Source organism: Zootoca vivipara, chromosome 2, assembly GCF_965207765.1.
Source record: "Zootoca vivipara chromosome 2, rZooViv2.hap1.1, whole genome shotgun sequence".
In the NCBI taxonomy this organism is placed as follows: domain Eukaryota; kingdom Metazoa; phylum Chordata; class Lepidosauria; order Squamata; family Lacertidae; genus Zootoca; species Zootoca vivipara.
Window position 1 is genome coordinate 60757084 of NC_142584.1, and position 144179 is coordinate 60901262.

The following is a 144179-nucleotide window of genomic DNA, read 5'->3' on the forward strand; positions in this document are numbered from 1 at the left end:
CTCAGTGGCCATGGATGGGAATCCAAGACCAAAGGAGACTTCCCTAGAAAGGCAACTGGGAGGAAGACAGTTTAGTTTGACCTCATTTCCACAAGTTCGCCACCTGGGTCCTGCTTTTATAATCTTGGAACACCTGCAGGGGCTTCTAGTTAGGAGCATATAAAAGGCACCCGTCTCTCACAAAGCAACCCAGTTTCTAACATTCAAAGCAGTAGGTCAGCGAGTGGCTGTGGAGGGAGGGAGAGAGAAGCTGTTCTAAAATAGCAATTTATTCCCCCCCCCCCCATCTGTGCTGGCCAAAAGGCTGGGGAGAAATAACAAATCACAGTGGCTGCTCTTTTCAAGGCGGGTTTCTCTGCTGAACTCAAAGATTCTCTGAAAAGACATTTGCAGCGCACCAGGGTGTGAGGAAAGTGGGCAATGTGGTGCTACTTCCACCAGTGCCATTTTCTTAGACAAAGCTGTTCCCTTCTTAAAAGGTCCCTTCTCACTTGCAGCTGCACATCTCACAGTGTGTCTGACTCACTCAAGTGTTGGCAACTGGTTCAATGTCACTTCTAACCCTTCTTTCATCTCTTGGTTAACTTGAGGAATTTAGGGGATTTGGGGGGGGGGCGCAAAGAGAAACCCTGCAGAGATTTGAAAGCACAAGCTAATACAGTCCGATTATTGGTTTAGAATTCTTGTCCCAGAGAGCCTCACATTTTTTGGGGGGGGGGGGCACAGGATCCCTGTGGAGTCATATCAGGTGCCCCCTATCCATATTTTCTGGAAACACAAGAAATTGATTTTTGCTTCAACGAACTTTTCCATCTGGATGAAAAGGTCTCTGCTTCAGGTTTTAAAACAATACAAATTAAAAGATACAAAATCTTTAACCGTTGGGTTCTTTTGCTATTTTTTAGCTGTTTTGTGGTATGTTTGTAAATTGCTTTGGGACACATGTAAAAGCAATTTATAAATATTTAACACTTTTTAATTTTTTGCTCAGAATTCTCATAGGGAAACACCAACAGAAGCCACTTCCCACATGCTCTCCTTTTTCTCTAATGGCAGCAACTTGAATGCCTTGAAAGAACACAATTGCCAAATTTCTTGGTGATTTCTTTTTCTGGCATCAGGCAACAACAACCCCAGTTTTTCTACACATCAGTTTTTCTACACATAAGCTCACAGGAGGAGGAAAATTCCTCACTTCACTGTGTTTGTCTTCTCCTGATACATAAGAATGAATAATTATCACCGCAGCAGATAGTTGGTAGGGATGCCATAAGAACAACAACTAGTGGTGTTCCACATGTTACATTGCAATTAGTTGGTTTTTCTACATGAAAAACTCATTGTGGTTAAGACTTTGTAGTCAGCAAGCTTGCAAAGAGGTTATTTCCATGTTGGGAAAAATATAAATAATGCCTGATAAGAGATGCTGACTTCCATTTTCTTAAGATAGGAGAAGGTGCGAGAGTTTTTCCCATAGTAAGGTCTGCTGATTGCTTACTGATAAGAGAGATGCTATTAGCCTTTGCCACTGCATTGTACCAATCATCAGGTGCCTTTTCAAGCTTTCAAATACCATAATAGAATAATTGGACAATGATGCATGTGCAGAAGCAGTTTCAATGCATTTAACCAATGTGGAGGCACAGCTACATCTCAATGTACATCTGAGCCCTACTGAACTGGATGGATGGATGGATGCATAAATAAATAAATAAATTGTTGTGAACGGGGATGTGCTGTGAGATTTGGGGGCCATTAGTTGTTATGTTTGACAAACGGCCTGAAATTTGGATGTGAGAAATCCCTGGAGGATAAGCCAATCAATGGCTATTAGCCATGATGGCTGTGTTCTACCACCACTGGTGGAGGCAATACGTCTCTGAATACCAGCTGCTGGAGATCACATGTGGGGTGAGTGCTTGTGGGCTTCCCATAGGAATCTAGATGGCTAGTGTGAGAGCAGGATGCTGGACTAGATGGGCCTTTGGCCTGACCCAGAAGGGCTCTTATCTTCTTACGATTACAGTGGGGTCAAGGCCAGTGTCTTACTACTGAGCTGACTCAGTAAAGCTGGATGCTCCTGCGGTTTGTTTGGTTTGGGTAAAAAATTCCATAGCCCTGTCTTTAGTGTGATCTGTGCTGATTGCTTGCTGCTGGACAGTTATCCAGTAACCCAAATTGATCTGCAAATAAAACATTTAAAAAAGTCCACTTTATTGCTTTTGATAAACAAATGTCCATAATAAACTCTCACAGAGAAATAATTCATTTAACTAAAGATGCACAGTGCATTAAAGGTACAGGCCAGCCTTGTATTAAATAATCCATTCCACACCCAATTTGGGCTCTCTTTCCCCATGTTTGTCCATCAGTAGAGTCACACGCATTCTCACACACATCACCTTGCACAAGTATGTCCATATGTATATCTATTTATATATATAGAGAGAGGAAATATAGAGTTTCATGCCCATAGTTCGTGGCATGTACTAAAGCTGATGCAGATGGAGCCAGCATACTCTGTTTACTCATTCCCTAGGGCAGCAACACAGTAACTCAGTAACACAGGCTCTCATAAATTATGGGATTTGTAGGAAAATAGACTGATCATCGACCACCACCTTTGACTTCCTTGATCTGGCTAATATGGCGTCATTGTGGAGGACACCACTTACAAGTAACGGACAAGGCTTGCGATACAAATATGGCACATTGCCTCCATGCCCTTTCCTAGTCCACCATCTGCACTTATTACTTTCACTTGACCTCTAGTGCCAGTGACAATTTGTGGCCTAAGATAAGGAGACGATGCTTTCTGGGCAGCAACTCCTTCTCCTATAAAATTATAACTGTTCTCCTTCTTTCTTTTTCTTCCTCAGGCCCTTTTCTTTCACAGGGCTTGAGGGTGACAGGCCAATGAATGAATGGATGTGACAGTAGAGCCCCCCCCTCTATGAAAGGAGCAAGGGGACATAGAACTGCAGGGCAGCCCATCCTCACCCGCCTCCTTTTCTCCTCGGGGAGCTTTCCGCCTAATGTAAACCGTTGATGCCAGATCCAAAGGCAGCACTAAGAGATTTCTCACTGCCACTCCTATGCTTCCCTTATATTTTACAGTATAAAGCAATCAGTTCAGCCCTGATTTCTGCTGCTTTGGCACCTGACAACCACAAGTGCCCATTGTTCTTTGGTTACAATGCATTCTAACATAGGTATTTTATGTAGAACATGTCCATGCAAGGGGTTGGAAGATGCCATTGAAGTTCTCTGTCCACTTCTGAAGGACTCCCTATTGTTCAGAAGATGCCAGTGTTCTCTTTTGATACAATCCAGCTCAAAAAACAAAGCTCTTTTTGGAATCCAGTCCAAAGCAGAAGTGGTTGTTGACCACCAATGTTAATTTTCAGTGTAATTATGTGCATGGATGAGGCTGCTTAGAATACCACAGGAAGACGCATGTTCCGGGAGATGGATACTCAAAAGAAAGTTGCCTCTCCTTCATTGCGCAGATGAAATCGGAAGTCCTCCCCATTTCAAACAGGAGTCCCACTAAAACATCACCTCCTCGCAGCTCCCATAGTCACTCTCCACCATGTCAGAGCCCTCGTAACTGGGAGGCGGCACTGGCTGAGTTCTGATAGTGGACGTAGGCCTCACCTCGCAGTCTGCGTAGGATGGCTGGGCCACACTGAGTCGCATGCTTACTCTCTTGTACCCACTGTCTGGGTGGTAAGGCGGCCCCTCGTTCTCTACCCGCTGAGAAGGGTAGTAGCTAATGGCAGTATATTCATTCTGGCACTGGGAAGCAGGTGGCTCTGCAGGACCAGGAGGTAAGAAGTCTTCCGGATTCTGGTTGCTGTAGCGGGGTGGTATTGGGGCCCGCTTGTTGCTTTGGTCAAGCGGGAAAGGAAAGCCACCATAAAGGGCTGTTGTATCTGAGTCTACGGAAGGAGGAGGCGGCCTACGGCACGGAGAAGGTGGAAGAGGGCCTTGAATCACTTCATACTGATGGTACTCTTGGAGATCGGCTGGCTGGTATCTTGGAGGCCAGTAGGTTGTTTCTCCTGGGTACACTGGAATAAAATCAGAAGCATGTTAACACCTCCCTGTGAATGTGTAGGCTTTTCTAGCCATCTCTGCACTTTCTGCCTAGAATCAGTTAATCACAAGAAGTTAGAATATTAACACACAAGGGAACACAATCCTTCACACTTGATATTAGCCAAAAGGCCGAGAAGCAATTGGGGAACACAGTCCTTGAGGGACGAGGAAGAATTTAGATCCTCACACAGTAGACTTCTCCCCTCCTTCACCTGTTGGTTTATATAGCCATTTGTATGTGTGGTACTGTCAAGGTGCTCAAATTAAACGTTCAAAGCCCTAAATGACTCAGGCTCCAAATATATGAAAGACCACCTCTTTCCCTGCAGGCCCTCTTGGGTGTTAATATCAGCAGTAGGGGTCCTTTTCTTAGTTGGACCATCATCAGAAGTTTGTGGGCAACACACTGGGAGAGGGCATTTTCTGACACTAAACTGTGGAATTAGCTCCCAGTTGCATCTGGAGTCTTCATTATGCAGTTTTTGTCCTATACCTTTGACACTTGAGATATATGTTTTTAGGACCAACCCCATTCATTTGATTGTAAGTTGCTTTAACCGATTTTAATACTGTATTGTATTTTAAAATTGCTGTAACCCACCCTTATGGCGAATAGGGGGTAAGAAATCTTTAACAGCAGCAGCAGCAGCATTCTACTCAGCCCCCTCAAGGATGCTACTGGCAGGAGCAGGGAAGGGAACAATGTGGTATCACTGCAACATGGTATAAGTCAGGAGTAGCCAATGTGGTGGCCTGCAGGTGTTGCTGGACTTCAGTTCCCATCATCCCTGACCATCAGCTGTGCTGGTTGGGGCTGATGGGAGCTTGAGTCCAACAACATCTAGCAGGCACCCCATTGGGCTGCCTTGGGATCAGCGATGCCTCCTGTTATGGGGCCAAACTTACCCTGGAGATGCTGTTTCTAGTAGCAGCCCCATGTTGAGTTATTGGGCAGTTCTGTTATTTCACCATGGAAAACAGGTGGGAACACTTCCCACCTCTTTTTTACCTAGCCTCTAGTGATCAGAACATTAATTACCTCCCACATATTAGAAAATTCTGGGATCAAACATGCAAAATTTCTATTAAGAATGTGACCATTCTTCATTTCTAAGCCTATGGTCATCCCATTCTCCCTTATCCAAAATGCAAAACAGGTGGACCATGATATTTTCTCCCATTCTGACTGGTTATCTCATTCACCTTCCCTTTAATATGGCACACCCATCCATCACATTACTTTGTTACTGAAATATGTTGTTACTGGCATTTGATTAAAGTTAATTTCATCTTATTTGCATGCAGCTTCAGCTTGCAGGGGAAGGAACTTCAAGCTGATAAATGCCATAGTATTCCCCTCCCCCCAAATTGATTGCCAAGCTGCTCTCTTTTTATAAAAAGGCAAGTATAATCAAACTTTGCAGGCCCAGACAAAAGCACTGCTGTGTTGAAACAGATTGTAGGCAACCCAGTCTAGATTTGGGTGTGTGAAAATGCCCTTTCTGACAGAACATCAGGATCCACACATTTCAACAGCAGGCTATACCACTGACAAGGCAGCATGAAGATTCCAGGGATCAAGAGCAAAACCATGGGGCTGGAAGGAGCAAACCTTTTGCCTACATTACTTTTGTCTATCTGAGCTAGTGGCTTCTTGTTGTTTTGCTGACTGCACACTCACTCTTTTCAGATAATACAAAAGCACAGATCAGCACCATTTCCCCATCTAATGGTTGTATGTGTGGTGTGTGTGTGTGTGGCAATCTTGCTTTGGTGTGATAGTCATACGGTACAAGCGGTCACCAAATCCTTTTACCTGGAGGGAAATCTGTGCACTGGTGTGAGAGATAAGGAAAACCTACCAATCAAATATTATTTTGTTGTAACCCTCAAGTGTTGCATTGAAGGAGGATGTGGAGGTAGCCTGGCTAGCTAGCTCACTTCTGTTTCTTTTAAGGGCAACATTAAGTTCCTGTGCTTGAGGGGTTCAGAGAGGAAAGCTTCTCAAAAATTGAAAACAATTTTTTTTTTTAAGACCACAAAATGGCAGGAGAAGCACAGCCAAAGTTACATGATACATCAACCCTAGCACAACCGAGAGAGGAGAAAATACATTTCCCCAGAGACAAAATATTGTGTTTTGAATGGCAAGAAATGGAGATCCCCGTGACAAAATGGCTACTGTGAGACAAAGGCATCTCACACAATAACAACTGCGATACACTAACTGCTGGAAAGGAACGTCATTTGGAAACACCCCAATGCAGCAGAGGGAAGGAGGGTGGGGGAGAGAGAAAGAAGGTCAAACAAACCCATCTTTTCTCCAGCCCAGGTGCTCTTGATGACGGGCTCATTTTCAGGTGAGGGCGTGGCAATTGGGAGATTGGGGGCCACACTGCATACAATGGCGCCCCGCTGTTTCTGAACATGGTTTGTGTTGAAGGTCGCAAACTCCGATGTGACAGCAGGCTTGCCTGGGTCTAGCGTATCGAGATGGTGGTGGTGGCCGTCGCTGAGGATGTTTAGTTCAATGGGGTTAAGACCTTGAGTGCCGACCCCGACACTTTTGGATAATTCGCTTTTGGAGAGCAGGTCCGGGTCTTCTTTGGCCACAGGCTTGTGAGCCTTGACTTTGTGGCAGTAGAATTTGCGGATGAGTATAAACGCTGTCACCAGGATGACGACACCTAACAGCCCAGCAGAAATCTCGGCAATCTCTCCAGGCCCCAAGATCCAGCTGGATGGACTAATCGTTGGAGTCACAATTTTCTGCGTGCAGAATGCCCCCTGGAAGTCGCCCGTGCAGATGCAGTGAATGGAACCATCGGAATTCACACAGCGTGCAGAGTTCAGACATGGGTTTTCCAGGCATTTCTCAGCAACTTTTTCACATCTGCGGAAGAGATGATGGAAGGCATCTTTAGACAATGTGAGATCACATGTATCAGAGACTCTATCTGTGAGATCATGGGAGGGAGGTGTTAGAGTGCCGGAGGAACAAAAAACAAACAAACCCCTGCACCAATCCTGATATCATTTCAGTGCCAGGACAATACCTTTTAATTTTATCAGGCCTGTTAATTCAATTTGATCTGCCTTATTTTCGCTTGTTTGTTGTTGCTTTATATTCCTCCTGTTGATTTTACTGCCTTTAAAGTATCACTGTGTGCTTTCATTTTGTTTTAATGTCTTTTAGAGTTTTGTAAAGAAATTATTTTTGAAATAAATAAATCACAAAAAACTGCATTCCAGCCTAGCTAAAAATTGCTGTGTCCATAGTACCATTGAAGAAACAATTAGGTATCTTAACTCATTTTGCCTTCAGTGGAAGAATTACAGTTCAGTGTAGCTAAATCCAGCTATCAGGATCTAACTCAGAAGAACTGATTCAATATGCAAAAAAACCAAGGTTAAAAAAACAAAGCTATTTTTGTAATAAACAATGTTCTGTTCAGAATGTTCACCCTAATTCCTTAAAAATGTTTTTTTAATATACTGTAAATATTGCTGGTGTGCTAACAAAACCATTTCCATTTTAATACTGTAAAAGGTCATAATATTTCAAAACTTGAAGTCATTGTTCTTCAGTGATAATCATTCTATAGCATGAGCACACTTTGAGAATACTTTACCTGCGTATGACATGGTATCAAAGATAAAGGAAAAACAAATGTTCATAGAAGGCCAGACAGTCTCATGGTAATGGCATGGAAATGCTGGTGGACAGGATGAGAGGCCATAAACTTTATGAATGCCAGCTTTTTGTTGGCCTATGTCATCCTAACAACAGCTCTAAAAGTGCCAAACTTCAGAGGTCATTGGCACAATCCAGCCAATGTCCCCCCCCCACTTCCCTGCCTCCACTCTCATTTTCGCTGCAGCAGTTTGATCCTTCCCCCTGCTCCCCACAGCCCCCTCTCCTACTTTTTTTTTACAACCACTTCTCTGCCACCTGGGTTCTGAGAAGGAGCCAAAGACACCCTTCTTCAGACAAAGGGATTTTGGGTAAAGTCACTGAGAAGGCCCTCTGGCGCTAATGTGCTTTGCTGTTGCTAGAAAGTACTTTTGCAACTTTTAAAGCTTAAAAAGCCCCACTCAGCTTAGAAAAGCCACAGTAGCGAAAGAAAGCAGCGGCAGAGGCATTTTTCTGGCCAACTCACCTACAATACCCGGCTCTGAGGATACCCTTGAACCTTTCTCAGAGCTCCCCAAAAGCAGGTGGATGGAGGAAGAAGGGGAGCAGCTAGTTGGATGGGAGGCAAGCTCTACTCCCAAGTGAAGTGATGCCTACACATTGCCACCTGGGCCTGGTGGTGAGTGTTGGTCAGGCTGGTGAGATGCTCTTCCTAGCCCTGAGGCTTTAGCCAGAGCCTGACTTGGGCGATTGTTGGTGCTGTGCCTTGAGCAGAGGCTCCAATTTCTCAAGATCATAGAATCATAGAGTTGGAAGAGACCACAAGGGCCATCCAGTCCAACCCCTTGCCAAGCAGGAAACACCATCAAAGCATTCCTGACATATGCCTGTCAAGCCTCTGCTTAAAGACCTCCAAAGAAGGAGACTCCACCACACTCCTTGGTAGCAAATTCCACTGCCGAACAGCTCTTACTGTCAGGAAGTTCTTCCTAATGTTTAGGTGGAATCTTCTTTCTTGTAGTTTGAATCCATTGCTCCATGTCCGCTTCTCTTGAGCAGCAGAAAACAACCTTTCTCCCTCCTCTATATGACATCCTTTTATATATTTGAACATTGCTATCATATCACCCCTTAACCTTCTCTTCTCAACACAATGTCCTAATGTCACACGTGCGATGTCACGAGGAGCTAGGGGGTAGAGTTGAATGCCCTTTGAACATTGAGGGGCCCCAGCTGCCTCAAAAAAAGGGAGTTATGCAAAAGTGTCTCAGCCCCTAGGATCTGGTGTGTATAGCCTAGGGAGATCCATAATTGGGTTCCCATAACCCCAAACTTCCTGCTCCTAATCCAAACAACTGTATCTATTATGTGTGTAAATAATTTCCCCTGTTTAATTAATTAATAAGTGAGATTGATGGCAGGTAATAATAATAAAAATATATTACTCATCAGTTATGTAGCCAAATACCTACAGAATAACCTGATGTGCTTGTACAGCAGCACCATCTAGTGACGATTTGTGCATTTTCCTCACATAGGCAAGATGAGGAGAGTTATTCTCCTTTTTCATTGTTGTCATCAAACCAAGATTATTCTAAATATTAACTGGCCTTTCCTTTTTCTCTAATCACCTGAGTGAATTCAAAGACCTGCCAACAACTTTTTGTTCTGGACCTAACCACGAGATCTCACCTGACTTCATATTTAAGTAAGAGACTGCAAAACTCTACAGGCATTTATCATTTCATAGTGTTTTTTTTTTAAAAAAATTGAATTAGGGCATCCATTCTGAACGAGCATGTGTGAACCCAAATAGCACCTGAAATGTGTAAACCGACGCCTCTGACAGATGTTGCATTTCAGATGTGGCGTGAAAACTATTGGCAGTGCTATGATTCTCTGCTTCTTGTGTCATTCAAGCATGGAGAGGGTAATGCTTAAGGGCCAAACCTACCTTTCTCCCCAGTACCACTCTGGGCAATGGCAGGTATAGCCTTTCTCGGAGAGGGCACAAGTCCCCCCATTCAAACAGGGCTTGCCTTCACAAAGGTTATCAGCAACTTCGCAGTGGTCTCCAGAAAACTGTATGGGGCAGATGCAAGAATAACCTAGTGACAGGAGAGAGAAAAATGGAGAAGGTTTGAAAAACAAGTGAAACCAGAATGACATTTTTTTTCTTGTGCAGAATCAGGGAACCAGCCCGGAGGCAAAGGACAAGATAGGCCCTCCCACCCAATTCAATATAAAGAAGCTGGATGACAGTGGAATCCTACACCCTGCTGCCCAGCAATTTGATGGTAGTGTTTCCCAGTGCTGAGGGCGGTAGAGTAGTAATGAGGGAGCAGGACAGCTCTATGGCACGTATAGCTCAGATCTGTAACAGGGGAGAATGGCCAGGGGCTCAGGAGGAATATCTGGGCTGTTGCCCTCCAATCTACCGCCTGAGGCAATTGCCTCGCTCTGCCTTATGGTACGGCCATCCCTGTGTGGAATGCGCCGTTGTTACAACCATCCATTCCCGGGAAATACTGTAACATTTACGATGCACTGAAACAAATGGTGAGTTGCTGTGAAAATTGGAACCATTCACTGCTCAAACTGCTACAGTAATTAGCACTGCAGCTGCACGACCTCAACTGCACCGGCGTCATGGGCACCTATTGGATAGCGCATGTGGAATCACGGCCACAAAAGACATTACTCTCCATTGCCATTTCACTTACCATATTTTGCACCTTCCTGTTTTCTCCCAGCACAGGTGCCCAAGTGAAATGCACTTACAAAATGACCAGACGATGCTCAGATACCAATTCCGGTGCTGTTCTAGCTTATTGTTGGCATTCTAGAACACCCCAACCATGGCTTCTGCATTTATTTCAGGCGCATACTTCGTACGGGCATCTTCCCACCCTCACACGGCGACTGTCATGCATGTCCCCAAGCATGCTGTCACCATGTGCTGCAGAAGTGCATGTAAATCTGTGAGGACATGAACTTATACACCCTTGTCTCTCTGAAAATTGTTGTCTGACAAGTGTGCCTGAGCTGCTGATCTGACAAGACAAGAATTGTAAGCTTTTTGCTCTGAGCTGAAGGAAAGGAGGACGTGTGCTCTCCGCCTTTTGCTAACTGCTCACCTGTCAGGGCATGCAGCTCGACAGCAGGCTCCGGGCAGAAATAACAAAAGGTGCACATGCCTACAGAAGGTGGTTCAAAGTGTTTCTCAGTACGTGTCTCCCATTACCACACACGGCTATCCAAGTCACCTCCAAGCACCCATCAGTCCCACCACCACCCCAGGATAGGGAAAGGGTGGGTGCCCTCCTTGCTGGGTGCCCTCCTTGCTTATAAAATTTGTGGCTTCGTCCCATGAGGACAGAAAGCTTTCCACTGATGTGGACAGAGTGACAGAGAGTGTAAAAATGATTCTGCTTAAAGCTCATTGCACATTATGCTAGTGCACTAGAGCTGGAGTTTATGATTTGTCTTTTTCCCCTAAGTGAAGAAGATGGGTTACATTACTGAATAGAAATAAAACCAGTCAATCAAGGACTGTGCGTATGAATGTAAGGCTCCACTTGGAGCATATGTTTATACTACTTTAAAGAGTCATGGCTTTCCCCAAAGAACCCTGGGGAGTATGGTTGTTAAGGGTGCTGAGAGTTGTTAGGAGAGCCCTATTTCCCCCACAGTTACAATTCCTAGAGTTCCCTGGGAGGAGGGGCTGAATGGTAAACCACTCTGGGCTCTGTGAGGGGAATAGTGGTTTCCTAACAACTCTCAGCACCTGCCCCTTAACAAACCACTTGTTTTGTGGAAGCGACAGCTGCTTAAAGTGGTATGAGGCTGCTTGAAATGCGGTCTTAGTGAGAATGTCTGGGGTCACCATTAAAGCCATTTGTCCAAGGATCAGTGTTTACATGTGGCCACCAAACCAGAGGTAGCTCAGTAGGCACCAGAACAACACACATTTTGCTATGTGTGATTTTGCTTTAAGTATGGTGCCAAACCCCTTAAAAGCCCTCATCTTTTCCTCTTCTAATGTGCTATCTTTCCATGTCTAGCCTCCCAATACTCCTTCATTATAACCACCACAGCATTCTAATTGGAACTTATTACTCACTGACTTTGGGCCTGAGCACATGCATGCCTTGATAATGAATATGCCTCTCTTTGGAGTTCCCAAACCAATTATTTCAGCCCCTTTCCCAGTGCCACTCGCTTGCCTTCCAAAATACTCGCAGGCCAAAACAGGTTCCCCTGCTCCTCCCATCCTGCCAGCCTAAACATTCTTGTTATCCAAATCTTCTTCGCTGGCCACAGGCTAAAACCTTCATCCATTCCACACCCTTCCCCCTTTGCAGCAAATGCTGGCAAAGAGAAAATCCCACACTTTTCACATTCTTGTCCCTTGCATGGTTGATTTAAACGAAAAGGGGGAGAGGCTGATGTGTAGGAATTCAGCAGCTGCCATTTGTCTGGCAGCCCTGCATTGAGCTCATTGGACGACTTGAGGCTAGTCCACCCAACCCCAGCTTAGGGATGCTATGTGGAGAAAATGCATTGAGCTCCTTGGAGGAAGGGCAGCATACAAATATTGGGTAGGTAGGTAGGTAGATAGGTAGGTACAGACAAACCAAATAAACCTCTACTCCTGTCTGACAGCACAAATGGATCTAAAGACCAGACTCCCAAGTGCTTAAGTTATTGAAAGAAGGGACGGGAACAGAAAATTGGAGGAAGAGCTTTCTTTCTGCTGCCTTTTCCCCCAGGCACATTTGAATGAAGGCAATGAAGCGGTTTGGTCCTTCAATGATCAAATCATTTAGAATTTCCTAATTGACCTTATCAACTCAAGGAGTTCCAGCAATGACCGCAAAGCCAGCTAGTGGGAATACCTGGCTACAGTGGCCAGCGTCACACAAGCCCAGTTCACCTGTAACACTGCCAGTTCCATAAACCACGGCATAGGAAGCCCCAGTCAAGTCTCTTGGCTCTGCCTTCCTCCTCCCCTCGTGTACTGGCTTTGGCATGAAGATCCTGGCTTGTTTAAACCAGAGTTCCTTGGTAGATCCCAAACAGAGAAGTCTGGTTTAATGTTGGTTAACCAATCAGGATATTAAGCCAGGAGCAGATGTAAAGGAAGTGCGTGCAGGCGGTGTTATTTTTCTAGAAAAAGAGGTGCTGGAATTCACCATGAACACCTCCCTCATTTTCTTAGAATGGAAATGGTGCCCACCTGAGAGGTACTGGAACCCACCTGAGAGGTGCCGGGCCTGAGTTTCTGTGAGTTTCCCCTGAAAAAAGCCCTGTGTGCAGGTTTTATGTTCCTTTCTGGCTTCTTAAGCCATGCTTTATGAAGAGGCAACATGACATCCTAAACAGACCAATGTCTCCACTATCGTTCATATTTTCACAGAAGCCATTTTCCTTAAATGTGACTAATCCCTGCTGTTATTTCTCTAGGCCAGCCTTCCCTAGCCTTGTGCCCTCTGGATGTTTCAGTACAACTCCTATCAGCCTCAGCCTGCATGGTCAATGGTCAGGGATGTTGGGAGCTGAAGACCAAAACATCTGGAGGCTGTCAAGTTGGGGACGCTGCTCTATCCCCCCTCCCCAAAAAATTGTACATTGCCCATTACTGTTATTAACACAGCCCTTACCTCCACCTTGTATCTCAATGCAGAGCCCGTCATTGAGGCACGGGTTGCTCCGACAGGCACCGGTGTGTGGGCAGCATTGCCGAACGCCCGCCTCTTCAACAACAGCCCTGGACCTCTTTTCCTTTGGTAAGACCACCAGGTCTCTTCCATCGAGCGTAATGGCATTCAGGCACCCTCTGAACCCATCAGTGACCCTCTGAGCCTGGTGGTGCTGCACAAACCCTCCAATGAGCAGATCTCTTCTGGAATGGGAAGGGTTGCAGGCCTCGGGGAGCTGCAGAGAGGCATTTCCCAAGCTGTCAACAAGCAAACGGATGGAATTGCCTTTCACTTCCAGGAAGAGAGAGTGCCACTTTCTGTCACCCACAAATTGGCTGGACGAAAGGTTACCGCTGAAACCACTCCGACATCTGTACCCAAGGCGAGGCACTCCATTCACAAGCTGCAAAACATACCAAAACAGGCAGAGGTGTTTGCTTTTTAAATACATAAATACATAAAAAAATACATAAATAAATAAATAAGAAGTGCCCATTTTGCTTTCTTGTTCTGTTTTTAGAGTCTGGGTCTGCAGTCACACTATACCTTTAAGCACATTCTTAGCACATTTCCCTCCTCAATGAATTCAGGGCACGGCAGTTTGCTAAGGATGTTGGGAATTGTGACTCTGCAAAGGGTTAACTATAGTGCCCAGAATTCTTTGAGTGGGGGCAGGGATGAGCTTCAAATGTGGTTGAAAGGTACAGTGTGTACACAGCCTAAGCATCAAACACATTTTAAAAGTGATATTTTATTGTGGGTTCCCGCACCAAAAGAATATAGATAAACCAAACAAAATGGAAACGTAAATCCAAAGAAGCTCAGAAAAAAAAACCAGTACATACATTATAACCCAAACTTGCATTGCCATTAATTAAGATTGATTCTTCATGGAATTTACAGCCATTCAAAATTCATAGTAATCATGCCTGCCATTTGGGCCTCGAATTATTCAGAAGTAAAGAAAGAACACTGGCACTCAGGAAGACTTGACTGACGACTTGCCTACCAAATGGCTGTGCAACAACTCTGTTCTCGCCCTCTTGTTAGTGCTATAGAAGTTGCTGCCTAAGCTGGAGCTGCTCTTTTGCTGGCGCCAGGGAGGAGTGTTGGCAGAATCCAAACAGTGGAAGGCAGCTGACAGTTTTGCACTGGGTGGGGAGAGTCGGCAGAGAAGACACAGAGGCAGAGAATAAGATCGATTGTAATAATTAGCAGCTTCCCTGCAAGATGGAAGCAGAGTCCAGCTGCTCCTGGAGGTAGGATTCAGCTAAGTTGTTGTGTGCACAGAACAAGGTCTGCTCATGCAATGGGACTTTCCTCCCCCTCCCCCTCAACGCCTCCTAAATCTGCTCTGGAAGGTTGGTGGAACCCCCAGAACAGGGTTTTTTGGGGGAGTGGGGGTGTCCTGCACCCCCACCCCACGTAGTGCTATGTTGAATTCCACCCTGAGCATTCATCCTGATTTGCTTACACAAAGCTAACGTGGAGATTAGATGATCCGTTTTGATTTGCTTACGCAACCATGAGCACTGGTCCTGCATTCATCCAGATTTGCTTGTAGGAATGTGGGATGCCCACATTCAATACATTTCCCCCACTTTCAAAACCACAAAAAGTCTTACTGTTTTATAAAGTGGATCTGCTGTGCTGGGGTAACAGAGCCCTTTGTTCCACTTTAATTGCGAAAACCTAAAGTTACAGTGTGCTGTTGAGTCCCTCCTACTACAGCAATAGTTCTGTCAGCAGAAGCATTTTGGCTTTCCAGATGGAATTATCCCCCCTTTTCCACCACTGTGTGCTGCTCTAGAAGTTTTCCTGACTCTCCACAGAGTCAATTCCAGGGCAAGAAATGTGGCAAAGATCTGCCTTGACAACCGCTGTGGTATAGTGACATACAGCATTGGAGTGGTTGTGGTGAAATTGCAACTTCACACAGATCTCAAGGGGAGGGGGAACCTACTTTCCCTAAGGATATCCTTTCTACAGAAATTGTATAGTATGAATAAGGAGCTAGTTTGCTGGATTTTGTTTAAAGAAAATCATTATTCTTAATGAGGTGAGATTACAGTGATTTTCTTTGGAGTGAATCATTACAGTCAAGGAAATACTATACCTTACTTCCTTTCTAGAACAATATATTTATTTTATTCTTCTTAAACATGCTATTACTACCATCAATATTCCCAATAACAAATAAATCATAGTGAATAGTAAGATATACATATACCCACACCAAATATGTAGCTCACAGAACACATGATGAGCCTGCCGAATCAGTCCAATGACCCATCTAGTCCAGCTAGGAATTGAAGCAGGGACCTTCTGCACTCAAGGCATGTGTTCAGGTATTGAGTTATGGTTCCCACCCTCTTATTATGTCCATCCTATCACTTATGTTTATGGAGGGCTGCAGAAGAGTGCTTGCCAGAATGCCCTTCCCTATGGAATTTATTCTCCGAAAAGGCCTGTCTAAGCTCAGCCTATGTTTCGCAAGTGAAAAATCTGTTGCAATTTCTGCAAATTACACTTTACTGTCTTTTTTTGTTTCCTTGTTAGGGAGGGGCTTCATACCTGTTCGATTGCTGGCTTTGCATTTGTGCCATTTAACAGATCTTTATAACGTTATTTTAATTTCATATGTTTTATACCATTTATGAGCCACGCTGAACAGCTTTGCTCACAGAATGCGATGTAAATTGCTGTGGAGGAAAGCTGTTGGTTTGCAAGATGTTGGGAGGGTGAAAGGAAGAAAAAAAAATCTATTTCAAGGGGTGAAAGATAAAACAACCATAAAGATACAATTTGACCAAAGTTAATCCCTTTAAGATGTCAACCGAGCAGACTGCTTCATTCTCTCATTGAAATCATTGGGATTTAAAAGTGCTTAGGACAAACTGTGCACTGAAGTATTAAAATGAGTAAAATAGTTGTGTGCGTGTTTTAAACTAAACAAATGGGGCAATGGATTCAAAGGTAATTTTAAAGTAATTTGTTTTCTCTGCTAAGTGCTGTGCTGCAGCAATGGGGAAAGATATATAATAATTTTGAAGTCAGTAAGTTACAAGCTCCTCTTTTTGTATCAAGGTGCTAGTTACAGGTAGGTAGCCGTGTTGGTCTGAGTCGAAGCAAAATAAAAAAACTCCTTCAGTAGCACCTTAAAAACCAACTAAACTTAGTTGGTCTTAAAGGTGCTACTGAAGGAGTTTTTTTATTTTGTATCAAGGTGCATTAAACTCAACCAAGGACCTTCATATAAAAAGAAAACTGTATCTGGAGGGTGAAGTTCTTCCTCTGCTGCCAAGGGAGAAGCAGCAAGCACACCTTTGAATTCCATAAAGATTCTAAAAGTACAGCCAAAAAAAGAAAGAAAAGGGAATGATATCAGATTAAAATGTTCCTGCTTCTGGCTAGATGTCTTGAGTGATGAAACTCATCAAGAGAAATATAAGCACATGTTGGTGCTTGACTAAGTCTCTTCTTCTTCCCTCTTTCTAATCTGGCAACTTTCACATGGGCTGTTCATCAAGGAGTAAGTCATGTAGGATGACCCTGAAAAAAATGCCTGCCCTCAATTAAAGCATAGGTCTATGAAGACTTGGGTCATCACCTCTAGGTTAGATTACTGCAATGAGTTATACGTAGGGCTGCCTCTGAAGACAGTTTGGAAACTTCAGCTGGTGCAGAGGTCAGCGGCAAGACGGTTTGAGCATATAATGCCAATCCTGGCCCAATTGCACTGGCTGCAAATTAGTTTCTGGGCCTAATTCAAAAGGCTGGTTATGTTCTATAAAGCCTTAAAGAGCTCAGGACCTCAATACCTCAAGGATCGCCTCTCCCCATATGAACCGACCTGGTCTCTGTCATCATAATCTGAGGCCCTTCTTCATGTGCCTTCTTCGTGATAGGTTCGGAGGGTGGCAACATGAGAACAGGCCTTTTCTGCAGTAGCTCCCCATTTGTAGAACTCCCTCCCCAGGGAGGCTCGCCTGGTGCCTTCGTACTTATCTTTAGGCACCAGGTGGAAACATTTTTATTCTCCCAGGCTTTTGGCTAATTAAACAATCTACACAGCCTTTTAAACAGAGGGAGGGTGTTGTGTTGTTTTGTTTGTTGTTATAGTGTGTATTTTTGTGTTTTTCTACTGTAAATGACCCTGTGATCCTCCTAAAACCACTAAGATACACTAAAACCACTAAAACACACAAAATCAATCTGTCAAATCTGAACCATTGCTAATAAAGACACAAGCTATGGATCACATAAAAACAAAGATAAGAAGTTAATTAAAATTGTGGTGAAACAACTAAACGGACACCTCGGCTTAGAGGCTGTGCCTGTGATAGCCAGCGCTAGGAAAACCTGTGGAACTGGATTTCCAAAAGTGCTAAGCATCTCTCTAATTCCACTGATTTCAGCATGAAAAACCAGAGCTAGACAAGGATCAAGGAACTGGGGGGATTCTGTCCCACAATAAGTGACACTCTCTGCCAGCAAAGTGTTTCAGCCAAAAAGATAAAACAATTAGATGTGCGAGAAAAACAGCAACAAGATGCGGGAGGTGTTTTTAGCTCAGACTTATTGTGTAAACAGGCTAGATCATTAAAAGCTAATGAATTATGTGTAGTAATTATTATAAACTGTCATCAGACTACCTGAATAGCTATAATTAGCTAAGCGCTTTGCCTATTCATCTTTATCCAATGGCTCTTGAGTGTTAGAAATGTGGGAGGCAATTCTGTGACTGCCTTCTCCCCTTATGAATCATCAAAGGATATTCAATTTCCCTAACCTTATGCCCGTTAAGCATATTCTTTTTTTACTGAATGCTGCGTAGGAGACCAGACAGCCATTTTGTTGAGCAGTCATTCTCTCCCCCCCCCCCCACCTGCATGGAAATTAGTCAATGCTGGCTATTTAACAAGCATTCATTCCAACCTGTTTGCTGATGTTGCATCAAGGCAAGCATTCCTCACACCTCCCAGTGTCTTTTCCATTACTTTCCTTATCACAAGAAGTCTGATATTTGGGGGGGGGGGGAATAGGTTTGTTGTGCAGCCTCTGCAGGTCCACCATAATTGTGCGATCTGAATGTGCAAATTTTTGTCTTGCAGATTAGCAGCTAGTCTCAACCTAATTCAGTTTAAGCAATTGTATGAGCATTGTTTAAGAAAGCGGGTGGCGAAGGTAAAAAGCCCCCATAGACTTCATGGATGATGCCTGTCCTTCACCCCCACAGTGGGGTTAACAGCAGGTTCAGGCTGAACGGGAACACGTGGGATGGGAAGGGTTGAAGTTCCCATTCCCTCAGCACTGCTCTGTGGATTAAATTAGGTGCCCGATATGTAGACATGGCTGCTTTAAAAGGGAAAAAGGGCATTAGTAGCTCAATGGTAGGCCATCTTCTTTGCATGCAGAAGGCCCCTAGTTCAATCCTCAGCATCTCCAGGTAGGGCTGGGAATATCCTCTGCCTGAAACATATCTCCTCCACCTGGAGATCTGTGGCCAATCAGTGTAGACAATACTGAGGTAGATGGACCAATGGTCTCACTCAGCGTAAGGTAGCTTTCTATGTTCCTATGTTAACAGGGTGAGCAGATGACAGTCTCCTGCACCACATCAGTTTTGACCCCACATGTGAGAAGCTTATTCGTTCATCCAGATCAACCACATGGCCCATGACACTATATTTCAGCACATCTCCACTTGAAAGACACAGATATGTATTGAAATATTTATGGCAGCCCGCTTGAATTGATGACTGCTGTTTTCCTGTGTGGCCAGGATGAGAGGAACTGAACCATGAACCTGAATCATAATGAAATGGAAACCCCGAGGCCTCCCAAGTTCCTAAGTTCATTGAATTGGCAGGATACCCTGATACTGAAAGCTCTGCATTGATTGCCAGTTCATTACCAAGCTACTACTGGTATAAACTGTATAACGCCTGATGTCCCAAAGTTATCACATATTTGTTTAGCTTCTGCATGAACTAAGGCTTTTAGTACAGTGGCACCAGGATTCTGGTACGCTGTTCCTGCTGAAACCAGAGGAGCACCTACAATTTTGGCCATTTCATTGGCTACTGAAAACAGACGGTTGTAATTGGAGAATTAATCTGGTTCTGGACCATTTGTTCTGTATATTATGATTTTATAATTCTATTATGTTTTAATGATTTTATTGTACACCACAATGATATTACTTTTATAAGTTGACAGTTTAGAAATACTTCTTTAAATAAAGACAGAAACTTACCGACTTTTCAAGAAACCAAAATGGTTGGGGTTTTTTTGCCTCCCCCTCCCTTTTTTTTTTGCAAAGTGCACCTCTACATATATAAACATACAGCTGGAAATGACCTTGAGAACCATCTAGTCCAATGCCCTGCAATACAGGAATATGCAGGTGTCCCTTACAAGGATCAAAGCTGTAACCTTGGTGTTATTAGCACCACACTCTAACGAACTGAGCTACATATGTAGGTGCTCTACATTTGAGATGGGGAAGGACATTGTGCCTGCTTCCTTGGGTTGCAGGGTAGTGGTGGTGGGAGGATGTAAGGATCCACAATTCCTACCTGCAGAACTGCACTATTGGTTCCATTGGTAGTGAGCAGGACGGCATGGAGCTGATGAGTTTTCAAGTGGAACTGCATTTGCCAATCCCTTTTACCTTGGTGGTGGTACCATATGTAGCTGTGTCCACTGAACTTCAAAGCTGTACCTGGAAATGAAAGTGTTTTTTTAAAAAAGCTGCTTTCAGAAACAGGACATCATACTCTTCTAGTTCTATGCATTCTCTATCCTGAACATGATCTATAGCAGGCATGTCAAACCTGCGGCCCTCCAGATGTTTTGGCCTACAACTCCCATGATCCCTAGCTAGCAGGACCAGTGGTTGGGGAAGATGGGAATTGTAGTCCAAAACATCTGGAGGGCCGCAGGTTTGACATGCCTGATCTATAGTGATACTTAATAATAATACTTCACAATTGTATGGCACTTTTAAGTGTGATTTGGACACGCATGAGCAGATCCATGCAGCAACCCTCTAAAGGAAGCTAGTATTGCTGCCCCCAGTATTGCAGGTGGGGGGGACTGAGAGAGAGAGTAGCTTGACTAAGTCTACCTAGCAAGCCATGGCAGAGGTGAGATTTGAACTAGAGACCTCCTGATTCAGAATTCAGTTTCCTTAGCTGCAAGTCTACGCCAGCTCTGCTTCCCTAAGGCACAGCATCACAGGGGTTAAAATGAACACCCCTTGCAATCCACATCACAAAAGAGCATCAGACAGGGAGTGAAGCCGTCAAAATTCACATTTTCTACTGGATGACAGTCTCAAAAGTTAATTTCCAGGTGCCTTCATCTGCCCCAGCTGCCATAAAACACCTTTTTCCCATATTGATCTCTATAGCCACAGCCACTCTCAAACAGTTTGACTTTATCCCTGGTGGCGCAGTCTTCCATTGCGTCTCGAGACAGACAGATGCCACCAAAAGCCTATTGCAAGCCCTGTGAAAACCACACTTAGTCGAAGCAATTCTAGGTGTAGCAGCATGCCAGGTATCTGAGAGGGAGCAGGGAAAGACCAAATTCCCTGGCCCACTGCTGCTGGAGCAGCAGTGCAAGGAAACAGGTGTATGGGATAGAAACTGGGGAGAGCAAGGCAGGCAGGTAGGTTTCACAGGGATTTCACAGGAGGGCGGGGGGGGGGATTGGACCGTGTTGTGCTCCCAGTGACTACATAGGAAGCTGATTTATTTGGTGTCAGGTTTATCTAGCTCAGCTGACTGGCAGCAGATGTCCAGGGTTTTGGATAGGAAGCATTTCCAACCCTAACTAAGGATGCCAGGGATCGAATCTGTGACCACCTGCATGCAAGACGTAGGCTCTACCACAGGTTAGTTTGGGGGTGGAGTAGCTATTTTCTGAGTTTTTGGAAGGACATTATTTTTGGTCTGAATGACAAAGATGCAAGAAGGGTGTGTGTGTGTGTGTGTGTGTAGAAACAAAATATGCAGGTCATTCTACAATGTTCAAAAAGGACACCAGCAGAAAACCTTGAAATACTTTCAAGGAGGTGATTTATCAGAAGACTTTCTCACCATTGCAAGAACACATTTGTTCCAAACTGTGCCGAGGAGTGAGAACGCTGAGTCGAGCGGTACTGTAAGTGAACACCATGCCCGGGTCAAGCTGCATTGTCTCTCTGCAAGCACGCTGAGTGGTACAGTCCCCCTCCTGGCATGGGACATGAGTCACCTTCTTCATCTTCAGCCCTACTCGCTGGTCCATCTCTTCAGCTGACTCAGAAATCCGGCTAGCAAGGAAGCTGGGCTGAAAGAACGAATGGTGGGGCTCCCCAATGGCCAGCAGAAGGTCCACACCATTGGTAGCACCTGAAGGCTGCAAGCTAGCCATGTGGATGTTCTGCCGCCTGGTTTCGAAGAGGCTTCCCAGAAACCTTTGCAGGTTGCGCCAGTGATCGCCTATAAACTCCTCAGGGGTGAGGTGGCGGAAGTGCAGCACCACCGCCTTATCCACAGCTTCCTGGCTGAAGGACCACACGTGGATGTGGACGCTGGTTGTGGCTGCAAAGGTCCCATCACTGACAGTTACATTCAGGGCATAGTGACCGTGCGGGAGACTTTCGCCTGCAATTATCTTCCCATCTGTAGCCCCCACGGAGAAGTGCCTCTTTTCTGGCACTTCCGACTCCAGAGTGTACATCAGAGTGTCATGAGGGTCTCGATCTGTGGCATGAATTTTGCCAAGAACCCCACCGCGGAATGCTCTTTCATTAGTACTGATGAAAATCTCCAGAGAGAGGGCTGAAGGTGGATATCTGCTTTGCTGCGTCACCTGGATGTTTACAAATGCAGATGAAGAGAGAGGAGGGATACCACTGTCTGTAACCTGTTGAGGGAAATTCGGCAGATGTTTACAACTTTGCACTAACACTAACGTGTTGCTAGCATGCCTCCCTCTCCTACTCAGGTCTCCTACTCAAGGTATGAAATGATGTAATATACAGTTAACAACAAACACTTGCATAATGAAAGGGTTAATCTGAGTTCAGGTTGCCAGTGGGAGTGGAGTTTGGCAGGCTCCCGGCAGCCTTTTGTTTCCTCTCTCTTTGAGCTTCCTGGAAGAAGGAGCCATGCGGCCATGGCTCCCTGCAAGTGAACTGAATCTCCCTAAATGGAGATTTTATAACCAGCATCTTTGCTAACCCAATGAAGGAAGGAAGGAAACCAAATGCTTTTATTTTTAAGTTGTTTGGAACCATTTTTTTCCAACTTTATTTTACTGCCGGCAGATGGAGACATATATGTTGTAACTTCTGAAATTCTGTGGGCAAAATATTCACTTACTTGCAAAGCTGAGTGCCTGTAATTTATTCAGGGCTAAGTATTTTGTGGGGAATGTTTGTTTAAAGGTGTGGGTTACCAAAGGGTCTTTCTGCGTGGGTTACCAATGCTGTTGGAGCAGTGGCACTGGGGAAGCGGCTATTTAACCCAACCATTAGTGTGATTTTGCAATCAAAATACACACTTCCAAGCTGCTGTTTGCTCTGTAAGGTACTTGTATCTTTCTCTCAACAGAACAAACAGCAGGCTACCTAATAGGTGCACTTTTGTTGTGAGAAACAGCCCCTTAGCCAGCATTGCTGCTCTAAAGAAACTGGCAGCTCTCCAGCTCCATTTCATTTATAAAAAAAATTCTGGGAGAGCCACTCAGAATCCTCCCACGGAATGTGTGACTTGAGCCTAAGATGGATCTACCTGGACTTGCAGAAGGTATTGTTCTTTGGTTATTCTGTTCAGAATGGATGATGTCAGCAACACTCCATCCTGATTGATCTGGAATGCCTTGCCATCATTGCCTTCAGTGATCTGGAAAGAATATGGAGGACCATTCTCTGGGGAGTCTCTGTCACTCATGATGAGCTCCAGGACACTACTGCCAACTGGAGAGTTCTCCTGAAATGTTAAGGGGAAAAGTTGGAGAAAGACCAGTTGTCTAGTTAGTTGCAGAATGGCCAAGTTGGCTTACAGGTTCAAGGTTCATTTGCTTTGGTCAAAAGCCACCACAAAAACAGAAACAAAAAGTGCTAGGGGGTTATGCATGTGCAGAGCACGTGAGCATAATAAAATGCCCCACTTTGTATACCTCTTTAAATGTTAAATAGATATTTTGGCAATTATGCTGTAAAGAATCTTCTGACCAAATGTGGATATTGCAACACAGTTAATATCTTCAAATCCAGTTAACTCAAGGGCTATGTAGAAAACTGTGAAAGAATGAAATATTCCTGGAATTTCACCGGATTGGTTTATTTATTTATTATTATTACTGTAAATCTTGAGCTGCCTCTTAGCCTATAGGAAACCCTGTGATGAACATGGCCACTCTTAGGATTATCTTTGAAAAAGACTAATCGGGTAAGGCTGATGCTTTGGAATTGATACTTTACCTGAACAGTCACACTGTAATTCAGCTGAAAGAACCTGGGTGGGTTATCATTGACATCAGACACCCGAATGAGTACAGTGGTGTCATTGAAAAAAGAAACCTGTCCATTGTCAGTGGCTCGGACTTTGAGAGAATAGCTGGATATCTAGAAAATACAACGCATGTACCAAGGAGCTTGGTTATTCCAATACACATTAAATAATGATTAAGTAAAGTATCATTTATGGCCTAATATTATAAGTGCCTTCTACTTTACTAAGACTTTCAGGGTTGATCAGTTCTAAGTGCATGTCAGTCAATCAGTAGTAAATTTGGATATGCAGTAAATTAAAATATAAACAAGGAACTGCAGAAAGAGGGGAAGGGGAATCAGGAATGATTGTGATTTATTTTTATTTTGTATATTGTAAAAGTCTGTAAATAAAATTTAAAAAAATAAATAAATTAAGATAACTACATTACCCTTATTTTATAAACAGAGATCACAACTCACAGATGGTGAAGCAAGGGTGGAGGATGTAGATGAGATTAGGCTTATACACCAAATCAAGAAACCACAAATATGGGTATTCTAACCACTGAATGCTCCTGCCTTCCCATTTAAACTGCAGCTCTTACTGCACATTCAAAGTAGCCTTCATATTGATTTCTATGCCCAGTGAATGTTAAACTACCCTTTCTTATTGACTATCACATTTTATTAGTATTATGAACATGTTAGGCAGATGGGCACCATTACTTCCATTTTGGAAAAAGTTCCTCTGGATGTGTTGCCAGTAGTTTAATTATTCAGTATTAAACCCTAACACATCTTAGCTTCACTCCCACTGAATCTGTCACTCACTTCTTCTCTGTCCAGGTGCTTGGCAATATGGATTTGTCCACCTTTGGGATCAATGATGAAGTGGCCCAATGGATTCCCTACCACAATTGAGTATGTGATCTGGCTGTTCATCACCCCATCCTTGTCATCTGCTAGAACCTGGAGAGAGAGAGAGAGAGAGAGAGAGAGAGAGAGAGAGAGAGAGAGAGAGAGAGAGAGAGAGAGAGAGAGAGAAGAGAGAGAGAGAGATGAGTTATTACCACCAGCAACCTTTTGCAGGAAATAAGCACTATCTCTTGGACAACTTGTGAAGGTTTCACTAAAATAAGCAGAATGGGTGGGGTGGGTGGCCTGGTTTTGGGGAGGGGGCATGGATCAAAGCCATGGGGCAGATTGTGTGTGTGTAGCCCTAGGAAATGACAGTCCTGTTTGGAGGTGTTGCTATTTCCTCTGTATAATGCCACAGCCCATACCAGCCTATTTAAAAGGTGTCAAAGATTGGGCTGTTCACTAATACAAACTCAGTGGACTGATTCTCACACAACCCTAAGCTATGCCCTGGCTATGGTTTAATGTGTGAACCCTGCTCACTGGCTTAACTATGGTTTGTTTAATGCCAGAAAAACCTCAATCTGAAACCATGGTTTGGTGTTGGTCTATGAACCTTAGTTCATTTTAACTATGGCTTGGCACTATGCATGAACCCAACATTCTTCCTTAACCATGTTTTCTTTGGCCACCCAGAGGCTTGACAAGCTGCAAAGTCACAAGGCAAGAGCAGCTGGAAAACAACCCCAACTTTGGAGAAGCAAGCTATGGCTTGTTTGATAGTCTGGGGAACCACTCATGGTTTGTTAAAGATGTTAGGTGCAAACCAGGCCAGTGATGGCTGCTTTTAAATGCTTTCTTTTTGTACCAATATTGTGCCTGGTCTGACGATGATGAATGGAGATGGCTATCAGCTCATATGCCTAACAGCTTCTTTTCACACTGCCTTTTCCCACTTCTCCCATTTACTGCATCTGTTATTACACCAGGAAAAGGCTCATCTTCTAGTGATAATCCTGCACACTGCCCAGTGCGTTTTCCTCCACAGAGGCCATCAGGATGCAAAACTATAGTGGCAGTGGCTGTGGCCAAAATGCAGTAGGGAAGTCCCACGCTGTTTCTTACCGTGAGCACCATTTCACCAACAGCTGCATCTTCTCGGATGTCGGCAATGTACGGGTCTTGGCTGAACATTGGCACGTGGTCATTTATGTCCGTGACATTGATCACAACCATGGTGATGTCACTGAGAGAAGCAGAGCCTTTTCTTATCCCCTCGATAGACAAGTAATATTCATGGCTAACTTCAAAATCCAGGCTTCCATTAACATATAAGATGCCTGTGTATAGATAGGGACAATAAATGTTTTGAACATAGGACAACCAACATACTAGCTATACAAACTAGTTTCCTAGTTCTGCTGCATCTCTCAGCAGCTTTTGACACCATCGACCATAACATCCTTCTGGACTGTCTAGAGGGGCTGGGAGCTGGGCACTGTTATACAGTGGTTCCGCTCCTCCTTCCTGGGCCATGTTCAGAAAGTAGTGGTGGGGGATGAGTGTTCAGACCCCTGGGCTCTCACTTGTGGGGTGCCTCAGGATTCTGTCCTCTCCCCCATGCTTTTCAAAATCTACATGCAGCTGCTGGGACAGATCATCAGGGGGTTTGGGCTGGGTGTTCATCAATATGCGGATGATACCCAGCTCTACCTCTCTTTCAAATCAGAACCAGTGAAGGCAGTGAAGGTCCTGTGTGAGTGCCTGGAGGCGGTTGGAGGATGGATGGCGGCTAACAGATTGAGGTTGAATCCTGACAAGACAGAAGTACTGTTCGTGGGGGACAGGAGGCGGGCAGGTGTGGAGGACTCCCTGGTCCTGAATGAGGTAACTGTGCCCCTGAAGGACCAGGTGTGCAGCCTGGGAGTCATTTTGGACTCACAGCTGTCCATGGAGGCGCAGATCAAGTCTGTGTTCAGGGCAGCTGTTTACCAGCTCCATCTGGTACGCAGGCTGAGACCCTACCTGCCTGTGGACTGTCTCGCCAGAGTGGTGCATGCTCTGCTTATCTCTCACTTGGACTACTGCAATGCACTCTATGTGGGGCTACCTTTGAAGGTGACCCGGAAACTACAACCAATCTAGAATGCGGCAGCTAGACTGGTGACTGGGAGCAGCTGCCAAGACCACATAGCACCAGTCTTGAAAGACCTACATTGGCTCCCAGTAGGTTTCCGAGCACAATTCAAAGTGTTGGTGCTGACCTTTAAAGCCCTAAATGGCCTCGGTCCAGTATACCTGAAGGAGCATCTCCACCCCCATCGTTCTACCTGGACACTGAGGTCCAGTGCCAAGGGCCTTCTGGCGGTTCCCTTACTGCGAGGAGCCAAGTTACAGGGAACCAGGCAGAGGGCCTTCTCGCTAGTGGCACCCACCCTGTGGAACGCCCTCCCACCAGATGTCAAAGAGAACAACAACTACCAGACTTTTAGAAGACACCTGAAGGCAGCCCTGTTTAGTGAAGCTTTTAATGTTTGATGGATTACTGTATTTTAATATTTTGTTGGAAGCTGCCCAAAGTGGCTGGGGAAGTCCAGCCAGATGGGCAGGGTATAAATAATAAATTACTATTATTAAACTAAATGGATGGGTGGCTACCTCACAAGCAAATATAACTATTTCAGATAAAGCAACATTTCCATTCAGAAGTGACCAAAATTTACTGCTGTATTTTTGAGTGAGAACAAAACAACCGCTACTTTTTCCTTTCCCCCCGCCCCAGAAAACCATCGCTCTGCGTTGTTGATAGATCTGTCGTCGGATCTGTATGAAAAGGGACCGGGGGAATTAACTGCAGAGTGCAAGAGAAGCACCTGGGATAAACAGGAGAAGCCAATTTACAGAAGAACAAAAGTATCGTTGGCTTATCTTGCCTGCTGAGTAAATAGCCCACTTACCTGTGCTGGAATGGAGCCTGAATTTCCCATGATCATTTCCACTCATAATTTCATACTTGATCTCAGTGCCCCGAGCGCTATCCCTCGTTAATGAGGACAGATTCAGAACCTCTGTGCCAACAGCCACGTCTTCCTGTACCACAACCACGTATTCTGTATCCAGGAACACTGGCAGGTATTCCTTCAGATCCACTACTGAGACGGTGACAGTAGCAAAGGAGGAGAGGGAGCGTGGAAAACCCCTGTCTGTGGCACACACGGTGAGCTCCAGCGCAGTCACCTGCGATCCTTTCAGAGGCTTCTCCAGCCGGATCACACCAGTTGCCTCCTCTATCGAAAAGTGGCCATTAGCTGACTCAGGGAGAGCATAGACAACTTCTGCATTAAGACCTGGGGGGGGAGGGTGGACCCACAAGAGACAGAAACATTACAGGAAAGACCATTTCATTTTCATCATTATTTAATACACGGGAAACAAGCATCTCTAGCATCTTATTTCTTGCCTTAATAATCAGAGATCCAGGCTTTAACCTGAAGTAGGTGCTTGCTGAAAATAACATAAATTATAGGTTTACGTGGATGCTATAGATTGCGTTTTGTTGCTATTTGATGAAGAGTGGAAGGTTACTGTGTTTAATTTTGCAAGTGCTTGCAGGTTAGGCGTATTGTCATGGCACAAAACGGGGCAAATCAGATTTGAAGATTCATGTTTCTTTGGGAGAAACAATTATGATCAAAAAGAAGTGGAATCCTTCCAGATGATATCATTTTTTAATAACTTTGGATCACCTGGGGGGTTAAATCCTCCATAATAAATGAGAAAAATGATCTGCAGCAAACTACTCTATAGGCAGTATGGGTGTTTCTGTTTCCATCTGTTTAGATTTTAAATAAAAATAGTATAAAACCATGCCGCAGTATTATGAGCTGATTGGAAACAGCAGATAACTGGTTTTGCAGTGGGGTGAATAGGGAGAGCTTCTTCGTCTCTGGTAGGAATATTTAAAAGTCAGAAAATTTTGGAAAATAGTAATTAACTTCAAGAAGACGTGCTTGAAATATATTATAATCCGAGAGGCTGAAGGCTTCAGGTGTCTAGTTTCTGTTCATTTTCAGTTGCTCTCGTTATGACTAGGATTAATTATGTTAGGCTATATAGAAATGAGTGACTATACAGAATCTAAATAAAAAAATTCCTTCAGTAGCACCTTAAAGACCAACTAAGTTTTTATTTTGGTATGAGCTTTCGTGTGCATGCACACTTCTTCAGATACACTAGAAACAGTGTATCTGTATTCTAGTGTATCTGACGAAGTGTGCACGCACACAAAAGCTCATACCAAAATAAAAACTTAGTTGGTCTTTAAGGTGCTACTGAAGGAATTTTTTTTTATTTTGCTTCGACTCAGACCAACACGGCTATCTACCTGTATACAGAATCTGTGAAACAATAACATTGGCATTATAAAGTTACCAAATTGATAGGGTTGCCATATTTCTAAAAGTAATATGTTGAACTTTTATTAGAAACCCACCGGGTTTTCCCTAACATTTTGCTGATGTCCTGAAAACCAGGACATGTCAGGAATTTTCCTGACGTATGACAAGCCTACCAGATTGATGAAAGAGAGCTGTCTCCAACAGCCAATGGTCTGTGGTAACTAGATACATAGGCTATTTCACATCATTTACCTATGATACAACACAGCTACTCTAGATCTGGGAATTGTTTAGTATATTACAATCACATACGATACACTTTTATATATTACTGTCATGCATGATACAGTTTGGATCATACATTTTGTATTAGCATACCAATTTTTGCTCTTCATTATAATGTGAAAAGATTCATTCTAAAAATGACACAAACACACCCAAAGATTTTCCACTGTAGAAAGAATTGCCCATTAATCTATCTAGGCATAGCTAAACTTGAAACTCAAATTTCAGTAGCATTTGATTTTTACATCATATTTGCACACATCTGTCAATGGGCCGTCAAATAGGTGCTTGGCTATGAGGTGTCTTCCTAAATATCCTGAACTCTCTCCCTCTCTTTTTTTTAATCATTAAATTGCTTTGGGATGCTTCATGGGAAGTGGTTCATTAACAAAATAAATAAATAAACACATACATAAATATCTTAACAAGGTTACAGAAAACACTCAAAGATACTTAAAATTAAGTCACTCATGAATGATATATTTTCTTCATTTGCCAAAAACATTGATCTGGATTGTACTATAAACTTGCAATAAACACCACATTTTGACTCACCTTCGTCAGGGTCCCTTGCAGAGACAACTGCCACGGGAGTCTTTACTGTGGTGTTATCAAAGACAGCTACTGCACAGTGACTGGGAAAGAACCTGGGAGCATTGTCGTTTGTATCCTCTAGGTCCACAGTTATGCCCACCTGGCAAAAACGTCCTCCTCCATCTGTTGCCTTGGCAACAAGCTGGTACTTGGGCTTCAGCTCCCGGTCAAGTAATGAAGAAGTGGTCAGCTCCCCTAGTGTGGGAATGATCAGAATGAAAAAAGACATAAATATGGTGTAGGTTCCATGAGATCCTGGGCTTTTAAATAGATACAACATGCATGCTTACCTAAACATTATTATTTTTTAATGGCTCCAGGCTTCGGAACTCATATTTAATAGCTGATAGCCTTCTCTGCTCTGCTATTCTCTCTTGGACTGGTGCAGAAAATTACAGACAGCATGTACCAGTCACTTTAGAAATAGTAAAAGGTAAAGGGTTGCGCGCTCATCTCACATTATTGGCCGAGGGAGCCGGCGTATAGCTTCCAGGTCATGTGGCCAGCATGACAAAGCTGCTTCTGGCAAACCAGAGCAGCACATGGAAACACCGTTTACCTTCCTGCTGTAGCGGTTCCTATTTATCTACTTGCATTTTGACGTGCTTTTGAACTGCTAGGTTGGCAGGAGCTGGGACCAAGCAACGGGAGCTCACCCCATCACAGGGATTCGAACCGCCAACCTTCTGATCAGCAAGCCCTGGGCTCTGTGGTTTAACCACAGCGCCACCTGGGCCTTACTAGATATTATACTATTGAGAAAACACCTTCTTCAAGAGCTCATACCATGTGAGAATATTCTGAAAATAATATAAATCCAGGCCAGGGATGTCAGAAGGCAACATTTCCATTCTGACGTGTATTCTTCACAATCAGCGCTGTTTCTATTCTGTTGCAATTAGGTTTTCAACAAATACTACATTGTCATAGCTGCCAAGTTTTCCCTTTTCTCGCGAGGAAGCCTATTCAGCATAATGGAAAATCCCTTTAAAAAAGGGATAACTTGGCAGCTATGTACATTGTTTATCGCACTGTCTGCTCACTAACAAGATTAACACAATTAGTTATATAACATCAACTGCCCTTATGTAACTTAAATTCATTGCGGTATAAAGACAACATTAAAAGGTAATTAATTAGGCATGGTTTGTGGCCTTAAAAGCCTCCCAACAAAATTGTGAATGAATACCAATTGTATTTTCTTGACAGGCTATACCCACCTGTGGTGGATATTCCTGCATTCAAAATGCTGCTCCACAACACATGCTGACTGGGGCTGATGGGAGTTGGAGTCCAAAACATCAGAAGGGAACCATGTTGGGGAAGGCTAGCACACAGGGACAATATTCTGATCTCTAATGTATGTGCAAAGAGTGGGAATGAGAGTCAAGGATACCCCGGAGGGTTGAGGAAGATGCCCATCTTACCTGTATGGGGGTCTAATCTGAACTCATCAGCACCAGATCCATGGAGACTGTAGGTAATTTGGCCATTGCTACCGACATCAACATCTGTGGCTGACACTTTCAAAATAGAAAACCCTTGAGGTGCATCTTCTGAAACTCTCTCTTCATACGGCGTCTGGAATGAAAAGAAAGGATGTTTTCAAGTGAAAAGACTGACTTCATTCCAAGTGAAATGCCTTTGCTGAAGTGGTCCACTCCATTAACAGATGCTGGGATTCAGAATATTTCTTGCATTAGCTGAACCAGGATGGAGGGGGGGGGGCTATCTAGTTCAACCCCGACGCCTAAAGTCAAGGCCATGCAGCCACAGGCATATGTATCGGCCTGGTTGACTTTGCTATAGCAAATGGTGAAGCTAAGGAAATGCGGACCTAGAGAGAAGAAGACCACTGGAATCCTAATGAAAGATGCTTCAGGCTTTCTAAAAGAAGAATGATGAGCTACAGATATAGGATATCAATACAAAGAGCCAAAGATCAGCCTCTGCCATCCTTACCACATTGTGCGACCTAGGCAGAGTAAGAAAAGGGAAACAGTTACAAAATTCCAAGGCGCATAGCTGCTCAGGAGTACCTAGCCTCCCAGTTGTGGTATCACTGCTACTTACTGGGAGCGAGAGGGCAGTGCAGCAGGGAGAAATGTGCTGTGCAGGCGCAGTGGAAGGAGCACTGGATTGGCTCTGTTTGTGCACCCATGCAGTGCCACCCTCCCACAATGTCACCCTTCCCTCTCTTCCTCCTGGTAAGTAGTACTGGCACTGCTGCTGAAAGGCCAGGTAAATGATGGCACACCTCCCCACAGACCACTCCTGCAACTGTTTGTTAAATAAGGCCAGTGAATCCTCGTCATCTAATATTCATAAAGGACCTAAATCAGGCATCCCCAAACTTGGCCCTCCAAATGTTTTGGGACTACAATTCCCATCATCCCTGACCACTGGTCCTGTTAGCTAGGGATGATGGGAATTGTAGTCCCAAAACATCTGGAGGGCTGAGTTTGGGAATGTCTGACCTAAATCATATCTGATCACTTTCAACATAGTTTATCTCTGGGGAAAGTTTTCTATGAGAGTTCAATTCCATGCATTTATGATTTCTTACACTGCGCGGCTACCATTTTGCTATCCAGAACCATCAAAAATATAAATAGGCCATAGTTTGTACAAAGAGTGCAATTCTGCTCTGTTTTGCTATTCTCCATCTTCTCCACCTTGAACTATTTCATATATCCTCCTCCTCCTCCTCCAATCAGGTAGGAGGCAACAGAATCACAACACATGTCATAGTACTTCTAAAACAAGAGGAATGGGATGACTCAACATTGCCAGCGTGTAATTGCTCAAGGGATTGTCCCAGGTTACAAAGTGGCTTCTCCAGGTCAGCTTTGGTTCCAAATTGCCGCACAGCTAGTGGTGTGTGCGTGTGTGTAGACACAGCTTTATAGACATACACAATCACCTGCTTGCATTCAGGGCTGTTATCATTGACATCAAGGACTGAAATCTCCACTTCTGTTGCTGCTTGAAACTTTCCATCAGATACCATGACTTTGAGCAGATATTTTTCTCTTTCTTCCCTGTTCAGAAGCTTCTTGGAAAAAACCCTCCATTCTCCATCAACCTCAGCAACGCTGAACTGTCCCAAGACATCTCCTTCTGATAAGGCAGAGAAGGCATCACAATTGAAGACAATACAAGGTAAAAAAACACAAAAACAGAAAAAACCCTAAGAGTTTAAGGGGAAGAGGTTAAGAAAGGAGACAAGCACCCTGGCATTGCCATCCTATGCATGCATACTCAGAAGTAAGCCCCATTAAGTTGAATGGGACTTACTCCAACAAAGTATAGGATTGTATCCTGTGTCTCTTAAGTCTCATTCCTCTGTGTGGGACGTCAAGAAAATTTGTTTGCTCCATGAACATGCTGCCCCACTGACTGCATCTATGTACTTGACTCTGAGCAGAACCAAAACTGCTATACTGTATTAAGTCTATATGGGCAAGATTTAGCTAATGAGCTCGACTACTAGAAGCCCACTTCTACGATGGGGCTTTCCAGTCACCGCCTCCCATTCCCTGAGGAAATCCCCCAGAACAGCATGAGGAGGAGAAAGGGGAGCATAATGTTGCTTAGGAAGGAGCCAGGGATTGCTTTTGAGTTCTCCGATTTCAAAGGGTTGTCCTTCCAGGCAATGCTGGCATGTAGTTTTCATGCCTGCACCCCACAGTGCCACCTGATTTGAAACATGTTGCATTATGTGGTCCTTAGTTAATAATAATAATAATAATAATAATAATAATAATAATAATAATAATAATAATATCATCTGATATTATCAGCTGCAGAGATTTCAGCAAGACTACCGTAATTATAGGATAAGGTGCTTCTCAAGTTCAAGCAAACCTACCAGAAATCAAGTTGTATTCTACTTTATCAAAACGTTAAGAGAGATAGGTTCTTACCAGTGATGTAACATGTGACTTGTCTGTTCTGCTCTGAAATATCACTGTCTACAGTTCTAAGAGTGGTGATCGTTTGCCCAGGCTCAGCATTCTCAACCACGGACCCTTTGTAGATTTCAGAGGTGAACTGAGGAGCATTGTCATTTTCATCAGTTATGGTGACCACCACAAGGGCTTGAGAAGAAAGCTGGTGTTTCCTACCATGGTCTGACGCCACAACAAAAAACTGGTAGGTTTCTTGAACCTCACAATCTAGCTCTTTAAGAGTCATGATCCAACCACTTTCACTGTCAATGGTGAAGAGCTCTCTGATGTTGCTTGGTTCTGATCCTAAGCTATAGCTCACTTGCCCATCACTTCCAGTATCTTGATCATTGGCAGTGACCTGAATCACGGTAGTTCCTGGTGGCATGTTCTCCATTACAAAGGCCCTGTAAGGATCAGCCTCAAAAACAGGCTTGTTGTCATTGACATCTTTTACATGGATGTTGATGGACACCAAAGAGACCAAGTCAGTATCCTGGTGTGAGCAGTGAGCCAAAACATCAATCTGGTACCATTTCATCTTCTCATGATCCATTGCCTTCTCAATAGTCAAGGTGCCTGTTCGTTTATCCAAAGCAAATATCCCCTCTTTATTGCTTTCGGCAGTGGTACCTTTTACCAAACTATAGATGACAGGGTCCTCTGCCACAGCTCTAACTGATCCTATTTCGGATCCCTCCGGCAGGTCTTCAGATGCTGAGAAGGTGTATAGCGGCTCAGAAAACCTTGGCAAGGACACCTCCTTTGGAACAACTTGAAGATTCACTGGAACAACAGAATTCCAATTGGGAGGTCCTGCATCTTCAGCTTTGACTTTGAAGTTCACTGTCCTGTTTTCTAGCCTGCGGAGACTCTCTTTGACTTGAACAACACCAGTTGCAGTGTTAATCTCAATCACATCCTCTGCAATAATCTCCTCCACTGAATCAACAGAGTAGGTGACATCAGCATTCACTCCTTCATCAGCGTCATAAGCTAGTACTTGAATGACTGGTGACCCTCTGCTCACATTGGACTGGATAGACAAGACGTATTCAGAAGCTTTGAACTGTGGTGGGTTGTCATTTTCATCTGTGAGTATGATTTTGACAGTACAGAATGCCACCTTTCCTCCTCCGTCCTTGGCCATGATTTTAATAGCAACAACTCTCTCTGTGGAATTTTCTCTGTCCAACTTCTGCAGCGTTTCAATGCGTCCCTTGTCATCGATTGCAAATTTCTCTTGGCCAAGCTTGTTTATGATGGTGTAATCTATGGTGCCATACGGACCATCATCTGGGTCAGTGGCAAGCAATTCAATCACTTTGGTTCCAACCTTGGCATTTTCAGCCAATACTGCTTCATATACATCCTGCTGAAATGACGGACTGTATTTATTTACATTTGTAGTATTGATGTATACTGGCACTGAGGTTTTAAACACACCATCTGATGCAGAGACTCTGAGGTTGTAGAAAGACTCCAGGTCCCTTTTGCAACGATTCAGTGTGGAAATGATTCCAGAAGTGCTGTCAATGGTGAAATGCCTTTTCTCATTCCCTGAAAGGATCAGATATTCCAACTTACGGGTGTCCCTGCTATCAGGGTCAAAAGCCTGGACTTTTATCACAACATGGCCACAGGGGACCATTTCGCTCACATTGGCTTCATAGTGAAGCTGACTGAACTTGGGTGGGTTGTCATTGATGTCTAACACACTGATCACCACAAGGGCTTCAGTGCTGAGAGGAGGCATTCCATGGTCTGTGGCTCTCACTCTAATGCGAAATTCATGGTTGGCTTCATAATCTAGAACCTGAGTTGTTGTTATTTCACCTGTGCTGGCATCAACATTAAATAACTTTGATGTGTCTGAACGGTCTTCCAAGATCTGATATGAAACCACTTTGTTCCTCCCTGAATCTCTGTCAGTAGCAAGCAGCTGTACGACGGGGGTCTGAGCTGGCAGGCCTTCGGTGACTGACGCAGTATAAACCACCTGAGAGAATTCAGGAGGATTGTCATTGATGTCCTCAACCTCTACTTCTACCATTGCTTCTGAAAAGGCACCCATTGCTGTGTCTGTAGCTCTGACTGTAAAGGCATGTTTTGTGTCAGATTCATAGTCTAGTTGGCTGGTGACCATAAGCACACCGGTCTTGAAGTCAATGTTGAAATGTTTAAGAGCTCCTTCTTCCACAATGTTGTATATTAAACGCAAGCCTTCAGGGCTCCGAGCCTGGATGTGGAGAACAGACGTGTAGAGTGGAATGTTTTCAGGCACTTTCACAGTATAGAAGAGGCTTTGGAAGAGAGGGTTGGATTTGTCCCTCACCATGATCAGAACCTCTTCTTCAGCATACAAGGGAGGCTCACCGGCATCTCTGGCAATCACTTTTAGTATGTATTTATTTAGAGTTTGAAAATCAAGGGGTTTCTTGAGTGAGATGTCCCCTAAATATGGGTCAATCCGGAAATACTTGTAATCTTCTGCAAAGGAATAAAAAATGACTCCATTATTCCCCAGATCCCAGTCAGTTGCAGATACCTGAAAGATGACATCACCTGGCTCAGTGCCATCCTGCATAGCTATATAATATGGCACATTTTCAAAATGGGGTGCATTGTCATTAATGTCGTCCACATAGATTTTGAGCATTGCTTGAGACACCCTTGGTGGATTTCTAATGTCCTTTACTTCCACTGCAATATCATAAGTGTCTTGAGTTTCACGATCAAATTCTACGCCCTTGGTCTGTAGCACTCCTGAAGACTGGATCACCCTGAACTTCTCTGTGCCATTCATGATGGAGTAGAAGAGGGGTTCATTCAGTTGATTCCCAATGACACCAAGAGCAACCAGAGTTTGGATATCTGTGGTGTTTTCCTTCACTATTGCTGTATATAAATCATGATCAAATTTTAAGTTGCTGTCTTGTGGTTCAATAAAATTAATCCTAACCATTGCACTAGCTGTATATAAACCATCTCCAGCTCTAACTGTGAGTTCATGATAGCGTTCTAAGGTGGTAGCATTCAGCACAGAGATGAGGCCAGTAGTTGGATGAATGTAAAAAATGTGATCAGGATTCCCTTCTACTATACTGTAGGCTATCTCTGAGTCCACATCTTCTGCATGTACGGTATTAAGCTCCATCCCGTGATGGACAGGAAGCCCTACAGAAAGTTCATAAATATTTTTTGTAAACACAGGAGGACAATCATTAACATCCTTGATATAAATGGTGACCTCAGTGGGTTTGGAAGCAAATAAATTGGGTTTCCCACTGTCACGCACATGGACATTGAAGTGATGAACTGGGACACGCTCGTAATCAATTTCTGCACAAGTAGTAAGAGTGCCCATGCTTGGATCAATTTTGAAAAAATCCAGTGCCTCTGGCTGCAAAATTTCATACACCAACAAGGCATTAGAATCTCGGTCAGCATCTGACGCATGAATCACAAGTGGCTCATTGTTTTCATCCATAATCATACTTCCCAATGGAACGTTCTCATTGATCCGGCCAACAAAGGAAGGCTTAGAAAAGATAGGCACATTGTCATTCTCATCTATGACATAAACAAACACCAGAACATCCATAAATGCTCCTGCCATATTGGTACCACGGATTTTCAGCTGATAAAATGAAGCCCGCTCAAAATCTAGAGTCCTTTGTGTTGAAATAAGGCCAGATTGATAGTTGATGGAAAATAAGCCATCTTTATCTCCTTCTTTTACTTCATAGGTAACAGACGAAAGGCTCGTGGCTGAAACAAGGATGACAGGAGAGCCAATAACAGCAGATTCACTGATCTCTATAACGTACTCCTCCTCTGAAAACTGTGGAGGTGTGCCATCAGAGGGCTTCATAAAAATGGTCACAGTAGCAGAGTCCTTCAGTTGTGGAAACCCTTGATCTTCTGCCTTTACAGTGAGAACAAATCTCTCTTGCTTGGTCTGATCCAGCTTCTGAGACACTGTAATAATTCCGGAGAACTTGTCTATAGCAAAGAAGTCCCCATTGTTCCCTGAAAAAAGAAAGAAAGGCTCACATGAAGAATGAAAAACCACCTTGAAATTGCTGTTGTGTTTATTGGTTGTCGTCACCCATCTGATCACCCACCTAAAATGTACCCATTTCATTTATTGGGAGATAATTGCTCTTAAAAACACTTGTTGATGGGACCCGCCCCCTAATTATTTCCCCCTGTAACTTGTGCTGTTAAGACAGTGCCATATATATATATATATATATATATATATATATATATATGTGTGTGTGTGTGTGTGTGTGTGTGTGTGTGTGTGTGTGTGTGTGTATACAGTATATAAACAGCCTTCTAACAGTTAAAATGAAAGGCTTGATAGCTAGTTCTGATCTACTTTATTTGGAAGTAAGCCATTGCTTTTTCAGTGGCACTTATTTCTGGAAAAGGACTGCAGCTTTAGGGACAAATAGCCCTACTCAACAGAGCATAATGGGAAACAATGCCTTCCCTGGCAGGCTACACTTTGTTTAAAGAGATTTAGAAATGTGAAACGGTATTAGCCGTGCATCAATTCAAAAAGTTAAACAGACTTTCATGCTACACTTAGGAGCTGCTGGCTTGGAGATGCAAGGCCGTGAAAACTGATAGGGAGCACTGCAGACTCAAAGAAGAAAAATGCTCATAGAAGAAGAATCGCAACTCAGATTTGTTCAACACGTTGGCTAAAATGGTGGCCCATTTTTATTTTTCAGATGCCGCTTCTGTCCAGAATGAGCAGAGTGATACTGACCTGCTGAACATTTTATGACATGTTCACGTGGTGGGGGCAACAGGAGAATGAATGAATGAATGAATAAACAAACTATAGTGCTTTGCTGGCTGGCACAGCTGAGCAAACGAGTGCTAAGAAAAATTTCCAAACCATACAAGCCTCATAAGATTGGTAAGCAACAATTATTTATGTGCCTTGTTATCTCAAGTGATTAAATTAGGGCTATAGTAGCTTTTTGAGTATTTTTGATATAACATTTATTGTATTAATGGAATTGGTTATTTAAAGCAGTATAGCCTTATGGTTTTAAAATGTTTATAGATGGTATATTGAACCAATATGAATTATTGTTTTGTGTGTTTGGCTTTACAGCAATATGTATATACACTGATGAAGGATATATTTGGAAACGCCTTTTTATTGCTCATTAGCATTTGATGCTGAATACACTATTAGTCATATAAACTGAATTTTTAACTCAGCCTTTTTGTGCTTTTTTGCTTTACCAGGCAGAGAGCCAAGGAGCAAGTAAGCAGTGGCAGCTACTGCTCCTCTTTCTTACAATTCCTGTAGTTTAGGCCTGAATGAGAGGCAGGTAAACAAGCAGGTTTGCAATGGTGACGAGAAAGAGCAGGTCTTGCTGGTGGGCTTCCACCTGTGGTGTGTGCCTTTGGCAGATGCACAACCATCTGACTCTTGACTTGATGATGGTCCTGCCTACTAATACAAGGGAAATGTGGTCAATGAATTTGGAGCCTGTGGTTAGACTTGGGGAAACCAGAGGCACTGTCCTCAGCTCACAAGATGGAAAGTGAAAGGATAGGAGCTGAGAAAGGACACAAATCCTGCAGAATCAGGTCCATCTAGACTAGCATCTTGTTCTCACAGAGGTCAACCAGCACATTCATATGCCAGTCCACTCCAGTTCATGTAATTGTCTTGCTCCTATTAGTCTTGCATTTGTAGTAAACTGGGGGGGAAACCATATTTAGCTAGCACATGCCATTACACTCAGTATTCAGGGAAACACTTGCATTCATAGGCAGCTATAAATTGCTTGAGTCCCTTACCTGCCTCAAGGCAGTAGTGGATTTCAGCATTAACCCCTCGGTCTTGATCCAGGGCTCGGACTTGCACAACCTCTGTGCCTATTGGGGCTGCATCCAGAACTTCTGCCTTGTAATGGAGGCTGGAGAACTGGGGAGGGTGGCTGTTGCAGTCCTCTACATGGATGACAATTCTGGCAAAGTCTCGCTTGACCGGGACTTCCTGGTCTCGCACCTAAGTGGCAGAACAGGTGGACACACGAAGGACAATCTTAGAGAAAAGAAGGCATTCGTTGCAATATGACACTTCCCAGCTGCAGAATGCCAAATGGACCTGGGGGGAAAGGGCCAGTATGGACTTGGCTTTGCAACCACTCTCATTCATTTGGATGAAGCCGTGAGGCACATCTCAATCCCCTGATTCCAAGGAGTAACTGCATGCAACAGCAACAGAAAAAGGCTCCTGCCCTGCAAGTGCATCAACTCCCAGTTCACTGCTGTTCTGTTCTATTTGCACTTACATGGTGGAAGACAGGGGCGACCACAGCCATCTGGTTGGTTGGTGCTGTTGCACCATGTCCCAATTGGAGCTCAACCTCAGGAGCCAATAAGAGCCTCCATTTTACTTCGGGGTGGGGGGTGGGCAGGGCTTGAGTGTGGAACAGAGGGAAGCCTTGTTGGAGGTGGATATAAATAGGAGGCCTGGGCTGTGGCTTCAGCACTCAGTGTCATCCCCAACTTCCCCACCCTCCCTCCCACAGTTTCAGGATGTTCTTTGGTCACTGGTTGAAAAGGTCACAATTGGCCCATGGCTTATTGCCTTTCCCATAGCAAGAGTATATGTTTGTGTATGATTCCTTACTGTCACATTTTTGGCAGAGAAGGGCATTGGGGGGATCCATAACTTATGGGGGGCTACCATAAGGGGTATTGGGCGTGGTGCTTAAAGGTCTTCAACCTAGCTTGGGGGGCCATGACCAACTGCCATATATTGGCACATACCCCAGGTTGCCATCTCGGTGGCATCTCCTGCATGGTGGCTTCAGCAGTTGGGCAGGGTGGTGGTGGGCTGTTCTTCCCTGCAGACAGATACTTACCCCACCCCACTCCAATATATTGACTGCAACCAATAAAGTAATGGCCTTGCTTAACCCATAATACTATCTTTGTGTTTCGGTCATTGAACCCTGGCACGACATCTAGCTGTGCACGGCAACAAGTACCACATTTTTCACTCCACAAGACACACTTTTTTCCTCCTAAAAAGTAAGAGGGAATGTCTGTGCGTCTTATGGAGTGAATGCATGGTCCCTGGAGCCAAATTGCCCAGGGGCAAAAGGCAGATCGTGCCTTTTTTTTTAAAAAAAAGAAAGAGCTAAAGGCTAACAAGAGGAGAAGAGCGTGTTGAAAAGACCCACTCAGCAGCTGATTGCAAGAGATCAGGGAGGGAGATAAGGCAGCTAGCTCCCTTCCCGGCCCGCCCAGGCCCCTTGCCCAGGCCTCAATTGTTGTCTGCAGAGAGAGGCTGCTTGTTTTCCCAGCTACATGTGACTGGCTGATTAGATTATTTGTCTGGAAACTGTAGAAATGGGTCCCTTTCCTTTCCTAGAGAAGCTGCAGAACTGTGAGTTGAACCCCATAAAAACAGGATTTTTCGCTTTGCAAGGTAAGCTCAACAACTTTAAGCTGATCCTAAAAAATGGAGCTCTCCCCCTTTGCAAAAAAGATGCACAACTGTGAGCTGACCCCCCCCCCCAAACGGGGCTTTTCCCATTTGCAAAAAAACCCTGCACATCTTTGAGCTGATCCTCAAAAAATGGAGCTTTCCCCCTTTGCAAAAAAGCTTCCTCAAATATTTAATGGGGGAGGGGGGCAAAGGCACCTAGGCCTCTAGGAGTTGGCTGCTATGCCTAGGACAATTCAAGAAAGCAAAATATTTTTTTCTTTGTTTTCCTACTCTTAAAAAAAACTAGGTGCGTCCTATGGTCAGGTGCATCCTATGGCACGAAAAATATGGTACATGTTGAGTGAAACTGAGAAAAACTGCTGTAAGGCACTCCAAGCCCATGAGATAGAGTTGGATATAAATTAAATAAGTATACAAGTTGCTTTCCTGTGATTCCCATACCATGACTGTCAAGGTGTGCAGTGACATGGATTGCAAATCAAGTGCTGCCGCCATCATGAGTGTGCCACTGCTTGGGTCCATCTGAAAAAGCTTCATGCTTCTGGGATCCACGCTGCTCTGAAGGGTGTAGAGCAGTCCTTTCCCATGGTCCTGGTCTGTTGCACGGACCCAGGCGATTTCTGTCCCGGGAGGCGTGTCTTCTGGAATGTGAGCCTCATATTGATACTCCAAGAACTTGGGGGAATGCTGGTTAATGTCAATCACACGGATATAGGCCTGCAAGAGTGTGGGGAGAACATATATAAGAAAGAAGGCAGGGTAGGGGCTGGAATGATGAGATTAATTCTTAGACAAGCACAACAATTTTGACAGAAAACTCTATCGCAGTTATTTTTTGTAGCTTTGGAAGTGTATTCAGCATGCCAGAATTAGCAGGCTTTGGACGTGTGCTCCCTGCCATGTGCATAAATGCATATCCAAAGCATGTGTTCCAGAGAGCTTTTATGCGATTTTTGTCAATGACTTGATGTGAGTCCAGTTCTAGGCTTGAGGTCTTTGGTGGATAACTTCTGTTCTGGACATGCCCTCCCTGCTGGTTTCCCAAAGGCATCTGGTTGGCCACTGTGAGAACAGGATGCTGGATGAGATGAGCCATTGGCCTGATCCAGCAGGTTCTTCCCATGTTCTTATGTGGGCTTACATGGCAGTGGCACCAGGTGACAGGGTGGATAGGGTCACTGTTTTCATTCCCCACCATGTCCCAGAGTGACAGTACTTCAGGGGCATGGAGAGGAATTAAAATTGCAGTGAGACCCAGCTGATACATATGCTGCTTGTGGTGCCTATCTGGAATAGAACATCACGGGGGCACAGGGCAGGTGTCAGTAGTGGGCTCTACCAGGGTGCCCAGCTTGAACGAGATGACACTATATCTGAAGTGATGAATTCATAGAGAAAGGACTGCAGCTCAGTGCTAGAGCATCTGCCTTGCATGCAGAATTTCCCAGGTTCGATTCCTGCCATCTCCAGGACTGGGAATGTCCCATCTGAAACCTTGGAGAGCTGTTGCCTATCAGTGTAGACAATACTGAAATAGATGGACACTGCATAAGGTAGCTTCTGATGCTCCTAAAATGGCATGGGAAATCCCAGCCAATCAAATTGAAGTGTAGGCAAATGAGGCTGAGGATTATGAAGGTGAAGGATAAGGATAAGCAACAGCAAGGGGGACCGAAAAACTCAGACACCATTAATGTTTGGCGAGAATCAGTTTAGCAGCACTGGATGTACATACTGTTTTGAAACAAGCACTGGAATTATAAACTTATTTGGCGTAGTTGCCGTTTTGCTTATTTCATTCCAGGAAACTAACAGAATAAGGACAGGAATGACATGGTGGGGAAAGTGTACAATATATTAGAAGCAGCCTGGAAACGTATTTGCAAGAGCCTGGAAACGTATTTGTAACAGGAAAAAATAAACCCACCCCTAAGCCCGCTGTCAAATGTTGCAAAGAGAATTTGGCAATCTCTGTCTATTAGAGCCAATTGTTTTTCATCGCAAACCGCATCTTGGAAGGAGATGACCTGATTCAATCGCCTGCTTTCTTCAATGAAATCCAACTTGCCACGATTTTGCAAGAGCAGGTTCACCAACATACCCAGCAGTGATTGTCAGTGCCAAAGTAAACAGAAAAAAAGTTCCTGGAGGCCGGGATTGCATGTCAGCCAAGGTGTCAGAAGATGACTCTTAGTGGCAGCAGAACAATGTTATAAAGACATTGAAAACACCATCAATCTACTACTGAGTCACACTGAAATAGCACCCTCAGCATCTGCTTCCCACCATCTCCTAGGTTTCACATAACTTTAGTGGCTACCAGGAAAACAATTATCAGATTAATTCCCTGCTAAAAACCTAGTTTTCCCATATGCGCTTGTTGGCTACCTACCTGTTGGGAGACAAAATGCATGTCTACACTTTTAATATCAGGTCACTTTTGAACTCATTAGCTGTCATGGCTACTAGCCAAAGATCCCCTGAACAACAGAGATCACAGATCTAGAGCAAATAATTCCCAGTATCTTGACAAAAGTTACAATTCCCAGATTGCTTCAAAGAGACACTGACAGCTAAACCAGTATCAAAACAGTTTAGACACGCCTTCAGATCTTGCATTGACATGTGCAAAGGAAAGAGGGGAATTGGTGGAACCACTTTTGGTCCTCACCTTTCTCTTGGACTTGCTAATATAGGTCTTGCAAATGCTGTCACTTATGTGCAACAGGCAATTGCATTAAATGCAGAATTATTCTGACTGCTCACACCCTGAAACATAGAAATCTGCCTGACAGAGTTAGCTGTCAGACAATTGGTCCAGCTAACTCAGTATTGGCTACATAGACCGACAGCAGCTCTCTGGGAGCGTTCTCTCCCAGGCCTCCCTGGAGTTGCCAGGGATTGGTAATGAACTTGCCAATTTAACGAACTTAGGAAGCCTCAGGGCTTCCGCTTCACCATGATTCAGATTCAGGATTCAGTTCCTCTCATCCTGGCCACACAGGGAAGAATACTCATCAATCTCAAATGCCTGCCATAATTATCTCAATACATATCTGTGTCTTTCAAGTGGAGATGTGCTGAAATATAGTGTCATGGACGATGCGGTTGATCTGTGTGAATGAATAAGCCCTTCATTGTTTTGGGTCAAAACTGATGTGGTGCAGGAGACTGTCATCAGCTCACCCTTTTAACATAGGAAGCTACCTTATGCTGAGTGAAACCATTGGCCCATCTAGCTCAGTACTGTCTACATTGACAGGCAGCAGCTCTCCAGGGCTTCAGGCAGCGGTCTATCCCAGCCCTATCCAGAAATATCAGGGATTGAACCTGGGACCTTCTGCATGCAAAGCTTCTGTGGAAGCTTCTGGAGATGGCTTAGTACAGCTCAACACAGCAGCACAATGACCAGGTAAGAGGAAAGGGACCGTAATCTCCTCTCTGACAGACTGCATGTTTGCTCATTTACATTAAGCAGTGGTTAGGCTTAGCTTTGCATGCAAACTGGGCCCCTGAGTCTCCAAGTACCACAGTTGGCCAGGATCTGCAGAGGAAGGAATTTAAGAAAAAGTGACACCTTTCGTAAGTGTTCTTATCTTTATTTTTTCGCTGTGCTACCCTAAATAGGCCATTGAGAAGAATTTGAGCATTGAGTTTAGGGTGTTCCCCAAGTGAGCTCGCATGAAAGACGATGCCATTTTCCTGCAGCTAATCTACACAGGCCAAATTGGGAGCCCCTTATCCCCCAGTCTTATGCAAATTCAACTGAATCATGAATTTCTAGCATTTTGGCAAAATAATTTTTTGAGAGAACTCTATCTGTGTATGTTCTTATCCTAAGTTCTTATCCAAACTCTCCCTGAGAATGCAGAAGGGTTTGGACAGGGCTTTGCAGATGCTCACCTGTGTCTTGATGAGGCTCGATCCATCAGTGACCTCCACTGTGAGGTTGTAGTTTGATCTTTTCTTTGCATCCAGGGTTCTCGCAATAACAATGCTGCCAGTGCTCTTCTCGATGTCAAAATCCATGTCATCATCACCACCTTAGAGGGAAGAGATAACTTAAGTAGATAGGGTAGGAGTTATGACGGAGGAGGCCAGGTGTCTGAGTAACAGCATCTACCCAGGCAGGCAGGGGTCCAAGAGGGGGAAAGTATCCTTGCAGCTGGTAGCATTTGCAACAAATAAAATATATCCAGAGGCAGGCAGCAGAATAGTAAAAAAGGTGGGTGGAAAACCTCTCTGAAAGGCTTCTATTGTCCTCATTGCATCTTTGTTTATTTTCCTTTAGTTTTGCATAGGCTTAAGTGCACAATAATGCCTAGTTTGTTGTTGAAATGCTATACAAGGTGAAGGGAGCTGAAATTAACCAGTGGGACACAGAAGGGCATGTTCTGTTGAAAAGAAGGGATATCTGGAGAAATTGGCAGGGGAGAGGACATTTGCTGGCTTTGCTTCAAGGTGTGATGCTTAAACCAGTTCCCCTCTCTCTGTTGAGACTTGCTCCGATTCATGGATGAGTCCTGGGCAAGGACAAACATCTGTAAGATTTGCAGTGGAGCAAGCAACTCCACAAGAACATGTTTCGGAAGCCACTGCAGAGTTCTTATTCATTTCCCCACCATTAGTTACAATTGGACAAGGACTTAAATAATGCACATTTAGCACCTGAAGACTGAAATAAGGCAGAAAAACCCGCAGCTTTATTCTCCAATAGTCCATAAAGCTAAAGAGCAGGCTGCATAGATGATGAAAGGTAGTCAGAAGCCAGTGATTCTGGCTTGAGCAAACTGCGGCCTACCAAATGAAATACAGCTCACCACCAACAATAGTGACCAAGCAGAGGCTGCAAAATTGTGAGGTTACCTGACAGGCCACAATACCCATTTGGTGGGCTGCTTTCAGCTTGGAGAGTCACAAGTTGTGTAAGGGTGCCTATATACCAATGTTTCTCAACCTTGGGTCCCCAGCTGTTGTTGGACTACAACTCCTATCATCCCTAACCACTGGTCCTGCTAGCTAGGAATTATGGGAATTGTAGTCCAGCAAAAGCTGGGGACCCAAGGTTGAGAAACACTGTTTTATACTATAGTTATGGGTTATTCTCCAAGCAAGGTTTCTTAGAGAGAGCTCTTTGTGTGAATTAGAGAATGTATCCTGCTCCCACACTAGGCATCATCTTGTGGAATAGTGATGCTGTGTTCCCTGACATCTGCATGACATCATGAGTGAAACACCCTCCCCTTTTCTCCTTTCTTTGCCTCCCCCCCTCCCCAGAGCTTAGAAAATATAACTTTTCAACACAATGGGATAGCTGCACAATCTCCCCACCACTATTTCACAGCTTTTCCTGCCACATAAGGCCTGTATAGACTGCTCTATCTTGTCCACCATAGTCCACCTCTCTTCTCTGGGAATCAACTCTGTTGTGTTAATCCTTCCATTTCCAAATAGCATTTCCTCTACAGCTACCCCCCAAAAAAATTGCAGGCATATGTTGAGGTGGGAGGGGGATCATGATCGGAATGGCAGTGATAGTCCATACTGCAGTCTTGACAAATATCCCTTCCAACCAAGATGATCAAGGTCTGTAAACCAAGCCTAATGAGGAACGGTTGAGGGAGCTGGGCATGTTTAGCCTGGAAAAGAGGAGACTGAGAGCAGATATGATAGCCATCTTCAAGTATCTCAAGGACTGTCACGTGGAAGAGGGAACAAGCTTGTTTTCTCCTGCTGTGGAGGGTGCTTTAGTTGAGATTCCTCCATTTCAGTGGCTTGGACTAGATGACCCTTGGGGTCCTTTCCAAATCTATGATCCTATGATTTGTAACTGGGTAAAGGGAAACCACACACCTAGCTACAAAAATGGCATTGGGGAAGGGCCACAGCTCAGTGGTAGAGCATCTGCTTTGCATGCAGAAAGCCCCAGGTTCAATCCCTGACATCTCCAGGTAGGGCTTGGAGAGATCCCCTGCCTGAAAGCCCAGAGAGATGCTGCGAGTCAATATAGGCAATGCTGAGCTAGCTGGACCAATAGCCTGACACATTACAGGGAAACTTCCTATGGCCCTATTTGTGTTCCAGAGATCTGGAAGTAGAGTTCCTTGAAGCAGAACAGCAGGAACTGGGAGGCTATGATGGAGGGTCGCCATGGATCTATTGTGTCATGGATAGAGGGCAGCCTTGATGCAGGTGAGATAGGAACTATGGCCATTTTCAAGAAGCTGTGGTTTCTGTGATAACAGAAACAGTTTCACAGATAACAAGGGGAAACTAAGATGCTGTTGTATGAGTTCCTGAAATGGTGGAGCAAAACTATATAGAGTACATAGTGTAGCCCTGCTCGTAAAAGCCACCTGACTTGATACGTGAGCACTCTTGGCTTGGGTGGTATTGGAGAAAGTAGTAAGCCTCCAATTTTTTTTATTAAAAAAACTATGTTTCAAATAAAATGAGACGAGTAGAGAAAATGGCAGAGAAAGACAGAGGTGGTGAGGCACTGGTGGTCATCAGCGATCTCATGGGTAATGGCCAGTTAGGGCCTGTTACACTCACAAAAGCCTATCCCACAATAGCAGTTCCAACAACCATTAATGGGGGGTCTGGGAAAGAATCTTTGGTCTGAGTACTCAGAAAAATATGTCCCTAAGGGAAAATGTGTTTGACTCTACTGAAGTGATTTAGGAAGAGCCAGGAATGAAAATGAGAGTGAATGGGAGGCACCAAAATTTTAAAGAAACAGTGTCTTTATAGAAAAGGAGCAAAAAGAAAAGGGATGGGGCCAGATGATGTCTGGAAGAAAATGAACATGTAGAACTATTTGAGCAGACAGGTGCGGACATTGTCTGACTTGCATTATAAATCACTTGGAAGGGAAGGGCATTATAGCGCCAAGAGAAACTTTTGGCTTGGAACTCAAGGGCAGCTCTATGTGTGAACTCACAATGTCCTCTGCTGTGACACTAGGGAAAGTCCACACTTTCTGGGGAAGCCTAATCATCCTGGGATAGCTCAGTTGGGAGCTCATGAGACACAGGGTCATGGGTTTGAGCCCCACGCTGGGCAAAAAGTTCCTGCATTGCAAGGGGTTGGACTAGACGAATCCTGTGGTCCCTTCCAGCTCTACAATTCTATAATGCTAATTGAACAGTTGCAGAAACAGACCAGGGCTAGGGATCTAATGGTCCTCCAGATGCTGTTGATTCCCCATCCCTACAGAGGAGCCCCATATACCACTTTTTCCCACTGTCTAAAGCAGAAGGCTGCATTCTGCTTCCTTCTTGTGTAGATAAAAAGAGCCACATATCATGCATATCATCCCAATCTGAGCTCCTTGGAAGAATGGAGGGGTGTAAAACACAATTTGTAAAATAGAAAAGGATTAAAAAAGAACAACAAAAAAAACCTCCGCCAATGCTAGCTTGAGTATGCTAGCCAACCAGGGTAATGATTCAGGGCAAAGGATTGGCCGGAGTCACTTTGTGCAGGAGGTTGATATCCCATATTGTAAACAGTGTCTGATTTAGGAGAATAGATAAATACTGAGATTAAATTCCAAAGAAAATACCTGCAAAGGGACACAATGCGGGCAGACTGTCCCACAGAAAAGTAAACTTTCCTCAAGCATTGTCAATTCTGTACTGTGTTGATTCTTGTCCTGCCTTCATTGTATTTGTACTCCATTATCCATGCCCAACTGCACCAGGCACAGAAGCATTCCTTGGAGGTGCCCTGAGAAGGACAATTCTTGCAGGTCTGCAAACTATCAGCCTTCAGGAATGGCTTCACTCAAAACAAAAACAAACCAACAAACAAAACCCCCAAGCCCCAAAGTAAACCTTAACTCTGCAATGTAACGCCAGGAAATAGGAATTGCGCACCCACAGATCAATACAGCTGAAAGATACATCAAAGATCAGTCAGATGCACAGGATCCAAATGAAATGAAATGAAATGATCTTAGCACCTAATAATTATTTCAAAAATCTATGCATTCCTGAAATTCTACCATTAAATGTGCATGAAAACCTACATGAACCTGGGGAACATCTTACAGATGTTGCAATATACTATAAAAAAGGTAAACCCCCTTCAGAACTATGAGTTCTTGAAGATGGAAATAGGACCACAGTGGACACCCACCAGTGTCCCAATTATTAATCCCAGAGAGGTCCATATCTCCAACAACAACAACAAAAATGCATTGATCATTACACTGGAATATCTAACTAGAATGAGTCTCTCTTAACTCTTGCAAAAATATACAGATGAGATTTGTATCTTTAGACATCCTTATACACAATGAAAGCATAGGACATGTCCAACTAATGGGGGGAATTAGAGAATAATAGAAATAAACATAATAGATTTTTTATCAAGGGCATTCATAGCAGCTCCCTACCAACTTAACATTTAAGGACTTTCAAAACCCCTTGTGGTTTCTCCCTCTCTCTCTCCTGTTGGTTTGTTTTTATTGCTGTGGGGAATAGTTATGATTACCACATATTTCCTGTGAGCTGCAAAGATGTGTTTTTGCCCGTTTGCAACACAAGAATTTTCATTTAAGGTTGGGAGAGTGCCAGAAATGCCATTTCGCAAAGTGCGATGGGTAGGTAATGCAAAACCTGCACAATGCTTTTTGTGGGACAACTGCTTGAGTCAGCCTCAATGCTGCTCCTTGCCAGCGCCAAGGCCTTGACTCTAATGTGCCTGCCATCTAAAATAAACAGCCTTTGTTCGCTCGGGGCATGTGTGTGCCAAATATCTGGGGAACCGAGGCAGCATTTTGTCAGCCCAGAGTCACCCTCAGAGCTCATTTCCCAGCCGCATGCCACTCACCTGTGATATTAAACCAGAGTTGGCCGAGCCCAGCCTCCACGCTGATCACTCCCACCATGTGGTTCACTGGGTCTGTTTCCATGACAGCAAAGTTGAAATGAGGCTCATCAAAAGTCAGAGGCTCTGAGGACGGGAGGGGCTTAGGGATCCAGTTGACATGCAGCCTCACGCTGGAAGAGAGTGGTGGGCTGCCGCCATCAGTAGCCTTGAGCTGCCAAGAGAGACACCAGCTTACATGCAGTGGAAACCAAAGTCGCTCTTGCCAATGTTCCGAGTGAACCTAATAGGACAATCGGACCTTTCGTGGTTCTATTGCCAGAAGCACCACAAAGTGGGCAGCCTGCAGTTGCCTTTGCCTTCCTTCAGCTGGTAGATAAAGTGTACACCTGAATGGCATCCATTTGCTTGCCCCTGTTAACTTAGCAGGGTTCGTGCAATACAAGAGTTCTATAGGATTTCTTTGGCATATGTAAAGCTGCCTACTCTGGTCTGACTCTGTACCCTGCAGAGCTTGTTGCTCAACATACAGAGGAAAATAAGAAGACCCCTGCTGGACCTGACCATCTAGTCAAGTGTCCTGCTGCCCGCAGTGGTCAGCTAAGATGCCTCCAGGAAGTTCATAAGGAGGGCTTGAAAATAGCAACCCTCTCTTGCTACTGCTGCCCAGTAACTGGCTTCCAGTGATAACCCACCAAACTGCTCTTGGACTACCCATGCAAACTGAAGAAGGTGATGGAGTATTTTGTCTTCTGCAATGTATGTGTTGCTGTTGTTTTATGGCAGGTTTGGGCTAAATAGGTTTCACAGGTTCTTGATGTAATTATGTTGCCCTGAGATCTATGGATGAAGGGCAGTATACCAACTAAACAACAACAACCTGGACACCCTCTTTGACTACAAAGCCCTTAAATACTCAAGAAAAAAAACTACTGTCTCCCTCCATCCTCCTTAACTTCCTATATCTCACTCACCGTCAATATGTTGTACTCCTGGACAGGAAAAGCCTTTTTGGAGAAGACCATGCCTGTCACTGGGTGGATGCTGAAGACTCCATCACTGTTTTCTTCAAGGCTGTAAGTGACTTGGCAGTTCAGTCCCTCATCCCGATCTGTGGCAATCATCCTGTAGACTGGCAAAGGAGTCTCAGATCCTGTTTTCTGTGGTAGATTAACCATGAAGAACTTCTGGGAAAATGTGGGAGGATTATCATTGACATCTGTGATGTGGATTACCACTCTACTGGTGGATTTCAGAGTTGGATCCCCATTGTCTGAAACAGAGACCTAGAAGGAAAAGCCAACAGAGTATCAGATCTGAAGCCTCAAAAAAACAGTTAATGCTCATGAAACCCAGATGTTTCCCTGCTATGGCAGAGGAGAAGACCCAAGGTCCTCCAGATGTTGCATGATGCCTGTAAGCATAACCAATGCTCTGGGATGATGAGAGTTGTAGTCCAGCAACATCTGGAGGATCTCCTATCTGACAAAGTCTTCTGGGAGTGGTTGAAGTGTTACAATGTGTGGTTTGCCTACATTGAGGGTTAAGGGTTGCATCCAATGCTGCTGTCACATTCAGGCAACAGACTTCTGCTTGCTCAATGGAACCTGCCCTGCTTCCCCTCGGGGCCCCTGTGTACCCTCAAAATCTGCTCCAGATTTTGAGTGTACATTGGGGGACCCTTTTGGAGCATGGAGGGAGAGGAGAGGGAAGTCCTGTTGCGTGAGGAGAAGACCCATCATGCAAAGTTGGATGTAACCTTACAGAAGCTGCCTTACATTGAGTCAGACCACTGGTCCATCTAACTTGGTGCTGTCTACACTGACTGGGAGTGGTTCAGCCCAGTTTCAGAAAGTGGAGTTGCGAGGACTTTCTGCATGCACAACACTGAACTGCAACCCAAACAGTTAGGTGTGCATGTGTTAGGTGGAGAGTTATTGGGGAATCAAAAAACAGAGACCACTCATGAAGGTGTCATCTCAGAGATGCTGTCCAATACAAATTCTCTTTTGCATTGACTCTTGCCAATAATGAATCTTGGAGCAAGCTGAATATAGCTCATCTGAAAGAGCTGCTGTTTGTAGAAGCTAGCCTGCAAAATGGAGCAGATTCTCTCAGGCAGCAGCCAAGAGCTGGTAATGTAAGTTTAGACTAAGAATGCCAGCTGGCCAGAATGGGAAAAGGGTGGTGGTGAGCGGGAAACAGTCTGTCTGAGTCCCCTCTGCTTTCTTTGGAGTTATTTGGTGTAAAGGCAAAGAGAAAAAAGGGTGAGGTGCATCTTATGCTGTGTGCTGGGATATATCCAACCTCCGCTCCAGACCCAAGAAAAACTGCTAAAGGGCTCCAAGCCTGTACTTGCTTCTCACAGAGCTTCTGTAGTACTCCACCTTCTGACAGAGACAACTCTTCAAAAGTTGGCAATCTGAATATGTGCTACATATTTATTGAAATGCACCCATGGATTTTGGTATGAGCTATTTTCTCAGACTGTGTGTGAGTGCAGCACAGTGGTTAGAGGAATGGCCACAGCTCAGTGGTACAGCATCTGTATCTGAAGAGCCACTGTCATTCAGCATGGACAAAACTGCATTACATGGCCCAGTGATCTGACTTTCTTTTTAAGGCAACTTCTTATGTTTCTTTTGGAGGATGGGCTAAAACCCAATGGTAGAGCACCTGCCTTGCATGCAGAAGGTCACAGGTTCAATCCCCAGCATCTTCAGGATATAGGCAGGAGACACCGCTGACTGAAAATATAGTCCTTACTCTAAAACCAGCCTTCTCCAAACCAGGGCCCTCTACAAATTTTGGACTACAGCTTCTATTATCCCTGACCACACTTGGCCATACTGGCTGAGACTAAGGATGGGTGAAAAAATCCATTTTGTTTTTTCCTCTGTTTCTCATTTTTCCAACCTTAAGAGCAGTTCCCCACACACTGACATCAGCCTGCGATATTATTTTTTCTTAAAGTCAATGAAATTCAGCATTCTAGTGTGCATTTCTCTTAATATATACATCTTCACATAATATTGTTGAATAAATACTTTTTTTGCAAAGCTAAAGAAATATATTTCACTAATACATGCATTTTTATGTACACTTTACTCTAATTTGTGCATTTTTGTACCATTACTTTTCTGGAGCAGAGTATGAATTTTGAAGGGTGCCCGAGTTTCAATTTGCTCATTGTTTTGGAAAGTGTAGATTGGATAAATTTGCCTTCATATGCAAATGGAGTCAAATTCCTCCCTTATCCCTGTCTGAGACTGATGTAGTGTAGAACAGGCAGGGCCTAATCCTAAAAAAAGCTCAACAACTTGAATTCTAAAAATAGGCCAACTTTGGTCAGCCCTTCGGTCGGCCCTCATGGCCCTTCACTTCATCAAATCTGGCCCTCTTTGAAAAATGTTTGGACACCACTGGTCTAGAACATCTCCTATGAATGCCTCAGAACCTGCAACCTACTGCCTCTTAGCTCTGAGACTGCATTTCAATACCATGTAGTAATGAAATCCCCTAAGTGTCTATTTTGTCAAAAGGGGCAGGAAACCACTTGCCCCCCCCCTTTACTCTGCAAGGACTTAGCGGCAAGATTCCTGCTGCAGCCTTTCAGTTAAGAAGCTAAGCCAGGAGGTATTAGCAAGGCTGGCACTGGGGGCAAACCCACAAAAATGCAGAACAAGCAATTATCTTCCTGAGCAATTTGGAACTGATGGAATGAGTCCTCCTCTTTGGTGTGCTCTGACTTGCAAGGAAATGTTCTTTGAGGACTTAAAAACACACACACCACTTTCAAGTAAATAAAAGTAATTACAACTTCGTCATCACTCACCTCTAAGATATGCTCAGCCCTGTATTCGCGATCGAGCTGCCGAGATGTGGTATAAATCAGGCCTGCCATGAAAGAAAAAGAGCACGGTCAGATCCGAGAGCTGTAGCCCAGGTGATGCTGTGCCACGCTCACCTGCCATGCCAACGTGAGCCGATTCTAAAGGTGATGCTGCCCTGAAGCAAATCTATGCCACAAGCAAAAGAAGCTCATAGATTAAAAACAACAACAACACACACTTCCTGCCTCCCAACCATGGAAGTTTTCCATACTTCTTATATTAACCAGAAATGATTTATTTCATTCCCTGACACCTCCACCAAGTTTTCCCATTCATCTCACCGAATAATGCAATATTTGAGGCCCTCCACCCTCTGGAGATTTCAGACTTCAGAGTGGAATAATAATAATAATAATAATAATAATAATAATAATAATAATAGTAATAAATTATTTCTACCCCCTCCCATCTGGCTGAGTTTCTGGAGGATTGAGAGAGCTCTCAGTGGGGCACAGGAACTTAAGCAGCTAAGTCAGTCCACTCATTCATCTAGCTCAGGGTGCTGGTGTTCGGAGGCATACGGTCTCTGAAAGTAGAACATAGCCATGAGCTTCCCTGGTGAGAACATTCCACAGTCAGGGGGCCACCACAGAAAAGGTCTACCCTCTGGTTGCCGCCACATGTGGTTTGAAATGCGGTAGAGGGGGGAAACAGCCTCCTATAGCAGTGATACTACCACCTACATCCTTAAATAAGGATTAATAGTAATAATTTAAAAAATCGTAAGCCAGCGTTTTGAACTATGCTTACTTCTTCCTTGTGACACTTGTGCCTCCTCAGTCCTATGGTCCCTAATTTGAAAACAATGCCAACAAGGCTTGAGCAGGTAGCCTTCATGCACATTCTTAGACGCACTTTATATTGCAAAAACATCGGCTCCATTTTGAAGGCTGTAGATTTCAATCTTTCCTGATGTATGCATGTATGGTTAGCAGCATATCTTGTTATCTTCAGCTGCAAGAAGCTCTGGAAAATGTCATGGTTGTTGTTCAGCTTTCGCAAATGAAGTAACGCTACATGGAAAAAACCCAGTCAATGCTGTATTTTAGAGGAAGCTGACATGAGCAAGCTAACAGATAGTAGATAAGATCCAAGGGTGCCAGAAAGACAGATCAACATGCCTACTTGTAGGGATGGGTAAGTCGGCCAACTTCCTATTCTCTCAGTTTCCCCTTCGTCCAACTCTTACTCTCTACAAAAGTTTGTGGGTTTTTTAAAAAATTCTCATGACCATTCAGCGCTTTAGAACAGATTTCTAATGCACACATTTTTGCAGCACAAATTTTCACCTTCTATACTGCACTTTTGGGTGTTATTTTCCCTAATGCATAGCTTTTAATGCATACTTTATTTGGCTGAAGAATGCCATTGCAGAATTCAGAGAAACAAGCATTTGAAGGGAAGGCTGTGTTTCGGTTCACGTGTTGTTTCAGAAAGCGCAAATAAAGCAGGGTTGCCTATAAATGCAAAGGGAATCCAATTTCTCCCTCATCCTTACTCACTGGTAACTGATCAGCCAAAGAGGTAGGATTGACAGACTTTAAACTTTATTATCCTTTGAGATTACTATAATTTCCTTAGCATCAGTGGCTTTATCCTTCCCTCAGACTTCCAGGACTGATCTGCCCTAAGGACATAACAGCATCCTAATTATGGGACTTGCAGTTCAACAACCTGTGGAGGGCCACAAGTTCCCCATCCATGTCCTAGAGCAAGGAGTTTTACTAGAAAACCAGACGATGTCTGTTGATCCTTGCTCCCTCTATATATTCTTCTGTTCTCTCTAGTTTGGTCACTGGCCTCGTGCCACTGAATCACCTTAAGGCAAGAGGTTTAGCTCTAGACCCATCGTTCACTGATCCAATCTCTCGCTTCATTTACCTGCTATGGGGAAATATTCCACTAAAGGTGAAGAGACGAGCTGTAAATAATGTGTTGACACAATCTGTTCTTTCGATGGCAGCCTCTGCTGTTGTTGTTGTTTAGTCGTTTAGTCGTGTCCGACTCTTCGTGACCCCATGGACCATAGCACGCCAGGCACTCCTGTCTTGCACTGCCTCCCGCAGTTTGGTCAAACTCATGTTCGTAGCTTCGAGAACACTGTCCAACCATCTTGTCCTCTGTCGTCCCCTTCTCCTAGTGCCCTCAATCTTTCCCAACATCAGGGTCTTTTCCAAGGATTCTTCTCTTCTCATGAGGTGGCCAAAGTATTGGAGCCTCAGCTTCACGATCCGTCCTTCCAGGGAGCACTCAGGGCTGATTTCCTTAAGAATGGATAGGTTTGATCTTCTTGCAGTCCATGGGACTCTCAAGAGTCTCCTCCAGCACCATAATTCAAAAGCATCAATTCTTCGGCGATCAGCCTTCTTTATGGTCCAACTCTCACTTCCATACATCACTACTGGGAAAACCATAGCTTTAACTATACGGACCTTTGTCGGCAAGGTGATGTCATTTATAGCTGGTGGGGGACGGGGAGGGGGACAGGGGAACAATGTTGCAGCGGCAGGAAACATGAATTAAAGTGAGGAGGGATTTCTTTTTATGTCAGGATACATGATCTAAGCAGGGTCAGCCCGCCTACATATCAGAGTGAATTGTACTGCATCAGATTGCACCATGGAAATGGGGAGGGGGGGGATGAAGGCAGGAATCAGTGCCTGAACGATGCTGCAACACACTGTAAAGCGTTGGACCTACCGAAGGGGATGCCATTTGGGTTCCACTCAGGGGCGTACCCAGGATAAAAATTAGGGGGGGCAAGGGGCGGGAGGGAGGGGCCACAGTGGGAATGTGTGTGTGGGGGCTACGTTGCCTGCGCCGCCCAGCTCTTCCGAGGAGGCGGCCCCAGGCTCCCGCTCCCGGCGCGAAGCTCCAGAGGCGCGCGGGGAATGCGAGCCTGTGGCTGCCTCCTCCGCTTACGTTCCCCACTCCTGCTTAGCACTCCTCCGCTTACGCTCCCCGCGCGCCTCTGGAGCTTCGCGCCAGGAGCGGGAGCCTGGGGCTGCCACGCCTGCACCCCTCAGCCTTTTCTTCTGGGGGGGGGGGAAATTGCCCCCTCCTGCCCCCTGCCTACGCCCATGGTTCCACTTCAGGCAACAACAGTGCTGTATGCTGGCAGTGGACCCAAGTCTTGAGGATAAAATATTGCACTTTAACCCAGACCAGTCTTCAAATCCAATTTTACCCATGATGACATATTGTTACTCCTGTTGAAATCCCCCCCCCACTACACAAATATTAGAAGTGCAGGAGGCCTGCCCTCCTCAACCTCCTCCTAGGTGGAGCTCTCTAAACGCTCCAGTAGGGAAACGGGTGGTGCTGTGGTCTATAACCACTGAGTCTCTTGGGCTTGTGCCACAACCCCAGTCATCTGTAACTGGACTTAACTGTCAGGGGTTAAGTCCTTTTTAAACACTCCAGTACTCACCAGAAGAACCCAGGGTGAGCCCTGCTCAATAAGACCAAGGGCCCATCTAGTTTAAATGACTACTGAATCCACTTTTGTTTAGGAAGGCTTTCCCTGAGGCGTAACCCAACCATTTATGGAGTATTAATTTTATCACCAATTAAATTGTTTTGTGGGGCTTGTATGGATGGTTTTATTGTTCTTAGAGATTGTGTTTATGCGCTTTATTCTCTTCTGATCTTGGATACCACTTTGATGGCTTCATGCTGTGAAGTGGTCCATAATCTTGTATAATAATAATCATAGACTCCAGTGTCCTGTTCTCACAATGGCCAACCAGATGCCCATGAGAAGCCCACAAGCAGGACTTAAGTGCAACAGCACTTGCTTGTGATTGGTGGAGACCGCCTCCCCATCCTGACTCTCCCAGGGAGGAGGAAGAGGAAGACAGTATAGCTTTACAACAGTGGTTTCTGGGAGGACACAGCTCAGAGGCAGATGAGGGGAAAACTTGGGAAATAATGGGAGAGGAAGAGGAGGCGGCGGAAGTGGAGTGACAGCTGACGGACACAGTGTCATTGGAAAGCCTCCCAGACCCTCCTTCTCCCAGAACTTTAAAAGTAGGAGAGCAACGAGTTCAAAGACAGAGAGCACGTAGCAGCACCCGTAGAAGTGACGAATGAGGAAGTGAGAGAGATGGGGGTGGGGTGGAGATTTACTTGGGACATCACCATTATCCAAGAGGCTGGGTTCTATAGCCTCTCTCTGTAAATATTGAATAAAAAAGGACGGTAAGAAACCTTCCCTTGTCTTTATACTTTCCTAGGCAGCCAGCCAGGAGCCGCTGACAGCATCCTGATACTATTCAGTGGGAATTTGCCTCCAATGCTGGATGGAGCACATAACCATCATGGCTCCCAGCCCTTTGGCCCATGGATTCCAGTTCATCCTCGTAACTTCCATACAGGCCTGACCTATGCAACCTGTGACCCTCCAAACTGAGCACAGTTCATCAGTCATGTATAGTATAGCCTACAAGAGGCTTTATATCTTGTTATTACTGTTTTTTCTGGGACTACAAAAGGCATGAGATTGACTAGCGACAGCAATACAAGACACGTGAGTTGGGTTTTGGTTTGGCAGGTTGCAAGTTGCGCTGAGCAGCTATAGGCAGAGCAGAAGACGATTCCATGGGAAAACAGGACGTGCTATCCAGCTCCAGGGATTGTGATGTAAGTATTTGGAACAGGGCTTCAGTTAGCAGTCATTACTTGTTCTTTACTTTCTCCCTCTGAGGGATTTTGGATATTTGGCTTATAAACTATGTTTAAAACCAAAGAACACAATGTGTTACAACAAGACGAATTTAATGGACTCTGCATAGAGCCCACGTCTGGGCTGCTGTTTGTTTATTTCATCCTTACATCTAAGCATGAGCAGAAGATCCCAAGGGCAACAACGAAACCATAAAGGAATGTTTGCATTCCTCTTCGCGGCCATGAAGAAAGCTTCGGGCAAAGCACATAAGCATGTGGTCTCTGAAGTGCAGCCCAAAGGTCTTTGCAAAATTGGGCCCTACATATGGAGCCAGGATGACTGACTCATGCAGAGCAGAGAATGAATGCACCGTGCAGAGGTGCTTGTTGACAGCAGCCCTTTGCAGGTGTTCTAAGTGTGCAGTGTGAGCACACACAGGTGAGGAGGAGGCTGGCATCATGGGCAACAACTCCACCTCTTCCTACACGTATTCAGTCCACACACTGAAGGCCAAATTACATGTGATGCTATTAATGTCCTCCCATACCAGTGTTTTGGTCCTCAGTGGGCTTTTGTCCTCACTGCTACCGTAGCCTGCTTTCTCTCACTCTAGGCCCAACTCAAGGAAATGGTGGGAGCGCCTACTGCTGTTCCTCCTTCTCTTCACCCACAACTTCTTCACTAGGCTGGGCAGGATGGGCAGGCAGTGAGGAACCTGCAAGGATGTCCCAGCATGCAATAGTGAGCCACTTCACTGAGCTGTGGGCCTTATAACTGCTTGGGGAAGCTAATCCCCTGATGTCAGCCATGTCCCCACCTCCTGGCCAGGCATCTTCTTCCATATTACCCTGCCCACCATCTACCAACAGCTGAGGCCTTTCCTTTCTCTCTGTTCTAAGTGAAGCAGGTAACAACTAGAGAGAAGGCCCTTTCAGGCTTGGCCCCCTGTATATTGAATGTCCTCATCTGGCACCAAGGCTCCAAATCTTGTTTGTACTCTATGGTTTCTTGCATTTTGATATTTTTAATCCTGGAAACTAACCTGAAACCAAATTCAGCGAAGGGAGGTTTATAAATATTCTAAACAAATCAACTGACTGTGTGAGTCAAGGTCCACAACATAATGGGTTTCCCCACCCATGAACCGTATCAATTGAGGCTGCTAATTACGGCAAGAAAACCCACAGCATTTGACTCACATGGCACACTCATGGCTTCCCCAGTAGGGGATGGGGAGCTCACCACAAGGATCCTGGTTTTGATAGCAAAACTAAAGGCAAATTCTCCACCAAGAGGAGAATGGGCAGGTAGAGACAGATTTGTGTGGTAATACAAAAAGTGACTCACTGCGGTTTGGGTGCTCTGCAGAAGCTAAGTGTTCCTCCTATACTTTATGACCTCACTTACTTGTGAGTAAGCTTTAAAATAAACTAACAGAGCAATAAGAAATTGCCACTTTCCCCTCCCTCACATTTGAAGGGGGGGAAAGCTGATATACTGTACATCACAATGCAGATTGAAAGGGTTCTCATCCCAATTCCCATGGCTGCTGTGAAGCTAAATAGCTGGAGTTTGACAAAATTAAGAGCGACTATTTGTTCTATTTTATGCCGTAATGGAATAGTTTAAGTGATTGCAACGAGACCTATAACTATTCACTGTCTCTCAGCCTAACGTACACCAGAGGGAGAACCATATACAACAGCTTGAGCTCCTTGGGAGAAAGGTGGAATAGAAATGTAATAATAAGAAAAGAAAAAAAGGAAGCTTCACAGGACAGGAAGACAGCACAAGGGACAGGAATCCTAAAACTGGTATCATATGAGCTGAGATGAAGAATAATGCAGTAGATGACACACAAGGAAACAATCTCCTGGATTGCTGGTATGAGATATAAAATATATATAAAAAGGAAGAAAATTAGTTACTTCCTGAAATGTAGCACCTTTATTCTTATTAACCTATTTTTAATTTTTACTCTGTGCTGGAGTAATACAAAGAACAGGCTGAAACAAACAAACAAACAAACAAATGAAAAACCCTAAACAGAGAAAATGTACAGTGAAGGAGCCAAGTGTGAAGGCTGATCCACAATTTTTTTTTTAAAAAAAAACCCCAACATTCCGAAATTATTGTTTTGCTGGAACACAACTGGAGAGAACCCAAAGCATCCTGGAACTTTTGAACAATAAGAATAGAACTGGAAGAATCTGCAACTAATCCTTATTACATGGAGCCCCTTTGGGGCATTTGCATGGGAGAATTTTCAGGTACTTATTCCTCCCACCATCAAATTCTTCTTTGCAAATGTCTCCAGCCATTTTTTTACCCTAGTCACAATTAATTCTGGTTTAGGAGCCTGGAGAAGCATTTGCAGGGGAGAATCATTAAGTGGGAGAAGATCATAGCTGCCAAGTTATCCCTTTTTTTAAAGGGATTTTCCCTTATGCTGAATAGGCTTCCTCACGAGAAAAGGGAAAACTTGGCAGCTATGGAGAAGATAGAGCACCCACATCCTCTTCCTGATGCTCCCACAATGTAGAATGACCACATGTTAAATCAGGAGTAATACGTCTGCCTTTCCCCCCCTGCTTTGGGGTTTATTTCCCTAATTTCTCTCATCCTGCTTTTAATTGTTTTTCTCCCTGACAAGGCAGATTGTACTTTTAGAGGGAGATCTTGTTTGGCTGCCCTGTGATTCCAGTCCATGCCACACACCCCACTGATTTCCTTACAAGGTCTGTTAAACACCCTGTAATGAGATATGAGAGCAATTGTGGTTAATGGTTAATTGCACTAATTCCAAAATAGAGCTGTGGTGTTTTTGCTCCTGCACACAAATATGAGATGTGTTGACGTGGATCCATGTTCACAGCACATCTAGGAAGATACAGTGACATGGGGTTGGCATTAAGGAGAAACTAATTAGAGTGAATGTGCTTTCTTTTTTAACTGCCACTCATTTTCCTATAAAAAGCTAAGGGTTAGGAATACAGGCAGAGTGCAGCATCTAAAGCTTTTGTTTCCCCAAAGATATACAATTTTATTTTTTGCCACTTTAGACAGAAAAAAAACTTTTTTGCTTTTAATAAGCATGCTGTCCTTCTTCACTACACTTTACATTTTTAGGTGTACGCCTAAGATGTTTTAAATCAGGCACCCCCAAACTCGGCCCTCCAGATGTTTTTGGACCACAGTTCCCATCATCCCTGACCACTGGTCCTGTTAGCTAGGGATGGTGGGAGTTGTAGTCCCAAAACATCTGGAGGGCTGAGTTTGGGGATGCCTGTTTTAAATGAATACCTACAAATCTAAAGTGTGAATGTGACCAAAATATTTGGAAAACTGATGTCCAGAGCATAAACATTACTGTTTTATTTAGCTGGGCTTGTTGTTGTTGTTGGATAGAATGGAGGTGTCCCTCTATTTGGGTCTCTCAGCTGAGCTGGTCTCGTGCCAATCCCTGCAGTGGAATGGCCTTTCCCTTTTACCCAATGAATGGGCAGGTGAGCAGGAGGCCCAAAGGTAGTTTCCCTGGCAGTAGAATCCAGTAGAAAGCCCTGGGGAAGAGGTGGAGCTGAACCAACCCAGGAGCCACTGGACCTCACACTCTGGAGCTGGGGCAGGGATCAGCCCCGATTGTCCAGCTCTCCACCTCCCACTGCGATACGTGGCCAAGCTGTGAAGGTGACTCTACTGTTCGTCAAAGCCACAAGGATGAGGGGTGAAGAATGCAGCCCTACTTACTGTAAATAAACTAGCCATTGGGTGGGTTTAGGCGTTGGAAGGTGGGCTTGACCCTCAAAATGTATTCATACAGCAATATTCAGCACATTTTCAAGTATCTGTGTACAATCACGAGATAAAGACATTTCTGAAAGGCCGAGAGTCCTCAAATCCCTCATCCATCGATGCTGCTAAAGCTGCATTGGAGTAATGTAACATCTGTGCCCTCTGCTGAAAATCACCAAGAGGGAAATGACTAGAGCGCTGGGTCTCTTAGAAACGCCGGGGCAATCCTTCCTATTAGGCTGTTGCCCTAGTTAATCGGTAACGTGAGTGGCTTCATTACTAAACTCCTGAAAAGCCCAGCACCAAAGTGTTTATGTTGATCAACCAATTTGGATTACAAATAGACCAACGCCTGACTGTAGCTCTGAAGTGTCCTCCACACTCACTGCAGAATTGGATTCAGGTAGCCCTGTGTCTGATGTGCTGTATACAGTTCAAAAGCCTCTCAAAAGCAGTGTTTTCCAGTCACAGAAAGAGAGTCCAGTAGTGTTTTGCTGATTTATTAGAAACTTTGAATCCTTCCTTGCTAAGCTTTCCCTGCCCACTCCCCAAATCCTGGAATTCTATCCATTCTTAAGGAAATCAGCCCTGAGTGCTCCCTGGAAGGACAGATCGTGAAGCTGAGGCTCCAATACTTTGGCCACCTCATGAGAAGAGAAGAATCCTTGGAAAAGACCCTGATGTTGGGAAAGATTGAGGGCACTAGGAGAAGGGGACGTCAGAGGACAAGATGGTTGGACAGTGTTCTCGAAGCTACGAACATGAGTTTGTCCAAACTGCGGGAGGCAGTGCAAGACAGGAGTGCCTGGCGTGCTCTGGTCCATGGGGTCACGAAGAGTCGGACACGACTAAACGACTAAACAACAACAACAACAACAAATGATTCTGTTGCATTTTTAAAACAAAATCGGCACATCGATATGTCGCCTTTCCTCCAAGGAGACATCCATGTCCCCCCAGTTTTATCCTACAATAACCCTGTGACATAAGTTATACTGAGAGACTGTGGCTGACTCAGGTCACCCAGTAAGCTTTATGCCTCTCTGGAGATTTGAACCCAGGGCTCCCAGGTTGTATCAGCACTGTATTAAAGTGGTGCAAATGGGCCCTGAAAGTACTTCAGTGTGTGCTGAATTGTCCTTTGGAATCGGCTCAGGCCTCATTAAATAGTACATATTCTTCCATTGTGTGATGGGGAATGAGTGACTGAACTTCATGGCAAAGCAACTGACCTGCTTATGCTAGCAGATTTTGCCATGGTGTTTGTGCCTCAGGGAGAGCTACCGGTTCCTACATCATTTCTAAACCACGGGGGCAAAGCCTCTGGGTTTCTTTACTCCTGGTTCGGAGTTTGCTACCTATATGTCTGAGCTCACATGTAGAGAATTAGGAATGGATCGTTCCTGCCTGCAGTTATGGAATGCCTGGCTTCTGCTTTTCGTCAAGCAAAGAGAAAGAACATCCAGTCATGTCAGAACAGAAGCAGAAATATTAACACTGCACAGTTGGCCAAGCATAAAAAGCAAGCCCCAATTTCTCTTGACAAAGGTGGAGCTGAGGACAAAGTCCTGGTCCAACCTTATTAGAACTTAAGGATTTAAAAGAATGCAAATCAAGTTACTGGGCATGTCTGTGTCCGTTGTGGGAGGGGGCCCCCAACCAAATGAGGTTTAAGTGGTTTGCCTAAAATTTGCTGCTTTAGCAACAATTTGCATTCCTTATCCTTTGAACTCCTAGGGACTCAAAGTGTGAGAACATAATTCTCCCCACCCCATCCAGATCCTGTGAATTCCTACAAATTGCTGCATTTGGTTTAGGGTCCAGATTTTTCAAGATCCAGGTTGTGTGTTTGAAGAGGATGACCAACATGGTTTCAAAAAGAGCATTGCTCCTGACTCAAGTTGCTCATCACCTGACATGTTGAACCTATGCAATTTCATAAGCGGTGGTCGACATCTTTCAACATCTTCAGAGAAGTCTAGACCAATGCAGATATCAGGGGCTAGTATCTTATTGCTTTCGATTTGCAATAAGCAGGTGTCCATAGCAAACACGTATAATATAAATGCACTGTGATATATATGAAATTAGTGGCTAACTGCTGCAAATTGCATCATGTATTCTGCTACACAATGTATAACATACTGGGGATTGTGGGGTGGTGGCAATATTAAACCAGCTTTTCACTTGCTGAATATGTGTGTAACTGGGATGTTACTTCTCTCTTAACTAAAACCAATTTAACTTTAAAGCTTAATCCTATGTTATTAAGTTATCTCAAATTTTCTAGTGTGTGCATATTTTCTAGTGTGTGTATTTTTTTTAAAAAAAAACTCTCTAATAAAGTCTATTTTTAAAATTAAAAAAAAAAAACTTTAAAGCTTTCAAGCCTGCATGTAGGTTGACTGTAAACAGTGTAAAGGTAAAGGGACCCCTGACCATTAGGTCCAGTCGTGTTCGACTGCGCCGCTCATCTCGCTTTATTGGCCGAGGGAGCTGGCGTACAGCTTCCAGGTCATGTGGCCAGCATGACTAAGCCGCTTCTGGTGAACCAGACCAGCGCACGGAAACGCCGTTTACCTTCCCTCCAGAGCGGTACCTATTTATTGACTTGCACTTTGTGCTTTCAAACTGCTAGGTGGGCAGGAGCAGGGACTGAGCAACAGGAGCTCACCCCACCGTGGGGATTCAAACCGCCAACCTTCTGATTGGCAAGCCCTAGGCTCAGTGGTTTAACCCACAGCACCACCCGCATCCCAGTGTAGTACCAGTGTAGACTAGTACTAAAAGAACTGTGTGGAAGAAGCCCCCCCCCCGGCATTTCAGAACTTTGATCTACTTGTCCATACACAGAAGCAGAAAGGGAGATAATCTGAGCCAGGAGTGGGCTTTTCTACATGTACCTCTTGGGTTCATTTTCTATCATTCCTAATTCCAAGAGTTAAATCCAGGAATGTAAGACTTGGTAATAAAAGGCAGCAGATTACGTTTTGGAACAGCCCGAGCATGCAGAGGCTTGCTGCAGGAGGAAAGGTTAGAAATCCAAGTTCTCCAGTTACTACAAAAGCCTTCGATCCAGTATCATCCACTATTCTTCTCGCTGAATGCATCCGTTTCTTTAGAGATCTTCTCATCCAAGCATTAACTGCTGTTTGCCAGTATCGCATAACAGGAGTCCTCAATCAGCAACGCAGGGCCCTCTTTTAGTGCCCTCTATTCTCTCTCTCTTTCTCTGTTTGTGTAAACATATCCTCTGCATTATGAGCAAACTTCATCTCCAAGTGTGGAGCCTTCTGTAGCTAAAGCTGGCATTATTTGGTGTGCAAGAAGGATGTGTCTGTTGACAACAGGCTTTAGAGATCCCTGAGATTTGTAGAAGATAATTAATTCTTTAATTAATTAAAATAATAATAATAGAAAGAAACCCTCTAAGATAGAGGGAGCCCAAACAGCTCAATGTGAGTGGCAGCTGCGTCCACAAGTTTTATTGCAGAATCAATGGAGGTCGCACGCTTGGTTTTTTCTACAAAGTCCACCTACCATATAGATCTACTTTGTATTCCTTTGCCCCCCCAAAAGTGGTTCTTGAGAAAAGGGTTTCATTCCAAAAACAAAAGCTCGTTGCAGATTTGATTCTGTATCATCTTGTGGTGTGTCCATCTGAATACTGATGTAAGCGGTCCCAGCAATGCAGGGTTGTACCTGCACCTGCCCAGTGATGTTGTGGGTATGCATATCACAGTCACCAATTCCTTTTTTGTACACCTGGGGGTGTGCAGAGAAGAAAAGGTGTTGTTAACCTAATCGTGGGGATGTTATCAAGGAACCACACTCACCCTTGCGGACAGCAGCATCTAGAATTAATCCAGATTGAAAACAGCATGTTGAGGCAGAGCATCAATGATTCTGGATTGAGGAAAAACTATATTTTGTGCTTCAAATGGGTTAGGGTAGACACAAGTTGAGCATGCTCAGTAGCCATGGAATGCTGACAGGGGTTGTGGTGATAAAACAACAACAACAACAACAACAACAACAACAACAGAAAGAGGGGAAAGGGAATGGAATACTGTATCTTGGAAAAGGTACTGCAAAACATCTCTATTTTCTTTCACTCTCTCCTTCCATCTTTCCCTCTCTTAAAAAGGAAAATAATAAACCAAGGGTAGAGCCATGGGTGTAACCCAACAAATCAGGAATGAAAGCTAGCTTAAAGATGAATGAAATAACAAGCTACTCTTCACAATTAGCCCTGCGGCGGGAAAATGAGCAATATGTGGTTGGAGAAAAAGACAAGACGAGCCAGTTTACGGCTAATCCATAATGTGTAGATTAATAGAACTTGGTTAAAGCGATGCCTGATGCAAAGAAGAATTCTGAGCAATTTCACCAACCAAATGACAGCATAATACACAAAAGCTGAGCTACCCTTTGAATCAGGAAGCGCCCAAAGGAAAAAAAAGTGACCTTGAAAGGACTGGGTGGTCCTGCACTGGCTGGTCCTGGTTGTCATTCCAGTCAAGCATGTCTTCCAGAAGTGAGAGTTCAAGAAAATAAGGTGACGGGGCTTGCTCTCTCACTTGTACAAAGAGATGCATTGGGGCTTAATGAGATTGCCTGGAGACTTCTCTGAGTAACCCAACGTTGTGGAAGACAGCTTGGGGTTAGTTGATGGTGAAAGAAAGGCATTCTATACAGTCACGCCTCGGTTTAAGTACTCCTCGGTTTGAGTATTTTCAGTTTAAGTACTCTGCGGACCTGTCTGGAACGGATTAATCCACTTTCCATTACTTTCAATGGGAAAGTTCCCTTCAGGTTAAGTACGCTTCAGTTTAAGTACTCCACAGACCATCTGGAAGGGATTAATCCACTTTCCATTACTTTCAATGGGAAAGTTCGCTTCAGGTTAAGTACACTTCAGGTTCAGTACAGACTTCCGGAACCAATTGTTTACTTAAACCGAGGTACCACTGTACATGCCCAGGAACCTAAAACAGCCATTTTTTTATTATCTAAGAATCACACAGATTTGACAGCAGAAGCTCTTTCATAAAGAGTTGAAGTGTTACTAACATTTTAAAAGGTTTACCAAAGGAAACATTATAACTGTGTAGCGGACCCATTTAATCAACACCGCATTTTTACACCAAATCTTTTGTTTTGAATTTCTTTAATACCCTGTTATTATTCCTGGATAGTCTGAGGCTCGCAAACTGCCACAGACTGCGATCCAAAGATATGTGGGCAGATGGAGCTGCCTTCCTACTTTGTACTGCTCAAAATCCAACCTGTTGCTGGGTTTCAGAAGCAGCTGGCCTTCTTGGCTGCTTGAGCTGCAGCAAGAAAAGCTTCAAAGAAAATTCCAGCTGAATGCCTGGTTCCCGAGCACATGTGCAAATGGCTTCTTTGGACTGTAAAAGCTCCCCAGTGAGAAAGCACTTGGCAAAAGCTCAGCTGGGCCATCAGCTCAGGTAGGGATATAAATCCATTGCCAGCGGCAGGTAGTTTGAAGTGTCACAAAGGAGCTGCAAACTGCTGCCGTGTGGCGCATTCCCCGTGCAGGATTTCAGCCAATTCTGGCTCATCTCCCAAAAATCTATCCAACTTCCTTAGCTGACATTGCCCTTTGCACATGCATCCCATTCACTTATGCCTTCCTCACTTTAACAAATCCCTCACATATGTAACTAGGGTCATCATCCCTCTCTTCTAGCACCTTAACTACCGTATCTAGAACAGAACTGAAGAGAGAACAACGACAACATAATACTGAAACTTTTACAGTTCATATGGCTGAGTGGAAGCCAATGTCTTGCCAGAGCTCAAGAATTAAAATAAATAATCCATTCATACAAATCTATGGTGTGTTCGCACTTGGAATAACAATAACAATAACAATTTATTATTTAAACCCCGCCCATCTGGCTGGGTTTCCCCAGCCACTCTGGGTGGCTCCCAACAGAACACCAATAGCAATAATAAAAAAGCAACGACATCAAATATTAAAAAAACTTCCCTAAACAGGGCTGCCTTCAGATTTTTTTCTGAAAGTCAGATAGTTGTTTATTTCCTTGAGATCTGAAGGAATAGCATGTTTAGTTCCGGTCATCTCATCTCAAAAGAGTATTGCAGAGCTGGGAAGGTGTAGAAAAGGGCGACCAAAGTGATCAGGGGGCTGGAGCAACTCCCCTATCAGAAAAAAAATTACAGTGTTTGGGGAATTACAGTTTAGGGGAAAAAGACAAGTAATACCCAATAGAGGTGTATAAAGCACAACACAGATGTGTAAAGCCATGCAGGGTGCAGAAAAAATAGACGGAGAGACATTTTTCTGCCTCCCTCCTAATAGTAGATCCCAGGGCCATCAAATGAAGCTGAATGTTGGGAGATTCAGGACAGTCAAAAGGAAGTGCTTTTTCACACAGCACCAAGTTAAACTATGGAATTTGTTACCATAAGATGCTGCGATGGCCGCCATCATGGACAGCTTTAAAAGGGGATTGGCCGATTCATGGGCAGTGAGTCTACAAACGGCTACTAGTCACGATGACTATATTATTTCCAGAAGCAGAGGCAGCGTGCCTCTGACTACTAGCAAGAGAGTGTGGTTGTGTCATGTTCAACTTGTGGGCTGCTCATAGGCATCTGGTTGGCAACTGGTGGGCATTTGATCTGATCCACAGGGCACTCTTTTTGTAGGAGGTTCTGAGGTGTGCCATCACTTCACATAAACCCTTCTGGCTAAAAAAAATAAATTGACTTTTATTCTGTTATATGCCGTGCTTCTCAGACTGCTCATTTTACAGTTAATGGAAATGGTTGTTGAATTAATTAATTCTTATGGATTTAACAGATTTATTGTATCCTTGCTCTGGTTTGGATATGACTCTGATATTTACTTGTTTCGTTTTTTTGATATACTATTCATGGCTACATTGATTGATCATTCTGATATGTTGTGGTCTACTTTTATTTCCCTTGGGAAGGAGAAGCCGGTTATAAGCAATAGATGAAAAAAAATCAAAATACAAAGCAGATTAGAAGCAATCAATGAAATGAAACTGAAAAGATACCAGGCATGCCAGCTACTGGCACTCGTCATGGCAAAGGTTGTGCCAGAGTCTGCATGCTCCTATTTAAATGCTGTAAATCACAAACTACAAAGCCGGTTTTGCTGCCTGAAGACAACATGGTGCATCAACAATTCTCTCCTACTGTCAGCCACAAACTCAAAACTAGGGAACTATTCCAATACACTTCACCCATATCCCTAATATACACATATAGCAGCCCAATTGGGAACTCCGCATCATGCAGTGAATGAAGCCAATGTCTCTAGCATTGCGTCACTTACAGCAGGAGTGCTTTGTTTAAAGACTGGCCCAACACCAGACCCAGAAGAATACTTTTCAGAGGCAGTTTACATTAAACACTGGTAGGATTTGAACAATCTGGATGGATCTGTTCCCTAAGCTAGAGATGACACAGACATAATGGAGGCGAAAGGCTGTGTTGATACCTCCTCTGCTAGCACTGACAAAACAAGGAAAGTGATAGACACAGCTCAGATTTATAGAAATGGTAAAGCAAGGGGAATTTGGCTAGTGTTGATAGCGGTTTGCATTGAATACGAATGCTGAAGCCTGAGCTTCTAAAAGGCTATTTCTTCTCAGTCTGACTGCTCTTGATGCACAAACTCCCAGTTCACACAATAACAACAGTGGTTTGGGGCTGTTGTTTTTTAATTCAAGAAAGTAACTTAACATCCTGGGACTAACTTTAATTAATTTATTTTTATTTTTGTGGTTGTAAGCTGTTTTAATCTGTTGATTAACACTGTGTTTCAGTTGTTGTAACCCATCCTAGGACCTTAGGGGGAAAGGGCAGGTAATAAATTACAACACCAGCAACATCTGGAAAGCCACAGGTTCCCCTAGCCTGGCGTGAATGAATTCTCAATATCATAAGACCTATATTCAGACAATAGTAGCCTATTCATGTTTTATACTCATTGCACTGAAAAAGCAATGATCAATATTTTTATGTTTTCTCATTCATCTATCTTCCACCTGCTCCAAGCGAGGAAACCAAGCAAGAAACATTTGTTCCCTCTAGACAACATTTTGTTCGTTTGTGGTAATGGGCAGCGGAGGAGTGTCTTTGACATAATTATTAAGTATTTCCTAACAAGCAAAGATCCCATAGTGAGATCGAGTCTTTGTAAATGGTGGGCAATACCAGACTTTACTCCTTATAAAATAAACCTCATACACATTAGGGAGGATTAAAAACAAACAAACACAGAATCTGCATGTGTTTATTCCTTACCTGTGACAGGATTAATGGCGAAAAATCTATTATGGTTTTCATTTATGATGTGGAAGGTCAGCTTCCCTTGGGAACCAGAATCTGGGTCAGTAGCTTCAACCTGAAGGATGGAGGTGTTGGCCGGGGAATTTTCCAGGACAGAGGCATAAAAAATTGGTCTCAACATCTGAGGTGGATTGTCATTTATGTCAGTGACTTCAATGTAAATGTCAACCACAGAAGACAGAGGGACTGATCCTGTATCGACAGCTAGCACCGTCAACCAATAATGACTGCTGAATTCTCTGTCTAGCGGACCTGTGGTAAAGATTGTACCTAAGAGAAATAAAAGAGAGGGGGGAATATATGGATTCCACAATTATATATATATGTATATAAGAATCCCTTTCAAAAATTAAAGTACAGTAAGTGGATTTCTTACTCCGAAGCCCTTTAAAGACAAAGTAGCCCAGGCTTCCTCAACCTCGGGCCCTCCAGATGTTTGAGACTACAGTTCCCATCATCCCTGACCACTGATCCTGCTAGCTAGGGATCAAGGGAGTTGTAGGCCAAAAACTTCTGGAGGGCCGAGGTTGAGGAAGTCTGAAGTAGCCAATGAAAATATACTGTCCATGCATTAATTAATACTGAATTATTTTCAGTGGGTGGTATCTAACTAACTTGTTCGGTCAGTGAAAGGATTTCACTGAGCAACAAAACTTTCCTCTCCTCCTCTCCCCGGAGCTGCCCTGCACCCTCTCCAAATGATGCTGTTTAACTCTCCTACAGCATGCAAATGACTCATCTCTGATATTAGTGCTTTGGTGCGAAGACTGAAAAAAAGGAAATCAAAGCAAGTAAAGTACAGTGGAGGCGTCTTCGATCTCGGTGCTTTGTACCATTGTGCTTAGATTATCCCTTTACCTGTCGCACACCTGATATCAGGTGACTGCCAGGTGGGTTTGCTTTGGACATAACACCCTTGAGGGTGAAATGGAAAAGATTGGCGAGCTTCATTAGGACTGTGTTCTGGAGGTTCCCCACGGCTGCTATAGTGCAATGATTTTCTTTGACTTATAAACATAGATAACACTAGCAATTTTTTTTAAAAAATGCTGGCAAATGAAAATTTCAGGCCCAACCACCCATGCCATTTAAGCCATTCTTTCTATCTTATCTAGTGTCCTATTATGGTTACCTGTGTCCTTTTCAATATCGAAGACAGCCAAGCCTGTTCCCTCTCTGATGAAATACTGGATTTCTCCATCTTTCCCTTTATCGGCATCTTGCGCTATCACTGTCATCACCGATGTCCCCTCTGGTCTGTTTTCCTTCACCGACCCTTCATACACGAAAGAGGCAAAGCGAGGCGGGTGCAAGTTTTCATTGACATCCAGAACATCAATCTCAATATGGCAGAGGGAAGAAAGAGACAGGAGCATCCCCGTGTCGCTGATTCTCACAGTTAGATTGTAAGAGTCTCTCTTCTCATAGTCCAGCTCTTTTTCCAAGATCAGGGCCCCTGTAAACTCATCCAGGTGAAATGTATCATCATCATCTCTGAATAGGCTATATTTCAGCTCTCCCCCAGATGCGATATCTGGATCAAAGGCTTCTAGGAACAGCAATGTTGTCCCAAGGGGCAGGTCCTCAGGAACCTTCACCTTATTCAAGGTTGGGATGCAGCGTGGAGAATTGTCGTTTACATCTTCCAAAGAAATAACCAGATCAGCCACGGCAAAGAGCTGCTGGCCTGTTAGTGGCTGGTCTCTGGCTTCAACTTTTAATATGTAATGAGGACACAATTCTCTGTCAAGGGGAACAGTCACTGCTACTTCACCAGTGATGCTATTGATGTCAAATTTATCAGAAGGTGCCAGAAAGGAATATTTCACCCTCCCATTGTCATTTGTATCCGCATCATTGGCTTTCACCACGGTGATGGTTGTGCCTATTTCTACATCCTCTGGTATAGTAACCAAGTATGTATGTTGTGAAAATTTAGGAGCATTATCATTTGTATCCAGAACGTTTACTGCTAGCAACTTCCAGGATGACTTCTGAGGAATGCCAAGGTCGTACACTGTAATGTTAAGTACGTAGAAACTTGTTTTTTCATGGTCCAAAGGAGAGGAGACCAGGAGAAGACCCGTTTCTGTGTCAATGTAAAAGCAACCATCTTCATTCCCAGAAGATATTACATAGACCACCTTTCCATTAAAGCCAGTATCACTGTCTACAGCTCTCAGCTGTGCAATGGTTGAGTTGACTGGGATTGTCTCTATTATATCAAGAGATCTTGGGAAGGCATCATCAAACTGTGGTGCATGATGGTTTATAAGATGCACATTCAAGGAGGAATCTTCATCTGGTTTTTGCTCTGGAGACTGGGATTCAATAGAGTGGATCATGGTCTTAGTTAGTTCCTTAAGGACCCCAGTATCCTCACACTGAAAGTCTACTTGGGTATCCTGGTAGACCACAGTGATATTTACATAGGTTGGGAAAGCAGAGTTTTCTCCATCTGTGGCCGTGATTTTTAAAGAGTAGGACGTCGCTAGTTTATCATGGAGATCTCTTAGAGGAGCTCTAAGAGAAATCACCCCGGACACAGGATCCAATTCAAAAAGCTGCCTCTCGTTGCCAGACATGATTTCATATTTGATGGGCTGAAGCTCGTCATTATCAATGGCTGACACTGTGATCACAGAGTGGCCAACAGGTAAGTCCCATGGAATACTTGCATTGCAGTTAATCTTCTCAAATGCTGGTGCATTATCATTCATGTTATTCATTCTGAGGGAAACGAAAACCTCGGTCTGAAGGCGAAAAGGAGACCCTGAGTCTGATGCCCAGACACGCAAATGGTACAACCTCTGCATTAGCTCATAATCCATTAACTTGGAGATGGAGATGACACCTGAAAATGGGTCAATGGCAAATGGAACAGCTCTCTGGTTGGCTATGGTATATGTGATGAAACCGTTCTCCCCAGAGTCACTATCTGTAGCCTTCACTGACAGGATGCTGGTGCCCAGAGGCAGATTTTCATCAAAGCTGCCGTGGTACGTTGGTTGGTTGAAGCTGGGAGCATGGTTGTTGCAATCAATAATACCAACCAAAACAGTGGCAAAGACCTCACTGTAACTAGTTGTAACTTTGAGTTCAAAGTGGGACTGTTCCTGGAAATCTATTAGTTTGTCTGTAGTTATCAGGCCAGTCTGAGGGTTGATTTTAAAGCTTGTGCTACCAGAACTTGGTTTCAGAATGTATTTTAGATTTGGAAGAACTGGACTAATCTGAACCATTGCAACATGACTACCAGGAGGTGCAAATTCACTGAGCTGGACATGATACAGATCTTTTTCAAATCTCGCAGAGGCGTATTTGGAAGGTGGTATTTGAATAACTACAATCTGAGAAAGAAGAGGTGGCTTGTTTTTGTCTTTAGCCCGTAGGCTGAGATTAAAACCATGTGGGTTATCGTTCCAGTTGATCTCCCTGGCTGACACTATCATGAACTCATTACTTCCCACATAGGATCTAATGGATTTGAAGTGCCTCCTTGGATCTCCAGCCACAATGTCAACTGAATCTACCCCAGCTCCTGATCCATCTACTTCCACACTCAACGTAGCATAAAGGAGATCCTCAGGAGAATCGGATGGCCTCACCAACACCGATGTTATAATGGGGGGCTTCTTGATAGATGGCTCCACCTGGATTGTAAGACTGGCCACGTTTCCAAAGCCACTTCCTTCAGAGATCTTCTTCATCCTGTCCACAGCCAGAACCTTTAACTGGTGCTTCCCCCTGTGGGTGGAGTTCAGTTTCACAGCAGTCATAATTACCCCACTGGTGGGATGAATGGAAAATAGTGGTGACCTTGTACTAAATGCGTAATAGAACTCTGCATTCTGACCAACATCAGCATCTGTGGCACTGACTGAACCAATGGAGGTTTTCAGGGGTGTATCTTCTTGGATGGTGACTTTATAAGAGGGTGGTGAGAACAGAGGCTTCAGGTCATTTCTGTCAAGGATGTGGATCAGTACTTTGGCCCAAGCCTCATAGGCAAATGTTTTCTCCAAGGCTTGGATTATTAGCACGTACTTGTCTTTGAACTCCCTGTTCGGCCGCTCGGTATTACCACTTTTAGTCCTGATCCTCAAAAAGCAGAAATCTCCCACAATATGCTCCTCAGTTTTAAACAGGCCGCTCGTGTCCCCAGAAGCAATCTTGTATCTGATGTCCCATGCTGGGTCCGTGATATAAATGCCCATTTTGACATAGCTCTCCACATAGGTTTTGGGAGGGGAATTTTCATAGACTGTCGTGTTATAAAGGGGATGAGTAAAGTGCAACAGGGAAGCATTGCCTTTTTCTGAATTCCCTTCACAAGCCAGAAAGGACGTCAGGCACAGTGCAACAGTCACGGCAAGCCTCCTTGTTCCGATTTCCATTGCAGGCCCTAAAGGAAGGAAAACGAGAACAGTGAGGAGGCGGAATTGCTAAAGGGAAAACAAGGTACAGAAAAAAAACAATACAGAGCCTAAGCTAAATGCAGTGGTGACCAGCAGGATGTGGTGGGGCTGTGCTGTTTAGTTGACTTCCTGCCAGTTACAGTACTGAAAGGAAGACAGGCAAGGCAGCAGGGAGGTCAGTGTGGTGTGGGTGCAGTGGCGGAAGCATCAGATTGGCTTTCCGCCTGCACCGCACCAACCACCTCACTGCCTCACCCATCTCCCTCTCATTTCACTCTTCCCATACCCTGGTCACATTTCTCTCTCTCCTGTGTCAGAACCTAGCTGCCCCCTTTCCCTCCTTAAAGCATGACATGCTTTATGGCTGGTCTCTTCAGTTACACAGCATTTTGTTAGTGATATTACGGATATCACAGAGGAAAGGGCTTAAGGCTACGTAATCATAATTCTGAAAACATTTTTTTTGCAAAAAGACAGGTGAATGCTTTTAAAATTTGTATTCAGGGATGAAAAGAGAGAACATTTACATACATGTTGGGTTAATTATAGGTGCCTATACCGTCTTTCTCATATTATAAGACATGTCTTATATTTATTTTTTCCTCAAAAAAACACACTATGACTTATTTTCAAGGGATGTCTTATTTTTTTCCTCCTCCTCCTGCCGCGGCTGGCATTGCTGCTGCGCCTATCACTATGTCTTATTTTCGGGGTATGGCTTATATTCCTTGAATGCTTAAAAATCCTGCTATGGCTTATTTTATGGGTATGTCTTAAAATATGAGAAACAGGGTATTTACCCTGGATATCCTGGGAGATCTCTATCAGGTGCTGTTTATTCCTGTTTTGAATTAAAAATCAATGATCAAGTACCTGCCAGATGTTTGGCACTATCCTGCCTTAAACAAGACAGACTTGTTTGTCCAGACACTTTTTCAAGATCCAAAGACCAAAAATGGTTTGCTTTCCACTTTAAGTCAAACATAAGGTGCACATAGCCATAGCCTCAGTTTGTAACTGTGCTGGTTATGTGTGTGTGAGTCTCACTTGTGGAGATGCTTTATTAAACTAGATACAGCGGAACCTTGGTTGCTGAACTTAATCCATTCCATGGGCACACTGGCAGAATGACCAGATTGTCTTTGCTTGTGCACCTGCATAGCCCCAGCCTCACCCTGTCTCATCCCAATCTTCTAACTACTTAGGCTGCTACTGGATATAGAATTGGGCTGGGGAGGGAGGGAATCCACATAAGGATAGGATCTCTTTTTTTTGCCATTCAAAATGCCACAAAATTGCATGCAGTTCTCCAAAACTCTTTATCAGACTAGATGGTAACAAAACAGCAGCAACAAAAGGGACACACACACACACACAGTGTATGTTGTAGTAAAGTCATTTGTCTCCATTTTATAAGAGGCCAAAGATGAGGTCAGGAAGGAGGCAACCGTCAAGCAAATGAGGTCCTTTTGGGTGCCATTCAGGTTGTACTGGGGAGCAGAAACACACAATGGCTGTTCCCTTATCTAGGCAAATACCCAAACCAGTCGCAATTCAGGCCTGTCCTCCATCCTTAGACAAAAGACACAGGTTCCTTTATAGGTGGGCAACAGGTAAACAGAAGAAACAAAGGAAGACATAGATTTTAGGTGGAGTGCTATATCCCCCCCAAGCCCCCAATTGAAGCCAGATTGAGTAGCTTTACCTAACAGTTGGAGGGAATATAGATGCTTGAGATGTCAGGTATTGACCGTCAAATTGACAGTCTCCCTTTGGAGGTGGTGGACTCTCCTTCCTTGGAGGTTTTTAAGCAGAGGTTGGGTGGCCATCTGCCATAGATGCTTTAGCTGTGATTCCTGCATTGCAGGACGTTGGACTTGATGACCCTTGGGGGTACCTTCCAACTCTACAATTCTACGATTCTATGAAATTTATTTGATAGAAACCAATGGTCATCAGAAAAATACAAACAGCAAAGAAGTACGTTTTAGAATACATGTCCCCTAGCATGCAGGACCCCTTGATATACAATGACATTTTGTCTGATGCTTTGGGCTGCTTAGGGAAACATAGAAGCTTTATATAGCAGATTTGCTCCCTATACTGTTATAAAGGAAATTCTCTAGAGAATTCCTTTGGGAATTCTACCCCTGGGAGAATAATACATGGATACATTACAAGGAGCATAATGAAATATTTTTTCCCATCTCTCCCTGGATGCAGATTAACAGGCATTCTGGCATATGTCCCATCCAAATATGCTGTGGGCATAATTTGAAATCTCAAAGCTGTAAATGCCTCCCTCAGCACGTCAACCAATCGCTCAAAAAAAAAAAAAGCAATCTGGAAGACCATAATCAGTTTTCTCAGAATGATAAAATGGTGAGAACTGCATAGTTTGGAGATGACATCTAGCTAACAGAACTTCCCACACTTTAACTTAATTTATAATGCACTGTTTTTCAACTATAGGAGTAGCAAACTTGGGGGCATTAGCCATATTGGATTATGAGGGTTTTCACATTTGTACAGATCTATTAGAAATTTGCTCCAAATGACATGCTTTTGGGCGACAGTGTCTGGCATATTCTGCTGTTTCAACCAATACAGAAGCAAAGCAGTATGAATTGTGGCCTGTCAGCTACTGAAAGAAGGGTTTACTTCCCCTCAAAGATACTTGCCAACCCATATGCTCAGCAAATAATTTGAGAGACAACACAAGTGCTCTTAGAGAAAAATGACAGGTTTGGGCTTTGAGAACAAAAGGATGGACACACACACACACACACACACACACACACACACACACACTGCTTATTCTCAGCCAGAGAGCCATGATTTTAACAGTGCGGTTCATGCCACAACTTTAACAGGGTTAAAGAGTCAGGGAGCATGCAGGAACTTGTTGGAGGAGGCACCTCTTTCCCTTGGTTCCTCATCTGCTGATCCTAGAAAGAAGCCATGCAAATGCTGGTGCCCTCAAGTCCTGTGAAGCAGGAAGGATTTCGTGTCTCATACAGTAATTGAAATGAGCAGAGGCTTCATATGATATTAAAAGGTACGGGTCCTGCTGTGTAAGTTTAGGTAGCCAAAATTTGCATCAGGGCTTCCGGTCTTTCACAGACGGCCAGATTTGATGAAATGAACATGTGTGAGGGCCGGCCAAAGTTGTTGAACTTTTTTTAGGATTGCAGTTAAGCTTTTTTGCCCAAGGTTGTTGAGCTTTTTTTAGGATTTTATGCCAGGACATACCAGTATACTGCCACAGGGGGTGGATTAAATCGACCAGCGGCCCCCCAAAACGGACTTATTGGGCATGCCTACTCTAGACCATCTATGAGCAAATAAGTTCTTTGAAGGCAGCTCGTGCTGTGTCCACAGCATACAGATAAGGCATATTTAAAGCACACCCCCACCAAGAATCCTGGGAATTGTAGTTTGTGAAGGGTGCTATGAATTATAGCTCTGTGAGGGGTAACTACAGTTCCTAGGATTCTTTGGGAGGAGGAAAGGAATGTGTTTTAAATGCATGGGGTGAATACAACACCTTTTGGGATAAGAAGTAAAGGTGCCAATCAAGCAAATCTTGATAAAATGGGTGCATTGAACCTCACTCAGTGCAGTTGTTTTAACAATGGTGTGACTTTTTCCTTGGCCATCAGTAATCAGGCTACTGAATTTTGCACTAGATGGAGCTTCCAAATCAGACATGCATTGCAGCAAACCAGCTCTGATGCATGGAGAACATCAGAAGAGCCTACTGAGTCAGGCCAATGGCCCATCTAGTCCAGCATGTTGTTCTCATGGTGGCCAACCAGATGCCTTATGGAATCCCACAAATTGGGCTTGAGCAGATTGGCATTCTGCCCACCTGTGATTCCCAGCAATTGGTATTCAGAGGTATCGTACCACTGACGGTGGAGGCAGAACATAGCCATTATGTCTAGCAGCTGTTGAAAAGAAGCAACATAGACTACACCTCCCAAGGACAGCATGATGGGGAACTCAACAAAGGAACAGAGGAAAGTTCTTTATACTGGGCCACATTATTGGTCCATTGAGCTCCACATTTACACTGACTGCTGGCAGCAGCTTTCCAGGATTTTAGATAGGGGACAGTCCCAGCCCTACCTGGTGATGCCAGAGATTAACCAACTGGGGACTTTCTGCTTGCAAAACTGTTAACTCTGATGCGGGGGGCGCTGTGGTCTAAATCACTAAGCCTTTTGGGCTTGCCGATGGTGGTTCGAATCCCTGTGATGGGGTGAGCTCCCATTGTTCTGCCCCAGCTCCTGCCAACCTAGCAGTTTGAAAGCACGCCAGTGCAAGTAGATAAATAGGTACCCCTGTGGTGCAAAGGTAAATGGCATTTCCGTGTGCTCTGGCTTACGTCAAGGTGTTCCATTGTGGCAGAAGCGGTTTAGTCATGCTGGCCACATGACCTGGAAAGCTGTCTGTGCAGTAACGCCGGCTCCCTCAGCCTGAAAGTGAGATGGGTGCCGCAACCCCATAGTTGCCTTTGACTGGACTTAACCATCCAGGGGTCCTTTACATTTACCTTTTTTTTTCCTGCCCTGAACCACGGCCCAAACTAAAAAATATTTGGGGTAGTTCCCTACAGACAGATGTGCACTACAACACTATGGAACACTCTGCCTAATACTATCCTTACTTTATTGAAGCTCAAACTTTGAAGCACAGAATGGACAATTTCACCTGCACAACAACATGAAGGGCTTCATCTTCCTCAGACTCCTCTCCATTTACAAAGGTACTTTCCCTACCTTATCCACAAAGGTCAAAGAACACATTGCTTTTCTTGGAGCCCAATGTATTTTTCAACTGCTGCCAACTATCAAGCTTAATGCATTGATAGTTGCATCAAGCCAAACTACAGTGGTACCTCAGGTTACAAACACTTCGGGTTACAGACTCCACTAACCCAGAAGTAGTACCTGGGGTTAAAAACTTTACCTCAGGATGAGAAAAGAAATCGCGTGGCGGTGCAGCGGCTGGAGGCCCCATTAGCTAAAGTGGTACCTCAGGTTAAGAATGGTTTCAGGTTAAGAACGGACCTCTGGAAGGAATTAAGTTTGTAACCAGAGGTACCACTGTATTGCCAACTGAGTGGGTCCCACAAGCCCAAACCCAAAGACAACTGATAAGGTAGACTGTAGTCCATGAAAGCTTGTACCATAATACAGTACGTTTGTTAGTCTTTAGGGTGCTACAACTCTTTACAATAGTTTATGCTGTCATACTTTCCTCGTCCTGCTCCCAACTTAATGGAGGAGAACGTATACAGCTCAAAACAAAAGATCTGAAGCTGCAGTGCCTGCAGTTTGAATAGTAGAAGGGGATGATGGGCTGGGCTGGGGGAATGCCATATAAGCTATGGTGTACTGCAGACATCAGGTGCAATTAATTAATTTTGGGTTCTATAACACACCTTTAAGGTGGGGAAGGGATGCTCAAGGTGTGGTCTGTCTGGTACTTTGCCTCAGAAGCAGCAGCAGATGCCCACAAGGCATCCTGGTGTTTATTAGGGAAACAAATGCACAGAGGTACCTTGTGCTTTAATCTCTGAGGCCTTCAAAAAAATTCCTAACTTTGGGGCAATGGGTGCCAAAACTTTCTCTAGGAAGTACTCAGATCTGTCATTATGAGCTGTTAGCAAGGCATTGTGGGTAGGCCACAATCTCCTTCCCTAACTTAACACTGAGAGTGCGGAGGTGGTCTGGCAAGGGTATGGAGGGCTCTTTTCATGCTCCACATGCATCAATCCACATGGTACATCCACTACATTGTATTTTGGAATGACTGCCTGAAGTCGTGAGTGAAAGTTTAGAGCAGGAAACATAAAATGGATTCGCAAGGGTCTGATAATGTGAAAATGAATAGATAGTTCATGGCTGGAATCTAGCATATAGTGTAATGACAGCTTCTCCTCGGCTGTGTACTATAAAATGAACAGAAAGCAATGCAGTCTTTTGATCTCATCAGTGTTAAAGTAGGGGAAATGAGTCTTCTTTTATGAAAGCAAGAGATGTACAAATTGCAAATTGTGGACTGGATCCAGCTCCCAAAACAATTCACTTGATTCCTGGCAGGTCTACCAAATTTTAATCAAGGTGTGGCAAAAATATAGCCTACAGATTAACTCTTAAGAAAAACAACTATTTTAGTGGTAAGAGGAGAGAGCCCACAGGGAGTGTCTCCCCCCCCCGGTTCCTTATCTAATGCCCTAGCAATATGTGCATAACTGTGCATGTAGGACTAGAATGATCAGGAACTCAATGCATACAATCCCATCCCACCAAACATACATACATACACACACACGTGGAAACAGCTTGAAATACTGTTCATTAAAAACAGTGCTACATGATCATTCTGATTGTGCATTTTTTGTTCAACTCCGGTTCCTCCTTTAAAGATACAGTGGTACCCCTGGTTAAGAACTTAATTCATTCAGGAGGTCCGTTTTTAACCTGAAACTGTTCTTAACCTGAGGTACCACTTTAGCTAATGGGGCCTCCTGCCCTTACCTTCCAAGTCCCGGACTGCAGAATCCGGGACCGGCAGCCGTGTGACACCGTAAGTTGCGTCGATGTAACTTCCGGTGTCGCTTTGCCCTTCTATGGGCACCAAAAATGGCCGCCGCCGGCTTCAAAAGTAGCTTCTACGCATGACCGGAAGTGCGTCGACGCAACTTCTGGTGACGCCCCGCCCATCTATGGGCACCAAAAATAGCCACTGCCACAGTTGAAGGAAGAGGGATTGACTAATATTTGTGTACCCTTTATGTTGCAAGCCCACCTGCACTGATGAACTGCAATTCCCGGAGCCTCAGTTCTGCCTCTTTTATTTTTAAAATTAAATTTCTAGTATTTGTATAACCTTAGATATGAGGTAAAATGTACCAGCACTATTCTCATCCTTTGTGTTTGTGTGCTCCCCCTATCAGTGTTTTACTTTGCCCTCAGTTCCACCACAAAGCATTCCTGTGGACACCCATGTATCCCAACTTGTTTCACAAACCCAGGCAATGTTAGGGTTGACATATTTCAAGGAGTAAAATTCCGGACTTTGAGCTTCTTCTTCTTTTTTTTTAAAGGAATTACCCAGAAAAAGGCATTTCCTGCTTCTGTTGGTAAAATCCCGGACACTTTGCCAATTTTCTGAAATTCTCCCCGGACGCTATTTTCGCTGCTTTAATCCCCGGCAATGTAGACATGGGCACCCACCCATGATGCTGAGCTTCAATTCAAGAATTTCCAGATCAGGATTCTGGGATCTATCAGAAGCCCTGTATTGGCTCCACCTTCCAGACTTTGCGAAGGCTGTCTAAAGACCTTTGCAACTCAAGCAGGTGGGAAAGATGGAGGCTCGGTGGCTGCCAAAACAAAGGAACCGGTTTGGAAAGGCTTGCTAGTCATCTGCAGATGCTGGGGCCAGGCAAGGTGCTGATCTTTGATACAGCAACTGGTGAGAAAAAGCAGAGGAACAGAGGTGTGCCCAAGACAGAAGCGGGGTGCCTCAGGCAGGTGTGCCTGCTATACTGTACTGTGTTATGACTGGATGGACGGAGAGAGGGGTGGGGTTTTGCTTTGTGGCCATACTGGAACCGGCATTACTAATCTCCCCACTTCGTCCTTGCTATTTGCTCTGGTGGTTTGGGAATCCTCCTTGTAATAATACATTAGTAAGAAGAAGAAGAAGAAACACCAGCTACACAGGTGGTTCCGTGTTAAGTGCTGGTAGGTAAACACCAAGAGATCTCTGCCAAATGACTCATGATCCTCACTAAAGGTTTCAGGTTCTTAAATATAAGTACACTTCCCAAGCACCTCATTATGTTTTTAATTAATTCAGCATTTTAACTGAGCAGCCATCTTGGTGAGCCTAAATTAAAATCCCATTTGACTCTACATTTACGAGTCTGGCTACGACATATTCAAATGAAGAGGCTGGCACAAGGGTGAGGTTCTGGAGAGGAATTTCTTTGAAATGTGGGAAATATTACTGGTGACCAATAATTATATATTGTGCTCAGGGACTAATTCCTTCATCTGGAGTATAATAAATGCTCGCGTGCACCCATGGGGGGGGGGAGAGAGAGAGAGAGAGAGAGAGAGAGAGAGAGAGAGAGAGAGAGAATTTCCTTTCTTGATAATATAAAAATATGTTGGCCTTTGATTCTTTGAGACCTATAACAACAGCAATGAGGATACTGACAATGCTCTCTATTTGGGTGTCTTCTATTAAAAACGAAAACAAAATGGCTGTAGAACCTGTCCCAAAACAATACAGTGATACTTCGGGTTACAGACGCTTCAGGTTACAGATGCTTCAGGTTACAAACTCTGCTAACCCAGAAATAGTACCTCGGGTTAATAACTTTGCTTCAGGATGAGAACAGAAATTGCGCCATGGCGGCGCAGCGGGAGGCCCCATAAGCTAAAGTGGTACCTCAGGTTAAGAATAGTTTCAGGTTAAGAATGGACCTCCGGAACGAATTAAGTTCTTAACCAGAGGTACCACTGTACTGGGAAGTTATCCCATACAAGCCCCAATAAAAGAAACTGGAACATCGCAAGAGCACTACCAACCTTTTTGCACTGCTTGCAGGTAGAATGAGGACGAATGATAATAAAGGTACCCCATTCCATCTGCTGCCCCAGTTTCTACTTCTGCTTCTCTTATGCCACCCATGAAATTGTGATACCGTTAGGGAGGGAAAGGAAGTTATATTATTCCTACTGCAACTGTTGCTGCTAGGAGCATAAGTGCCTAAAATGAGCTAAGTGCTGTCGTTGCATTAAAAACAAGGCAGTTCCTGGTCCACGTGCTTACAATCTAAAAAATGCAACACACAGGAAGAAAAAAGGGATGCTGGCAAATAAGAAAATAAACTCCCAAAAAAATAATTTCTGAAAGAGGATTGAACTGATAAGACTGAAGTTCTGCGGAACTGTCTTTGGACCTGTTCATTTAAATGGGGTGTAGTTTGACGCAATGCACACTTCATTTGAACTGCTAGACCATTTATATTATAGTCGCTTCAAAGGAAGGAACAGTGTTGTGTGCAGAGCAAATTCATTCTTGACCACCTGTAAGTCCTTATAAACGCCATCTCCAACTCATCGAAAGATTCCATCAACTGTGTCTCTGAAAATTTTTACACATCACTTGGGATAACAGGCGAACTAATACCAGTGTACTGGAAGAAGCAAAGATCACCAGTGTTGAAGCAATGATTCTTCAACATCAACTTTGTTGGACTGGTCATGTTTATTGGATGCCTGATGATTGTCTTCCAAAGCAACTACTCTATTCCGTACTTAAAAATGGAAAACGTAATGCTGGTGGTCAACAAAAGAGGTTTAAAGACTGTCTCAAGGCAAATCTAAAAAAATGTAGTACAAACACTAACAATTGGGAAATACTTGCCTGCAAGCACTCCAATTGGTTAACAGCCTTTACCAAAGGTGTCATGGGCTTTGAAGACACTCAGACTCAGGATGCAAGGGATAAACGTGCTAAGAGGAAGGCATGCTTGGCAAATCCACACCGTGATCAACTCCCAATGTCCCCACTGTGGAAGGACGTGTGGATCCAGAATTGGCCTCCACAGTCACTTACGGACTCATTGTTAAAACCGTGTTTATGGAAGACAATCTTACTCGGCTACAAGTGATCACCAAAGAAGAAGAAGTCCCAACACACCTGTCTCCATGCAGATCCCCTTGCTAGCCCTTTCACTGGGCAGCCACAGTAGTGTGCATTTTGCACCTTGCACTGTGATGCAAATATGGATTCCAGGGTGGTGTACATAAACAATTTCTAAACTCCCTGGCACGACATTAAAGGCAGCATCAATCATTCAGCAAAAATACATCTGAATTGAGAGGAAACCCTTGTCTGTTGAATTGGTAAGGATTCCATAGAAATGTGGTTGGGCTGTGGCAGTGCCTAAAGTGTGAAACTCCTTTCTTCCTTCGCAATGGTACAGCTTTTGCCCCAAGAGTAAGGACACAACTCTTTACTCTGACATTTGACACAATGGTATTTTGTTTTGTAGCATCCATATTGTTTGATTTTGCTAGCCCAGGGATGGAAAGAAGATAAAGTCCCTACCAGAGAGGAATGGCAAATCAAGCCGAAATGGCAAAATTGACCAGAAAGCTCAGGAACCAAGAAGACAAAAAATTTAATAAAGAACGGCAAAAAATTATAATTTATCTAGGAGACCACAGTAAGCAAATGAAAACATTAGCAGGATTCCAATAACACTTGTAATGTAGCGAATATCATGGACAATATGGAGAGATATAAAATATGGATTATGAAATAATATGCAGTAGAAAAGATTGACAATAGGAGCCATGGAGGGGAGAGGAGGAAGTCAGGTGATTCATAGAGGTAAAGGTAAAGGGGCCCCTAACCATCAGGTCCAGTCGTGTCCGACTTTGGGGTTGCGGCGCTCATCTCTCTCTCTATAGGCCGAGGGAGCCAGCGTTTGTCCGCAGACAGCTTCTGGGTCATGTGGCCAGCATGACAAGGCTGCTTCTGGCGAACCAGAGCAACACACGGAAATGCTGTTTACCTTCCTGCCGGAGCAGTCCCTATTTATCTACTTGCACTTTGACGTGCTTTCGAACTGCTAGGTGGGCAGGAGCTGGGACCGAACAACGGGAGCTCACCCCATTGCAGGGATTCGAACTGCCGGCCTTCTGATCAGCAAGCCCTAGGCTCAGTGGTTTAACCCACAGCACCACCTAATATGGATTTGTATTTTGAATTGTTATAATTCTACACTTGTAAAATCAAATAAAAATTATTGAGAGAGAGAGAGAGAAGAGGAGGAGGCGGAGGAGGAGGAGGAAATGAGGAGGGAAAATGGTTTGATTTTGGTTAGAACAATTTTACTGTTCTACTTGCTTCCATCATTGTAACTGTTTTGCTTGTTGTTGTAAGTGTATGACTATATTGTTGTGTAACCGTTCCTTGGACCTTATGGTGAAGGATGGGTAGGAAATCTCTAAGGAAATTAAATACTAGACGTGCCTAGAACCCCCACGATAAATCCCCCTTGACCTCTCTCCTGGTTCCCTCAGCCTCGCTTCCATTTTTGCATATGCTCCATAATCTCTGTCCCAATTGCCTTTCTGATCTTTGCACTTTTACAGCCCCAATAAAACTGACCCTTTCTTGACTTATCTGTGGAGCTGGAAGAGTTATTTCCCTCCCCCTCCATCTTCATTCTTCCCTGTAACCTTTAGAGAGAGGAGAGGCATGTTGCTGCATGTGGGTCTTGTGTGGCAACAACATAGGCAGCCTTTGTCCAGGTGATAGGGAAAAGTGGGGGAGGAAAAGGAATCCCTGCCATCTCATGCAAGGAAGCAAGACAGCATTGCCCAGAAATCTGCTACTGTGCTTGCCACTTGGCTCCCTGATAGCATTACCTGGAAGCTGCCTCAATAAATGGGTGGATAGGAGAAAACAAGAGGGAATATTCCACTAGACCAAAGAACACGGATGGGCAAGCCTGTCAATTTCAGTTTCTTCCCCTTTCTTATTTTTCCAAACTTACGATCAGTCCTCTGTTTTTCCACACTATTTTGCAAACTTTCTTTTAAATCATGAGATTTAATATAATTTTGCACTTAATGCAATTTTCTCCTTATATTTCCACTTTTATAGGCCATTTTGCCTAATTTACACCTTTTTTGCAAAGCAGTTTCCCCTAATATAATGCATCTTTGTATGCTATTTTCACTCACAGATGTGCTTATATGCACACTTTACCCAAGTTTATGCATTTTGCATATATTAATTGGCTGGAAAACTGCACTGCAAAATTCAGAGAAGTGCAAGTTTTGAAGGATGGCTGTGTTTCACTTTGCCTATAGTCTCGGAAGGTGAAAATTAAGTCGGTTTGCCTTTAAACTGGAACTGAGCCAAACTTCTTCCCCCATCCTTACCAAAGAACATGCACATATATGAATCTGTATAACAAAGTTAATAGAAACAGAGAGCTGGGTGCCACCCAACCCCGAATTGGAAATCCAGAGTGAGAATATCCACAGCAGACATCTCTGCTTGAATACCTCATGAGAAGGATCCCACCCTATGCAACAGAAGGTAGAATCATAGAATCATAGAATCATAGAGTTGGAAGAGACCACAAGGGCCATCCAGTCCAACCCCCTGCCAAGCAGGAAACACCATCAAAGCATTCCTCACAGATGGCTGTCAAGCCTCTGCTTAAAGACGTCCAAAGAAGAAGACTCCACCACACTCCTTGGCAGCAAATTCCACTGCCGAACAGCTCTTACTGTCAGGAAGTTCTTCCTAATGTTTAGGTGGAATTTTCTTTCTTGTAGTTTGAATCCGTTGCTCCGTGTCCGCTTCTCTGGAGCAGCAGAAAACAACCTTTCTCCCTCCTCTATATGACATCCTTTTATATATTTGAACATGGCTATCATATCACCCCTTAACCTTCTCTTCTCCAGGCTAAACATACCCAGCTCCCTAAGCCGTTCCTCATAAGGCATCGTTTCCAGGCCTTTGACCATTTTGGTTGCCCTCTTCTGGACACGTTCCAGCTTATCAGTATCCTTCTTGAACTGCGGTGCCCAGAACTGGACACAGTACTAATTGGTTCCCTTATTCTCTTATCATCAGGAAATTTCTTCCAATGCCTAGTCAAAGTGTACACCTCAGTGTGTACATCAGTATTCACTTTGGATGTGTGTACGCAGGAACATGTAAAGTGTGTTTATGAGACAAACTGGCAAAGCATATATGATACAAATATGCATAAAAGGATCAGGACTGACTACAGTTCCTTGTTACGTGTATATATGGTTGCAGACATGGGTTTGTGGACAAATTGCGCCCCCAGGCAGCCCCTGAGCGGAATGATGACACAAGACCACATTCTATGGGATTAAAATTGGCCACAACTTTTATTAAGAATTCAGATGTAGGGAGACCTTGGCTCAGGCATTGGGCGTATATCCTTCCCAGCCCCCAGGCAGGGATCTGGGTAATTTCAGGGTTACCCAGCATGTGTGAGGGTTGGGCTAGCTCTGGAGAACTTATGTTCAAGCAGATAGCCCGCCCCCCCCTCGATCGCAGCCGCTGGAGAGTGAGGGCAATGACAGCCTACTGCGTATGGTCAATGCCTCCCCCTTAGTCCCATTTACAGGAACCCTGTTATCGCTGCCGCAATGGGGGCGGGGGGTCACCGCCCCATGCCCCCCTATTTATGTAGATGACTAAAGGATTCCGCCCAAGGCTTGCATCCACCAAAGTTGTGACGAATTGCTACGGGAAAGGCGAAACCTGCCAATGCAGGGGAAATTCCTTTCCGACCCTTCAACAGCAGCCTTGTTGTCGCAGCGCCTGTGTGCGTGTACGCCTGTGGAAGAAAATAACCTATAATGCAATCATTAATTTTGGGAGTGGAGGGTGGGAAAGCTCTGGAGCCGTCGACTGCTTCCCAGGAATGACTCTGCTTAGCCTGAGTCATTCAGACAACAGCCTGTCAAGAAGAAAAATAGGGTTTGTTCTGTTAATTGTGGTCAAGGCCAAGGTTACTCAGATGCCCCAGGCATAGAAATTTTGGTGCAGAAATTTGGCTTGCTGGGAATCTCAACAAGTTTCTAGTTCCTATGGTTATTGAGGTCTTTTTTTATGTCAGGGAAGTACCTAGTAAAGGCTCTGAAACTTGAAGATGTGTTGGGCAAAACTGCCGGTGGTCAAGGGATCAGTTAGGGATTTAATTTCCTTTGGTGAATACGTTTGATGATAATTTTTTGGGTGCAGAAAAAGTCTGGCCTCTGATAAAGTGCTTATCAGATACTCAGGTAAATAACAGGCAGCCTGAGAAAATTCCATTTTATACTATGATTGTTGTCCTATCTCAGTTTGAATAGGGGCAACCGGGGCTGTTTGAGTGTGATTCCCTTGTCCCTGGGTCAAGAAAATTGGGAGTTCACTGAAGCCAGTTTCTGGTTCATACAGAGAATGTTCAAATTAGTATCAGTTTTGTACTGGATTCCATTCTCCCAGGGATCATCCTTCTAATAGAGTATGTGGGTTTCTCTGTCTTTCCATGATATCTCCATCCAGATCAAGAGATAGAGCAGACAGGAAAATCACAAGCATGGACAATGGGAGCTTTCTCTCTCAAGGCTAAAAACACGGCAGAAGTGGGGGCAGGGGGGCAGGATGTGTTTCATTTATAGTGAGGCTGGGAAAGTAAGGATTAAAACGAATCTCTCTGTATGTTGTGGTCCTGATGAAAATGGGGAGATTTGCCTGCTATTATAATTTTTTTTTATCTGACATGCTTCACAATGGCATGTTTAGCATCACATGTCGTTTGGCCATCTGAATGTAGACCTGGTGTAGACAACATGGTGCCCTTCAGGTGTTGTTGGACTACAACTCCCATCATCCCTTGCATTTGGCCCTGCTGGCAAGGGCTAAAGGGAGTTGTAGTCCAACAACATCTGGGATCCACCCCAATGGCTGTTCCTGGTAATGTATGCAATGTTTGATGTCAACCACAAAAGTCTATGCTGACTGCAAAGCTTCCCAACCTCTCTGATGCCTGTGAAGTAACTATCTTTCTTTATCTTTCTTTATTTGCAGGGGATGAGGAGTCTTACGTGCTATTTTGCATTTTGTGTCACTTCTCTCCCCACTTAATTTTCTTTGGAAAATGCCACCGACAAACCAGTTTCAATTTCACTTCTGGATTTTTCATGGTTATCTCTATATCAGCATGCCATAGCAAAGTGTGTTTTTGTTGACCAAGTATATTTACAGGATTGTATTTACAATGGAATTGGTGGGTATGCTTTTTTGGGAGGGTATGAGCTTGTGGGGGGGAATAGACTCAACTGGATGGCTCAAGGCAGGCAAAATGTACAGTTAACTGCTTTCCTAACAGCCTTTCACTTAAGTTCACTTAAAACAAAACAAAAAACAACAACCCCCAAACCCCAAAACGTTGCTGTTAGAGCACTGAAATATTTTCATAATTGCCGAACAGCCTGGAGCAACATGATATGGATTGTTGAGATTTTAGTTTGGAATTCCTTATTTGGAATGGCCCTTGGCTATTCCACCCATATTTGCAACACATTTCCTATGGTTAGTAAATAGAGGGTAAATATAAGTGCAAATATACAGTTTACATTCAATGAGTGTACCATCTGCGTACCTGTGAACACAACAATTGCGCTGCCCAAATAAATAAGTGTACACTCTTTTGCACAAGCACTTGCACATGTGTGGAGACAGCTTGAGCCTGTGTTCAGTGAAACATGTGAACAAGCCGTATATGATTTGAATAAAGGGCTAAGGCTGCAATCCCTCAAACCGCCAAGGTTGTTGGGGGAGGAAAGCGGGGAGAGGTTCCATTGCGCCAAGCTGTTTTCTCCACTGCTACTGAAAAGATTGGAAAGGGACCTTACACTGATGGCATTGGCATGCATTGGGATTGCAAGAGCAGAGAAGCAGCAGGTAACTTTCCTTTAAAATGCCCTATGATGTGAATCAGGGCAGTTTCCCCCAAACGTCTTTACCTTTCAGTCAATCTCTCCCCACCCAACCCAACCTACAATCAGATACTCTAGCTAGCTCTCTTATGAATATCATGGGTCTGGCTATGCTTCAGGGTGGAGGGGGAAATACCCCACCCTTCAATTTTTATAAGAGTAATGTAAACATTTTGAAGGTTCTTTGTGAGAAGTGGGAGTCCTATAAAGTAAACAAAGAGGTTTGCGCTGTCATCAGAAAAACTGTTCCCCAGGGCAATAAAGACAGATAAATGGATAAATTAGCAGATTAGATAGCAGAAATGTCATCGCTCTGCTTGCACATGCCTGCGTGGATGTTTTGATTAGTTGCAGAAGAAGCTCCAGCAACTTCCGGTCCTTCGGGCCCAACTCTGTATTGTAGAAGTGCAATTGCTACTCTGCTCAGTTCAGACATAACGTGAGTCACATTCAGACTCACACCTTGGTTTAATAACCTGGGATATGAACAAGCCTTGTGATTCTGCATGTAGCCCCATCGCTCCTCCCTTTGTGTGGGTGAGCAAACAAGCCAGGACATCTTCAATAGCAGGGGTGGGAAATCTCAGGTCCAGGGGCCAAATGCAGTCCTCCAGGCCTGTCTTTCTGGCCCTCAGGACTCACCAGCTCTGCTCCATGCTGTCTTCAAGTGCTTTTGCCTGGAATTAGTATGCTCTTTTGCTGGTCTGGATGGAGAAATTTGTGTGGGGTGTTTGTTTCAACACTTTGCATCATAGCTGTTTTTTTAAGGGAAATAGGCTGAATAGGCTTCCTCGCGAAAAAAGGGAAGACTTGACAGCTATGCTTTGCATGGCTAGAATGCAGCCTACTGTACAAAGATAAGAGCCACACACCCCTGTCCCCCCCCCACTTTTGCCTCTGGTTCTGGCCACCACTGGAAGGTTGACCATATAACCCTCAGGCTAAAAACTGTTGCCCACCTTAAACTACAGTTTACCATTTCACCTAAACCAGGAAGCGATAGTATGGCTTTGGGATGGGAAAGGTTTGAAGGATGGGTGACACCTGGCTTGAGAGCAGTACATGTGAAAAGGATCTAGGAGTCTTGGTCGACCACAAACTTGACATGAGTCAGCAGTGTGATGCAGCAGCTAAAAAAAGCCAATGCAATTCTGGGCTGCATCAATAGGAGTATAGCATCTAGATCTAGGGAAGTAATAGTACCACTGTATTCTGCTCTGGTCAGACCTCACCTGGAGTACTGTGTCCAGTTCTGGGCACCACAGTTCAAGAAGGATACTGACAAGCTGGAACGTGTCCAGAGGAGGGCAACCAAAATGGTCAAAGGCCTGGAAACAATGCCTTATGAGGAACGGCTTAGGGAGCTGGGTATGTTTAGCCTGGAGAAGAGAAGGTTAAGGGGTGATATGATAGCCATGTTCAAATATATAAAAGGATGTCATATAGAGGAGGGTGAAAGGTTGTTTTCTGCTGCTCCAGAGAAGCGGACACGGGGCAATGGATTCAAGCTACAAGAAAGAAGATTCCACCTAAACATTAGGAAGAACTTCCTGACAGTAAAAGCTGTTTGACAGTGGAATTTGCTGCCAAGGAGTGTGGTGGAGTCTCCTTCTTTGGAGGTCTTTGAGCGGAGGCTTGACAGCCATCTGTCAGGAATACTTTGATGGCGTTTCCTGCTTGGCAGGGGGTTGGACTGGATGGCCCTTGTGGTCTCTTCCAACTCTATGATTCTATGACTTCAGATTTCCTGGCTTCTTCGAAAGCTGCTAAGCATGAGTTTAGATGAAAGAAGAGACTATAGTTAACCAAACCCTTTCTATAGGCTTTCTGAGTTTGAAGCATGGGAAGTCAAATTTAAATTTGTATAATTTGGCAGAAGGTTTGGATTAATTGTTTAATTGATATTTGTATAATTTGAAAATGGATTAGATATTTAAATTGGAAAATCTAATAAAAGTGTTTATTAAAAAACAACAACAATCAAACCCTTTCTGATTAGTTTGACAGCTCACACAAAGGGAAGAGTGGCATGGCTGTGTGGGAGCACGAGACTCATTCATTGAGCCAATATATGATTATCAAAACATGACTAGTGACTCTTACATGAATTACTCTGGAGTAGCACATCACTCCTTGGCTCAGGTGAGGTCTAGCAGCATTCATTTCCAAGTGTTATTTTTAAAAGCCAACCCAATGGCAGCCGCAATTTGTGGTGGTCTGTTTTCAACCTGCTGCAGTGGTATAAATGTCAACAGCAAGATGATCAGCTCTTGGATGGAAGCACCAGTTTACCCAAATGTCTCTTCTGCCTATTTTGTTGCTGAAGATTACAGAAGGCCGGAGGTTCTAATCCCCATGAGGGGTGAGCTCCCGTTGCTCTGTCTCAACTCCTGCCATCCTAGCAGTTCAAAAGCATGCCAGTGCAAGTAGATAAATAGATACCACTGCGGTGGGAAGGTGCTCTGGCACTCGTCACAGTGTCCTGTTGTGCCAGAAGCAGTTTAGTCATGCTAGCCACATGATCCGGAAAGCTGTCTGTGGACAAATGCTGGCTCCCTCGGCCTGAAAGCGAGATGAGCACCGCAACCCCATAGTCGCCTTTGACTGGACTTAACCATCCAGGGCTCCTTTACCTTTTTACCTTACTGCAATATCTAAATTGAGCCTCAGATGTTACAGGGGGAGCTGAAGGGGTGCTCTGTCAATTTAAGGACTAAGAACTAGGCTGCATTTTTATACCTCACAAAGCTATGATTCTTAGCACCCTTAGCAAATCACAGTTCCCAGGATTCTTTCGAGGAAGTCACGGTCTGCATGCAGCCCTATAAAAGGAGAGACCGGCAGGGGTCTTGAAGTTGCGTTAGCACCTTCAACAGTTAGCACCTGCTTATCAAGAGCATCCAAAAATTGGTCTCTGTAAATTCATCTTCACACCTTCACTTTCTCTCTCCAGTGGCATTTTGAGACCAGATATAACCCATGCCAGCACGGATAATGGAGACATCTGTCGCTCTTCACCTTTTCCTCTCCTTCTCATTCCAAATGTGGAAATGGCAATTTGGCAAAGTACTACATTTTTGCTTTCCGGACATACAAACAGGATCATAACAATTCCAACTGATTGGGAAAGGATATAATCAGAGGTAATATATCATCTGATCATTGCTTATTACTTGACGTAAACAAGCCTGACAGTTATTTATGCTGCTAATAGCCAAAACACCACTAATACTTTATAATAATATACAGTAGTAGCAAAATACACTGTGAGTCAGGGAGTCTCTGAACTCTCTGCCCATTTTAGGGAAAGAGGCCTTGCTGCTTTCTTTTGAATTAAGCTAATCCAGGGGTGGGGGCCTTCCAGATGGACTCCAACTCCCATCATTCCTGACCATTAACCATCCTGGCAGGGCTTGATGGGAGCTGGAGTTCAAGAAATCGGGAGGGCCACAGGATTCCTCGGCCCTGAGCTAGTCATTCATTGCAATTACCTTAATCATCACCCCACCTGCCAATAAGGAAACTGAGGCACCAAATAGTAAAGTGACCGGTGAAAGAACAGAATTAAGTTTGAGAATCTAAATGACAGGATTCCCCCACCTTTTTTTTTTTTTACCAACGTATGAGTAGTACAACTGCCTGTTAGTTTGGATTTCATGAGATGTACTTTGGAATTCACGGCTGTGAATTTCCTACTGGGAAAAAACCAAAACACCTGGGAACATATGAAGTTGCCTTTTCCCAGGGCAGAATGCTTGTCCATCTCACCCAGTATTATCTTCTCTGTCTTTTCAGGGTCTCAGGCCAATGTTCTCCCTATCAGCTACCTCTTAATCCTTTTGGCTGGAGAGCCCAAGGGCGATATTCTGCAAGCACTGCATGTGCTTCATTACCATTAGGCTAGGCCTGCCCCCATCCACTGTGTTTTCTTTAGGTCCTATCTGCACTCTATACCACTTTAAACATGGATTCCCTCAAAGAATCCTGGGAGCCAATGTTTGTCTTAAGGGTGCTGAGAATTGTTAGGTGACCCCTATGCCCCTCAAAGCTATATTTCATTGAGTGGTTGAACAAGCAGTTGCTCTTCCCGGGGAACTCTGGGAAATATAGCTCTCTGAAGGGAATTAAAAACACACATCACAAGCAGCATAAAAGCAATGTACAGAGGATTAAAAGCCTGGGAAAGTAAATAAAGGACATTTCCTGGTGCCAAAATGACATCAAAGTTGGCACCAGGCGAGCCTCCCTGGGAAGAGTATTACATGGCTGAGGTGCCACCGCAGATGGCAGAGGCACAACATTAAAACTAACATTTTTGTCAACAGACCCCTCCTGTTCTGTGAGACACTGAATGTTTATTAAAAAGGAGTAGAACTTGACTTGGTAGCCTTAATAAAACTAAAAGTCATGGGCATGGGCCAGTAAAATTTAAGCACTTTTATTTACGACTTATTTCCATTCAAGAGTCAATCACATTCTCAAATCTTAACTCTGGCTCGTTAGTGTGCCATATTAATTTCTCATTCTCTTTATTCCTTTGACTTGTTTCTTGTCTGTGCTCCACTCAGTTTCCTCACAGTTGTAGCCTGGGCTATTTTGCAGTTCTTCTCTCCTTTTTGTCTCAGTTGGTCTCTTAATCTGACCCCCTTGTGTAGCAATAAGCACAAAGATATAGAATGAGAATAATTTTCTGACTTCAAACATTTTGGTCTTGACCTAATTCATCATATAAATTGGTGGTTGAAAAGCAACTATATTCAACTGATTCATCTTCTTAGCACAAGGATTACTGCTAGCACTACCTACCTACCTACCTTCCTTCCCAACTAGCCAACCACATTTATATCCCACCTTTCCTCCCAAGGAGTTCAAGATGGCATACAGCAGTGACGTAGCCAAACCATAGCTGCCAAGTTATCCCTTTTTTACAGGGATTTTCCCTTATGCTGAATAGGCTTCCTCGCGAGAAAAGCGAAAACTTGGCAGCTATGAGCCAAACTTAGCCCTCCAGCTGTTTTGGGACTACAATTCCCATCACCCCTGGCCACAGGTCCTGTTAGCTAGGGATGATGGAAGTTGTAGTCAAAAAACAGCTGGAGGGTCAAGTTTGGCCACCACTGGCACACACGGTCCTGTTCCTCCCTATTTTATCTTCACAACCACCTGTGAGGTAGGTTAGGCTGAAAGACAGTGACTGGCCGGAGGTCACCCAGTAAGTTCCATGGCCAAGTAGGGATTTGAACCCAGCTCTCCCAGGTCCTAGTCCAACACTCCAACCAACCATTACACCACACTGGCTCTTTTCCTCCTCCTGTGCATGCCCCACACCCACCCCACATCTGCTCCAGAGGGCCGGGGGGGACCCCTAGAATAAATTTATGGGGATGTATCAATGTAGGTGGGCTGACTTTGTCTCTTTTAAATGTGACCATTGGAGACAGAATAAAAATATCACATAACAATGTTAGTCCAATAGAAAGAAATCCAAATACCATTACCAAAGTTAACTAAAAGACACAGATGGTATAATGATCACTGTGGCACATGTTCAGACATCACATGAAGTCATGATTTGGCATGACAAGAAACAGCTGCAGCAAGCCTTGGGATTACACATTCCCTTCTCTTCCCACTTCTGATACGGCCAAAAAGAAGTGCTCAGAAACATTTGCTTCAAGATTAGGTGACCCTCAACATGCTCTTGTTAACCACAGTTAAGATTAACCACAGTTCATGGTTTGGACAGCACACTAAACTATGGTTAATTGAAACTGGAAGTGAAAGCTTCCAGGAGGGTAGAAAACTCAAAGCTCACTGAAGCTCATGGTTGTCACAATAAATAAGTGTGATGTCTAAATAAGGCCTATTTAGAGACAGAATAGCAGCTAAATCAACTACAGTGATACCTCGACTTACGAAGACGACCCGTTCCGCGGCGCTCTTCGTAAGTCGAAGTCTTCGGTTGTCGAAGCGCCTGTTCTGCGCATGCGCGAAGAGTGATTTTGTGCTTCTGCGCAGGCGCAGAACGCGCACGCGGCGAAAAAACTTCCAGGGTTGTCAACTTCGTAAGTCTAAACCTTCGGAAGTCGAGTCATTCGGATGTCGAGGTACCACTGTATTGGTCTTATCATGTGTTAGCAACCCAAGTGATAGCCATGTTAGCCTGTTGCAGCACAACCATCAAAGTCTTAGATCTGTTAGTCCACCTCTCTTTGTAGTTTTATATCTTCTTAGCCAATTCAATGTCCCTGAGAGACTGTGAAAAAAGCTTCGTATTTGATTGCAGCCCTCTCTCCCCCTGATTTTATATTAATAAGAATTAATGATTCCTCTTCTAATTTCTCTGCCCAGTTTCCCTTGGTTGAAGGACACAGAAATCAGGTATTATGGCATCGGAAGAACTGCCATTTCAGACCCTACAGTATCTATGGTTTTATATTCCAGCGGTAGCATTGCAACAAATCTTAGGATGCAAATAAAACTGTGATGGATTAACTGTGAAAATATCTGCAAAGGCTGAAAAGCACCTTGAAAAGATAGTGGTTTTTCTTAAGTTATTATATCATACAACACAATGGTTTAAAGGTGATATATACAGTAAATGATTTTAATAAATCAGTAAATTTATTTGAAGACAATGGTGTTAGAATGATAAAGGAGGACAGAATGCAAAGAAAGGGGCATGCCATGTGCATCTCATATGTGCATTTGTCCCAAATTTTAAAACAGGCCTACAGAATCTCTTCTCTTAATCAGAGTATTTCTGGTGATCTGCTCCTATGAACTCTCCACACACAAATCTCCAGTCACACAAACTGCCATCAAGATCCTCCATTACTAATCCGTTTCCCTCCTTTGCAGGCAGAAATACTCCTGAGCTACTCTGGAGGAAAGCGTAAGAATCACTTTACCTTCTGTAAAAAAATTCTTCACCTACTTTCAGGCTTAGGATCCAAATACACCTGTTGGGTTTTTTTTTACCTTGCAGTTTGCAAAGCTAGGTGAAGCCAACAGTCTTCTCTTCCTGTTTGCAGTCAGCTTTAAGACTCTGACACTGCCTGTCCTGCTTCTTCCAGACTCTTCATACTGTTGAGTTTATATATGCAAAGAGGTGAAAAGGGTTGAGGTAATGAACTCAGCTGTAAAGCATAGGAATGCTTCCAAGGGGCTATTAAAGCTTCAAAGAGATTGATGCCTACAGTAGAGATGGGGAAACTGTGCACCCCCCCCCCCCAAATGGTGCTGGGCTACAACTCCCATCATACCTGACCATTGTTACCATGGGGTATCCAAAGAGTAAGGAGCAGGATCCTCAGCTCTGGCTGGGGCTAACCATGTACAAGCAAGGGCAGAATCCTGCGTGTCCAATAAATGTGTAGAATGGGGCGTTTCAACAGGGGCAAGTTATCTTCCTTCTGCACAAAAAGCAAAAATTCTTCCTTCCATCTGCATAATTAGTCACAGTCTAGCCCAGGCATCCCCAAACTGCGGCCCTCCAGATGTTTTGGCCTACAACTCCCATGATCCCTAGCTAAGACGACCAGTAGTCAGGGATGATGGGAATTGTAGTCCAAAACATCTGGAGGGCCGAAGTTTGGGGATGCCTGGTCTAGCCAGTCACCTTAAGAATGCCAGCATTCTATTAAATGTAAAAGAAAGCTTGTAAGATAATACCAAGCCTCTGGGGTGGCAGTTTTGACTAGAATTCCATAGGGTATTACCCTCTTATATGTTGCCGTAGAGTAGGCACTAAATATTCTGAATAGACATCTGCTCATCATTGCTCTGAACCTCAACAAACCATGACCCACTAAGCCAACCATAACCAGCCATAGATTATGGCTCAAAAAATTACTATTTTAAGAAACTGAAAACATGTCCTCCCTGCCTCCTGCCAACACTGGTTGATTTTCAGTACTAGCTAAAAACTCAGCTCTTCGGTCAGGCTTTTAATCATGTAGGGTTTTGGCACATTAGGCCACTGATTTTTGTAGGAGTAGAGGTTATATAGATTAATGTTTAAGTTGCCTTGAATGCTTTTATTGGAATTGTTGCACCGTTAATTTGATTTTATATTTGATGCACCCCACCCTGAGATCACTTGTTTGATGAAGCACAGATTGAAAACTAATTATATAAATAGTTCTCTCTCTTATCGCCATTTATTTAGAGTGGAAGGCTTTGAAAGATCACAGCCAGGCCAGATAGTGAGACTGTTTCCTTTGAAGAGGCATGCAGTATGGGCCTTGACTTCAGTCTAACAAGCACACACTTTTAATTCTTCAGTATCTTCTATCTGTTCAGAGTCACTTAAGTAAAGTAGCTGAAATCTAGAGATAAAATCCCAGTAACACTTACTGAACAAACTAACAAAAGAGTGTATAACTTGAAGAGCAAAAAACAGAGGGGGTTTGTCTTTTAGGAGCTAATATAGAAAAAAACTCCTTCAGAGCTACATAGCCAGTCTGGGCATGTGTTACCTCACCAGAGATCATGCCATGTTCAGTGGTTGGTAAGCAGCATCTCCACCCCCCCCCTGCTTAGCTGATGTAATGCTAACAGAATTAACCCTTACATTACAAACTGAATGATTATTACTGTTGCATTTCCAACACTAATTCCTGGACTGTTTACACTGAGAGGAAACTGAAACACACACACACACACACACACACACACACACACACACACGTGTGTGTCTCCTGCACTAGCACAATTTGAGCTTACGATCCCACCCACCCAAGATTAGCCTAATGACCTCTTAGCCTTTCTACTGCAATGCAATCCCTATTGCTTTTATAACATACAGCAAATGTTTATTCAATACATAAATTGTTCAGACTGTAGCAGGAATCCCACCCCACACTCATGGGAAACTGTGTTCATGGTCCTTCAGAGTAATCAAATGAAACTTTGTTGCGTAGCATGACAGAAGTCTGTAATTACGTATATTGGGACAAGTTGTTTGTTGTTTAGTGTTGCAACAATTGCTTTCTCGAAATGTACCTTCTGCACCATGAAAAATAAATAAAAACATTAGTAAGATATATTTGAAACAGTTGACAGAAACTGTCCCAATCTTGCTGCAAATCTCCACATCAACCCCAATGACTGCCAGGAATGTGTGGCAAAACTGGCATGAGATTATGCAGCCTGACTGATCTCCACAGTAGGCAGCAGCATTCAAATGTTATAGTCCCAGTGTCAAATCTCTGCATACAAAAATAGTCCTGGCTTCCCGTTCTTATGGCAGTGACAAGTTAGTCTGTTTGATACCTAACACTAAGCTATGAATTTGCTTCGGCAAAGTGTGGCTTGTTGGAATGTCCATACCCAACACAGCAGTCTAGCCATGGTTTCTTTGGCCACACCACCCAAAATACTCACCAGCTTGATTTGTGGTTACAACGATAAAAAGCTGGACAGCAAATAAAGCACTGGAGAAACAAGCTGCAGCCTTTTTGCTAGTCTGCGGACTTGGTTTGCACATAACGCTAAGCCAAACCATGCCTTAGCATGAACAAGCAAACATGCACAGCTCCCAGAGAAAAGACTGCAGGCACTTTGCTTCTCCCCAGTTATGTTGTTGTTGCTGCACTGTGCTGCGATAAACCATGGTTTGACTTAGCATGTCTTCCAACCCTGGGCTTGTGGACTGGACTTCAGACAAACTACAATTTGAAACCAAGGTTGTTCCTATGGGGTTGAGGCTGAAAGCCCAGTAGCTTGCCTCATACCACCAAGCCCAAATAGCCTTCCACCTGAGATCCATAGCAGGGGAAACCTGAGATTCTCCATATGTTGTTGCTCCTATCATGCTTGACCAATAGCCATGCTGACTTTGGAAGGTGGAACCCAACAACATCTGCAAGGCCACAGGGTCCCTATCCCCACTCGATAACATTACCTCTGTTTAGCTTTTCAACAATTTCCACCATCTTGCTTAAAAGTGTCCAACTGTCTTAGATCTTGATGTTTGGCCGGCTCCTTCTTCCAAGTAACAGCTTCTCTGCTCCACTGAGCTTGCCTTTCTACTCCACCTCCTAAGAAAAACTGCAAGAGAATTTGGGGGACCTGCCGGTTCAGCAAAACTGGGCTTCTTTCTAATAGCACACAATGGCACCCGCTTTTCAAGAGATACCTGCCACTTTTTAATTCTATTACATCTGTGCATCAGTGAAGGCCAAAACGTGCTGACTGCCGTGTGGAAATGTGCACATCACATGTGCATGCACTCTCACACAAGCATGTGTTTCAGGACGTACAGGCACGCAAACAAAAAGCCCTGTCTGTGGCCAACAACTGGCACAAATGATCCTGTATGGTTTGCACTGGAGCCAACAGCCGCTTACAACAGAGCATAATGCAAAATGCATTTGTTGCCTGCAGCAGATGTTGAATTCCAGGTGTATGCAAACTTATTCCTTGTTTTCTCCCTCTGTTTACTTGGCCTACACATCCGAAATGCTTCTTCAGATATATCTTATCAGGACAAAAATATCAGTCTGTGGAACATGTTTGGCACAAGGAGAGATGCACCACCTTTTCTATGGAATACCTCCAAGCACGCATAAGCCATTTTGCGCTCACCACGTGCAAGCGCATTACTGAGTTGACACGAACACTTTGTGATCCAGAGGGTAGTACAATAGTTTCTGCAGGCTCAAGGAGAAACTGGACTTGTGTTCTTGGACAACACTCCCCCTTCCCACCAAAGTATTTTTGTGTCGTGAACCGCCCTGAGATCTGCAGATGAAGGGTGGTGTGCAAATTTAAGAAACCAATAAAAATAATAATAACAATGCAACATTGCAAATCACCATTGCAAAGTGGAGGGAACTTGAGGGTCTACTGTTCAAAGTAAACAAAGGTAAGAAACCACCCTCAAATCCTTACAGATGCGCTCAGACCACCAACACACCTGAAGTCCCTACATCTTACACTAGGCAAGGGAAACCTTTTGGATTTGGTGGCCACATTCTCATCTGGTCATGCTTACAAGGGCCACAGACCAGTGGTGGCTGCGGCCAAAGGTAAAAGCTGGCAAATCAACAAATGAACATTTTACCTGTACAGTTAGTTAGTTTCTGCACACACTCCTCTACCCTCCTCTATCCTCCATCCTGACAAGCAAGGCACATTATCAGAGCTCAAGGATAGACTGCAGCCAAGCAAAACACAGGGGGGGGGGAGAGAGCAGAAGCCAAGGAGGGGGGTGGCCTGGGGGAAGTTCCAAGGGTCAGACAGAGATGCCTGGAGGGCTGCATTTGGGCCGTAGGCCTAAGGTTCCCCTCCCCGTCTTACACAAACTAGAAGAATGCATACAAAGTCAAAATTAAATGAAAAAGATGGTTCATGAAGATCTTCCCAAACTACTCCTAATTCCAGCACACTTATCCAGTGCCCCTAAGTGAGAGTAGACCAATTATGGCGCCCATTAAATGTTGGCAAGGCTGCAGAAGCAAGTCAAATGACTTCAGCATGACTAAAGGGAAAGGGTGGTGCTGGTTTTCTTTAGTAAAGTAAGAAGATAGCACAGCTCGCAATCTTGAGCTCTCTGTGGATGTTTTGATTATCCGTAGCATTAAGATTTACCTCATACATCCGACTATTTTGGGGACAGATTCTTCTCAGGACCACTTCCTAGATTACGTGGCAGCAGCACATATGTGCACCGGGGGGGGGGGGGGAGTAGAAATCAATCTGAGTTCTCCAGCACATGTGCCTGCCTGCACCGTACATGAATATGTCACGTGCTGAATTCCCTTACCCACAGAAATGAATGCACTTTGGTACACTTAACCAACTCTTTGTTAAATCCCAAGCTACATTTTATACATGTGCAAAGTGCAACACAGAGAGCTGGGAGCAGGATAAAAACAGCAGTAGACTATGCTTGATCTGAGTTTTACAGCCAAGTTTCACAAGGGACTGAGTCTTGCGGTGCAGCTTTTAGAGAGTTAGGTTAAGACATTGGAAAAGTCCATTTCAAATCCCTGCTTAGCTATGAGACTTACAGGAGAGCTTTGGTGCAAGTCTCTCATTCTGCCCGAATGATAACATGAGCTACCACAAGATTTGCTGTTCTGAACTCCTTGGGAATAGCGTGGATAAAATTAATAGTTATGTAATCTTCATCATAAGGGACACGGGTGGCACTGTGGTCTAAACCACTGAACCTAGGGCTTGCCGATCAGAAGGTTGGTGTTTCAAATCCCCGCAACGGGGCGAGCTCTTGTTGTTTGGTCCCAGCTCCTGCCAACCTAGCAGTTTGAAAGCACGTCAAAGTGCAAGTAGATAAATAGGTACTGCTCTGGCAGGAAGGTAAATGGCGTTTCTGTGTGCTGCTCTGGTTCGCCAGAAGTGGCTTAGTCATGCTGGCCACATGACCCGGAAGCTGTTTGCAGACAAACGCCAGCTCCCTCAGCCTATAGAGCTAGATGAGCGCCGCAACCCCAGAGTCGTCCGCGACTGGACCTATGGGGCCCTTTTACCTTAACCTTTAATCTTCATCATACTCTTATGGAGCTGTGCTGTACTAAAACAGGGGAGAAATGGAGGTTAGAAAATAAGCAATCCCCAACCTAAACCAACTGTTGTTATTCAGAATATATATACAGTGGTACCTCTACTTACGAATAACTCTACTTACGAATTTTTCTACTTACAAATGGAGCTCCTTCTGCCATCTTGGATGTGGTTTAGATAGGATTTTTTCTACTTACAAATTTTTAGATAGGGTTGCTTCAACTTACGAATGTTTTCTCCCAATGCATTCCTATGGGATTCAACTTACAATTTTTTTCGACTTACAAATGTGCGTTCGGAACGCATTAAATTCGTAAGTAAAGGTACCACTGTATAAAGAATTTATGTATGTAATAATAGGAACACAGAAATGTGAAATTGCTTATACTGACTCATACCATTGACCCACCTAGCTCAAGACTGTCTGCACTGACTGGCAGCGGTTTCCAGGGTTTCATGACTTGTGTGCATGTTTCGGATGGAGGCATCACTGGGTAGGGTAAGCATTGGTCACACTACATCTAGCCCAATCACAATGCGTTTCAGGCTCAAGTGGCAATCAAGTCTAATTTATTGTATGAGCTTCAATTTGTCTGTGAATAGTGGAAAAAACAAAGAAAAGTCTCACAATCTCATTGGCTGTCTCACTCGCCTCCACCCAGTTAAACCAGAATGCTTTGGTCTAATCCAGTTTCCCCCCACTTAAATTAACAGGGTTACTAAACTGTCTCTAATCCAGATATTCTAGAGAGGCTAGGCTGTGCCTCCTGAATACCACATTGTCCAAAAAGCAGATGCTATTGAGCAACTGATCTTTGTCCTTATGGCCTCTTGCTGTTCACCTAGTCTACTTTTAATTCCCCAAGGAGGTTAATTATCTGATAACTTCTGCTCCTATGCTACCTTTGCGTGTTACCTTTGTTCTGTCAATGCTCTCGGCTGGTCTCCATCTCTCTCTCTCCCCTAACCTCTATCATTCACTCTCTGTGGGTGCTGAGATGAACAGCATCTACACCACGGTTGACTTCAGTTTACTTTAGAGATTGATATCTAGGGCAGTCAGCCATATGAAGGCAGACAAAGAATCGGGTTATCTGCTGACACATATGCACGTTCACCGACAACACGCACACACACACCCCGCAAGAAAAGAGAGCAAACTGCAAGGCCTTGGCATCACTGAAACATCTGTTCAACACTTACCACAACTAGAGATCTGTCAAGGAGAGCAGCGCTGAGATTGAAGGAGGCAGGAAGGTGTGAGGGACCACCTTTACCGTAATCTTCAGAGCAGAGAAATTAATAATAATAATAATAATAATAATAATTTATTATTTATACCCCGCCCATCTGGCCGGGCCTCCCCAGCCACTCTGGGCGGCCTCCAACAGAAATACCAAAAGGCACGTGTGGCAGCAAAATCTCTTTTTGCCGCAATCCTTCTGACACAACTTCATTTTAAGTTGCAAGTTCCAATGAAACATTTCCAACGAAGGCACAATATTGAGGGATAGGTTAGCTAAGATAGCTGCAATATGCAAACATAGAGAGGGCCATAAAACCCCACTTGCATACTATCTGCGTGATTCAATCACCACATCCACCTTTCCCCCATTTAATCATTCAGTTCGTAACTAGTCATAACAAATTTACCGCTGTAAATTGTCGCAGAATTGGACATCAAAGAGAAATACTCATCTGGGCAGTTACTCCTAGGCTTCCTGTTCAAGCCAGAATCACATGGGCAAGCAAAAGTAAACGGTTGAAACATTCTCATTAATCTGGGTGATGGATCCAAGCCTAAAACCATTCTGAACCACTTTTAGACCCTTGATTTTAGACCTTGGACTGCATGACTTTCAACAAGCCTTTTAAGTGGAGATCTTTCCCAGTCTGCATGTGTACTGCAATGGCTTCTCATGTTTTAAAAGCATTTTTATTGTTATATCACGTGTTGGATGCCACCCTGTGCACCTTTGGGAGGAATATAAATGTAATAAAGGTAAAGGGACCCCTGACCATTAGGTCCAGTCGTGACCGAATCTGGGGTTGCACGCTCATCTCGCATTATTGGCCGAGGGAGCCGGAGTATAGCTTCCAGGTCATGTGGCCAGCATGACAAAGCCACTTCTGGCAAACCAGAGCAGCACATGGAAACGCCGTTTACCTTCCCGCTGTAGCGGTTCCTATTTATCTACTTGCACTTTGACGTGCTTTCGAACTGCTAGGTTGGCAGGAGCTGGGACCAAGCAACGGGAGCTCACCCCGTCACAGGGATTCGAACCGCCGACCTTCTGATCGGCAACCCCTAGGCTCAGTGGTTTAACCACAGCGCCACCATATTTCTGGGTCACACTGGAATCAACAAGAGGAACCAAGAGATAAAGTAACATTTTGATTTGTAAACTAGTCTTGCTGATATAGTGATGGCACTATCCATTCCAAGGGTTCAAAGTGCATCACATTTATTATCTTGGTAATCCGTAGAATGACCTTGAAAGGTAGGCCAGTCTTCTGATACCCATATAAAAGTCGGGAGGCAGAGAGAATAAGCAGCTTGCCTGATCCTGTGGGATTTCATGCCCCACTCCTCATACCCTTGCCGTCCAATTCAAAGCACATTTCCTTGGAGAGAAAGTTCCTTGAATACACAGGTGCTTACTCCCAAATATGAATCAGATTATAGCCTTAACCACTGCATCACCCCAACAGCTCTCTCTTACATTTTCTCCTTTTCCTTTCTCATAGGAAACTGCCTTACATGAAGTTAAGACCATTGTTCCACCTAGTTACTCTCTCCAGAGTTTCAGGCAGGGGTCTTTCCTAGTTTCCTACCTGGAGGCATCAAGGATTGAACCTTAGATCTTTCTCATGAAACACATGTGCTCTGCCCCAGAACTATGGCTCTTCCCTCTCAGGCAGTGATGGCCAAACTCGGCCCTCCAGCTGTTTTGGGGCTACAATTCCCATCATCCCTGACCACTGGTCCTGTTAGCTAGGGACGATGGGAGTTGTAGTCCCAAAACAGCTGGAGGGCCAAGTTTGGCCATCACTACGTCAGGTCTGCTTCTTTATTTAATGGTCCCCAAAAATCAATATCCTGGGATCAATTCAAAACTTTTCACACAATGTTATCCTGGATAAGAACTCAGCCCTTTGATTAGCTTTTTTTAAAAATAATGTGAATAAAGATTCAGTGGCTGTGTCCACACTTCTATTTATTCTGCATCCAGGGTGCTTTCACCACTGGTTTAGGGAGCAATGCACACACAGTATCAGCCACAATCCAAATCTATCCTGTTCTTCCTGATGAAATAATGCCTTTTGATGCATCCCCTCTGCACAAAAAAAAACCAGGCTTGTTTCGAAATGACACAAAGAAGGACCTAGCTGCACTTTCAGCCGGCAATGTACATTGTACACACACTCAAATAAGGAAAAAAAGTGCTACTTGCCAGGCAAAACTAGGGAAATCCACCGTCAAACAAGTGCTACTGTCTTGAGAGGCTTAATCCAACATGGTTTTTTTAAAAAAAGAAAAAGAAATGTGTAGATGTCTCCGCTATCAAAGTTGGTGCTATACAGCACATTTACCAAAAAGAGAGAGACCTAAATCAGATTTGTTCAAATAGAAGAAGAATATAAAGGAAATGCTTAGAAAAATTTGGAACACGTGCACAGGAAAGTTCACAACACCATCTTAAAAAAGCCAACAACTTATTGCCTGTTTTCTGGCTGGTTGAAATGAATAAACTGCAGGGAGAGAGGGAGAGGGAGAAAGGGGGAGGCAATGCCTGCCCCGACGAGTCTCCAAAGCTCGGAACAGCAAAACTGAAACTCTTGAACCACTAGTTTGTACTGCTCCTCGTCGGCTGCTCACCCTCGAACAGAAAGTTTCGCCGCAATCATGCCCAGCTCCCAACCAAAAAAGCCTTGGCTCTGGGTTCAATGCGCCTCTTGCGCAAGGCAAGGTCCAGGTCGGATGGTCCTCCGCAAAGGTGGGTTTCTGATAGTACCCCGTGCAATAATAGTAATAAATATGGTAACGCTCCCAAGAGAAGCTGCCCGCGACTCGCCTTTACCTGGTTGTTGCAAGAGGCGATGTCCTCCTGCAAGCGTTTATCGGCGCTCTCTTTGTCCAGCTGGGTCCTCCTCTCTCAAGGCGCAGTGCGCGGCCGGCTGAGGAGGGCGCATGGCGAGCGCTGCTCCGGCTGCCGCTTGCAAGAAGTTGGGCTCAGCAGAAGTTCCAGGCAGAGCGGCGCGCCCGCAGCCAAGCAGCAGGAAAGACAGTTGCCAGGCAGGAGCTGGGGCGGCGGGCAGGCGCGCCTCTCTTCCGACCCCTCCTCCGGCGGCAGGGGGAGGAGGAACCGAGCGCGCCAAGCAGGTGGCCAGACCTCCGCGCCCGCCCCGGTGTGCTCACACCCCAAAAGAAGGAAGGAGAGAAGAGAAGGAGGAGGTTTAGCGAAAGGAGGGGTGCGCGAGGGTGCAACGGGGAGATCAGATATATAGCAACCTAGAGAAAAGTGTGTGTGTGTGTGTGTATGTGAGTGTGTGTGTGTGTGTGTGTGTGTGTGTGTGTGTGTGTGTGAGAGAGAGAGAGAGAGAGAGAGAGAGAGAGAGAGAGAGAGAGAGAGAGAGAGAGAGAGATCCAGTGGGGACAGCCCTCAGAGTCCTAGTTTTCCGGGTTGTTGTTGTTCTTATGTTTCTAGCATTTGCAGAGTTCGAGATATGAGACAAAATGTACAGGTACAGTTAGAGGTAGGTAGCCGTGTTGGTCTGACGTAGTCGAAACAAAATAAAAAAATTCCTCCCAGCAGCACCTTAAAGACCAACTAAGTTTTTTATTTTGGTATGAGCTTTCTTTTTTTTTTTTTTTAAATTTTAATAAACCTTTATTAGATATTAAAATTACAAAAGGAAATACCAAGACAAGAAAGCAAATGAAAGATTAGCAACCAAAAAATACAAAGAATACATGAAACAAATACAGATTGCTTAGCAATTCAAAAATTAAAACCTTATTAAATAAGCTTCCCAGCCTCAGAATCCCCAGACTGATTCCTTACAATCCTATATCAAAATATAGAGCTGTGAAAAGAACTAGAAAAAGGAAATGGATAAACAGAACAGCGGGAACGAAACATCCAAGGTAAGTCAATGGGGGGGAGGGGAGAAGATAAGAAAGGGTGTGAAGGGAGGGAAAAAGTAGAAAGAGATAGGCGAAAGGTAAGTAAAGCTAAAAAGGATAGTCAAGAGGGATAGGTGAAATTCCGACTTCCAAACACTTATAGTCGGTTCCCTTACATAATTAAATTCTACTAGGCTACTCCTTATCTTTGATCTTAGAATACATTTATTCCCTTTCCAACTTCTTATTTCTTATTATCTTGTGCTTCTTAGTCTAAACATATCACCATCTTAGTGCTTATCTGTTGTTTATAGAAGTAATCCTCCACATATTTCCATTCTTCTTTAATTTTTTGTTTTGGTATTCCTCTAATCAAGGCGGTTAATTTAGCTAGGGTCATATATTCGGCTAATTTTATATACCACTCCTGAATTGTTGGGATCTTATCGCCTTTCCAATTTTGGGCGATCAGCGCCCTGGCTGCCGCGCAAGCATAGAGTAATATATTCTTCCTATCCTTTGGTATGTCCCCAGGTATTATGCTCAACAGCAGGATCTCCGGCTTTTTTTCAAAGGTAAGTTTGAGCATTTTTTTCAATTCTTCGTATATATTTGACCAGTAGATGCCAATCTTGCAACACCTCCACCAACAGTGAAAAAAATCTCCCAATTTTTCCTTACACTTCCAGCAATTATTTTGATCGTTCCTATAAATTTTAGCTAATTTGGCTGGGGTCAGGTGCCATCTGTATACCATCTTCCATAAATTTTCTCTTATCGCCATGCACGCTGAGAAATTTATATCCTCGTTCCAGAGTTTCTCCCACTGCTCAACAAAGATTACCCTTCCTATATCTTGAGACCATTTTATCATTGTGTGTTTAACCATCTCATCCTTCATTTCCCACTCAAGTAAAAATTTATACAATTTGGCCAATGGCTTCTCCCAATTTTCTAATAACAATTCCTGCAATTTCGACCTTTTATCCTCAAAACCTACTATTTTATGTTCCCTAAATATTGATTGCACTTGAATATAATGGTACCAACTTTGGCAATATTGTTCAACCTCAGTATAAGATTTAAGTTCGTACTGGTTATTAATTTTCCTAATCAAATCTTTGTATGTAGGCCAAATACCTCCTTTGGGTTCTTTACTTGTCGATGACATTTCTAAAGGTGAGATCCACCAGGGAACTTTTGGTTCTAACAAACTCCTAAACTCATTCCATATATCAAGTAAGGGTTTTTTAAACACGTGATTGGTAAATGATGAATGTTCTCCCTTTTTTTCTTTTATTAGATGAGCATGCCAACCTCCAATATTTTTGAATCCTTCCAATTTGAGTAACTCCGAATCCTCCAGCAAGAACCATTCCCTCATCCAGCACAAGCAGGAGGCCGCGTAATACAGTTTCAAGTTCGGGACCCCCCAACCTCCTCTCTCTTTTGCATCAGTCAATATCCTAAACTGTACCCGCGCTTTCCTTCCTTGCCAAATAAAGTTGCTCATATCTTTCTTCCAATTCTCGAATGTTTCTTTTTTGAGTTTTATTGGTAACATTTGAAATAAAAATATTAATTTTGGCAACACCATCATTTTAATTGCGGCAATCCTGCCTGCAAACGTTAGCTTTAATCCGTTCCACCTCACCAGATCCTCCTTTATTGTTTTCCAAATTTTATCATAATTGTTCTCAAAAAGTTCCACATTATTATTGGATATAGTAATTCCTAAATATTTGATTTTTTTCACTATTCCCCACTCACTAATCAAATATATTTCCTCTTCCTCCTCCTTCCTTATATTTTTAATCATCAATTTGGTTTTCTGATTATTGACTTTTAATCCGGCTACCTCCCCATAATCTAATAACTTTTGTTTTAATTTAGGTATGGTTTCCACTGGGTCCTCCAACATTATTATTAAATCATCAGCAAATGCTCGTAATTTAAACTCACTTTTCCCAACCGATATCCCTTTAAGATCTTTATCCATTAGCAGATCATTTATCAAAAAATTCAATGCCCATATGAACAGCAGCGGGGACAGAGGACATCCCTGCCTCGTCCCCTTAGATATTTCAAATCCTTTAGTTATCTCTCCATTGATGATCAGCCTTGCCATTTGTTTGCTATATATAGCATTTATTCCCTCCATGAATCTGCCCGTGATTCCTAATTTCTTTAGCGTCCCCTTCATAAATTCCCATACCAAATTGTCAAATGCCTTTTCGGCGTCCAGAAATATAAAAACTGCTTTTTTACTAGGGTTCCAATTTAGGTATTCAAATATGTCTAACAAAATTCTGATGTTACTGGACATTTTTCTTCGGGGTAAAAAGCCTTGTTGCTCTTTGCCTATAACTCTATTCAAAACATGCTTTATCCTGTTAGCTAAAATCCCCGCATACAATTTATAATCGGTATTCAGCAGAGAAATAGGCCTATAATTCCCTATTTCCTCTTTTCTATCTTTATCTTTCGGTACCAGGGTGATAAACGTATCTTGCCAAGACTTTGGGAACATTCCCCCTTCTGAGATCTTATTCACCATTCCTTTGTAAACATCTCTTAATTCATTCCGGAATACTTTGTAATGTTTCCCCGTCAGGCCATCTGTACCCGGCGATTTCCCCAATTTAAGTTTGTTTATTTCCTCATCTATTTCTTGCCCTGAAATTGGATCGTTTAATTTCTTAAGCTCTTCTGGACTAATTCTAATTCCATTAAATTTGTCTAAATATTTCTCTAATTTCTTTTTATTAACATTTTCCCCTTTGTACAATTTGCTATAGTATTTCACAAAGCAGTCTTGTATTTCCTCCGAATCGGTCTTAATCCTTCCCCCCTCCTTTATTGCTATTATTTGTTGCTGGCTCTGTCTCTTCCTTAGCTGCCAAGCTAAGAGCTTACCCGATCTATTTCCTAATTCAAAGGTTCTTTGCTTTGCCCATATAATCCTATTTTCTATTTCTTCATCCATTAATTGTTTCAAATTAGTTTGCAAAATTTTAACCTGCGTTTTAATAGTGATATCTTTTGGATTTTCCCCCAATTCTTTCTCCTTTATTTTTATCTCTTTTTCCAATTTCTCTAATTTCTCTCGCTTATCCCTCTTGTATCTACTTTTTTGTTGTATGTACAACCCTCGAATAAACGCTTTGCTGGCATCCCATACCGATGTTATATCAACCTCTGGCGTCATATTGATTTGGAAAAATTCCTTAACCAGCTCTCTCAATTTTTGGACAAAGGCCTCATCATTCAACATCCTCTCATCCATTCTCCATCTTTTAAAGCTTTTCCTACTCTCCTTGATCTTTAGCGTTACCGGGTTATGGTCGGTTATTGATTTTGCCATGATTTCACATTTCCTAACCAATGTTGTTAGGCCAGTGGAGACCAACATTATATCTATTCTGGAAGCCGACTTCCTAGCCTCGGAATAATATGTATATTTCCTCTCCTTTGGGTATTTAAACCTCCAGATATCTTTTAATTCATAATTATCAATTATTTGGAAGAAGGTCTGTGGCAATTTACCCCCCTTTTTGGAGTCGCTCGATCTATCCATATTGGGCAGCATGACACCATTAAAGTCCCCAGCCAATATTACTTCATCTCCATCAATTACCTCATTTAACATTTGTTCAATTTTTTGGAAGAAGCTCGATTTGCATCCGTTTGGTGCATATATATTTATCACCATTACCTTCCCTTTGGGTGTGTAGATTCTTACCCCTACCACCCTCCCTTCTTCATCCTGGAATACCTTTTCTGATTTTAAATTCCCCTTTACATACGTAACTACTCCTCTTTTTTTTTCCTTTTATCAGCCGAAATGTACTCTATTCCCAATCGTTCGTTCCTTAAGACCCTTTCATGCTTTCCCATAACGTGCGTTTCCTGCAAACATATCACATTCCAACTCCCTTTTTTTAATACATGCTCCACCCTATTTCTTTTCCTCTTGGAGTTTAACCCATTTATATTCCATGACACGACATTTATTTCCATGATTAGAGTTAGAATTATTAATATTATTTTTATCCTCTTAATGATTTTCTCAACAAATTATCTTTTTTCTTTCTTTCTTGATTTAATCAAATTTTATTATCTCAATAACGAAATTAAGGAAAATATCTGTGAGGACTTAAAACCCCTCAATACCTATATTCCCCTCTTTACTGCCCCCTTAAGCACACAGTGCTTTCAAATAACGACCGTTCTTAGTGGCCTACTTCTGTTTCGTTTTCTTCTGCTTCTTCCCCTCCTCCCAGCAATTCCTTTCCTGATCTTTCTAGGAAATTTTCTGCGTCTTCTATACTCTTTATTGTCTTTCTTCTTTCCTTAAAAGTAAAAGTGAGGCCCTCGGGAAATTCCCACACATACCAAATCCCCTTCGCTGATAGGGCATCCGTCAGTCTTTTATATTTCAGTCTTTTTACTCTGAACCTCTTTGGAACCTCTTTAAAGATGGCAATTGATTTGCCCTCTATCACCAGGGATTCCTGCTTTTTCCTTTGTAAAATTTTGTCCTTTAGCAGTCCGGAATTTAGGAAAATCAAACAATCTCCAGGTCCCTTAAACTTCTTGGATCGGTCGCCCCTTATACGATATATTTTATCGACGTCCATCATCAGATCTTCTTCTTTGACACTGAGCCAGTTCACAAGTTCCTTAAACAGTTTCTCCTCAATCCTTTCACCCTGCCTCTCTGGTACGCCCCTTAATCTGAGAATTAGTTCCTTCTGTCTCATCTCTATTAGGGCCAGCTGGTCCGCCAAATCTTCCTGCGTCTTTAACAATTCTCTTCTTTCCTTATCATTTCGTTCTTGTATCCTTTTCAAATCTCTGCTCTCTGATGTCAGTTTGCTGATGTTATCTTCCTGGTTGTTGACTTTAATATTCAATTCTTTCACCGCTTTTTCCATTTCCTTATTTTTACCGAAAAGTTCCTTAATTTGTCCAGTCAATTCTGAAATTACTTTGGAATTATTTTCTAATTTACTCTCCACAGAATCTAATTTATCGCTTAAGGTCTTATTCATTTCAACAATTAAAGTCTTATTCATTTCAGTAATCAACTCCTTGACATCCCCTAAGGGGTCATTATCACCTGTGAGAGATTGGCGTTTCCCCGTCGCCGTTGCTGCTCTGGTTTTAGATCCCATGTTCTTACGTCTTTTTTCTCTCTTTATTTTTCCAAAACAGGTAACCTCTAGGTCCTCCAGTTCTTCTTTTTTCTCTTCTAATAAAGCCCCACTTCTTCCTTAGTGGGAATCTCCCCAAAACGGGCTCTATTATATCATTATTTCCAAATTAGGAATTAAGCATAGAATTTCCCAATTTCAGATTACTACCTCGCGTTGGGAGGTCCGGGACTCAATTTCTTCCCCAGGGAAGGTCACAGAGTCAAAGTCTTACAGGGGGATGAGAAGATTGGAGAAGGTAAACGTAAAAAAAGTGAAAAAAATGGAGAACCGGGGCGTCATTACAATATCCGTCCACCAGGTGTCGCTCCTACCAAGGCCGCTAAGTTCTTTCGTTTCCTTAAAGAAGACGGAAGCTTGCCCAGGCAGTTTAGCGGAGGCAGACGATCGCCATTTTCTTTAAATTCCTTCAAAACGCCCCTTCTCTCTTTCCTCTCCTTCTCCTTTCTCTTTACCGCCTCTCACTCCCCCTCTCCACAAGGATGTTATCTATCTTTTTCCCTCCGTTTTCTTCCCCCCCTTTTCTAGGGTTTCTAGGGTTTCGGTTCCAACCACAAATCACGGTCTAAACTTATTCCTCTCGTCCCGTCTTACAGTCTCACACACTTCGTTTTCTTTTTTGATGCAAACTCAAGATGTGATACTTTCTTTCCAGCCCCTCTTAGTTCACAAGCAATTGTTTCCGCCACTCTCCCCGCCGACGATACAGTGTTTCTCCGACTTTTCTTTCTCTTCGCCCCCTCCCGGCGCTCTCTCCAGCCGATCTTATAAACAACGATCTTATAAACAGCGCTTTCAAAGCCACTAAATCCCAAATCTCTGTTCCTCACAAGGGAGGGGGGGAGCCCCTTTCAAAATTCTCCACGTCGTTGAGCTACCGGCGCTTACCGGGCAAGTCTGTCGTGTTGCGTCTCGATAATGGCGTCTGTGGTTAGAAGCTGGACTCCTCTCCGCCGCCTCCACAAAAAGTGCTGGCCGCGGAGTTCCGTCCCTCTTGCCGCTTTTCGAATATTTCCAACGAAAACCCCGTATTTTCGCCGTTCCAGGGGTGGCTTTGACGCTAAGCCGCCCCTCTTTAAACGCCACTATCCTTTAAATTGAGCTCCGTGAACGCGGAGCTCCAAGTTTTCGTGACTCGCTCTCAGGGCGCCTCACCGGAAGTCCTATTTTGGTATGAGCTTTCATGTGCATGCATCTGAAGGTATCTGAAGAAGTGTGCATGCACACAAAAGCTCATACCAAAATAAAAAACTTAGTTGGTCTTTAAGGTGCTGCTGGAAGGATTTTTTTTATTTTGTACAGGTACAATTCTTATTGTTTTTCTCAGAAACTAGCCTGCTCTCCCCTTTCAGTGTGCTATATTCCCCCACCAAGACGTCCCCAACTTCCTGCGGGATACTTTCTTTCCACACTGTTTCCTAATCAACCCCCCCCAAAAGTATTTTTTTCATACATGGGTCATACATAAAACGTTCATTCAGTGTCACCGGTGGGATGCACCAGATTTAACCTTATGAACCAGTCCATCTGATGCAAAGAGCACAGGAACTTATGCTACACAGCCATTTGGTCCAATTGTTTAAAACCTCTCCCTCTGTGCATCCACATTTCATGAGTTCTCCCATGAAATGTGGATGCATTGAGTTATAGATGGGGTTGCACTCCTTCCCTTGAAGGAGCAGGTTCATAGCTTGGGGTTGCTCCTTGATCCATCTTTGCCACTGGAGGTTAGGGTGGCCTGGGGCATTTGGGTGGTCTGGAGCAGCTTTGTCTGGTGTTCCTGCTGTGTTGTTTCCCGGGCAGAGACAGCTTAAGCCAGGGGTCCCCAAACTACGGCCCCCGGGCCGGATGCGGCCCAATCGGCCTCCCAATCCGGCCCGCGACGACCCCCGCCGCCCGCTGCCGCCGCCCGCTCTTACAGCGCGCCGCGCGGCGACGATCTTAAAAATCGGCAAAAAATCGCCGAAAATCCTTTGTGCGCATGCGTATGGGCCTCTCCCGACCCAGAAGAGGTCATTTCCGATGCACTTCCGGGGCGGGGGAGGCCCATACGCATGTGCACAAGCGATTTTTGGCGATTTTTTTCCGACCGTGTGCGTGTGCGCATGCGCATGGGCGCGCACTCCCCCGCCCTCCGGCCCGCTGCGCGGTAAGTCTGGGGACCCCTGGCTTAAGCCACAGTGAGCCACACATTACTTACCTCAAGACTGGATTATCGCAATGTGCTCTATGTGGCTCAGCCCTTAAAGTTGTTTCAGAAGCTGCAGCTGGTGCAAAATGCAGCGGCTAGGATGGCCAGTGGTCCTTTGCTAAAGGAATTGCACTGGCTCCTGAGCTAAGTCCTTGTGACCTCATCAGGTTCTGAACAACTTGGGACCAGGCTATCTGAAGTGGGCGGAAGCAATGCCGATACAGATGTGGACTGGGAAAGATCTCAGCTTAAAAGTCTTGCTGAAAGAGGAAGGTCTTCATCAGGTATCAGAAAGGCAGTGCCTGTCTAATATCCATGGGAAGGGACAGAGGTAGACTTTGATTTTTCAAATTTCAGCAGCATCCTATATGAGGCAAAAAATGGCACCCCCTGCTGCCCAATTCACTACACCCTACTTGCGACGCCCTATGATACCACCTAGGCTTGGTACCCAGTCATGCTGCCCTGCAGAGGGCAGGGATTGATTGGGTGTATAAGATGATAGAAGATCTTTTAGGTACCCTGGTCCCAAGCTGTACAGGGCTTTTATACACTCTCCTCCTGTCCTTCTCCTGATAAAGGTTAACCATTGGGGCAACCAAAGCAGATTCAGTCCCATAACAGGCCTAAATCTGTTGTTATTGTGATTATTTTTGTTTGCCTAAAAGTCTCTGTCAGCATTCCTCACTGGGCAGCTGTGGGGTGTGTGGATTTTCACCTTCAGGGTTTCCAATCCTCACTGGATTTTTATTTTCTTATTATTTTATGTTCTGCAAGGGTCAGGGTTCTGCTGATCCTGATCATACCTCTGTTTTATGCCTGAATGGTGCTGTAAGCATATGAGATAGGCAAGAAGGATATATAATTAGCTAGCTAGCAGAGATAGCTAGATAAGTAGATAGATTATAGACAGGGTTTCCTTTGGACCTCATTTATCTTTGCACATATGTGCAAAAAGATGAAGGAAGAAAAATGAATGGCTTCAGAGATGGAAGTCCCTACCAGAGAAGAATGGCAAATGATGTTGTTGGACTATGCCAAATTGGCAAAACTGACTGGGAGGCTCAGGAACCAGAAAGATCAAAACTTTAATAAGGAATGGGGGAAATTTTTAATTTACCTTGAAGACCACTGTAAGCAGCTGAAAACATTAGCAGGACTGCATTAACACTTGTAACGTAATGAGAACTATGGACACAATGGAGTTATAATGGGGGGGGAGTATTTAAAAAAAGATGCAGTAGAAAAGTTTAACAACAGAACCCATGGATGGGAAGGTGGGAAGTCCAGAGATTTGGGGGAATCTTGTAACGTTGGATGTGCTATGGTATGATTATAAACTTAAATATGTGAAATAATTTTTATTTTTTTTAATGAATGGCTTCAGTTAAACTTTCCACCTGCTACTCTATCCTGGCATGGATAGTTGTTTGTTTGTTGTATCTTATAGATGTTATATGTATCTTAAGGGAATGTTGCAATTTAAAGGCAAAACCTCACGAATCAAGGCACAAATACGACAGGTATTAGAAGGTTCAGTAAAGGCCATTTGATATTAGAAGCGGAGCAAAACTAACAACCAGCCCTTTTCATTTTGCAATTCTTTCCATTGCAGGAAAAGAGTCTGAAGAGAGCCGTATGCGAACAGTTGCTTCCAACCTATGGGCCTTCCCTCAGCTGGCCATGTGCTGTGCCCAGGGCAATAGAAAAGGAGGAAGTGAGTGGGTAGATCTGCATGCTTGGGCAGAGTCTCCAGAGGCCTCTAAGTGCCAGCATGCATGGATGATGTGTCAGCAAACCTTGCTAGGACTTAGAACAGGCATCCCCAAACTTCGGCCCTCCAGATGTTTTGGAGTACAATTCCCATCTTCCCCGACCACTGGTCCTCTTAGCTAGGGATCATGGGAGTTGTAGGCCAAAACATCTGGAGGGCCGCAGTTAGGGGATGCCTGACTTAGAAGCTTCTGAGTGGGCTGCATGGTGCAGAGCAGGCCCTTTTCTCTGCCACATCTGTGGTTCTCACTGCAGACTCCTTTTGTAAGGGAAGCTGAAAGACTTGAAGGATGCCTGGCTAACTGCATCATGGCAAACATGTCAATTGCAAGCACCTCCCCACCTAATCAACATTGCTGTCAGTCCCACAGAAATACTGTGACCAAATCTGCCACTGTGCTAGGATTTAGCTGTACTAGAAAGAGCTTTCCCTGCACATCAAGATGCAGCCCTCTGCGCTGCAATATTTTTCATTTGGACGCCCGTCATCCGCATTCAGGTTGAGGTCGTTAACTCTGTGTGACTTGGATGGCGACGGGAGAAAATCAGATTGGTTGTCTCCTGTCGTCGGTGCCTTCCTCCACCTTCGCTTTCCCTTCCAACTCTCATTTGGTTTCAAAAAGAGGAGTGAAAAATTCACACAAACAAGAAACGTGCATTTTACAGGGAGCGGAAATGTTTAACCCAATGAGTTAATGTAATAAATGAATTCAATAGCGGAAAGGAGCAATGCTCCTTGAGCTCATTCTCCTGGCCAAATGGAGGCAGCTGACCAAAAGCATCAGGGCTACTAGCTGTGATGGCTATTGTTCTGCCTCCACTGTCAGAGGCAGGGGGTCTCTGAACACCACTTGCTAGGAATCAGAAGTGGGGAGAGTGATGGTGTACTCAGGTCCTGCCTTGTTGGCTCCTTTAGACATCTGGTTGGCCACTGTGGGAACAGGATGCTGGACAAGATGTGCCTTTAGCCTGATTCAACAGGACTCTTCTTCTGTCCACCAACCCACCTTTATTTATTTATTTATTTATTTATTTATTTATTATTTAGGTTTACATTTATACCCTCACCTTTCCTCCATGGAGCTTAAGGTGCCATACAGCATAGCTGCCAAGTCTCCCGTTTCCCCCAGGAAATCCCCGTTTTTCCAGCTGTTCCTAGCTGAAAAAATGGATTCTTTTGTTTCCCCCCAGTTTATTCTGACGCGGCGGCCATTTTGGAACTGGGCGGAGCATGCTCAGAAGCGACTTTTGATGCTGCTCTGCCCAATTCCAAAATGGCTGCAGTGCGACTTCTGGCGCGGCGGCCATTTTGGAACTGGGCAAAGCAGCATCAAAAGTCACTTCTGAGCATGCTCCGCCAAGTTCCAAAATGGCTGCAGCACTACTTCCGGTCTGCTATTTCCGGCTCGGTCCCTTATTTCTCTGACAGCAACTTGGCAGGTATGCATACACAGTCCCCCCCCTCCCTGTTTTATCCTCATAATAACCTTGTGAAATAGGTTAGGCTGAGAGAGCATGACCAGTCAAAGATCACCCACTTCATGGCTGAGTGGGGATTCGAACCTTGGTCTCCCTGATCTTAGCCCAACACTCTAACCACCATATCACACTTGCTCTCTGGCTCTTCTGTGCCAATCAAATAAAATCCAGTTGTTGTGAGCTGTTCAGCATTGGAACAGGCAACCTCAGGTGATGGTGGGCTCTCCTTTGAGACGGTTAGACAGCCATCTGTCAGGGATACTGTAATTACATCCTATACATTGTAGACCCTGTACTGAGCAAGGGGTTGGATCAGGTGACTTCAGAGCTACCTTCCAACTCTAAAATCTGATGGCTCTGAGAAAGCAATAACAGGTTTTGAGTCCTACCACCTTTGATTGCTTTCATAGTTGGGCTGGTTTTAAGAGGAAATTGTTCCATCCATGTGTGGGAGTCGGTTTTTATTAGCAGCAACTGACTGCAAATGGCAGGTGCTTAATTAGAATAACATCTGCTCAGCTGTTGGCACAATTCATATTTAATTAATATTAATATTAGCAGAAAATAGAATTTGAGAATGAAGACACGGAAAGGAAGTTAGGAGAGTGACTGAGTGACAAGAAGAAGAAGAGTTTGGATTTGATATCCCGCTTTATCACTAGCTGAAGGAGTCTCAAAGCGGCTAACAATCTCCTTTCCCCTTCCTCCCCCACAACAAACACTCTGTGAGGTGAGTGAGGCTGAGAGACTTCAGAGAAGTGTGACTAGCCAAAGGTCACCCAGCAGCTGCATGTGGAGGAGCAGGGAAGTGAACCCAGTTCAACAGATTACGAGTCTACCGCTCTTAACCACTACACCGCAAGCATTGCATTCCTGCTTCCTGGTTTATATAGAAAATCCCAGGCCCAAAACTGTAGACTGTAGAACACAAGGTAACAAGATATAAACTATGTAGATACTGTATAACTGTATAAAAACAAGAGTCTTACAGCACCATAAAGACTATAAAATTGATTGCTGCATGAACAATTCACTTCATCAGATGCACCTCTATTCAATAAAATCTGCATAATCCATGTGCATATGAGACAAGCAGCAGGTCCACACCATACATTTAAAGTACAGTGGTACCTTGGTTCTCAAATGCCTTGGTACTCAAACACCTTGGAACCCAAACACTGCAAACCCGGAAGTAAGTGTTCTGGTTTGCAAACTTTTTTGGAAGCCAAACATGCTCTGTTTTCAGTGTTACGCTTCTGTTTTGAGTGCCACACTTCTGTTTTGAGTGTTACACTTCTGATTTGAGTGTTATGCTTCCGATTTGAGCGCCACACTTCTGTTTTGAGTGTTTTGCTGTCTGTTTTTGCTATTTATTTGGCGTTTTTGTTTTTGCGGCTCTTTTTCTTTTTCTTTTTGTGATAGATTGATTGATTATGTGACTGCAGTACATTGTTTATCGCTTTGGTTTTATGGATCTATGGTCTCATTAGATAGTAAAATTCATGTTAAATTGTTCTTTTAGGGGTTGTTTTTAAAAGTCTGGAACGAGTTAATTTATTTTACATTACTTTCTATGGGAAAGTGCACCTTGGTTTTGGAATGCTTTGGTTTTGGAACGGACTTCTGGAACAGATTAAGTTTGAGAACCAAGTTTGAGAACTGTACATCCACTGCACATATAGAGCACATGACTTCTCCCAAAGAATCCTGGGACCTGTAGTTTGTTAAGGGTGCTGTGTATTGTAGCTATGGAAAGGGAAGCTACTGTTCCCAGGAATCCCCGGGGGAAGCTGTATGCTTTAAATGTGTGTTGGGTGTGCCTTAAATGTATGGTATGGGTCTGTCCAAGGACATGCATGTGTGAATGTATGACAAAGCAGAAACCCTGGTTTCCAATGGCATGCACAGACAACAAAAGTAGATCCTCATAGCTTCATTACAAAGGGGGGCATAGACATAGAATGTATGCAGCTGATTTCTACATTGGAAGTATATCATGTGTGAAGTGATCTTGATCATTGATCTTCCTTTACCAGCATCACTTTCCCTCTGGCATTCTAGAGAGTCCAGTATAAAGAAATGTAAGTGTTGCTTCCTAGTCCCACAATGCAGTGCCTGCAATGACTTTGTGCTTAAAAGGATGAAGTCATCCGTATACGAGGCCATCTGGAGCCACAATGACTTCAGGAACTCGGCGAAACAGAAGGCTTCATGCAAGTTGGGATTGCCAACGTCATGCTGAGGGGGAATGTCATCACTCCTTGAAACAGATGGGACCCTGATGGGAGAAGAAAGATGCTCTGACAAAGTCTGGTAGAGCAAAGACCTTGGTGGGGGTGCAGTCATGCATGCAGTGAAGTTGCTGGCACCAGCAGCAAGGTGACACACAGCTTCTCTTATATCTGAGAGTGAGATGCGACAGGGTGATGGACCATGACCGCTGCTCTCCCAGAGTGGGGTAGATGGGATACAACCCAACTGTAGATGTCACCATGAGATGACTTGGCTACGGGTTATGTATCTTACTTGACTAGATCTCACTCGTAAGCTATTAGCTCACCTTCAGCCAATCAGCCTCCGTCTGTTCTTCAAAACTCTTATGTCATCTCCATCTTTTGGCACTGGGAGCTGTGTTCCATCCCTGCAGCCCTATTTGGGATGTGCCAGCCAGAGAATCAAGAGAGAAGGAAGCAGGAAAAGATAAAAGTTCCACAAATGTCCTTGTGTCAGCATGCTGAGGCTCCAGGAATGAGATCATTCTCACCTATATGCTTCAGAGGATAATGAAATCTGCATGACGGCTCAAGACAAGAGTGGCAGAAATTACTTTTGGGGCCCAATTACAGCATTATCTGAGTTGGTGAATAATTCCATTGTTCATCTCTGTTTTATTGATTGATCTTAGACTTCACCCTTCCTCCTGATGGAGTTCAGGGTGGGTAACAACAATGTTAGAAAGTGCATAAATATTTTATAAAAGATGATGCTGATAGTAAAAGTAAAGGGTAAAGGTAAAGAGATCCCTGACCATTAGGTCCAGATGTGACCGACTCTGGGGTTGTGGCACTTATCTCGCGTTATTGGCCGAGGGAGCCGGCGTACATCTTCCAGGTCATGTGGCCAGCATGACAAAGCCGCTTCTGGTGAACCAGAGCAGCACACGGAAAAGTCATTTATTTACCTTCCCGCTGTAGCGGCACCTATTTATCTGCTTGCACTTTGACGTGCTTTCGAACTGCTAGGTTGGCAGGAGCTGGGACCGAGCAACGGAAGCTCACCCCGCCGCAGGGATTCGAACTGCCGACCTTCTGATCAGCAAGCCCTAGGTAATCTAATACAAATATAGTCTCTAGGTGATTTACAAACAAGATCCATATACAGAATTAAAAACATAACAAGAACCACCTCAACAGTAACAGTAAAACAACAACAACCCAGTACAGACAGAAATGCCGGTGGATCACTGCTGCTTGCCAGGAGATAAAGGGAATCAGGTGAGGTCACGGTGAGGTTGGCACGGTGCAAACACCCGGACTGAACCGATCTGGCATTTCTGCTAGCATGTTTTCACTGCGCCAACTTCCTCACCACCTCCTCCTCTGCCTTGCAGTGGCACAATCAACTGGTGGTCAGGTGAGAGATCAGCTGCCACTGGCTGTGTATGCACACCACTCATTTAAAGCACATAGCTTTCTCCAGAGAATCCCGGGAAGCATAGTTTCTTAAGGGTGCTGAGAATTGGAGCTCTGTGAGGTGTAAACTACTGTGCTGAGGATTCATTGGGGGAAGCCATGTGCTTTAAATGTGCTTTAAATGTATGGTGCCACTGCAGCCTTTGGCTCTCTGTCAGCAGTTGCCTAGTGCATCATCAGCCAGTCAAACTACCTGAACTGTTTCCACCCTCTCTGGTTGTTCTAAGAACAGCAACTTTCAGAACTTGTGCCAAACATGTTTTTTCCCTCTTCCCATCCTCCTCCCCCTTTCCTGTTGTACCTTTTAGATTATAAACCTGAGGACAGGGTGTGGCTTGAATGTCCTCGGCGGCGTCCCCACCACTAATGAACTTTAACCTGCTTTGGGAACCTTTTTGGCTGAAGAACATTGTGCAAATGCTTAAAACCAAGCTATTTTGGGGGGGGGGAAGCGATGTGCATAAGAACTAATTCTGCTCCATCATTATTAAAAGGAATATCATCTACCCTTAGAAGAGGCACAGCAAATAACATTAAAGCAAACATGAAGCGGTTGGTAAGGAAACGATCAGAATGATATAATGAAATGTGTGTAGAGGAGAAATATATAAAAGATGAGAAAGGAGGGGAATGTTTCAACATAATTGGGAATGGGCAGGGGGAAAGGCGAGGGTTAATACTGGCACAAAGAGGAGAGGCAGGCTGGGACAGACAAGCAGAGCAAAGGGTTGGTGTGCAATACATGTTACTGCCTGCCATCCTGCATAAACCTGATGCCTTGGGTTATTTGATGCTGGCAGCTTACCCCAGAGAGAGGCTGGAGTTTAGCTAAGTCATGGGGGCTCCAATGCATAATAATTATCCATTATGAAGCAGTGACAACAATAAGAGTGCTTTTGTTTTGTTTTTTTATTAAAAAAAATAGCAGGCTTCAAAAATATATGTGACAATGAAATGCCAAAGGAACTTGAACTTTTCTCCTGCAGGTGTGTAGAAAAGAACCTCGCAGCAGATGCAAGCAAATGTTAAGCATCAAGCGTCATAACCAGTTACAGTACAGTCACACCTCGGTTTAAGTACGCCTCGGTTTGAGTACTTTCAGTTTAAGTACTCCATGGACCTGTCTGGAATGGATTAATCCACTTTCCATTACTTTCAATGGGAAAGTTTGCTTCAGATTAAGTACGCTTCAGGTTAAGTACGGACTTCCAGAACCAATTACACTCATACCTCGGGTTAAGTACGCTTCAGGTTGAGTACTCCGCGGACCCGTCTGGAACGAATTAATCCACTTTCCATTACTTTCAAAGGGAAAGTTCGCTTCAGGTTAAGTACGCTTCAGGTTAAGTACAGACTTCCGGAACCAATTGTGTACTTAAACCGAGGTACCACTGTATATGTTTCGAACTTTATAAGGAGGTAAATTGTCAGCACAACTGGACACATGTTTATTCAGAAGTGAGCCCTGCTTTGTTTACCAGGGCTCGCTCCCTAACGTGCGGTCAATGAGACTAGCTTTTTGAGTAGATCTGCATAATATTCCTCTAATGCAATATCGACAATCTTTTTCAGGAAGTGGTGGATGCCAAGCAACTGCGTGAATTGCATTAATGCTGTAATTTAATTTGAAACAGCGAGCCACAGATGTAAAAAAAAAAAATGCAAGAAAGAAATCTTGACATTGGGCAAGATGTGTCATTTTAAAATGAAAAGAAAAAGTAGTGTTTGTATGTACCGGCATGTTTCTAGATCTTTAACTTAATAGAAATATGATGCTTTCAAGCGTATCTCTGAAATCATGAAGCTTTCATTTTCTTAAAGACAAAACCTGTGAATCTCAAAGTTTGGTTTCTACTTGAGCCATCCTATTACTATGTGAATGCTGATGTCACGTAGAAGGTAAAGTGTTGGATTTAGACTAGGGAGACCCAGGTTCAAACACCTGCTTGGCCACAAAGCCTTGGGCTCATCCCTGTCTCTCAGCTTAGCCTACCTCACAGGGTTGTTGTGAGAATAAAAGGAAGACCCATTTATGCCACCCTGATCTCACTGGGAAAAGAACTGGATAAAAATATCATCATCATCACTGTATCATTCATCTTACCTCCTGCAGTACAAAAACCTACCTACAGCATTAGCAAGTTTACAGGTGGTGCTTTTGTATCGCCTACAAACATCCTACTATAAAAGGATCTGTTGTTATATAAATGTAATGTACCACATATCATTACCCTAGTTTCACTGAATGTGTGGCATGTGAGATTATAAAATAAAGAATAAAGAATAAAGAATTAATTGTTTCCAGGCCTCTTTGCCGTATTTCTTTAGCTCAACTGAACTACCTTCAGCTCTCCTGAAGCCACAACAGTGGAAGGCATTCCCTGTTCTCCCCAACCCCCAATTTTCATAGCTGTCAAATTATCCCTTTTAAAAAAAGGGAAATTCCCTTATGCTGAATAGGCTTCCTTGCGAGAAAAGGGGAAACTTGACAGCTATGAATTTTGCCATTTCTGTTCTAGGAAATGGTGGCAAAACAGACCTGCCCAAGGCGCTGTTGCTTTTGCTCTCTTGTCCACAGCCTTGATGAGCTGCTAGAATCTCAGGGTTCCTTGGGATTCCTTTACCTTTGGAAATATGGAAATAGATGGCATAAATGAAGCATCCTATCATGGGATGAGGGGGTGCTTTTTCATGGGATCCAAAATAGAGTCATCCTCATTTCATTTCCTCCATTGTTGTGGGCGTTTGGCTCCTATTGTTGAACCGCATGGTACTGTCATTCTAACCTCTAACCCTCTACCTGTGAGTCATCATCTTTCACTGCGAATGCATTCTCACACAGAGAGGTGGATCTCTGAATTGCTCTTTTTAACATGCCTCTTTTAAATATGCAGCATATCCATATATACCAAATAGCGCTGTGAGCATATGATAGTGTGCGCTAAGAATGCAAATGCATAGAAAACAAAATTACCCTAATGATAACCTCAGGCATGTATAGATACTTACCGTAACCATGGGAAATCCAGCAATTGGGGATATCTAATCCTCACAAAGCGGCATATATTTTGCTTACACCAACTGTAACAGGCAGGTTCTCTGGGCTTGTGCAGGCATGGTGCTGCATCCTCACTATTGTCTGGCTGTGATTCCCTTTGCACCGGCTGATGGAGTGGCCAAGACATTTCTCAACAGTGCTGAACAATGTGCACGGATTCTTGCAAAACTGCCCAAAGGGCAAAGCGGTTCTTCTTTGCTGAGCTCAGCAGTAAAAACCAAAGCTTGTGCATTTGTTTGGGAGTGCAGGTGACTTCATTGAATGCCACAGAGGCCTCTTCTGCAGATGGAAAGAAGGAAAGAAGGAAAGAAGGAAAGAATGAAGGAAGGAAGGAAGGAAGGAAAGAAAGAAAGAAAGAAAGAAAGAAAGAAAGAAAGAAAGAAAGAAAAAAGAAAGATGAGGGGAAAGTATGCTTTCAGTGGTTGGCTCCTAATCCTTTTCAGAACTACAGATAATGATGATGATGATGATGATGATGATGATGATAGTATGTTCCCTACCACCCAGGTAACCAATGGCACATCATATGAAAGACAGAGAATGCCCCCATCCCATCCCTGCTTAGACATTATAGTGACATGCTATTGCCTTTGGATGTGGGACAGCGGGTGGCGCTGTGGGTTAAACCACAGAGCCCAGGGCTTGCCGATCAGAAGGTCAGCGGTTCAAATCCTTGTGATGGGTGAGCTCCCATTGCTCGGTCCCAGCTCCTGCCAACCTAGCAGTTCGAAAGCACGTCAAGAGTGCAAGTAGATAAATAGGTACCGCTACAGCGGGAAGGCAAACAGTGTTTCCATGCGCTGCTCTGGTTCGCCAGAAGCGGCTTTGTCATGCTGGCCACATGACCTGGAAGCTGTATGCTGGCTTTGGATACCCAAGACTAAAATATATATGTAGCCTGACAGGTAAAGTACATGTTAAAATATCAACAAGGAGAAGGGGACGACAGAGGACGAGATGGTTGGACAGTGTTCTCGAAGCTACGAACATGAGTTTGACCAAACTGCGGGAGGCAGTGCAAGACAGGAGTGCCTGGCGTGCTATGGTCCATGGGGTCACAAAGAGTCGGACACGACTAAACAACAACAAAATATCAACACTTTCCTTCAAAATTCACAGGAGTAGTGAGCAGGAAAGCTGACTGGGTATTTGAAGGAAAACATGACAACTTATCACGGACTTGGCTTTCTCAGCGTACGCTATTCCAGCCTTTGCCCTCCGGATGTTTCAGATTACAACTCCCATCAGCCCCAGTCTTTGTCTCCACCTCCCTGCCCTCTTTTCTTTTCCTCTTCTTCTTCTTCCCATTGTAGTAGGCCAAGGTGTCTCGCATCAAAAATAAAAAACATTCAACCTAAAAAATAAGAACAAAATGAAAACAAAACAGGCACAGCTGCTAAAAAGTATCAGTTAATGCAAAACAAGTAGAGAAAATAAAATCAGGCACCAGCAAGGCCATGTTGGCATCTGTCAGCCTCAGGAGACAATGAAAGAGTGTGTATTTGGGAGTGAGGTCAAGCTGTTGGAAGGTTGCAGAGCCTACTGTGGCTGTAGAGGCCAAAGGCATGTCGGAATAGACCTTGTGAACTACTAAACATGGCCCTGGATGTTTCTTTAACTGAAGGTTGCAGTATAACTCTAGGAAAAAACCCCAAGCCCCAGGAATAAAAGGGTCTTCAGGTGACAATGAAAAACCATCAAGGTGAGATCCAGTTGGTTCTCCTGGGATAGGACATTTCACAAGCAAAGATTCTGTCATATTTCCACCCACCAGCCCATGTTATTGCTTGGACAGGCTTCTGTTAGAGGAAATGGTCCTTTTAGTAACTTGATGCAAAGCCCTTAGGGCTTTCCAGTACAGCCATGTCATCCTCACAATACTCTTACTGAAGAGCAGAAGGATTGACTCACTGGTGGCTGCTTCAGCATGCCATACAGTCACAGCTTATCCCACTTCTTCCTTGTAAGTGTGGCTGTCAATAAAGTGCACAAGAACAGGGGAGGAGAGCATGATGAAGGACTGTGTTTTACCCAGGCATGAAGGGTTCTGTTTTGTTGTTGTTGTTTAGTCGTTTAGTCGTGTTGTTTAGTCGTTTAGTCGTGGGTTCTGTTTTACCCAGGTATTAAGGGTTCACATTAAAACAGAGGACATTGTTGTTGCAAATGTATTGCCATAGCTCCTGGTCATCTGCTGGATTAACAAATTAGCGTTTGTCAATCCTCCTTTAGTGGATGACAAATGTGCCAATATTTAGGTCTACTTTCCTTTCTAAACAACATTTCCCCTCAGTCTCCCTCTTTCACATTAGCTGATGAAGAAGATACATAACAACCAGTGTCTTTGGGTATGGCCAGGGCTGGCCCTCCTGTTAGGCAGAGGGAGGTGGCTGCCTCAGGTGTACAGAACCGTTTGGGCCTTAAGGCCCCTCTTGCAGCTCCTAAACTAGCCTTCTTCCCTCAGGTGCAGTGAAGGAGGACAGCCTGTTGCTGGCGTTAAAATATGATCGATCTACCAGTCTCGTCAGCTTCTGACATGGAATTGGAGGGGTAGGGGTATATCACCATCTTGACCTCTACCTCAGGCAACAAAATGTTTTGAGCCAGAGGTGGGTGTGGTTTCTTCCTGGGAAAGGTATCAAAAGATCTGGCTGCAGATCTTTTGAATGTGAAGAGAGCCTCATCTGAGATGCAGGCAATGGCAGTAGGGAAAATAAATAAACACCGGCTTAGGCACTTTAAGAAGAGATGCTGTATTTCTTTATTTATTTCTTTATTTAATTTCTTTATATTGAAAAGAAGGTCAAAGTGATATACAAAACAGGAAAAAAAATACAATAGTACAATACGCTAAGAACCAGATATAAAACCAATTAAAGAAACATTTCACGATTCTGAAACCAACAGTGGCAAAGCCAGGTTTATCATTTTGGATCAAGTCCTTTTTATAGTTGGAAGTGAATCCATTTCTGATGTGCTCAGGCACCATCTCATCACACTTTTCTAGATTTAGATAGAGCTGCATGCTAAAAAACGATAGCTCAGCCTCCCTCAAAGGAATACCAATCTAGATATTAGGAAGATACAAAGAAATGTGGGTAAGAGAGGTGTGGCCTGCAAAATCCATAAATCAGAGGGGCTCCATATTAATTATCACATTAGGCGCCTGAGTGACAAAAAGAAAATATCAGATTTGGGGTTTTTTTAATGTCAATTTGGATTCTCACAAATCCTCTTTAATTGCTCCATTTAATTCATTAAAGGATTACAACTAAGGCTAAGGGGGGAGGAACCAAATAATAAGGGTGGCTCTGGCTTTTTGGCAACTCTTGTAGCACTCTTCCAAACAATCAGTCAAACACAATAGAATTTTTGAGGAAATTGTATTTGACCCTTCCATTCATTTGATGAAATAGGTTCTTGCTCACATATCTCCATGCTTCAGTAAACTTGTTATCCGTGTATAGAGAGGTTATACCACACCAACGCGGCTCCAAAGAATCCCCAGGGAAGCCAACAATATACTATAAATGACAAGAAAGCAATATGAAAATGGTATTTTTGACAAGATTCTGTAAAAAATAACAATCAAGAGATTTGTCAGTTCAAAGTCACTAAGGGCTTAACCAGCAAAGACATGCTAAAGCAGCTTTTGCTGACTTGCTGCCATCCAGATGTTTTGGATGTCAACTCCTTGGGACAGAGAGTTTCAAGTTGGCAAAAGCTGTACAAAAAAATGGTGGGTGTTTCACCAAAACTGAACAAGCCTGGCAGAGCTGTTTAGGGTTGGAGTTTCACTCCGCAGAGAACCTCAACATGTGGTGGTCGCTTGCACCTCACTCAAAAGACGAAACATATCACCAAAATTAAGAGAGCAACAATTTACAATAAAATAAAATTTCATGTGCTAATTGATTTGTGTTCAAGGTCTTGGTATTGGCGTACATTGCCCTGTACAGTTTTGAATAAGGATACCTAAAATATATTCTCATCCCTTACATCCCCGAACAATCACTGCACCCTGTGGGAGAGGGCTTTCTCTACATGCAATCTAATCAGTGGGTCCATTCCATACAATGTTGGATTTGGGCCTTTAGTATTGTGGTGCTTACCCATCAGAGCCTCCTTTAGTTGTCATGAGATTGCTATGATAGTTCAGTCAGTAGAGCATGAGACTCTTAATCCCAGGGTCATGGGTTCGAGCCCCACATTGGGCAAAATATTCCTGCATTGCAGGGTGTTAGACTAGATGAGACCTGCGTAGTCCTTAACAACTCTAAAATTAGATAATTCTATGTACAGTGGAACCTTGGTTTATGAACACCTCGGTTTACGAATTTTCAGTTTACGAATGCCGCGGACCCATCAGGAACGGATGAATTCACTTTCCATTACTTTCAATGGGAAAGTTTGCTTCAGTTTATGAACTTTTCAGTTTATGAACAGGCTTCCGGAACCAATTGTGTTCATAAACCGAGGTACCACTGTATCAGTCTGGTGCCTTTTTTTTTAGCCTGTTGAAGATATTTCTTTTACAACAAGTGCAGATTTATATCCCATTTGGCATCCATATTGCTTTTGAAATTGTTTTTAAATTGCAATGTTTTTAATTGTTTTAGTCCAGATAATTATTTTAATTTTTGCATATCTGCAATTGTTTCTTCTGTTTTTCTTGTCCTGTCACTCAGAGATGCTTCTTAAATATGTTGTTAAATACGTTTCTGAATAGAACTTGAGATCTTAATCATAAAGAGCTGTTGAGTCATTTGCTTTTGGCTGCATGAGCAGCTGTAGCTCAGAATTGGAAGAATATTCAGAATGTAATGACTGCTCCCCACATAAAATGGGGGGGCACATTTTGCGTGGTCGCACACAGCCCCCTTGACCCCCCAAAAAGGCGACTCCCTGGAAGTTCGGATCTGGCACCACCTCGCCAGGCAGGATGCAAGGGGTCTCCGCCTACCCCAGCCAACTGCCCAATCCTGCCTGGGGGAGGTGTTTGCCAGGGGTCTGGCCAGGTAAGGGGAGGGTCTTACAGCTCACACAATAGAAGTTGAATCCTACCTACAGGCACCAGTCAGCTCCGGAGTTTCTCCCACCCTCCACGCCCTCATTTACCATTTCGGCGCAGTTCACTGACTTTCTGTTGCAGATTAACCCCCCCCCCTTTCCACTGGTACGCAGGCACTGCTACGTCAAGGTCGCTGTTGAAGGACCAGAAAGGAATTTCCCTGCATTGGCAGGTTTTGCCTTTCCCGTAGCAATACGCCACAACTTTGGCGGTGTCAGGCCTTGGGCAGAATTCTTTAGGCTATCTTCCTGAAGGGAGGGGCATGAGGCGGTGACCTCACCCCCTTTGCGGTGACAAGATTGGAGGTCTCCCCCTTAAGGGGTATTGGGGGGAAGCATTGTCCATGCCAAGAGGTTGACATTGCTCCCCCCCCTCCCAGCGGCGGCGAACGGAGGGCAGGCTCTCTCTGCGGCGAATGGAAAGCAGGCTCTCTTTCTCTCCCCCCCCCCTCCCTTCATCTCAAAACCTGGTATGGAAAATCTAAGGCATAAATAAAATTTTAAGATTTTCAGTATGTATAGTTATTGAGCTGTCTTAAGCCTGTTATATTAATACTCACTCATTGCATTTATTTTGTTTTGCTTTGCTTTCTCTTTGCTTTGTATTTTAAAAAAAGTTCAATCAATAAATATTTTTTAAAATAACAAGTGATTCATAAATGGCAGGGGGGGGAGAGAGAATGATATGAAAATTTAGAAACAATTACTGCAAATTAAGTAGAAATACAATACACCTCACCATAATAAGGAGGATTGTGACTAGGTCATGGGTAGGCAAACTAAGGCCTGGGGGCCAGATCTGGCCCAATCGCCTTCTCAATCTGGCCCGCAGACGGTCCGGGAATCAGCGTGTTTTTACATGAGTAGAATGTGTCCTTTTATTTAAAATGCATCTCTGGGTTATTTGTGGTGCCTGCCTGGTGTTTTTACATGAATAGAATGTGTCCTTTTATTTAAAATGTATCTCTGGGTTATTTGTGGTGCCTGCCTGCTGTTTTTACATGAGTAGAATGTGTCCTTTTATTTAAAATGCATCTCTGGGTTATTTGTGGGGCATAGAAATTTGTTCATTTTTCTTCTTCCAAAATATAGTTCCCCCCCCCCACAAGGTCTGAGGGACAGTGGACCGGCCCCCTGCTGGAAAAGTTTGCTGACCCCTGGATTAGGCAGACTTTGTTTCTGCTAGGTCAGCTATGCAAATGCTAATGGCTGACGGGCAACTTCCAGGCCCCTGCTGCTGTCCCTTCTTGTGGTTCCGTATCTTTAAATCAGACTTGGACAGGATAACCCTTCAAACAGGAATGGCCAGCATGACGGGGCAGTGCCACCTTCCAAACATTTGACGTAGCTGCCACAAAACTTGATGGGGCTGGGTAGCGTAATGGCAAGGTCAGGGCTGTGCGGGTGCGTCAGTGTGAGACCTTGATCAATTCCACCAGCACTTGTGCACCACCCTGATCTTGCCGCTGCCATGCCATCACACCAGCCAGGTACGTGGCAGTGGCACTGGTGTCAGGAAGGTGTCTCTGAAGTCCTGCACTGGCTACTCCTGCCTTCAGATAAACGACCCCTTCATACAGAGAACTGTCTTCTGGCTCCCTTTCCAATAGAGAGTTTTCCTTTGTAAAGTAGGCCATCCTACCTTGGTATATGGGATGTGTGGTATCCCTCAGATATAAATCTCTAGGACCATGTACCGGACCAGACTATGATCTCTTAGCAGGGGGTGGAGAACCTCTATCCCTGTGGGCCAATCTTGGTCTGTCAAAGTTGCCTTCCAGTGATGGGGAGAGATAAAGATCTGAACTCTCTAGGCTAAAGAAGTTTCCACATCTGTGGTCTATAATATAGCCCAGCATTATCTGTTCTGACTGGCACTCTCCAGCAGGGAGAAGTCTTTCCCATCACCTCCTGCCTGATCCTTTTAAGTGGAGATGCTAGAGATTGAGCCTGGGACCTTCTGCATGAAAATCATGTGCCCAACTACTAAGCCATAGTTTCTCCATAGTCCCGTCTCAGTACTCACTGACTGCAACATTCTTCCGTATATCCATTCCAGACAGGCTTTACCATCCTCTACCCAGAAGTGAGTCCCACTGCATAAGCCTATACTGGACCTTGTCCCTAGTAGAGTCATATTCCACATTCTTAATAGTTTGTGGAATTAACATACTTTGCCTACTTAATTCTTCTTCTTTATTCAACGGACTCTGGAATGTACATTTGTTTGGAATATGCCAGCTGGTTGCATTTTGCAGCAATAACAGCACATATTCCAATGGCGAGCTTTCCATTTCAGCAAACCTCTTCAACTTTCCAATATATTTTTTTTCCCTTATATAGCGCAAAATGTCTTTTGCGCTATAAGAGCCTTACATCCTCAGTTTGCTGAAATGCCAGGAAATTAAAAGGAGAAACGAGGGAGGGAAAAGACACTTACATCTGGAGGTGTTTCCCTTCTGTAGAGAGTTAGATTTTGATTAGAAAACTTGGCAAGGAAGTACGCTCTTGCAATGAACTCCCTCACAAATGGTGCTTCTGGGGGGTGGGGGCTTATTGTGCAGTGTGTGCTGCTCATACACATAAGTGCTGTGCAGAATCTACACGATGTTGTCATTCTGGGATGTGATCCATTGGTACAGTCAAATGCAACACTCCTTATTTCCCTAGAGCGGGCACAAGCAGGGGGACATCCAGTCAGTGTAACTGCCTGTTCCACTGATCTGGAGCTTCCTCCCCCTGCATGTGATCTGGGAGATGGGCGTGGCTCTGGCTGACTCTTTAAAAGAGCCGAGTCATGCAGCCATTTTCTCATTCTGTTTTGTCTTTCTATTGTCTTGCTGTTCTTTTGCTGCCATGCTGCTCTCCTGAAGCCATTTTGTTCTCTTAATGTAATTTTGTTGTCTGCTGGCTCTTAGCCAGCAGCACATGAGTTCAGTCTCCATATGTGATGAACTCACTGTTTGTTTGTGTAACTACTAAGAAAAGCCTGCCTTTCAGGGATCAAATTGTAAACTGAAATGTGAGTAAACTTTTTGTTACTTTACTTTAAGAGGGATTAAAGGTGACACCAGGAAATAATCTTAATTAAGAGATTCAAACGAATCTGCAAATTAGCTTCCAGCTATATTGAAGGGAATCTGCTCTGCTACATCACTTACTAGTGTGAGTGAAGGAAGGATAACACTTATTCAATACATCCTTTCCTACTAAATGGCCTTGGCCCAGTATACCTGAAGGAGCGTCTCCACCTCCATCATTCTGCCTGGACACTGAGGTCCAGCGCCAAGAGCCTTCTGGCGGTTCCCTCGTTGCCAGAAGAGAAGTTGCAGGGAACTAGGCAGAGGGCCTTCTCGGTGGTGGCGCCTGCCCTGTGGAACGCCCTCCCAACAGATGTCAAAAAGGAAAACAACTACCAGACTTTTAGAAGACATCTGAAGGCAGCCCTGTTCAGGGAGGCTTTTAATATTTAATAGATTATTGTGTTGTATTTTTCTGTTGGAAGCCGCCCAGAGTGGCTGGGGAGACCCGGCCAGATGGGCGGGGTATAAATAATAAATTATTATTATTATTATTACTACTACTACTACAGTGGACCCTCGGGTTACGTTACCTTTGGGTTGCCAACACGGCAAACCCGGAAGTGGATTTGCCACTCACGTGTGTGTAGAAATGCTCTGCGGTGCCGCGCATGTGTGCAGAAGCGGTCCTCCAGTTACGAAATTTTCGGGATACAGCCGGGCCTCCAGAATGGATCCCGTTTGTAACCGGAGGTACCACTGTATCTTTAACACTGTCATCATCAAAATGCAAGCCCATTCTATTTTTAAAGTTTAATCTGGATTTCCTGATTCCATACTAAGGAAAATTTGGTAAGTGAAAATATATTCGCAGTTTACTGCTGGTATGGAAGCTCATCAGCATGTTTTCCTGTCAAATCTGTAATGACGTTTCCGTGGGTGGCCTCTAACACCACACCACTCCTTCCATTTGCTCCTCACGTGAATACATCATGGTCATTTTGTTTCCATTGGCCAAACAATACAATCTAGCCTAGTAGTCCTGCCCTATTGTATTACCAATCATCAAGTTATATCAACCAAAGCAAAACACCCTTTTGTCCGTTTTTATTGTATTTTATTTTATTCCGTAGGAGTCTTGCTTTCTTTGTAGAATTAAATGTAAAGCAGCAGCAAGAGTTTACTTAACCATCTCTTGTCTTGCCCACAGGTGATGAAATGCAGTTTAAAAGACAATGGGGTTGAAGCCAAATCAGAGGGAAAGCGATCTCACGCCCTTCTGCAAGCGGAAGACTTAAAGGAACACCTGGTTAAAGGATGCTGAGATCTGGCATTTTGTGCCTTCCAAAGTAAGGACCTTGGAAGGAGCCGCTCTTTTGCTAACCCACAGTTGCATTAATGTTCAGGGGCTTTATTACCAAAGCCCTTTGCTTGTGTAACAAATGCACCTTCCTTTTTAATTTGTCAAGACATCATTATACCCATTAATTTCAATGGGTCTACTCTGAGTAAAATACCACCCTGTGCGGTACTTCCTTTAGAGAGAGATGGCCCGGTTTCAAACATTGCCAACTGCATACCTGACAGGTAGATTTACAAAAATCCCAGCAGAACACCGTTTATGCCCTTGCTTCATGAAAATTAAAGAGGATCTTATACATTACCTCCTCTATTGCCCCATTTACTCGGGCTTTAGAGACGCGGTGCTGCAAACTATACCCAACTCTATAATCAATCCTGAAGATAGAGTAAAATTTTTGTTAGTTGATGCTAACCCACGAATTACCCATGTGGTAGCGGTCTTTGTGATGAAGGCCATGAAAGCCAGGGAAAGATTTATGGATGACAAAGTAAAGACCCCTTCATCGTCTGTTTAACTCGTTGCTTGTTTTCCTTCTCTTTCTGTTTTGTGGGATGAAGGTTTTGTTGGCATAGTATGTAATGAATTTTAACATTTTTAATTACTGTTGTGTTGATATTTGTGTACAGGCATGGTCCTCACAATAAACAGTTTTGTTGTTGTAGAGAGAGATCACAGTTTCCCAGCACACAGTCTGCAATATGTTGTATTTTGGAAAATCTGGATCATTCTCTCAAAAGAAAATATGTTAATTTTTGCTGTGATACCAGAGGATCTTGTAGGTGGCGGTGTCCTTGGCTAGGGGTGCAAGCAAACCTTTGGGAATAAGGTCTTCCTAATCTGTAAACTCACTGCAGCTTCCACACACAACACTATGTAAGCCACACTAATTAGCTAATTGTTGTTGCTTGCAAAGTGCTGTTCATGTGGCTTTGCAAACCATGCCAATTTCAAGGATACCTACAAAGCCCCTTTCAACCCAGCTGCCTCACATCTCTACTGTACCTGCTTCACACTTGATGTCATATATCTGAGGCAGGTGGCCAGAAAATGCACACAAGCTAAATGGGGACAGGGTGGGAAATTATGCCAGTCAGGGCTGGCTCTAGGCCGGCCCCCGGTGGCGCGGGGCACCAGGCCACCAGGGGTGCCGCTGCGCCTGCTGAGAGGCGCGGCTGAGGCTGCCCCAGGCGCGCCTCCGCTGTTCAGCGGTTTCAAGCCGCTCTCTGGAGGCGCACGGGCCTGGAGCCGCCTCCGCCGTGCACAGGGGCGTCGCTGGCCCAGGGCCGGCCCTACGACAGGCTGGGTGGCGCAGTGCAGCTTGCCCGCCGTGCTGGGAAACGGGGCGGGGCGCCGGAGGGATCCGTCGCACCATGGCGCCAGGGCGCCGGGCATGCTTAAGACAGCCCTGATGCCAGTGGGCCAGAGTTTCTCTAATTTCTAATGAAATTGAACTTTGAGTGTTACCAATAGCAGTACAGACAATACCAAGTACTCTTCTTTCTTCTTCTTTGGCAATCACTCATAACCGAGTAAGATTGTCTTCCATGAACACGGTCTTAACAGTGAGTCCTAAGTGTCTGTGGAGGCCAATTCTGGATCCACACACCCTTCCACAGTGGGGACATGGGTTTCCAGGTGGGAGTTGATCATGGTGAGGGTTTACCAAGCGTGCCTTCCTCTTAGCTCGTTTCCCCTTTCATCCTGATTTTGAGCATCTTCAAAGTCCATGACACTTTTGGTAAATGCTGTTCTCCAATTGGAGCACTCGCAAGCCAGTGTTTCCCAATTGTCATTGTTTATACTGCAATTTTTAGATTTGCTTTGAGAGAGTCTTTAAACCTCTTTTGTTGACCACCAGCATTACGCTTTCCATTTTTAAGTTTGGAATAGAGTAGTGGCTATGACTGCAATGCACATTTGATATCAAATGCTGCCAAATGATATGAATTGCTGCTGCATTTTAACTCTCAGATATTGTCACCCTGGTTTATTTGAGGGAAGATTCTTCAGCTTCTTATCAGTCGATCACCATTCCACCCTTCTTAGTGCTTTTCTCCTGGCACTTTCCTAACCATAAATTGCCAGCTTCCTGAAAGTGGATTTGTTGCGACAGAGCGCCCACTCTGTAGCCAAGCCCAGCTATTTTCCCAGCTTTTCCTGAACTCTGCTTGTCAAGGGAACATCCTTTGTGTGGCAGCATTACTAGCCTTGCTGAGCCACCTCCCTACATGCAGGCTCAGGTTCAGTGAATCCTTTTGGATCACAGACCTTCCAATATTTCCCCAATGCCCAGTAGCATTTATTTGAAATGAATCATGCAGGAGTGGCGCAACTGTTTGATACGATCAGGATGGGAATGGGGCGGGGAGGGGGGACCGCAGCATAAATTATCAGATGCAGAGCAAGAATTTATGCTGGGTTGGAAAACCCCGCTTGTCATAACTGTGGGGCATGAGTGTCTGGGAAAGAATTTTTCCTAAACTTAGGACACAGGTGTGCGTGTCAAGGTCCCTGCCAGAGCACCTGGGCATTGATTTGTGTTCAATATATGTGCTTATCGTCTTGATTATCTTTGTTTGTTTGTTTGTTTGTTTGTCAATTGATGTTTCTTTGGAATAGCTCTTAGAGTCACAGTTGCCAGTGCAGACTATAACACTATAATCCACAGCTTTTATCCATTGGGGATGTTCCCATACAGGTGAAGCTGGAATCAGCTTCTGTACCAAGGGAGTCAGTTTTGTGCAAAATGTAATGTTTATTAAGGGGAAAGGGGGAAATCAATTTTAAAATATGGGACTCAAATGTAGGAAAATGGGAACATTCAGATAACACTGAAATGGATTATCCAGAATAAGTTAATGGATTAAATGCATGCTGTTTCCATCAGATTCTTTTAATAATTAAGTGCTAAAATGTTTACATTTGAACAAAAATGAAAAGTAACTCCTGCATTTTAGTAATATAGAAACAACATATTTCTGCCACATAAAGTTGCCATATTTTTCTTCTTCTCTCAGCCTGAATCCCTTTGGGCACATTGAGAATTCATTTTCTCCAAAAATGGGCATCCTTCCTTTTCTTTTTCTTTTCTCTTCTCTTCTATAATTTTTATTAAATTTCTTTTTTCATAACAAATATCCAGTAACATTGCTAAACATACATCTTCCAATTTCCCCCCTTCCCTGTTGACTTCCCTCAACTACCATTTCTGGTTTGTTACATCAGATAATACATTCTGCTGTTTGTAGACTATAATATGTTATCACATTGTTATACTTCTTGTTCTCAGTAAATAAAATTGTAAATGTTTATTTAAATCCTGCCAACGAGACCATTTCTTTTTGTTGTTTCTGCAAATATATTGTACAAGGTTCCTATTCTTTTTCAAAGTTCCTATTGTCCCTTTCACGGAGCTTGTCCGTTAATTTTGCAAGCTCTGCATAATTCACCAACTTTTCCTGCCATTGTGCTTTCGATGGTACTTCTCCATTGAACTATTAAGATTCTTGCCGCTGTTGTAGCATACATAAATAATGTCCGTTTTTATTTCGGCAACTCTTGTCCTAAAACACCTAACAAAAAAGCTTCTGGTTTTTTAATGAATGTCATTTTAAACATTTTTTAAAATGTTTAATGTTTTTAATTGTTTAATGTTCAGGGAAGCTTTTAATGTTTAACAGACCATTACATTTTAATATTTTGTTGGAAGCTGCCCAGTGTGGCTGAGGAAACCCAGCCAGATGGGCAGGGTATAAATAATAAATATTTATTATTATTATTATTATTATTATTATTATTTTATTATTATTATTTCCTTTTTAATCCTTCCTTTTCTGTCCAGGTTCTGTTGGGCACACCCCAACCTTTGGTATCTCATGCAGCATTCATCTTGCAAAGTCACAGGTATAGCCCCCCCTTTTTTCCCATCACCATGGCTATGCCATATATATGCATACACAGTACATTGACTCTGGTGGAATCTCTTCAGGCTTTACACTCCCCCCCCCCATTTCAAGCAACAGTCCAAGAGAATAGCATTCTCCTTCCACCTGTGCAATTCTGGCTGGATGGCATGCCTAGCGCTATGTCACATTATGCTACAGTAGTTGTACGCTGACTTGCACAATCTCCTCTCTGGCAGTGTGATCACGGCAGACCCCTCTTGAAGTAAACCGAGATGAAGGCCTCAGAATGAAATAGCTGGTGCTATTAGTGCTTTGCAGCCAATTAGTGCTTTGTAGCTGGGCATGTTGCTACAGTTCCCTCCCTTTGCTACATGCAAAATTGACACTCATGTACAAGACAGGCAGCAGAAACCTCCAAACAAAACAGGAGTCATTGGGGAAGTGAGAGAGAAACAGGGAAACATGAATGTGTGTGTGTGTGTGTGTGTGTGTGTGTGTGAATCTCCTGCTAGGTCCATAACTTAATACCAACAGGTTGGCCCTGTCACCATTACCTGGTTTTTGTAACCCTTTCTATTCATAAGAACATGCTCACGTAAACTGTGCATTAAAAAGGCACGTCAAGGTGCATTAGTGGTTCAGGGGCCTAAAGGAGATGCTCTCAGATCATGATTTAATAGCCTTGGGAAGTTATCCAGTAACAATTGCCTTCTGTGGATTATGCCACCCAGCATGCAGCTTTGACTGGCTTCCCTCTCAAACTCCTCCTACCCTAAAGCATTTTCTCCAAAACAGACCCCAGGTTTACCTTTTGTGTGTGTAGAAAGGATGAAGGATTGCATCCTGCAGAATCAAGTATGAACTTGCAGGGGAGGACAGAAAGAGAGATAAGGGCCGATAAAATATGTAAAAAGGGAAGTTGTTCCGCAGTTCCTAAAGTTCAAACAGGAAAGGTGTTGCAATGCAGTTGAGTGATGCCTAAGCTAGCAATGTTAGATTCTTTTGGGCATCCCCATCTGAATTAATGCTGTGCGCCGAAGGCAGGGCTCTCAGCTGGTCTTATTACAGATGGAAAATAATATTACTTCAATAAAATGTGCCTCTTCTGGTAGTCAAATTGCGCATTAGCACAATTAGACCTTCATTGGGATAATGTTAAATATTTTGCGATGCATGATAACCTTTTCTTTTAATATGAGTCTGTTATTTGTTCCTCTAGTCTTAGGTAATGTAGGGCTTAAATAACATGCAATTACTGCAGGGAACCTTTTTAGGAAATAATGTGATACAAACAAATGAAAGTACTGCTGGATATTTAGTGATCATGTGTCTTCTCCACTGCATCTCTACAGATCTTTGGAATTTCCTAAATACTGAACCTTCCAAAACACTGTCCCCAAATTAAAACCACAAATTTTGGGAGGCCCTTTTGCATCTTATTCCAGGCAAGGAAAATACACTGGTCCCATTCTAGAGAAATCTGTGTCTCTTTGATTTCAATGGCACTGAAGTGTGACTAACTTTTTTTGGACTGATGCCACCTCAGGACAGGGCATAATTTACACACTGTGTTGTTTGAGACGGTATGTACTGGCTGTGCAACTCCTGACTTGTTCCAGAAATGTGGTTTTGTCTCTGAGAAAGTCGCAGAGAAACTGGATCCATTGCCTTGGTCTGCCTTAGCTGATCTTCCCATTATACAGAATGCGGTGGTGAACTGAGATACTAAAATTTTGGACTGCACCATTTCATTTTGCTCTCTCTGTGTGTTTGGAATTCCCTAGATGCAGTAAATGAGCTTACCAGGGAGAAAGTTTTTTTGTGCCCTAGTTTATTACACTCAGGGAGCTTTAAATATGAAGGTTTCCACAAATTCACCCTCAGTGGAATTCTGAGACAGTGCAGAATTCTACCAACTCTTCTCTGTAGAACAAGACTCACATCTGTGCTTTGAATATTGGGGGAAGGCTAGAGAAAAGCATGGGAGAAAAGAATGCCTATGGCTATGCCTACGTTCAGGGCTTGTGTCCTGATCATCTCTTTCTTATGGGGTGTTTCTGTGTCTCCCCGGTAGCCATTCATCCATCCCCATTCCAATGTGTTTCCTCATCACTTTCCAAACCACAAAAGCCCTTTGTTCTTTTTTAAAGTGGATTTGGTGTACTAGGGCAACAGAGAGCTTTAATCCACTTTAATTGTGCAAACCTTAAGTCTAAATACCTCCCAGAAAATACTGACACTTTGGAGATACCCTCCCTTGCCTTTGCTATACTACCTTGTATAGTGTACACTACCCTGATCAGGGGAAAGATAAACAAGGTTTATACTAACTTGTTGAAGAGAAATTGGACTGTTTGCATTTAAAGGTGAACCTACCTAATTTGCTCTTTCCAAAACAAGATGTGAACTGAAACACTGCCATTCTTCAAAATTTGCACTTCTCTGAATTATGCAATGCTGTTCTCTAGTCAATTATTGTGTGTACTAGTGAAAATGACAACTTTGCAAATTGATGTAGCAATATGGAGAAGTGAATTCTCCATATTGCTACATCAGTTTGCAAAGTTGTCATTTTCACTAGTACATACAATAATTGACTAGATGACAACCTTTCCTAAGATTAGGAAAGGGAGAAATGGAGAGAAACTGAAATTGACATATGCACCCATCCTTAACTACGTCAACATTTCATTTCTTTCCTCCTTTCTTTGCTACATTTTTCTCATTAGCTTTTAGGGAAAGCTGTGGCTTTCTTACATGAGGTGGGGTGCTTTTGTCACCCCCCCCATTTATATCATGCACCTTTGCTAAATATGAAAAGCAATGAAATGCTAATTTAACAAAAAGAAAAGAAAAAAGAAAGGGTTGTGGGGGTCGGAACAATGCAGTGCGTATTATTCCTTCAGCTCTCTGTATAGGTTGCTGAAATGTTGGCATTGAGCAGGCATCCCCAAACTTCAGCCCTCCAGATGTTTTGGACTACAATTCCCATCTTCCCTGACCACTGGTCCTGTTAGCTAGGGATCATGGGAGTTGTAGGCCAAAACATCTGGAGGGCCAAAGTTTGGGGATGCCTGGCATTGAGTGTGTGCCTTTGTCAGGAATGTACCTGCCAGCTTGGCCAGCTTCATTCTGTATTGGGGAGACAGGATCTCTACAATTTTGCTAGTGCACGTCAGTGTGTTGTAGGAGTGGAATGCCGTATCACAGCCTTCACCAACCTGGTGCTGTCCAGATGATTGGGGCTACAGCTCCCACCAGCCCTGGTCGGTGCTGACTGGGGCTGATGGGAGTTGTGGTCCAAAACATGTGGAGGGCATCAGGCTGGCAAAGACTTTCATCCATGATTTATTTATTTTCACAGAGCCAGTCAGAAAAAACACACAGTTAAAAGGGGGAGTTGACTCTTTATGAGCAAAACACGGTATTCACAGACTTGGCTAAGTTTCCTACTCCCTGAAATCAGTTGCTGAGACTAAAAGCCCCGCTGCCAATTGTCTGTGTCTCCTCCTCCTTTTGGGGGCTACTTGCAAGCCACCTGAGACTGCGCCTGCATGCAGCCTGTCTTTGCTACTCCCATTTCATGCCTCTTCTGGTTCTTGGAGTCAGCAGGGAGGGGAGCTTGTCACAGCAGGCAGGGAAGACACTCATGACTCTTCACCAGCCTGACTCATCTCTGCCTCTTGGCCTCCCTCCTCCCGCTATCCTGCTCCAGCTTCTGCCTCTGGTTCTGGACTTCTCTCTGCCACAGACTCTCCCGGCTCACTTAGCCCTGTTACCTCTTCAGCTTCCAACACCTCCTCTGCTTGGTCTTCCCTGAGCCTTCTTCCCTTGGTGGTTCCCCACCCCATCTGGTTCCTCCCACCATTGCTAAGTGTCCAATCAGTCCTATGAAATCTAAGTGCATAAGGTGTGTATTCTGTATGGGAAAAAGAAGCCTTTAACTTAAAGGTAATACTGAGAAGGGAAGGTGCCAGAATACACAGTGGAGCTTGTGTGAGTTGTCTACTGCCATAGTATGAACTTCTTCCTGTTCAAGTTGTGTGTTTTGTCTGATTCCCATCCCCACCCCCGGCTGGAAAGTGATAAGGCTCTGTGAGAGGCAGCCAAACAGCTTGATACACATCCTCCAACAGCTGTCAGGTAGGAATTCTCTTACTGTATTGTTATAGTTCCAGTTGTGCAAGATTGGGGCAGTAACCGTTATGCAAACCTGGAGTGCCTGAGCAAATAGGAGAATTGAGTAACCAGAGATAATAACTTCAAGGCCACTTATTCTTCATGCAAGTCTGTGAAGTGTGACATACTCTGAAATGTGTTCTTTATGATTCAAAGATATTTTAATATTGTTTTATTGAGCTTATGAATCAGATCCTGGCGCTGTATTTGTATCCCTCACATTGCCGGAAGGGCAAGATTATGGGTCTGCTAAACTTTATGTGTTTTTGTATTTCTGACTATTGAAGCGGAGAATACAAAACTGAAATATGCTGTTCTCTAATAATCTCCATCTGGGAAAATGGCCCTTAGAGGCGGCTTCTTTCCTGCATCATTATGGTGTGAATTAGGATAGGGGTGGGTGGCAATGTTATGTGGGAGTGCAGTTTAGATTTTTCCAGCTTTAAAATGTAGATGCTGAAGTTAAGATGCTGAAGTCTAAGAACCTAACAGCCCTGCGATTTTTCAATTGACT

The 144179-nt window shown here is 43.9% G+C and overlaps 1 protein-coding gene and 2 long non-coding RNA genes across 4 annotated transcripts; 2 read left to right on the forward strand and 1 right to left on the reverse strand.

Moving 5' to 3' along the window:
• Window positions 1-2197: 2197 nt before the first annotated feature.
• FAT2 (FAT atypical cadherin 2) lies at window positions 2198-107813 on the reverse strand. 2 transcript variants are annotated; one of them, XM_035105703.3, is made up of 24 exons: window positions 107677-107813; window positions 72203-75475; window positions 71026-71340; window positions 54182-54243; window positions 51321-51632; window positions 50350-50560; window positions 45415-45554; window positions 41953-42228; window positions 39849-40059; window positions 33990-38045; window positions 32987-33183; window positions 31491-31644; window positions 30025-30258; window positions 27745-28134; window positions 25913-26127; window positions 24761-24898; window positions 23918-24061; window positions 23226-23423; window positions 21546-22356; window positions 20019-20164; window positions 13399-13840; window positions 9690-9843; window positions 6576-6994; window positions 2198-4073 (listed from the first exon to the last, which is right to left on the reverse strand). In XM_035105703.3, exons 2-24 carry the CDS (start codon window positions 75465-75467, stop codon window positions 3550-3552), a joined length of 13014 nt encoding a protein of 4337 aa, XP_034961594.3. In that variant the 5' UTR covers window positions 75468-75475; window positions 107677-107813; the 3' UTR covers window positions 2198-3549. The 2 variants fall into 2 exon arrangements, with proteins under 2 accessions (XP_034961594.3, XP_034961592.3); XM_035105701.3 differs by having other exon boundaries at window positions 6414-6994.
• Window positions 107814-108480: 667 nt separating this feature from the next.
• On the forward strand, window positions 108481-110248 carry LOC148686885 (uncharacterized). The gene is made up of 3 exons (XR_015948440.1): window positions 108481-108743; window positions 109257-109297; window positions 110026-110248. It is a non-coding gene; the product is annotated as an uncharacterized LOC148686885 (long non-coding RNA).
• A 23765-nt stretch (window positions 110249-134013) lies between these two features.
• On the forward strand, window positions 134014-136248 carry LOC148686886 (uncharacterized). Its single transcript, XR_015948188.1, has 2 exons — window positions 134014-134220; window positions 135429-136248. It is a non-coding gene; the product is annotated as an uncharacterized LOC148686886 (long non-coding RNA).
• Window positions 136249-144179: the final 7931 nt, after the last annotated feature.

What these genes read in the sequence shown, in the direction of transcription:
- FAT2 (XM_035105701.3), bottom strand. Translation starts at nt 75,467, where the DNA reads ATGGAAATCGGAACAAGGAGGCTTGCCGTGACTGTTGCACTGTGCCTG. An exon ending in TGCACACCTTGACAGTCATG is followed by an intron (nt 40,060 to 41,952) that starts GTATGGGAATCA and finishes TCTGCCACTTAG; the next exon opens with GTGCGAGACCAGGAAGTCCC. An exon ending in CAGGCTCCATTCCAGCACAG is followed by an intron (nt 26,128 to 27,744) that starts GTAAGTGGGCTA and finishes ATCTATACACAG; the next exon opens with GCATCTTATATGTTAATGGA.